The sequence below is a fragment of the Cavia porcellus genome, unplaced genomic scaffold (assembly GCF_034190915.1).
Source record: "Cavia porcellus strain 051 isolate PalLab524CR breed Dunkin Hartley unplaced genomic scaffold, mCavPor4.1 scaffold_8, whole genome shotgun sequence".
In the NCBI taxonomy this organism is placed as follows: Eukaryota; Metazoa; Chordata; class Mammalia; order Rodentia; family Caviidae; genus Cavia; species Cavia porcellus.
In genome coordinates, this window is record NW_026947491.1 from 85,192,518 (window position 1) to 85,336,696 (window position 144,179).

Sequence of the window (144,179 nt, forward strand, 5' to 3'; positions counted from 1 at the left end):
GAGTTTGATTCTAGATACCACCCCCCACACCCCCAAATCAAATACTAAATGGATTAGGAAGGTATATTAGGGCCCAACAGTTGACCGACTGGATAAAATTAAACTTTTACTATTTTACTTGAACATACTTTAAAAACAATTTGAACAAATATTACAAAATAGTTCGTGATCAGTGATGGTCAAGCAATATGGATGTATGTAAAGTAAAAAAGCCAGAATCCCCCTCTTCCTTCTATACGGACAAATGCTGCTATGTGCTATCTGTTCAGAATTTTCAAAACACTGTGCTTTGGGTAGGGAGCTAATTATGTGCTATCCTGAAATAATTTTCTACTTAATGCTTTATGCAAATCTTTTTACAATTTGAAAAAATAGTCACTGTTTTTATTCTTCCCTTAGAGGGATAGTTATTTTAAACAAAGTAAAGTGGAAAATCATACATTTGATGTATGCAGAATACTTCTCTTGGTGTGATACACTTGCCAATATGCTTTTCAAGTTGCTTGTAAATTGTGACCAACTAATGTTTCACTTATAAGATAAGACAGGAACAGATGAGAAGCTCAGAGCTATGTCTCAGATGGAAAAAAAGATTTCATAGCAGTATGGTTAATATAATTCCAATTACTTAAAAGGTATGTGTGTACACAGAAATCAGTCTACGCACAAACACTAAAATACTAATAACCATTAAGAGTGCAAATGTTTTTTTCTCATATTTCTATTTTCAATAATGAACTTTTATTTTTAAAATTAGTTTAAATAATTTTAATATAAAAATTTTAATGTAGCTGATGAAAAAGTTTGTGTTTAAATGCTATAGAAAGTAAGCTTATTTGAATTAGCTTTTAGTCCTTTTTTGTCTTTCTTTTTTTTGGTACCAGGGATCGAACTCATGACCTTGGGCTTGCCAGGCAGAATTTAGCAAGCACTGCTGAGCTAACTCCCTGGCCCTCTGGTCCCTTTTTTTCTGATTTTTTTTAACTTAAGGAATTAGATTTAAATTTTCTCATTAAGAGAAGTTAATCTTCAGCATCATTAGAAGAGTTGATCAGGAAATGAGACAAAAATCAGGAGAGCATATTCCTTTATTACATATATGAAATATAAAAAACAAATTAACAAAGCAATATATATATATTTATATATATTTTGCAAGTCCACAGGACCTCAGGGGGGAAAACACGTTCTGTATGTGAATTTAATCTTATGGCACTGTGGTTCACGTCTTGTATATTCAAGTATGAAAGAATCTATATAGAGTGGTTATGCCTGGGTGCAAAAAATAAGAAATAATGAGAAACTGCAATTTGGTGAACTATCACATACATTGTGTTAAAATTAATGGGTATATATAGTGACCATTACTGTTAATAAAGACAAAGGAGAAAACTGCTTTGATGTTTAGGTTTAAATACTAAACATAAAAAACATAACACATTCTGTGTCTACAATAATTTTTGAAATGTATACAAGTGCATTGCAAATAAATGAGCTTTTTAAGAAGTTCAGGTCCTCCTTTCCTTTATGCGAGCATACCTCTTCTACACTTCGGGTTCCTTTCCCTTATTTTAAAGTCTCTTTTTTTAGTTTTTAAAACAGTTTCATGGGGGCCAGGACTGTGGAATCTAACCTCTAGCCCGAAGCTGAGACTTCATGGGAATATAGTCTTCTTTTAGGTTTTGTCCTCTGAGGGTTCAGAGTTAAACAGAACAGCTTCCTTTATATGGTCATTTTTGTCCGTGGGCAGTGGCAGTGCTGTGTCTCAGTAGGTTTTCTTACACACACCTCTTTCTTTTCTTCCTGTCAGCAGCAGTCTCCAAATCTGTACAACACGACTGTTAGGTAGTAAAGTGCTTTATACAAGGAAATACTATACACGCGTGGAGAGTCCCACTTCACACCCCACAGGTCCCATTTCAGACACAACACCCAAGGGAAGGCTCTTTTCAAGAAACACCTTTCCTGATGGTAGGGTTGGGGATCTCTTAAAATCTCATTAATGACTTTAAGTAGCCTCAAAGGTAAGTAACATAGCCAAAGCTGGAGGAAGGAGTCCTTGTGAGCGGTGCTGCCCTCAATGGATTGCTGCTAAGGATCACGCTGCTATGAAAATCTCCCTAATAATCACGACCTTCAGGATCAGTTCCATAGAAAACATATCAGTGTAGGGTTTCCCGTTTCTCTTTCTGGAGCAAAACTGAATTTAAACACGGTTCCAGAACAGATTGGTACAACATTTCTTTACAGTTTGGCACTTACACAAAACACTTCCAGTTGTATTTTTGAGGTCTCTTTTTCATTAAGCTGGTGTTGTGTACACAGAGAAGTGTCATTGTGTGCGATACCCCTCGACTGCTATTTGCACTCTCTTTTTAAAATATCCATGACTTTTCTTCCAAGAGATGGCTTCCAGTGTTGGACAAAGCTTTTCATATTCACTATTAATTTGCCTGTTCTTACATCCTCGTGCCCAGCTACCAGGTACTCCAAACCTAAAAGAGAACACAGTTAGCGGGTATATTTAGTAGGAGAGTTTTTTCCTTCTTTCTTTTTGGTCTGTAAGAGACAGGGTTTCACTATGCAGTTCTGGCTGGCCTTGAACTCACTTTATAGACTAGGCTGGCCTGGAATTTACAGCAGTCCTCTTGCCTCAGCCTCCCGAATGTTGGGATTACAGGCGTGAGCCATCACAGCCTAATATTAGACTTTTTTGAAGGGGGAGATCTGCATTAGTAGTTGCATATATTCATGGTGCCTAATTTTATATGTACACAGTTGAGACAAGTGTACTAGACAATACCGCATTTATGGTGAAATATGTGTTATTATTATTTTTTTTAATCAGTGAGGAAACTTAGCTCAACAAGGTTAGTAAACCTGTTCAGTGTTGCCTGTTGATTGGCAGCACCCTGACTCAAAATCAGGTCTGCCTGACCCTAAGACTTTCACTGTGTATTAGGCTACCCTGTGCTTCACTCTCTATGGAAAAGAAGTGAGCGCTCCCAGGACACAAAACACACTGTGATAAATCAGTATTCAGGAGACTCACTGTGCGTGGTAGACAGAAAGAAGGATTTTATAAAAGTGAAGCAACTGGGGCTGGGGATTTAGCTCAGTGGCATAAGCACCTGCCTTGCAAGGAGGCGGTCATGAGTTCGATCCCTGGTACCGATAAAAAGGAAAAAGACAAAAAAACAAAACAAAACAAAACAAAACAGTGAAGCAACTGCTTGGAAAAACATATTGGAAGACAGCAAAAGATTATACCAAATAACACATACTCCCTGTATAAAATTAATATGTTTTTAGATGTAGGATGTTAGGGATACATTAAAAAAATGTTGAGATTTGGCCAGACCTAGTGCTGTATTTATATTTCAAAAGTCTTTTCAGGCTTCAAACAAAAATTTTTGATTTTTCAAATACATAATCACACACACACACACACACACACACACACACACACGAGTCAGACAGTTTTCACTGCTTCCTGAGGTCAATGAGGTGACTCCTGTGTGGACCACCCACATTCTGTCTTCTGATGGGACTGGACGTGAGGCAGAAGACAGTGTTTCTAACAGAAGCTAACCAAAGTGTTTACCATGACTCAGTCACACCTTTCTTTACAGAGTAGAGGGGACAGAGGAACAAGCTAAACAGCACATGGAGGAACTGTCCACGCACAGGAGGCTGGAGAATCCACAGGCCATTGCCTGCTTTCTTCAACAAGTCCTCAAGAATGAGACTAAGTCGGAATAAAAGGGACTTGAGGTTCTGGAAAACCAGATACAAGGTGTGATTTTGGATTGAATGACATCAAGGACAAATCATAAGGATCAGTTGGGAAATAGGAAGAGGGTCGGGGCTCTTATTAGCACTTAATATTTTTATATTTTATATTAGGTCACACGAAAACTAAAATGGAAGGTTAAGCTTATTACTGAAGAAAGTAGGCTGCAGAATGGAACCTGTGTACACAGAGAAGGATCTGGAAGGATGCATACTACGATAGTAACAGAGATGAGACTGGGCGTGAGAGAGAAATGTGAAATTTAGATATTTTCCCTTTCTGCAGTGTACTTGTGTTTTATTTTTTTGTCTTTTTGAAACAGGGTCTTGGCCTGCAGTTCAGGCTGGTCTTGAGCTTACTTTGTAGCCAAGGCTGGCCTTGAACTCGAAATGATTCTGCCTCAGCCCCCCCGAGTGCTGGGATTATAGGCATGTGCCACCACTCCTGTCTGTATTTCTATTTTATTACTTTAACGAAACAAAATGATTATTAACAAGATTAGTAAACAAAAGCAAATTTAAAAATACCTGTCATATTTTCAAAGAAGAGAAAAAGGAAAATGAAGCATTAGAAAAAATGTTTGACATAATAACACTGGAGTACACAATGTGAGAAGGATTATAAGGTAATTACATTCTGTAAAGGGTCACTTTCTCTTCTGCAGAAGAGTCCTAGCATTAACAGACTAGTTAAAAACAGTCTAGATATTGTTCATCTCATACCTAATATAATAAGATCTTCTTTTAAAAAATACAATTAAATGCTTGACATAGTGTGCAGCCTATAACCCCAGCACTTGGAGGCTGAGGCAGGAGGATCACTGCAAGTTTGAGGTCAGTCTGGGCTACCCAATGAGCTGAAGGCCAGCCTGAACTGCATAGTAGAACTTGCCTCAAGAAACAAACCAAAGAACAATCTTTAAAAAAAGCATACCAATTTAAATTAAGTGTACCAATTTAAACAAATTTACTTTGAAACTATAGGTAAAACAAATACTACAGGAGTTTGCCATTAATTTAAGTATAAATGTATAAATGTAAATTAAATGAACATAAATGATACTGAATAAATCCGTAAGTTGTGGAGCAGCATTACACCAAAAATTAACATGCAAAGCAGCATTTTCTTTACATCTCTTATCAGCATTTACATTTAGTTTCCCTCTCTATGATTTGACATCTACTCTGCTTCATGTTGGAGGGCACACAGTTTAACGTGTATGCATGGAGAAAGAAAATATTTTTGTGCTAGCCTTTCACTCTAAAACACATGACTGATGTGTGAGTCAGCGTGAGCATGAATTAAGAAGGCACGAATTCTCAGGGTTACCCAATTCGATGGCTTCTTGTCAAAAGTAGGGACAGAAGCACAAATATATGTAAGGTTTCAGGATTTTCTTATCATTTCCTTTGGCTTTGGCTATTGAACTTGTACCAATGGACAAGAGAAATAAAATGAAGGAATATCTGGTTTTGCTTTGGCAGGTTCCAGTTTTTGTTTTTTCAAAGCAAGTAAACATGTTTTCAAGAATTTTTTGAATAATTGCACTTATGTTTTCAATTGTGATGAACTCAGTCGATTCTTTGGCCCTGGCAGGAACCAGATTAGGAAGAATAGTTCACTTCCTGGAGGAGGCTCAGACGGTCAAAGCTTTTGTTTTTAATGTCTTACTGAGAAACTGTACAGACTTCTTTTTTTTCCTTGTGCCAAGATAGTAGAAAAATGCTTATTAAAAAAAAGCCCCTGCGCACCAACACTGGGCAATAGAAACCTAATGATTTTTAGTTTCCTGTACTCAAAATCCAAGATTCTCATTACGTCAGTGTATTCTTTGGAACTATTTTTTCAGGATTTAAAATTATCTTTTTTTTTCTTTTTAAATTAAAATTTAAATAAATCACTGAAGGGCCAGAAAAAGATAGTGAGAAATTAGTTAAGAAGGGAGAAAAATTAAAACCTTTGTACCGCTGCTTAGGTTGCCAGGATTGAGAGGATATTTTGTTGCTAGTTTCTCTGTTGTCTGTTTCTTTCAAATGTCTGAATCAAAGACCACAGAGGACTTCTTATTAATGGGACTGTGGTTTCTTAGCTTGTATGCAGAAGAATTATATGCAGAATACGCATTATGTACCTGCTTTGATAGTGCCACTAAGAGGCAGGTGGTAACTTTGATCAGGAAAACATAAGCAGGTGTAGGCTTTTTCAGAATTATTGTTTGTTTTAATAGAACTTACTGTCTGAGTGTTATGTTACCATTATCTGGGCAATGAAGATACTATGATCAAAAATCTAAATCCTGGCCTCAAATTTCATGAGAGGGGCAGAAAGGTAAGTAGCCTATTCCAACTTAAAAAAAAGAAAAAGAAGTAACTTTTTCCACATACAGAGCATGTACCTGCACTTACTCACTGGCTTGTCTCTATCTGTGCCTTTTAAGGATCAAATATAATTTCTCAAGTTTTGCTAAAATTCTGTTTACTTTTTATTTTTTGTTGCTGTTTCTAACTTGAAACCGGAGTGAACATTTAATGAAAAACAACACGATGAGAACTTGAGAGTTGTTTTCTATCCAGGAGAAACAGATGCTTCTCATGCAATAGTAAAAATGAATTCAATATTATTTGCACAGATGGAATTTTGCATTTGAGCTTCCTTTGGGAACAGGTTCCAGTGTAACACGACCTAGCTTTCAGATAACATGCTAGCTAGCAGCAGATAAATTCATGAAAGTCCTTTCTACGTGGCTGGCACCTGGAACCAATCTGAGACTTTCCTTTTAGGATGGAAAGTATTATATTTGCTAGATTTGAAATATATTACCGTTAAAGAGTACACGGAAGAGAAATAATTTTTTGATATCAGTGCAAACAATACCGTTTGGATTTTCTCCAGAATTCAGATGGTGAAAAGAAGATGCCTCCTTTCTGAGTTCATTTAGATTGTGGTCTGATTATGTAAGACAACAGCGAATCAGCAGAGCCAAGGTAGCTATGTACACAGGAAAGTTGAATGCTCACCGGGATTGAGGATCGGACAGGTGCAGCCTCTGTTCGTCCATGATTCTGGATATAATGTCCTCTTTCCACGTAAAATCTTTAATTTGGTAGATTTTAAGACTTTTTTAATCTTCACGTTGACCTCAGCATGAGAACCTTTATCATGAGCTGATAAAATCTTTATCTTTAGCACTGTAACAACATAATTCCAGAAATCAAAGTACATACATTTCCGCACTTGAACAACTTAAATATGCATTTCAGAATATATCAGAAAAGTGAACTGTTAATGACCAGAATGTGCAACTGCTTTAAAAAATCATTAGGCAACACAGCTGTTTGCAGTCTCACTGTTTGAATGTCCACTTTATGTGCTTTAATCCTGTAACTTGAGCAGCTATTTCTAAGATGACAATATGTAACCTATTGACTAGTGATTTCTTACTGTTTTTTTGAAATTCTGTGTTACATATACCCTTATACTGTTTTTTTTCCTCCTTTAAATAAAATAAAAAAATCATTAGGCTCATTCATCTTTTGTGCTGGCTTCATCTCATTTATCTATGTGAACTATTTCATTTCTCTTGAGCTATTTCAACCCCTATCTTTCATATCACTATGCTACGAGGCTATCAGCCATATACAATCTTAAATACAATCTGCAAATGTAATCTTAAATCTATTCCTCTATCAACTTTAATATATAGAAGATATAGGAAGCATGATTTTGGCCCTGGTTTTTATTTATATTTTGACTGTATGATACTTTTACAGTTGATTGCATATAATGGGATGGCAGAGACCAATATGTCACAGCTAGAAGATATTTTCCACACCCTAATGAGGTTGTGTAATGTATCCTTTCATTTGGAGCCTAAATTATACATACTTATGAGTACCACACAGGATTTCAATATATGTATAGAACTGGTAATATTCAAATCAGACTAAGTAGATGGATGTGGCCGGGGCCTAAGTAATGGGGTAAGAAGGAATGGGAAAGAAAGTAGACCTAAGGGACCTTGGGTGCAGTTTTCGGTATCATTAAGTGAGTTTTGACTGACTTATCTACATCCTGATGGAGGTCTGTGTGTAATGAGCAAGCTCTATTTGGCTCATCTCATATTCCAAGAAATCTGTGGCCCTAGAGCTGTTGTCATAAAACCATCGAAGTTTAGACTTCTAAGTGGTCTTAAGGACTCATGTGGTCTTGAACTTTTAAATTTAAATGTACTGCCCATGGTCACGAGAATGGTTGAGAAGAGGTAAAGTTTGGACCGGAACCTAGTGAGATGAATGCATGAAGGTGGGCCTCACAGTGTCTGGCCCAGGGCTCTTGCTCAGAAAATGATCCCTATCATTAGTCCACTATCCCATAATCTCAGAGAGAGCAGGGCCTTGTCTCTGTGCTACGGCTGCTCAGGAGTATTTGATAGTGGAATAAACAAATCAAATGCTTTTTTCCTCATTAAACCAGGGAATGGAGAGAGAGTACCCATTTTCCCCCCAAGTCTTTAGTTGTAACGCACTTAACGAAAGTGTTTCATTGCATCATTAAAAATGTTCAAGTTTTTTAGAATAGAAAATTAACACAGTTTATTGAAAGATTGTTGTTTTCGGGAGAGCTGCCTCTGTGTGATAATGAGAACCAGCTGATATTTTCCCTGAGCTAATTTAGGGCTAACTTACCATATTTCTTGCTTTTGACAGTAAATACATTGCCTATGAGCTGCTTTTCTTTTATCGGGCATGGTACATTGCAAAAGTTTCCTTATTTTAGTCAAGTTAAAGGTGAAGCGATAGAAGTGTGTATATAATTGTAGCTAAGATTTATGTGATATTTATTTTGATATTTTATGAGATTAAATACATTGTTATCAAGAACCTAAACACTGTACAGGACTTGGTTTCAGAAATCACAATTTACAATTTCCTCTTCATTTAAAAAAAAATTTCCTCTTCATTCTAATGCATATTTCAGGCTATATAAACTATGAAGCACTAAAAAGCCTCCAGCACTAGTTAAGAATGTGTTACCGAGATAAGCTATCTTAGTATATTTAATGGTCAGTAAAAGCCATTCCGAAGTTGAAAGTAGCAATAGTCTCTACCCAGGGCGGTACCATTTCCTTCTTCTATATGATGTGTTTTCCTGGCGTTTGCAAGGTAGAGAGGTCTAAGGAGTCAGAGAGGCTGGGGAGGGGACAGGCGCTCAGCTGATCTCAGCTCTCATGCTGACACGAGGTCCTCTCCCTCTTCCCCGATGTCTAGTGGGTGCCAGGCAGTGTGCTAATGTCACCCTTTAGGCCTCCTGTTTTCTGAAAACCTCCCTGTCTTTAGTCTGAATAGGGTCTCAGAAGCGTTTGAGGATTCCAGACTCACCGTATGTATATTTCATTCCACAGAATGCCTTGGAGTTTTCTAATACTTGTTCCTTGCATTCACATTTACCTACAAAAAAGAAATGGAAAGTTGTGTTAGTTCTAGAGAGAAGAGAGGGAGAGAGCAAGAGAAAGAGGAAGAGGAAGAGAAGAGAGAGCAGTGAATCCAGCTAACCCACGCTTGAAGCCTTGAATGTTCATACAAGGTAATAGACATGTGCTAAGCAACCATGAAAGCAACCATTCGAAGACGTGCAGCTTCTTTCTGACCTGAATTAGTCATCAGTCCCAACTATACCTACCTAACTTGGTAGATGCAGTTAGGAAAGAGCAGATGACTTACAGAGAAAAAAACTGTCTTTTTGCAGTTCACATTCATGAAAACAAAAGTCAGAAGATGATTATATAGCGTGGCGATGATGGTGTCACCCATTGACGAAGAAGTACTGATTGGCACCCATGATGTGTCAGGCACACTGCTGCACCCTTCAGACCCATAAAGGCGAGCAGGACACCACCCTTGCCTCAGCTTTATGATTCTGTAAAGTAAATAAAGCTAGTGTCTAAAAAGTTCTACAATCGTCTGAGATGGCTACGTCACGCTTGAGTGAGAGGGTCCCACGTATGGGAAGACAGGAAGATTTCTGGCTGAAGAGGGATTGGAGCTTTGAAACTCTGAAACTTTGAAACAGTAGAATGAATTTTTCTTCCTATAGTTGAAATTATGTATTAAAATTATTGTTTTTTTTTTTTGTACCAGGGATCGAACTCTGACCTTGCATTTGCCAAGCAGGCACTTAAGCCTCTGAGCTAAACCTTGGTCCTGTATTAAAATTATTAAGTGCAAGAGTTTTACCAGAACCTGTTAAAACTTTCAAAATGCCTTTGTACATTGATCATACGTAGCATTTCCCATACTCGTTTATATGTTTCCTCTAGAATGTTCCTTGAGGACAGCGGTTATGTTTTATTCAACTTTATTTTTCTGGGATCCAGAATGGATATGATTTTCATGTTTATGGATTTAATGATTAGAGGTAATCTTTACCCTTTCCTCTTTGGTCTTCTCCGGCTCTCATACCCTGCACTTCATAAGCACTGTGTGGTGAACACTTACTGAGGGACCCTCATGCCAGGCTGACAGATGTGCTTCAATTTTATTTTGTGTGTGTGGCGATGGGGTTTGAACCTATGGCCTGCTGCGTGCCAGGCAAGTGCTCTACCACCGAGCCACACTGTTCGATTTCTCAGTTACTTACTTATTACGACTCTAACTTTGCTAGGAATACAGAGACGGAAGAACGAGCAGAGAGAAATGTATGAATGGCCGAGAGTGTCCGTGGAAGGGTGAGTGGCCCTGTGTATTCCAGGTGTGGAGTGAACAGGACGGGTGGAGGCGGGCAAGATGTAGAACCTTAACTAAGATGCAATTAGAGCCTGACTTGACTTCGTTAGATGATGGGGGATTTTTCAAAGCTATCGGTTTATTAAAGCTATATGAATTAAAACATACACATATACTATATTAATAAATTCTGTTGTAACAACAGCAACAGTAATTAGAGTGCCAACAGTAAGTCATAAAGGATACGTGGACCTTTATCCAAATAATCTCATTTAGCATTTATGAGGACATAGGCATTATTAACAGATTTAAAAATGAAGATCAAAATATTAATTAGCTCATCCAAGGCAACTCAGCTAACCAGGATGAAAGCTGGATTTTAGGTCTCAGTCTGGGAGAGTGGGAAGCCCTAATCTTTCACTATAATGTTCCTCTAAATTATATGTAATGTGAGTCTAACAAGACAGGTAGCCATGGGTCAAAAAAGGTGTGGTGGTAGACACCTGTAATTCTAGCATTCTGGGAGGCTGAGGCAGGAGGATCATAAGTTCAAACCCACCTTGGACAACTTGGCAACTTAGCAAATTAATGAGACTCTGTCTCTAAATAAAAAAGTAGAAAAGGAGTAGAGATAATGTTTAGTGTGAAGGCCCTGGCTTCAAGCTCTAGCACTGAAAAAAAAAAATCAAGGGATACTGAGAGTTTGGCTTTGCAAACCTTTTCAAAGGATTGGACGAGAGCAAGAGAACAGAAATTATAAAAACACCTATCTACAGATCTAGATTATGGTACAGTGCCTGCCTGGCAAGCACAAGCCCTTGAGTTCAATTTTCAGCACCAAAAGAAAACAAACAAGAAACACCATCCTGAGAATGAAGTTTCAGCTAAGGCCCAGGATGGTGTCACTAACAGAGATTGGGCCCTTAGGAGGGGAGCTTTTCAAGTGTCTGTAAGGGTTGGCGGTGGCAATCAATTCTCTAACTTCCGTCCTGCAAGGATATGGAGCAGCTTGCAGGCAGGAGAAGCAGCTAAAGAACCAGAACTCAGAAAAACGCGGCATCAGGACAGTACCGGAGATCCGGGTAGCAGAAGCATGGAGCAGGCTCGTCTATAGTTTCACCCTGGAATCATGAACTCAAATCACTCTCAGAGAGAACCATTCGGGTGAAACCGGGTAGGGGGAGAGCGGCATGGAAGACATCGGCCTGTGGACCTGCCTGCAGCTATCCACAGGTCAGAGCACAAGATTTACACACGGAAAATCGCGGTGGAATTAAATGGTGGAAAAGAGAAATCCAAGGCGCTGAAAGCCAGCTGTGATTTATTAAATAATATCGACTATAATCAAACAGAATTACTTATTCAGAAATTGTAGTAACCTAGGCGGTGTGGCTGTGACTTCTGATAATTCCACGAAAGCAGGAGAGTTTGGTAACTGCTGTGCTGTGAGACTGAACACGCACCACTCCTCAGCACCCTGCTCTTACGGTTAGGCCTTTCAGCCTTTTAGGAGGCTACACAAGTTTATTATTTGATGGTCTCTCTTTGGCCACCTTTCAGCTCTCCTTTTGTGGATGCTTAAAGCTCAAACATGGGCATTTCTGGGTCAGACTGGGTTGCTGGAAGCGTGCTCTGTAGTTAACAGCTATCGCCCGAGCTCGGGAATTGCAGGTCAGCCTTGGTAACATAAGATCTTGTCTCAAAACAATTCTTTGGGGGTGGGGTGGAGCTCAATCAAAAAAAAATTTTGGGGGGGAAGTGGTGGGGATTGAACCCAACAACTCAGGCATCCTACCACTGAGCTACACCCAGCCCTCGAGATGTGTTTTCTTAAAACACATCTGGAGGGGGAGAAAACTCTGTTGAGTTACACTAGGTTACTAGCACATTTTAAGAGATGAACATCTTTCACAGTTCTGTGGTCCTGGTTAACACCAGTTTTGTTACTCAAGCAGTAAAATTTCACATCTGGTGTTTTCTACCTCCCCAGCAGCGATAGAAACTCATGCATGTGCAAGGCCTGGGCTGATCCTCGGCCATGAAGAGAAATGAATGGCATTTTGCTGCTACCGTGCATTAAACTTCGAGCACAAAGCTTTTCATGGACACTGACTGTAGATAATAGGTAGGCATCTAGATTTGAGGATGACCTCTCCTTTTCTTAAGAAACTAGTCTTCACTTTTTGTTGAGGAAAGGCCCCCAGGAGCACCGTCCTATGTGTAATGGGAATATTGCTGTTTTTAGCAGGAAACAGAACAAAGCCTGCCTGCACCTGGAGCGTGTCCAGATGAATTTCAGAAGCTCTCTGGGGACATCATAGACCAAACAGCTGTGGTGGACGTGAGAGTCCGGAGTCCGCCCCGAGCCAGCACTTTACGTGCCTGACTGGTCTGCACCCGGCTCCCTGGCAGCAATAGTCTCAAAATCCGGCTTACTACAGATTTGGTCTGGCAGATAAAGCTGGAGAATTATACAAAGTCATTGTGTTAGAAAAATAAAATAAAAAATTTCAAAGTGGCTCTTAAAGTTAAAATTATAAAATTCAGATGTTTAAAAAATTTTATTAACCCCTTCCAGGAAAATCAAGAAGCAACCAAATAAAAAAAGCAACAACAGCAAAATGACAGCAGTAACAACAAAAGTAAATAGCGCTGTAGGATCTCAAAGCAAAAAGGTAGGAATTTAATAACGGTTGTTATACTGCATACTGCTGGCTTCCAAATAGTTGCTCAGGCTACCAGATACAGACATGCGGAATTGATCGAGCAATATAATTTCCCTTTGAGCAGTTTCTTCCCCTTTTAAATGCAGACTTTTAAAGCAAAAAAAAAAAAAATTACAAACTAGAAGCATTCAGGCAAAAAAAATTAATAGGGAAACTTTGTTTTCTTTTTTAAATACTTAAAAGATAAATATGATAATTTTCATATTACCTTATCTTCCCTACCTCATTTCTTGTTATGAATTACAATAAAACCATTAAGTAAATTGTCATAAGATTATGGCAAGCAGAAAAAAGAAAGCAGAATTGCAAATGTCAGTGTTTCTCAAATTTGGGGTCTTGATTCTTCAAGGGTTCATAAATTCTCTAACAAGAATATATTACAGTTGTGCTTTCTCCCTGATGTAAAGTATACACCAGTGGATAGGTAGAATTTTAGGTGGTGGACGTACAGGTAGGTGTTTCTTTACATTTTTCTGTATGTCTGAAAATTTTCCTAATACAATGATGGACACAATTATTATAGGCAATCAATACAGGTTTACAAATTCAGACTTGAATACAATCTCAAATCCAAACAGAGCAATACGAGGTATAAGAGAAAACAAAACAGACATAGCCTGCGCCAGAAATCAGGTACAAGTCTCTGTGGATTAGAAATGGATGACTGTGTGAAGGGCCCTGGAGTCCTGGACCTCTGCCCGGTTTGTGGTTAAGGGGACTAAGCCGGGACCAAAGCAAGGCTCACTCTTTGAAGACAGAGCTAGGGTGAGGCTCTTTTGCTAATGAAAAGAAGTGGGGAAAAAACCCCCAAAACTAAACTGTGGTTGTTTAGGCCCTGAGATTTTAGTGTTTTGCAAGCTTCAGCCTTAGGTAGGGCCGTGGTGGTGGGTTTGAGACCTGCTCAGAGGATGGCCTTGTGCTTGATTTGCAGCCCTGTGTCGTCACCCTGAAATTCTTCTTCATTTATAAACAAGGGGTTTCTGTGTGTCTTCTCAAACGGAACCCTGGAAACTAGGCAGGCATATTCTGGGGCTGGGAGGAAGCGTACCACAAGAAGCCAGTGTGCCTTTCCTGTAAGTCGTGCAAGGCATGCAGGGCCCAGGAAGGGCGCAGCTGGTTTGCCTTTCCTGTGAGCTGAGAATCAAGAACATGTAAGCAACCAGCTGATCTAGAGGACAGGATGGGCTGATAGCAACTGAGGTACAAAAACAACTAAATGCCTGTATGCTTGATTGACTTTGCAGGCCTAAGGCCCATATCTCAACAGCCATTAGGAGGATAACAGTATGCAATATAGCAAATATGGGGGATTTCCTCCTGTTTTGTTTTTGAAATCCAGCATTGTACTCACTGTTTTGTTCAGATTGATTGTTTTGTTTTAATGATTGGTTTTATTCTATTTTGTTTTATTTGACTTTACTACGTTTCATGGCATGCACAACTACTGGGAAGATAACATATTATGGTAGCCATTGTAGATCTCCCATTTTCCTGTTTTGAAGTTCTGTACTATTTTCACCGTGTTTTTTTTTTTTTTTTTTTGGATTGGTTTTATTCTGTTTTACTTTGTTGTGTTTTATTCTCTTTAAAATAAAATTTTAAAAAAATTGAAAAAAATAGGTAGCCAGTCCTGTAAGTGGCCTAGAAATAGATCCAAGGTCCCCTTCCTTGTTTTGAAAGAATAGGGATGATGCAGTGAAACTGGTACTGAATGGCGATGAAAATACTGCACATAAATGCAGAACGATCCAGGCAAAGAATGAGGATGACTAAAAACAGAGTTCGCCGTGGGACTCAAAAGCTAGTACAGGAATAAAAGAGGACACTGAAAAATAAGACCAGGAATTTGCAAAATAAGAAGGAAACTTCTATAAAAGTTTAAAGGGCCAAATTTTATAAATAAATAATACATAAAATATAAATTAGTGAATAAAGAAAAATGAAGCCGCTTAAAAGTTCTTTTCTGAAAATCATGTTAAAATCAGCAATACTGATTAAGACTGTAACAAAAAGAAATTTAGAAATAAGATTAGGGACAAACAGGAGACCTGACTGCTGAGCGATTAAGAGGTTTAGAAAGCGAATACTATGTCTCACTTTATGTCAAAAGGTTTTTAAAAAGTTAATTAAATGAAATTGATAATTTTCTAGAAAACTTTATCAACTCTAACTCAAGAATAAAACAAATAAGTTAGTAACTATTAAAGATGTTGAGTTAGTAATCAACTGTTTCCATCTGCTCAGAAACGCTACATCCTAATGGTTTTATAAGTAAATTCTAATAAACACCCAGGATGATTTTATAGCCATGTGCCAAACGGAGATGTTTTTATTAATGGACCACATACAACATGAACTACTCTGTTTTTATAAGATGCTATTGCTTAGTGAAGTCTTAGCTATCATAGTTTGCTATCATACAGTAAATATAGGTCTATGATGTTTGCACAATCACCAAAGGATGCATTTCTTAGAACATATAAATTTTTTATATAAATTATTGCAAAGAATAGAAAATAAAAGCAGGAGAGGAACTTCTAACTTCAGCAAACATAGTAGACTATGAAGTAGACTAACAATGACACAACAATTCTAAGCAAATAAAAACCAGAATTCTTTTTTTTTATCAGTACCAGGGATCGAACTCACGACTGTCTGCTTGCAAGGCAGGCGCTTATGCCGCTGAGCTAAATCCCCAGCCCCCCAAACCAGAATTCTTTGCAGGTCAGATTCTGCATGTATGAATAGAAATACAACATGACCCAAAGGGTTTATCCTAGGACTTAAAGGACAGCTTCAAGCCAGGTGTGGTGGCACAAACCTGTAACCCAGCATTCTGGGAGGGTCAGGCAAGAGGTTTGAGCCCAACCTAGGAAACTTAGACATAGTGAGACCTTGTCTCAAAATAAAAAATAAACAAAAGGTTGAGGAGGTAGCTTAGTGTCAACACCCTGGATTTGAACCTCTGTAACCCACTGAAAAAGAATTGCTTGATGTTAGAAAAATCTTATTTTTATTTTGCTTTTTTTTTTTTTTTTTTGGTACTGGGGATTGAACTCATAACCTTGCACTTGCTTGGTGAATTAAATTCCCAGCCCTCAAATTTTATTTTTATATAAAGCATTAACTGATTACAGGAGAACCACATGATTTTCTCAAAAGAGACAGAAAATGCAGTCAGCTAAATATAAAACTCACTAATAATTAAGTTAGGATTAGAAGAGAATAATTTTCATTTAATAAAGGCTGCATATTAAAAAATCCATCAGATGTCACACTGGTAAAGTTTTCAAAACATTTCATCAAATTTGGGGAAATATTATCCTGGAGGCTCTATCCAATGTAATAAGGCAAGAAAAAAATAGTATAAAAGCTAAAAATGAGACAAAACTGTCTTTGTTTGCTAATGATATGATGATTTACATTTAAAAAATCTAAGATAACCTATAAACTATTGGATTAGGCAACAATTTCAGCAAGGTTCCTGGATACAGTATCATTTATAATATTTAGAATTCTCAGTGGCAATAAAAATCTAAAAGGTACTCAGGAGTAAATTTAATAAAGTTAGTAAATGCAATTTAGTAGATTTAATAAGCTTAACAAGTGGCACATGTAAAACCTTTCTGTAGGAAAGTGACAAAATATTACTAAAAGGACTTGAAGAGGAATACATAGGTGCAGCATGTTTGGAATTACTCAACATTATAAGGAGATTGCATTTTCACGGTAACCTGTGAAGTCAGCAATCAACAGAGCTTTTTCTGGAACTTAATGAGCTGAATCTAACTGGCACCTGAAATAAGGAAAAGCCAGGAGCTGAGATAATTTCAAGGAAGAAGGAGGAAAGGGACAGGCTTGCAGTGTCAGGCGCGGGCTCACTGCCGCACTGAGACAAGCCATGGTGGTGCGGACAGATGCAGATCCACACACAGGCGGAAGCTCGACAGAAGACAGTCTGTGTTAGGAACACCGGCCCCAGCTGCTGACCCCCATGGCCCTGTCAGTCCCTGTCTCGATTCCCCGCAGCGCCCTCCACACTCATTTTCTAACCCACGTTGCTTCACTTTTGCTCGGAAAAACCTTAACTAGATTAAATTCAACCTTTAGGCTTTTGCCTGCGTTCAGGGTGTGGAATGTGACAAATGAAAACACAGGACCAATGTGACTGGTGTTATTTTTTAAATACGATGCATCTGCTCTAAAATCCCCAGTAGCTTCTGAGTTACTTCAGGTGAAATGCACAGTTCTTTCAGGGCCTCTGTGCCCTCCATTTTATCTCCTTTATACTCTCCTGCCTCCCTCTGCTCCAGCCACCTGACCTTCCTGCTGTTTCCTGACTAATCCAGTCCTTCTACCCCAGGGCCTTTGCACTTGCTATATCTTCAGTCTAAATGCTCTTGCCCGTTACCTGTGTGACTCACTCCCTTACCTTCTTCAGGTTTGTTTTCCCCTCAAATGTCACCTTTCACAGGACTCACATTGGTCCCTTTATTGAAAGTATAACCCTCCCAAGCACTTCTTATCCTCCAGCCTTGCTGTGTTTGCTATTTATTTATTATTACTGTTCTCCCTTTACTAGTATTCAAGTGTTGTCTGCTTTGTTCACTTACTATATTCACAGCACTGCCACATGATAGGCACTCAATAAACATTTGCTGGGGTCAGGTACTGTGGTGCATGCCTGTCACTCCAGCTACTTAGGAGGCTGAGGCAGAAGGATCACAGAGGCCAGCTTGCGTCACTCAGCAGCAAGAAAGACCCTGTCTCAAAATATAAGATGCAAACAGCTGGGAATGTAGCTCAGTGCCCTTGGGTTCAATCCTCAGTACTGAAAGAATATTGATGAATGGATCAATTAATGAGTTTAAAAAGAAATCCTACAAATTAGTAAGTAATTACAGGTAGAAAATTCACAGAAAAGCAAACCTGAAAGGTTAAGAATTAAAGATTTTTGTCTTTTTCATTTTTTATCGTACCAGGGATCGAACTCACGACCGCACACTTGCAAGGCAGGCGCTTATGCCACTGAGCTAAATCCCCAAAAACAAAAGACAAAAAAAAAAAAAAAAAAAAGAAAAAAAAAAGATTATCTACCTATCTACGTCTCTATCGATATCTACCAGTCATCTAGCTGTGCGGGGACTGAACTCAGGGTCTTCACGCTGAGCTACATGCTATCCTTCCCTGTTTTTCATTTTGAAACGTGATCTTGCCTAGTTGCTAAATTGTCCGTGTTGGGCTAAAACTTGTGATTCTCCTGCCTCAGCCTCCTGGAGTGCTGGGGGTTACAGGCATGCACCCCATGCCTGACTCAGTTAGCTCTGTACAACAGTAGGTTTTAGAGAGAGAAATCCATCAAACTCTTAGCAGTAGGCTTAATGAGATTTGAGGTCACTCTTTCTTTCTCTTTTCTGAAATTTTCTACCTATAACCTCAGTTAACAGAAAACAAACAAAAGTTGAATAGTCCTCTGCTATATGTTTGTTTCATGCGTGCTGGGCCATTACTTTATTAGAGCTCCCCCGCGGGACCCAGAAGCTGCCCCTGGCTCACTCTCACCGCGCAGACTCGACATGTGAGCCCAGTTATCTCTCTCACCTGAGTGCCGCAGGGCAGAAAACCCCTGCTCGTCCTCCCAGGCCCACTCGGACTCGCTCTTGTTGTGTGCGGGACTGAAGTCAGGAATTTCATGATGCCAGTCTAGGTCCGTGTGGCTGGTAAAACAAAACAAATTATTCAGGAATCTTTTAGAACTTCAGTAGAAACCAATGTATCCCTAGAGACTCGAACCTTATCCTCTGCCTTCCCGTCCTGTCGCTCTGCAGAATGCAGTAATGTGTTAAGAAAGTTATTTTTGAAGGATTGTTTATTTTGCAGAACGAGCTAGATCGCCTCCAGAAACCTGCGAGGACAAATGACTGGAGTCTGCAATTTGATATAACTTCTGCGAAGGCTGTGCAAATATATCTCTGCTCTGCTAATGCCCTGCAGGATCTTCCAAATCCCTGCAGACCTTCGAAAGACTCCAAAGTACACGTAGATGGGCAAAGGGGCCGGCCGCTCACCTGCTGATGCAGTCTCCCGTGAGCGGGTCGCAGCTCCCCGCACAGTCGCAAGGCCTGCAGCCGTAGTCTCCGAAGCCCCAGTACCCCACCATACACCGGTCGCAGTGTGGCCCTGCCACGCCAGGCTTGCAAGGGCAGTCACCATTGCTGGGGTCACAGAAGATCACTGAGCTGAAAGGAAGGACAGCTGATCCGACGGGATGGCAGGAACAGACTGCAAAGAGGACAGAGGAGGCCTGGTGACTGAGGGTGTCTGCCCGGAGGGAGGCCCCGCTGTCCCACAGAGGCTTCCCTTCTCCACCAGCGAGTGTCTGAGTACTCCAGCAGCCAGCTGGGCGAGGCTCAGACAATGAAAGCTGATTAAATTGCAGATAAGCCAGATGTCATCAGCACAGCGAGGCTGCTGTGAAAAGAAGCTCATCATTTATTCTAAAATTGAGGGCATTACACATGAACGCCTTCTGGTTACGATAATGAAGATGAGCCAGCAAAAAAATCAGAGAAGGAACATTCTGTGAGAGGGAAAAATATGAGCCTTTGTTCTGGTTTAGAGCTGAATGTCTCCCAAAACTTCATGCTTTGGGGAGGTGTGATGCTCACAGTGGGTGAGTCCGCTGGTGAGTTTATAGCTAAACGTAATGTTGGGAGGTGAAGCCAGGTGGGAGCAGGGATCACTAGGGCATGGGCTGGCGGGCCAGGGGCTGCCAGGGCCCACCCCATTGCTTTCAGCTGCCTGCCACCATGCCATGGACTGTTTCCCCTCTGCCAAGGTGCCCACCTTGGTGCCAGCCGGTGACACACTGAAACCTTTACAGACTGTGAGCCGCAATAAACCTCTCCTCCTTTAAATTGTGGGTGTTGGGTGTTATGTCTCAGTGACGAGAAAGGGACTAAGTGTATGCTGGGGGAGAAGCCAAACCAAGAGAGTTTTAAGGAAGAGAGCGACATCGAATGTTGATGGAGCAGAGGAGACCAGATCAGGGAGGGAAACGGATTCCGACAGCGACCTGTGAACAGTGCTGGTATAACGGTGAGCGGGGAATGCAGTGGAAGAGGACTCGGGAGAGGCTGGAGTGGAGGATGTGAGTGTGGAACAGATGCCTCTTCAGGCCCAGAAGTAAGGGGGGATCTAAACCGGGGATGGGAACTCAAGCGGAGGTTTGTGTTTTTCTTTGTTGTAAGAGGAGAGACTGTGGGGTACATTTGATGTTATTTGTTGATGGGAATGATCTGGCAGCAAGGGAAGAGCCGATGAGCAAAAGAGAGGCTAGAGAATTGTTGGGTAGGTGCTTGGGTACACGAACAGGGAAGCGGGGGGCAGCGATGGACAAGAGGCGTGAATGTTAGGGAGCAGCACGGTCAGGACGGGAGGCCCCGCGTGTGCACACAGACAGACCCACTGGCGGGAGTGGGTGGGCTTTTTCTTCTGCTTGTATTTTGTGGATAAAACAGAAAGCAAGGTTGGGGGCTGGGGGTTTAGCTCAGCGGCATAAGCACCTGCCTTGTAAGCAGGCAGTCGTAAGTTCGATCCCTGGTACCGATAAAAAAAAAAAAGAAGAAGAAGAAAGCAAGGTCATCGTGATGAGAGAGACGATGGGAGGCAGAAGCAGGAGACTGAATAAGACATTCAGGAAGTGAGGCGTAATTCACTGCCAGGCAGCATGGAAGCCACATTGGGGGTCAGTGGCCATGAATTTACAGTGTCACTAGATAAACAGCTTGTCATCTCCAGCTTCCTATAATGGAGAAAATTCAGGTTCAGTACAGAGGCAAACTGGGTTTAACCTGGGGGGGATTAAGTCCAGCTTCTTGGACTAGAAGCTCTGCTGGGCCATTTCTGCACATCTTCTCCCTCGTCCTGTTCACGGTTTGAGGGTCCAAAGCGCTTTGTGTACTCCCTGGGTAACAGGATGGCTGAAGAGTGTGTGTGTGTGTGTGTGTGTGTGTGTGTGTGCGTGTGTGTGTGTGTGTGTGTGTGTGGCTTACTGGGTTCATCATAAACTCCTGTACCTTAACATCAGTTGGATCCCGCCTACTCTGTTCCATTTACCCGAGTCTTCCTCACTGTGGCTACCCTGCGTGTTCATTCTAACCACTTTGTTGGATTTTCAGATTTGCTGGGAAGTTTTCTGGGTAATTCACAATCTCTTTATTTTCATCTTTCCATCACTTCCTCCAAGAATCAGACGAGAGCAGCTGGCAGAGGTCATGGCTAATACCCTTGCTTCCCACCAGCCCTGTGATCCGGGGCAGGAAACGTAATTTTCCTGAACCTTGATTTCTTCCACTGTGATATCTACCGCTATGAAGGGACAAACAGAAGTTGAGGAAGATTTTAGGGTTTCCAGTTTGGGAAAATGACTAGTGACATGATTTACAAAGATTTTGAATGTGGGCTAGGGAAGGTTGGTGTAGACAGAACCAAGTTCAATATTATTAAGTTATAGCAGGTAACTGCAAATCATCTGAAGCTTAGCAGAAAACCTGATGGGCGTGGAAATAGTTTGAAGAGTTGCCAGCTGGTGACAGGAGAAGGTGAAAGGGTAGCTGAGACTTTCCGGGGACAGACAAGCAAGAATCGAACGCTGGAGGACACACACATGGTACAGCAGTTGCAGGGTTAATAACTTAGGGAACAGATGGTTAAAGACTAGCAGGACAGAAGGACACAAGTCAAGAAAGCATTGTTATGGTGGCTAAAGATGAGAAAGTCTCAAGAGGTTAACTGGGCCCAACGCTGCAGAATGCTCAAGTCACCTGAGAAGGACAGCAGAGCAGTCAGAGGGTCCACCAGGAGGTCACTGGTGACCGCTCCAAGAACAGGAGCTGGAGAAGAACAGGCGTGGACGGCTTCTGCTCTGTCCAGGGCTCTCTCTCACGTTCAGTCATAGGGCAGTGGTTCTGAAACCGGCGCGGTTGTATGACGTTTGCAAATCCCTTACTCTGGCTCACCTGCCGTTCCCCCTGCTGCGTGCACTCTTCATGCTGAGGATTTACTACAGCCGAGCACAGAATGCGCCCTTTCTGCCAAGGATATGAGTTATCTTAGGAAGGCCCTCAGTGTTCATTTATTTATTCATTCGCTCGGCTGGCTAATGCTGGTTGATAACAATTCTTTTTTTTTTTTTTTTCTTTGAGACATGGTCTCACTATTTAGGTCCAGCTGGCCTCGAGCTCATTTTGGAGCCCAGGTTGGTCTCGAACTTACAACGACCCTCATGCCTCAGCCTCCCGGGTTTTGGGATTACAGGTTTACGCCACCACGCCAGGCTCTGATAACAATTCTAATGTTTATCAAGCATCTGCAGTTTATAACACACAGTTCCACCCAGCCAGACATTTCAGGTCCTTTCTATGCGGCGCTAGCCTGCATTCCTCGTGTAGCCTTCTGTGACTCTGTAGCACGCTTTGTTATTTTAATCAAACAGTGCAGCTCCTGGAGGCGCCCATGTCTTTCCTGTTTCTGTGCCTTTGTTAACTTCTAGAAGGGAAGTCTTCTCTCAAACCTGTCTTTCAAAACTCTACACACCTTCCAGATCTATCTCAGCCATCCCGCCTTTGTGTTACCCCGGGTCCATCCTTCGGCGGGGCAGTGCTCCCCGTGGGCGCTCTGCTGCTGGCTTTCTTTAGAAACTTTTGAAACTGAAATAAAATGACATTCAGAAGAGAGAAGTGCAGCACCCTCCTTCCCGCCACCCACCGCCAGGGCGGCTGCTCCAGGTGCCCACTGCAGGGACAGATTTGCCTTCTTTTAGAAGTTATTCCTTATACCAGTTAAATATAATTTATCCTTTCCCTGAAATCCTCCAATGCTTAAAAAACAAGATTTCTTCTTATATCTCTGGCCACGTTTTGTTCCCCATTAGAACTTAGGATTTTTTTTGTACTAGGACTTTAACTCAGGACCTTGTGCTTGCCAGGCAGGTGCTTATGCCAGGGAGCTCCATCCCCTGCTAGTCCCATTAGAAACGAGGGTTCTGCAAGGGGCCTGCTCACCTAACCCTCCGCGTGCCTACCTTCCACCTTCCTCGGCGGCACGTTTTTGTTTTACAAGGTTGCTGAGAATGAAATGGAGAGATAATGTCTGTCTCTAGCATTTAATAAGCAATTGGCCAGTGGGAGAGTAGAGATTCTCAAAAAATAACTGCTACATTGAATTAAAAGGCAATAAAAATTCTTACAATGGATGAAAACATAAAGGAAAGGAAAACATAAAAATTGTTTGAAAAAGTGTGTGGAAGGCAGTGTTTGTGTCCATGCGCTTATCCAACAAGCATTTAACGAGCAGCTGTTCTTAGGGCTAAGTAAGGTGCAAACTAAGTAAGATAGTCTCAGTTCTGAAAGAGAGCCATAGTTTAGAACAATTATTTCATCTTTTAAAAAAGATCTAATGCAAGGAGAAAACTAAAGATATTGCTTCTACAATGTTTTACTTTTAGGAGAACAGCTTCATTTAAATTCACACAATTAGCTGAGTGTGGTGGTGCACACCTGTAATCTCAGTATTTGGGAAGCTGAGGCAGGAGGATTGAAAGGAGTTCGAGGTCAGCCTGGGCTATGTAATGAGTTCAAGCCCTGCCTGAACTGCACAGCAAGACCTTATCTCAAAAAAAAAAAAAAAAAAGTCACACAGTTACGATGTTGTTTTTAAATGAAATTTCCTATTTTTTTTTTCAGTGAGGGTTCATGACAAAAACAGGCATTTTCTCTTAATGTACTCTGACACCTTAAGGTTAGTGGTGTCTCATCTGAGTATTTGAAGGGGTTATACATGATGCATTATGAATATATCAAAGCATTATATTCAAAGCAGTACAGAGATGACTCTAAGTGAAATCACACACAGAGCCACGAGGAAACCAATGGTTACTACAGGACACAGTGAAGTCATTTGGCTCCTGACAGCAGCGAGGGGCGATTCAGCTAGAAGACAAACCCCCATAACATTCCTGCAACAGGAACATTTCTAACAGTTGAGGTCTCTGCAGGACCTCTCTGCTCTAAACCCACAGACATCTCAGGAGTAGCCAGAGAAGAATGGGATTCCATCACATTTGCTTGGGGCGTGAGTGGAGGATCACCTTAGATTCTTAGTCCACAACTGTATTTCTGATTTCTGTTCCTTCTAAAACAGCCCAAGCGCTTTTTCATAATGAAGGTCAAAGTTATGACCCAGAGTGACCCAAGTCCTTCACTCGAGCTTTGTCTTCTTGTTAGACATGAACCCCGGGAGTGAAGGTTGAAAAGCATCCTCTGCTACCCTTCTGAATTTAATTATTCTTTTCACGACAGGTGTGAGTAGACACAGCTTTGGTGAACTAAAAGCTGAGGTGGCAGCTGGAAATATTTGGGAGCTGTGTCGTCTGTTCGGGTGACAAATCGTTCACTATTGTCATTGTCTTTTCCCTCTCTGGCTGCTCTCACTCAACCCTCGTGGCAAAACAAAATTACGACAAATATGATTTTGATTTGCAAGTATTGCCCAAAGCATTGTGTCACGCAAAAGACTTCCTCCGAATGGTGCATTAATTCCTTTGAGACTGAGTGAAGTAAATGTGAAGTAATAATACCGCAATTTCAAAAAGACAACAGAAGGCCTGAGTGTGGATTTCACAGTGGGTTCCCAGCAAGCAATCGATTTAGGTAATTTCAGAGCGTGATACAAGTTTCACTTACAGATGGACGTTTGCAGCAGTACACTCAGACATAAAGCGCTGCTTCCCTATGAAGCATTTGTGGAGAAGGGGGGCGGTGTGAAGTTTACAGAACCAGAGGGAGGATCTTCTAGCAGGAAGCACGCAGGACTGTTGGTGACAGAGCAGACGAACACCTTTCAAACAGCCTTGCGCATACATGTAGGCTCTAAAGCTAATATTTGTTTCAACCACAAAAGCTGATGATAAATACAGCTGTTTGGAAACTGCCTATCTGATCTCTTGGGAAAACACGGAAGGAAACAGAGGCAGCCTAATAAAGTCATAAGAACGCAACCTGAGTGTCAGTCTGGATGATTTACAATTCTTGCTAGGGGGCTTATTTTTAATTAGACTTTATGAAATTGAGCTTCTCACCGCTCAGCTTTCTCACCAAGGAAGTAAGAACAACAAAACCTATGCCAGAGGTTGAGAATTAAGTGAGGCAATGAATGTGTTTTTCAAGGTGCTAAGAATTCAGTAACACCAAGTGCTCTAGAACTAACTAATTTGAACAAATTGTTTCTTTTCTATTTTCTTTGTATCTGGGATCGAACTCAAGACCTTGCACTGACCAGGCAAGTGCTTGAGCTGCTAAGCTAAATCTCAGCAAGCTGATTGTTTTAGTTGGTTGAAACATAGTAGTTTCAAAGTGCCATCATCCATCATCCATCCATCCATCCATCCATCCATCCAGCCAGCCAGCCAGCCAGCCATCCACCTTCCCGGAGGTGCTAGTGACTGAAGAGACAGCAACAGAAGGTCACATCTCCTGAGTAAGGGGAAAGAGATGGACAAACCAAGGTCAGTGAGTGTATACCCAAGTTGGTCCGGCTTGCTCGAGAACCCAGACAAAAAGCAACAACTACTCACTGTGGATGTGGATCGATTTTTCAGGAAATCAAGGATCTAAGTGGCTTTCCAAATGGCCTCCTGGCCTTGTGCCTGGGAGGACTTTGGTGTCGAGAGGGCGCACAGCTCTCTTGATGACTCTGTGTTTTTTAGAAGTAAGTTACTCCAAAGTACGTTCCTTTTCTTGGATTAAAAAAAATTGCCAGGCAGGGTGGCGCACCCCTGTAACCCCAGCATTTGGGAGGCTGAGGCAGGAGGATCGTTACAAGTCCTAGACCAACTTGGCCTACAAAGTGAGCTTAAGGCCGACCTCTGCTGCATAGAGAAACTCATCTCAAAAAGACCAAAAAACCCTAAAAAACCACAGCAACAAAAAGTCAACTTTGGATTCCTCATTTGTAGATGGGAATATGCTGTGATCCAAGGCCCTGCTGCACCCAGCAACGTAACACAGGGTGAGATTCGCAGCTATCCACCTGCGTGGACACAGAAAGTGTGTAGACCCGAGTAAGAAACGGCCAGAAACTCCTGTGGCTCTCTCTGCTCTGACACGATTGCTAAGACCTTTGTGGCGTGGCTCAAGGAAACCGTGCTGCCTTTTCCCCCTGGGGCTCCTCCAGCAGGTGGTCTGCGTGTCCTTCCACGGCACGGTCCCCTGCATGCCACTCGCAGTGCAAACGACCAACAGAGCTCAGCCTCGTCCTTGTGTCCTATGTCTTTCCTGATGGCTCTAACCTTTGCTCTAGGGTTAGGAAAAGCTACAAAATAGGGTCAAAATGCCCTCAAAGTATTTGCTTCTGATTTAGCTTTTCTAAAAACAAGACTCAAAGTTCAAGGCCCCTGGCTGGGGAAGCAGCGGCCACTTAAGTGTTTTCACTGCCACCTCCCTGGCTCCTGGGAAAACGCCCAGCCGCTGCGCGAAGGATTTCTGTTTCTGGAATCAGAAAACACCTCATAAATCTATAGCACACTGGAATGGTCAAAGTACAGTAAATTATTCTGAGTCGCCAGGGCAGAACTATTTTCAACATTTAACGGGGGAATTTTTAATAGCAAAGTTGTTTCCAAAGTGGCCCAGCCGCCTCCTAAGGTTTTTAGAGCAAATGTGAATTCCTGGAGAGGACTTGGAGACGCAGCTCCAAGCAGAAAAGAGAGTGTGAGCTGTTAGAAATAATATATTAAGTGTGAAATTCAATAGTGAATGAAGAGTCTTTATTTGGGTTCTTTTTTTCTCCTTTTGCTATCAACTATTTTTGCTAGTGGGTGAATAGCTATACAAAATGAAAACAAATTATACATGAACTTCATGAGAGGCAAAATATTTACCCTCTTACTGTCCTTGGAAACATTTTTCTGTTGATCCTTCAGATGCTAGAAACATGGTGTTCTGTGATAGCTAATTCCGCAATATTCAAAGTACGCTTGATTTCAAATAGAATTATGCTTGAATAAGTCTAATAAGAAAGTAATTTGACACTGCACTTCATTTACTGAAATGTCTCCTGAAAGACTGTACCTCCCACAAAACATTCATCGATGTGAAACTCAGCCTCTACTTAATGCTTTAAAAATAAATGCAAAGTTTAAAAGTATGTTTCTCAATGTCTTCAACAAATTTTAAAATGAAAAATGCAAATAACTACTAAAGGCATGCCCTTCACTTTAGTGCTTTACTATGTCTATCCTGTATCCCTATTTGATTGCTATATCAAGCTTTTCCTGTTTACTGGTTGTCACTGATCTAGTTACTAGTTACTTCTGGAGGTATCTAAGGGATCTCATGCAGTTAAATCAATGCTGTATTCGTGGTTTGCAACCTTATTTAAACTGAAAAAAATACTTCTGAACATATAAATTTTATTACTTGCAAAAATTATTAATCTGTAGGGTATCTGTTCATAACACTTATCACACTGGTAATTACATATTTACATGAGTAAATTTCCAGTCTATTTCCATGGGGTAGGGGGATCTAGTTTGTTATACATACAGTGATTAGAATAGGCCTGGCACATGCTAGGCTCTGAAAAAATATAGATTGAGTTTTTTCAGACTTTTTTCCTCAGTCTTTTTGAGACAGGGTTTCACTGTGCAGTTCAGGCTGGCCTTGAACTCACTTTGTGGCCTAGGTTGGCCTCAAACTCACAGAGACCCTCCTGTCTCAGTCTCCCAGGTTTATTTTTTTTAAATGGATGAACTGTATTATTTAATGAATATTTTCTATTGATAGATGGTCTTTTGGTCTTCAACGATCTCTTTATGATTTTCATTTCTCTGCCATCTCTGTAACATACTGTGATGCCTAGAAGCTAGGAACCATGTCGTTACACCTCTTTATCTACACGGTCATGCCTGATGTATATCAGCACAACCGACTCAATCTTTGTTGAATGAGTGAATGAATGTGCCTTTTAATAAGCAACAAACTTGGAGTAGTTTTATGTTTTGATGAACCTCTTAAAAGGCTCATGCTATTCTTTTTGTAGATTTTTCTAATATCTTAGCACTAATACTGAGACACTAGAAACAGAAAAAATACCCCATAACTCTATAGTAAACTGAAATGGTCAAAGCAGCGTAAATTATTCTGAGTCACTGGGGCATGACTATTTTCAACATTTAATGCTTCGCTTGGTCTGGTTTTTATTTATTATTTGTAATAAGAGCTCTTTATTGTTCCTCTGCGGGAGACATTCTCCACCCATAAAGCCTCTCATTTGAAACGATTTTTTTTCATCTTAGTCAATCTGAAATCCCTTGTCCTTTTTTCATCTAATTATACTTACTTGTAATTCTTTTTTCTAGAGAAGTGACTTAGTTTTTTAACCACCGTTACAACTTGAGTAACTGCAGTGACTTTCTTTCTTTTTTTCTTCTTTTTTTGGCCTTTTGAGACGGCGTCTCGCTATGCAGTTCAGGCTGGCCTTGAGCTCACTTTGTAGCCCAGGCTGGTCCTGAGCTTGCAAAGATCCTTCTGCCTCAGCCTCCCGAGTGCTCCCGAGTGCTGAGTTTGCAGGTGTGGGTGGCTTTTCTTATTTTGTTTTTCAACTAGGTCATAATGTGAAATACAATTCTTTGGATCTTTGCGGGTCATTGATTGTACATATCAAGGTATTCATGGTGGACAAACATGGGCTCAAATTTCACTGGGTCTGTGTGCCTGGACACCTTATGTAACTGAGGAACCTCAGGGACCTTGTCTGTAGAAAAGAAAGGTTACCACCCAACTGTGAAAGTGTGGGGAATGTGATACCTTAGGTAAACGACCCAGCCCAACGCCTGTCCACAGGTGTGTTCAATAAAAGCTACCTCTTTATATCCCTCATGAGTTTTTCCATATTTTCTGAAGTTTTTGATATTTTATGATTTAAGGTTTGATAACTTAATGCTTGTCAAATCAGCATTAAGTGCTGATTTGCATTTATCAGCAGAATAGTAGTTCATTTTCTAGTGAACTATTTTTCTGTTGGAGAGATGTTTCAGAGAATTTCATGCCCTTGTCTGTGTCTCTTTCCAAATTTGACTTTTATTGTTCATCAACTCATAAAGTTTCTCCTTATTCGGGGGTGAATTTTAATGTGTGTTATTGGATCTTCTTAAAGGAATGTCTTAGAGTGATTATTTTATTATGGCATATCTATTTTCTCTATCTTTTTCACTTTTAACCCTCTGGCTTTTCTTCTTAGCTCAGAGAGAAAAAAACTCCCTAAGATTAAATTTTCCCAGCTCTTACTGCCAAGTCACTGGTTCTATTTCAAGTTTGCTTTTCAAAACAGTTACTTCATATCGATTCTATGCTGGAATCATTCACAGTTGGTTTCAATATGAGACAAAGACGTCTATGTTGTTTATACGACATGAAATGGACTCATGTGGCTTTGCCAAAAGTCGTGTTTAAGAGAGCAAAAAATCCAGTAAGTTCCTATTTGAAAAGATCTTAGTGACCCTTGGGAGACAGTGATGCTGGAAAATGGAAGCTGTGTTACAAGTTTCTAAACGTGTCACTGTGATACGGTATTCTGGATTTAATTAGAATGAAACAATTGATAAAGATACAAGTAAACAGAGAAACAGAGTCTTTTTTTTCCTTGGGTGGTACGGGGACCAAAGCCGTGCACTGGGCAAGAGCTCTGTCCCTGGGCTACGTACAGACCCCTTCTGCCACAGACAGCGTGGGAAAAGGTGCTCTTTAGTGGAAAGGGAAGGCACAGGCGTCGTCACTGGTTGACAACAATGACACCTAAATCAGAAAGTAGAAAGAAGAAAAAGGGGATTTGGATGCTGGAACCCTTTCTTTGCAAAGACTCCTGGCTAGTTAGGTGCCTGTAATGAGGTCAGCAGGCACAGCCTTGAGGAGCGCCTGCTTCAGGGTGCAGGGGAGGGACCGAGGCGGTTTGAGTCTCTCTCTCCTAGAAGGCAGTGACCACGCTGACTTTGGCTCACCAAAGAGGAAGGAAGGGCACGTCAGGTTTTCAGAGGTTGTTTACATTTCAGGGCACGTATACTGCTTTCTTTTCTAGTTGTTTATTTTTCTATAAACATGGAGACACTACGCAATATTTCAAAATTGTGTCTTAGCATAAAATTAAACTTATTGTAAAGGAACTAACCAGCTATTTACTAAAAGAGAGTTATTCCTGTTCTGCAGGCATTCCTCAAGGTTTCAAACATGTTCTACTAAATTAGGGGAGATTTTTGTATTGAAAAGCTGTCAGAATAGTTATCAAATATTCTATACTTAATCAATTTCCCATCCACCTGGAACTTAACATATCCTTTGGCATTAACAGGAGGAGAAAGTTTATCAGTTAGATTTAATGATTATTTAAATATTGACAATAATATGCCTATACTAGTTTAATGCTATGATCTAAAATATGTAACTATTAAGCAAAGGTAAATGTCAATGAAGTGGTATGGTAATTTTATTCTAAACTCTAGTCTCATTACAATCACTCACTCTAGATTATGAGTTATCTGTGGTAAATAATCTATGCACCATGAATAAAAAGGACTTCTCTGGTTGAAATAACCAGATAATTATTTGGAAGTGGCTACACAGAAAGCACACATCTTAGAACTTCTGTCAGAAATCTTTTTGGAGAAAAGAGGAGGTTTCACGTTAGACAAGCTTAAGTGGGTAAAGATAACCAGCATTTATATCTCTCAATGTGCCAGAAAAAGGGTGTCTGGCCAGAGTTTTAGTTAGCCCTTAGGGTTTTCTACCAGAGATTCTGCTAATTCAGTAAGTAGACCAATGATTATTAGCTCATAATCTTTTGTCCAAAGGTGAGAGCCACAGAGCCCACCGGGGAAGCAAGACTGGTCCCAGAAGCTGACCAGGAGACTGAACAGCCACTTCAGAACTACCAACGATGCTCTGTAAAGAAATGCAGGTTTCCAATCGATGCCCTGCTCGAGATTCTGAGTCGGTAGATCTTGGGCAGGGCTCTACCATGGTATATTTTCATAAATGGTCCCGAGTGACTCCAGCACACATTTAGGTTTGGGAACCAGTGGGCAGAGAGAGCAGTGCATGAGATCAGAGAATTCGACTGTGAAGGAGAAGGTTGACTGGCCTCACTATTTGGCATACAGTCTCATCTCCTGACAAAAGTGATGTGGTAGCGTGAAACTGGCCACGGTGCAAATATGTGCACCATAGAAATAGGCAAATGTTACAAGTGAGGGCCCTGCCACCATCGCTGGCCACATGGTGCAGCACGCCACTGTGTGGTGTGGCAGGGCTTGTCTTGTGCCTGTAATATAGAAAAATCCACTTTGGTTATGGGATACCGGGGGACAGCAATGACTACAAGTGTCCAAAGAGGTCCTTTGGAGGGGCTCGTGCTCTTTTGGAAGAGAAAGGCACGAGGGCTCCAAGTTCCCCAGTGCTAGCGGGAATGCGGTTCCCTTTTCTCCCTGTCACTCCCTGTCAGCCAGTTTGAACCTCTGTTTCTGTTCTCAGCCTCGGAGTCAGCTGGGGAGATTCACATTTTCCCTTGTGTTTACAGACCTTAAATGCACTGTCTTTTAAGGCATTTTTTTCCCTTCTGAGTTGCAGAAATAAATTCAATTTCAATGATCTCTACTTGTCTTAAAACACACAGACACAGACACAGACAGACAGACAGACAGACAGACACACACACACACACAGACACACACACACACAACCATCTCTAGAATCCTCAGAAGGGATTTCTTGGCATGGAAAAGCAAAGCTGATTATTTGGGTCCCGCAGTCGAACTCCATTAAGGTTGAAATACAGAGGAAGTGAGAGCAGAGATGATTTAATTGCTCATGGGAATAAATTTATGGGCCAGGCGATTTGGTTCAGGGCCCTGTTTATTCAGGTTTGATGAAGTTAGGACCATGAACTCAAAGCACAGATACAAGGACCATAGGATTTAGCACAGGGCTTATCAGGAGAGCAAGAGAAAAACAAAAACAAAAACAAAAACAATTTAGAACGTTAATTGGAGCCAACAAGCCCAAGGGTTTCTTTGGAAGCCGGGTCCTAGGTGTGAACAGAGCCCGGAGGCTGAGTCCCTGTGTTTGCTGAATGCATTAGTGGGCCAAGGGAAGAATCCCGTTGCACCATGCTGGGCCCTCTGCAAAGACTGCCACCAACGCCTTCATTTTTGGATCAAGTCATTAAAGGCAATGAAACTCACTGAGGTTGGAAAGTCAGATGGACTCCGCATTTTAGCAATTTTAGAGGAAAAGATAAAAACATCCACTAAGGAAAGACTGCAGGATGTCTTCCAGGAAGTCTTTGCTTAAGTTGCCTTCTCTCCAACCCCACAGACACCCCGTAAGGAGCTTAGTGCGGTTTTCCATTCCACTTTCCTCCTGCAGAGTGTGTGTGGGGTTTGTAATAGTGAGTTAGCGCACACGGGCCTTTGAGCCGTGAACGGATCGGGTGCGTTAGTGAGCATCAGCTATGGCTCCTGCACGGCCATCGCCGACCTTCAGGGTAGACGGTCTGTCACTGTCGGCTTCTCCCATCTGGCGCTGAGGCCTTTTGGGGAAGGGGCCTTTCACCTTTCCGTGCTCCTGCCGTAGAGGAGACCTTCAAACATTTGCTGGACCAGGCTGAGCTATAACTAAACACTCCTAGTAGAGTTAGCTGGGCTGCTGCTTCAGGTTCTCAGGGGTTTCTCAGCACAGGCTGGGAAGTGCCCTACCTCACAGCTGTCTGCCAGTCCCCGAGGTTTATGTTTTCTTTCCCCCTCACTTGCAGGCTCTTGCACTTGCTCATGAGGAACAAACCTTTCAGGCACCTTCTAGGGTATGCCTTCCCAAGTGATGCCTTCATACAGATGTGGGCACAAATGAATATTAGAATACTGGGCTCTGAGCAACCCTGAAGAGACCTTCAAGAATTCATCATTTCCTAAATTTGAAGGCTGCAGAAAAATATGCCCTCATATTATTTCTTTAAAAAGCTCATGGAATTAGTAGTCTATGGAGGATAAAACTGAATAAAACTACACCACAAAACACATATCTAGAGTTCCATTTTTTTCCTCAGTCAATCTCTCTGTAATCTTTTTTTAAAATGCTAAGTCAATACACATACAAACAGAGACATAAACCTTGTTAAAGTGCATTGCTAATTCTGTGGGTCTGGGAGGGCTCAGAGTTTCTGCTTTTTAATCTGAAACCATCGGAGGCCAAGGAGGTTAATCCATGGGCCACACCCTGGGCAGCAGGTTGCTGCTTTTCTGCTTGGGAAGCACAGAGCAGCCAAAGTAGGAAAACTCTCATTGTGAAAAGCACCGTCCACGTTGCTGAGGGAACCACGCACTGAGGTAGGTTTACATTTCAGCTTTTCTTGATACCATTTTTCTGGTGAAATTAAATTGGGAACTGAGAGGGAGAAAACGTTAGGTTTCTTAACTTATGTGTCCTTAGCTGTATTATTAGCATTAATAACGGAAGAGGTGATGTAGGGGTTATATTTAAGGAAGAACTTAATGATAGGCAAAATATTACTAAATAATAATAAAAATGTTGTCAAACATATTGGCAATTCAATGGTATGTTAGGGAGAGAATCAGGTGGAGAACAGGGAGACCTTCTACTAAGGCTTGGTGTTGACCTCAGGCTCAGAAAAGGGAAGACGACAACCAGAGGAATGTCCTGGAAGGGTTGCCGATGAGGAGACCGAGGCTGGCAAAGTCGACAGATGTGGGGCAAGAGCCAGAGTCATGAAATGAATGTTCACAGACCTTTGTCGAGGAGTTTACCTGTGATTCAAGGACTGCCTAGAGAGAGGGAGACGGCGACAGAGATCATCCCTACTAACTAACTAACTCCTGCAGATTATGTGGAAATAACTAAGTGGGTATTAGCTATTCTCATAATTTCTCTGCTTGGTGCATTAAGAACCATGCAAGCTTTCTTTCTTTTTTCTTTTTTGCTGAGAATGCTGAGCGGCAGGACTTATGCATAGTGGTCTCTAGCTCGAAGTCTTTCAGTAGCCAAGATACAGGTGGATGCCCTGTCTAAGGGGTTAAAGAAGTTATCCAGAGAAACCATGTTACAATTCCCTTATTTTGTATAAGGGGTTTTGTTTTGCTTTTAGAATCTGCTAATGTAGCTTTGGTAGAATTTTCATCAGAAAAGCTTTGGGATCTAATACTTGGATATTGGTAGGTCTTAGGTGCAAGCTGCATATTGGCTGGTCATTCACTACTTCTGGGAGGTTCAGTCCATGGGTGACCCCTGCTTACTGATGAAGAGGTTCCCCACGAAGGCACCTACAGCCAGCCAGCCCCTCCTCCTCTCTGCTACGCCCCATCTTCCCAGCGGCTTTTCATTTGTTCATTTTTTGAGACAGGGTGTAGTCCAGGCTGGCCTTGAACTTGCAGCCATCCTCCTATGTGCTGGAATTATAGGCCACCGCCCCCAGTCCTGCTCGTTTTTACCCTAGCTGAACCTTTCTAGGTTGACAGAATACACTGTCTCCTTCCTACCTTCTGTTCCTTTTCTGCACTGATGTGTGTGTGTGTGTGTGTGACATTAGATGCCTATATATGCAAATGTGTACACAGACCCTCTAGACGTGAAAAAACCCTGTCTCCCTTACAGTGCCAGCTTCTAGGAACAAGGACTCCTTGGTGCTTAGTAAGTATTTATGGAGTGAGAGAGAAAGCTTTAAAAATATCCTAATTGCTCAAGTCCATTGATGTGGAAAAATGTTCAGACATTTTCATGGGCTGAAAAGGTAATAAAATGTTATGTGTCCTGTTAGTTTTAACTATAGCCTCACATTTTGTTCACTGCTCAGAGAATTGGTAGTTTGTGAGGCCAAACCTATCAAACCTCCCCCATGAAAGTCCCTGGATTGACTTATAAATTAATAATGCCTGCTAACAAGGAGTCAGGCTTTTTTTTTCCTTTTATAAACTCTTCTTCTGTATTTTTTTAAAACTCTGAAGTCATAAGTAATCTAAGATTTAAGAAACTAATGCTGGTAACTGTTTTACATTTAGTAAGAATACAAACCGCAGCTTCAACACAGAACAGTAATGAAAACTAAAATAAAACTAAACCAAAACAAACAAAAGGTATTTATTTTGGCTCCAAATCTGTCTGCCCTTAACCTTTTCTTTTTTCTCTTTCTCTTTTCAATTGGTCGGATTTAGGCATTAAAAAAAATGCTTTATCTGTTTTAATTTTTTGAGGATTTATCTGGTTTAGGATTTTACAGAACCAGCTTAAAAATAACTACCAAAACAAAAGGCAGTGAATAATATGTAATGCTTTCAAATTAACCTGAACTATACATCATTAAAACATACTGTAAGTATATAATGCTTCTCTACCAGTGCCATAGGAAATAAACTTCAACATTTTTTAGGGTGGCGGTCAAGGCCCTTTAGAATCTAGCCCTGATCAATCTTCCCAAGCTTTCTTTCCTTGTTCCCTTTGGCTTTTCCCTTCTCTGATGCAGATGACTGTTTGCCATCCCCGCACCAAATGCTCAACACCAGAGAAATGTCAGCAACTTGCTTTAACCACTATAAAATCGGGGCATCCTTTAAAAAATGTTTCTCAAACTTCATTGTGCATGAGAATCACAGTGCGGGACGCGTGAAGGCCTGTTAGACCTCAGACCGCTGAGCCCCATCATCAACAGGGTTTCTGAATGAGTTTGTCTTCGTTGGGGCCAAAGATTTCCATTTCCAACAGGCTTCCTGGCAGGAGATGGCGGCACTGGCCCAGCACCTTCTGAAGTTTGTGAGAGTGGACTGCCTTGCTGTCGTACAGGAGCAGCCCTTTAAAAACCGAGTCACTGGCAGTGGCCTGTGCTCAGACACCTCACAGGGGCGCAGCTCACTCCAGGGTGTGTGCAGTGGCCTGCGGGGGTTCAGCAGTCCTCCCTCCCACCTTGGGTCCCCTCCCTGATCCACTTCCCTTTGCTCCCCAGCTGCCACGCTGACAGCCACGCCAACCTCTGTGCTTTCCTGAGACTCCTCTGTCACTTTCCTGTCTTTAGATCCTTTAGATATTGCCTGCAGTGCTCTTTCCCTGTTAAGTCCATGGCTAATCCCTCACCTATTTGCTCAGTGTCACCTCCAGGGCTGCAGCCACCTGTCATCCTACGGGGCACCGCACCTGCCACTCCTCTTTCTGCCTCAGTCATGGCAGGCACTTTCACCCCCACTGCTTTGTTTTGTGTGTTCTATTTTGGTGACATCAGCACTTATCAGCTCTCATGCCCTGATTCCTTATCAATTAGATTTGTTGTCTATCTCTTCCTCTACTAGAATGTACCTTTCTTCTTCTTCTTCTTCTTCTTCTTCTTCTTCTTCTTCTTCTTCTTCTTCTTCTTCTTCTTCTTCTTCTTCTTCTTCTTGTCTTTTTGAGACAGTTTCACTCTGCAGTTCCAGCTGCCTTGAACTCACTGTGTAGCCCAACTGGCCTCAAACTCACAGCAATCCTCCTGCCTCAGCCTCCCAGTGCTGGGATTACAGGCATGCATCACCACACTCTGCTAGAATATACACTTCTTCAAGGCAAGGATCTCCGTTTTGTTCTCTGAAGCACTCAAAGTCTGGGCACATCATAGGTACTCAATATAAAGTCACTGACGAATGAATGAACGAAGAAGCGAATATATGACGTGTATTGTACAGCATACTGTTTCCAGCAAATGCTACCTAAAGAATTTTCTTGAAATGGTACCTATTGTCCTATAAGGTCGCTAACTTCTCTAGGCTGTTCAGTGACAAGTTCTTTCCTTTTCCTGTTTTATCAGTATTGTGACCCACACCTTTTGACTCTGAGATATTTATGCTTGAGGTCAGAGGCTGTGGGTCGCACAGATAGACACACCTATCTATTAGAACATACCTTGTACAAAACAGTTTTAGGATCGAATCTGCTTCAGTTCCAAGCTATTTTTATAAGTGGTTCCTTTAGTCACCCTATGCAGATAAAGATCCTTTATTTTAGTCCAAAGGCGCTATGGTTTTTAAAGAAATAATTATCTTTGACACACTGCATTTTTAATCAATAATTAATAGAAACCCTATAGTATTCCCGGTCTTAGTTTATAGGATAACCATCGGTATAACACTAGTTTTCCTCTCCTGAGGGCTCATGCCCTCAAGACAGGCAATAGGTCAAACATTTGATCTTAGATGCACGTAAAGCTTAGTTCTCACTAATATCACAGGGAGAAATCTTACACATGGAGAATGCAGAGTCACGGAAAGAGCACAGGGCTCACAGTCACTGAGCGGCAGTGGCGCACCTAATCTATATGTAGGTGAAGCCTGTTAAAGGGAAAGTCTGGGGAGTTGGAGTAAAATGGAATTCTTGAAGGAATATTCTGATACAAATCCACACTTGGAGCCTGATGTCACAGTGAGCTGTGTCCCTCACCCCCTTCCACTAAGCTGGTCACAAGCGATCCTGTCCCAGGACCTCGTGGAGATTTCATATCTTCTCCCTGAACTTACAAATGTGTATTTAAAGAACAATCTGGTTTTTTCTTAAAAAAAAAAAAAAACCTCAAGATTTTACATGCTCACTTCCCGTTGTCTCGCTCCCTTCCTGTCACCGATTTTTGAGCTGGAACAAGGAGTCCTTGGTGGGGAAGGGAAGGGCACGGTCATCAATCTCCATGGACAGCGCTGAGCGGCCTCTGCTGTCTAAGGGCTTCCGAGATGACAGACGAGGAAACTCTGCGGCAGCTGGACGCACTGGCGTCACGTTTGACTTAAGCTTTGCATGTGCCGTTCATGCTCACACGTTGCAAGGAATGTCACACGAATTAGGCAGATCTTTAAAATCCTGCTCTTCTTTCAAATAAGCTATGCCTATATATATATATATATATATATATATATATATATATATAAAATCTTTTCTCTCTCTCTGTCTCTCTCTCTCTTTCTCTTTCTAGTAAGATTGAACCAAAGGCCCTCACACTGAGCTACTCCCCAGCCTGTGTTTTCTTTATTGCTCTGACCCAGGGTCTTGCCCAGTGGCTAAGTTGCTCAGACTGGGCTTGAGCTTGTGCCCGTCCTGCCTCGCAGCCTCCCACAGCTTACTCACATATTTAGTCCCAAGATGATCTTCCAGGTCTCTCCCTGTTGACCACCCCTTTTCTTCTGCTAGTCACCTTGTGTTCCAATTAGTTACTCCAAGAAATGACTGTGCTTCCCAGGGGGTGGAAAAGAAGATGAGCCTCACGAATGTGTACTGCCTTCATCTAGCGAGCTAAACCGTTTGTTCCTCATCAGTGAAGAAGTTGAGCCGTGTTCATGAGTGCATTGTTTAAGAATTTCTTGCCCTCTTGCTCTTGGACCAGCAAAATCGAAGCCGGAAAGCCTGCTGTCTTTTGCACAAAGCATTGTTATTTTCCGCCCTCAGGGGCCACGCGTGCACTCACCTTTGCAAGCGTCTGGGGCGGAGAAGGGTCTGCGGAGGTCCCGGTAGAAGCCTGGCTTGCAGCGCTGGCAGTGCTGACCCTCTGTGTTGTGCTGACAGTTGTTGCAGACCCCGCCACTGCGATTCCCTGACGCTGTCCACACGTTGATGTCGAAATGACAGGTGTCCGCGTGCCCGCTGCACTTGCAGGCTTCAAGAGAGATGCACAGGAGGAGCATGCATAATTAAAACAAATGCCTGCAATCTCAGCACTTGGGGCTGAGGCAGGAGGATCACTACAACTTTGAGGCCAATCTGGGCTAATAGTTGAAGGACATCCTGAACTGCATAGTGACACTCTGTCTCAAAAACAAAAACAACAACAACAACAATATATATATATATATATATATATATATATATATATATATATCAACAAATTCTCTAAAATTCTAAATAGGGTTAAAATAGGGTACACTGATTGTCAATTACTTTGTTTATAGTTTTTGGAACAGTGTATGATTAAAACAACTATAAAAAGGTATGCTCTCAGGGTTCTAGCTTTTCCAGGCCCATTCCCTCTGTTTTCTCCTAGTCTTGGACAGGCCATTACATTTTAGAACCTTATTTGTCCTTCTCTTTTCTTTAGGGATTGTGAATCTAAAAGAGTCACTGTTAGGATAGGCATGAAAGTCAGCCAAACGTAGATTGGTCCAGTTAGGCACAGCTATGACAGTTAGCTCATCACTGGGATTGGCATTTATTTTGGGAGGATATTTGAGGGTTCCTTGGTTTATTTTCTCTCTTCATCATTTCTGTTCCTGCTAAGAGAAGCCACAGTTGCCAGGCACTATTTGAAAATGACAGTGTCTAGTGTGGATGTGAGTTCATGCTCACTCACAAGCTTGGAAAGAAACTTTGGCGGACACAGTAAGAGTGACAGGGCCTGAAGCTCCATTTATCGCTCATGAATATTGTGCTTGTTAAGCTGCTGTTCTTTTTGGGACTATAAGATAGTCTGCTCTAGAAAAGTCAATATTCTCAGAGAAGAGGCCTGCGGTGTTTCAGGTAATAATCTCTTAGTGACGTTTCTAAGATTGTCAACCAGGAGCACCAAAGGATGCAACTCTGGGCTCTACGTGTGCTGAGATATGCAGTGGGTTTTGGTGGGAAGGGCCAGAACGGCACTCAGGGAATTTAGGAGAAATTCTTAATTCTTTTGATGAGTGATTTAAAAAGAGAACCTAGAATCTTCTGGCAAAGTCAATGATATTTGAAAATACTTGTGCTATTGTTTTCCATTGTTTCCTTGATGTGTTGTGATATTTTGACCCGATTCAAATCTCTAAAAAGCATATGATGAGATAATTAAGATTTATGCTTAGAGGAAATCCTTTACATTTCCTAGAAACAAAATGAGCCAATGATTCCTTATGGATAGGAGGCAACTTTTCACAACATTGCTCACCAGGCTTGCCTTTGAATCTGTGGGAATAGAGGTCTTTGAGTACAAGCATTTCAATAGGCAGGCACAAGTCTCTGAACATGAAATTACAATGATCAAATTGGTTCATGCCCCCATGTTTTCTCTCTCCTAATCTTCCACCTCACCCCCAAAGTTAGTCCTAGTAAAGCAATCTCATTCTCAACTTGTTGGTTTAATTTCTAATCTGATCTGCATTTCAAGCGTCATAAGTGAAAAGCAAGCACGATGATGTAATGGAAACAAGTATCTAATTTGGAGTCAGAGGCTTTGGGATCAAGTCCCAAGTCTTTCATTTACTAACTCTGGCAAGACACTTAATCTTACTGAGCCTCAGTTTCCTGATCTCTAAAATGGGATCAACAACACCTGCTTTATTGGGTTGTTTTGAGAGCTGAACTCAAAAGAGCTATTTTCATGATGATAGCTGCAGAACAGTGCGCCATAATTCCTCACCCCTCCTGTGTCTCCTCTCATTGCAGCATGTCAGATCCCCAGGCTGGGTGCCCAGAGCTGGCCAACTGTCCAAGCAAACCCGCAGCAGGGCCCTGACAACCCCACCTATTACAGGCACCCTGGCTAACAGCAGCCGTTTCCAGTTGTTGAAGAAACACCGGGCAGCGTGTATTTTACGTGCTGTCACCCACCACTTTATTTGGGTTTCTAGAGTCCACAGAGGCGGCTTGGGGCGCTGCGGACTGGCTACTCACTTCTGCATTCCTTCGGGGTCCCGGTCCTGCCGTCAGCCGCCTCCCAGGGCCGGTCATTGTACAGCGGGGCGCAGCGCTGGCAGTGGCTGCCCGCCGTGTTGTGTTTGCACATGCACTTCCCGTGGACCTGCAAGCGACAGAGCCGTGAGCACAGCGACGCCAGGCCCAGCTGGGCCGCAGCCCGCGTGCCCTCTCCCGAGGACGTCAGCTGGCAGGAACAGGGCACCCTTTTTAGCCTAAGTGATGTTTTTCTTGGCTGTAGAGCGCATGACCCTCATGAGTCTCAGGTTCTGCTAAGCATTTCAGTAGAATTTTAATGCTTTTAAATTTTTTATTCTTCATCCAAAAAACAATACCTTTTCACTATAGGGAACTGAGAAATCCATACTATCAAAACTCGGAGTATACATTTCTAAGATTTTAAAAATGCAATTATAATTCTGACTTTTTTCTTGCCAAATATATTGAGACTCTTCATTTCATTAAATATTCTCATATAACATTGAAGGCTCTCTTGTACGGTGGGCTATTCATTTCATCCATCACTTGTTTTATTGTTAGTAGGCTTGTAAATATTTTTATATATTATGTTCAGTGTTATGATGAACAATCTATAGCCATGTATTTTATTTCCTTTGTCTGTGTTCTCTAGAGGTAAAATTGAAGACCCAAAATACTTATATTGTTAAGGCTTTGAATGCACTTTGTCATGATAACTGGGCATTTTATTTTGATGACACAGTTAAGTATCTGAGGGCTTATTTCACAGAGAGGAATATATGAGTAGAATTATCAGGGATCTGAATATTAAATGTTTTGTATTCGTTCACTGCTAATTTATAAATAGTTTGGATCACTAGTACCTACGCATTATCATAGATTCCAGTACCAAGATGCATTTATTGACATTGACATCGTGAAAATAAATATGAAAGCTTTGCAAAGCAACTCGGAATAGGACTCATAATTGTGGAGTCAGGAGTACTTTTTTCCCTTGACAGTGTCAAAGGCAACTCAGCATAAAGCTAACACATTACATCCACCAGTCAACAGATACTTAATATCTGTGAGGCACGTATGGTGACAGACCATGTTTAGTAACCAAAGCAGTACCTGCCTTTAAGAAGGATGCAGCACAGGTGGAGAAAAGCGATGTAGGACAAAAATAGTAGACAAGATAAATAAATGCCTAAAAAACCAAAACAATGCTGGTCTTCACAAAAGGCAGAGACCCTTGTGCTTGGCGGGAGTGGGGGGCAGCACAGGGGTCGGGATGGGAGCCCGCCCTTGACCTGTGAGCAGCATTTGTGGGAGGGAAGAAGCTTCCCAGAAGGAGGAAGCCAAGTGAACCAAGGGAGAAGGAGGCTGTGTGAGCAAAGGTTATTTCAATGCATCTAAAATACTTTGCAACAAAAAAGGAGCTACTAAACATGATACGGACTTAGAGTGGCCACATCAAAGCAAGTCCCTAAAGCTCTGCAAACCTGGGACGAGCCCCCAAAATACCCTGATAAGTTGCTGCCTGCCCCAAGACAACTCTGGGGTGAGTTTTCATGGTGACCAGGACTCCATTTCTTTGAACACTTTCCGATCATACGCATGCCTCCATCCATGGGAAGGGCACTCTGGATATGGCATGGCATTATTCAATTGAGTTTTAGGACTTCAGTGGGTGTTATGTTCACATAATGTTCAAGTGGAGAAATGACACACTGGCTTAGAGGCTGTTCATGAATGGCCACACGATGCCTAAGACTTACACACTGGAAAATATCGTAAGTAACGTTTTGGTGTGTATCTTGCGAAAGGTTATTTCAGTATATTAGAATACAGTGCTCTCATACTTATTGAAAACAAGAGCAGTCTTTTGTATTTTTCAGTGATCAGAGAAGATATGGATTTTTTGGTGGCGGGAATTGAACTCACGACCTTGCACTTGCCAGGCAGGTGCTTATGCCACTGAACTAAACCCCCAGCCCTGGATTTTTTTTTTTTAAAGGGATGGAGCTGGATCATTGGAATAAGTTGATGCTGCAAAGACCTTTATTAAACTTCTTTACGAAAATTCAACTAATATTATAGGTTCAATGTATTAGTTTCATGGAGTGCCCAAGCATGTGCTGAGTTACGATAATCTTTCTTTTTGGGTTCCTCTCTGTGACTCTCTCTGATGTAAACTGTTTATATGTGGAAGTTCCATAGAGTTATGAAGGTGCACTGATACCTCCACTCACACCTCTAGGAAGGGTCTAACGATAAATTTGCACGTGAGCTCGGAGAAGTGTAGAAATTCACGTTCCTCCTATCTACAAGGGTGAGGTGTTTCCATCCTAGCTCCTGGCTGTTTGATGCTTCCAGTGCACCTTTTCCAGTAAACCATGTCAAGTAGAAATACTTCAGTCCTACTGCTTTTATTAAACCTTTTATATTCAACATTTTCTCTCATTAAAAAAATAGAAACATACCAAATAATTTCTACATGATAAACTTCTTTAAAACTCTCAGTAAAAACTGATGATTTATCACTTTAGTTGTGGTACTAGGGGCTGATTTCAAATAAAATGAAGGCTTTAGAAAAACCCATTGTAGGAAAAAGGCCCCAAGGCTGAAGAGGGAAGTTAAATAAAGGCCAGCTTAGCCCACAGAAGTAGCAGCACAGAGAGGAGAAGGAATGGCAATTTTGTAAGTGTCTAAATCCCACATGACAAAACAAAAAACATGCAAAACGCTAGAGAATTACACTAGAATCTCTGTTAGTTCATCAGGAAGAAACGTTGGTGCTTTCACCGATCATCTTCTCATGCCTGTATTTTATAATCTGAGCAACTACCTTGAAGGTAACAATACACAACATTGCAACATTGTTAATCTCCTGTCTGTTGTTTTGAAATTCCATATCATCATTTTTGTTCTTTTATCATTTTAAAATAAAAAACAAACAAAAAATGTACACACAAAATATGTGCAAGTAATTTGATAGCATGCAGGTCAGAGTTTCTAGAATACTCCATCAGTTTCGCTCAGGGAATTTTATGGAGGACGCCCTAGGAAGGCATCAGACAAAATGTTCAGGAGGAAAAGTCAATGTGACAGAGAACGAGGCCGTTAGGTGCTAACCAGACGCAAGGAGGGGTAGCCGCTGAGGCTGAACCTTGCAGTGTATACAAGAGTTTCTTCAGGGAGTGAAAACACAGAGGTAAGGGCCGGGTGCAAAGGCACGTTCCAGAACCCTGGGGAAGGTCCAGCGCAGCTCACGAACATCCTAACCATCGGAGCGGCTGAAGTGTATCCTGCACATAATGCAGACCCACCAAGCCTTCTGGCTGAGGAAGCAGCGTAAAGGTATACTCAGTACACTGTTTTGTTCTTCGCTTTAAAGAAAAATCCTTTGTGCTTCCCTCCTTTCTTGCCTACGATGTCTTTTCCTCTCCTTTCCTTTCTTTGCTTCTTGTCCACATCCGCTCTACCCCCAACCCCGCTTGTAATAGCCAGGGCCCCGCACGTGTTTGCTGACAACATTCAGAATTCCAAAAGGTTGCTTCTGATTATGTATTCTCTTTGGCATCCTTTCTTCTTTTTAGCAAACATTTATTGATGTTGGAAAAAGTATGATTAGTTCTGTTCAGTGGAACTGAACCACCGTCATAGGTTCAACTGATGAAGCTGGTTTCATGGCTGCCATAAAATCATTTCATCCAACTCATAGATTCTTTCTGTCTCACAAGCCCTCACATTAGGGGAAGCCTCTTCAAGTATTCACATGTAGCGCAGGATCGTGTTGGACAGGTCAGTTCCTTCTGGAATAAGGACTTCAGAGCTTCCCTGGTTCCCCCATGCCAAGGCCTGGGATGAACCCCCAGGGTCTGAAAGATGCTAGCCCAGCAAATTTTTCTGCGCACAGGAAAACTCAGGGAGCTGTCACTTTGAGAATGACCTAAAATAGCTATAAATCATTACCTAGGCAGCTTGAAACGAGAAATCCTTCCTCAGCGATACGACTGCTGCTGTTCAAGCTTGAGAGATCACCCACTATTTGATGCTCGTGAAAAATGTGCAAGTGAAACTAGGTCTTGATTGTAAAAAAAAAAGAAAGAAAACTTTAGTAACAAGTTAAAATAGCTCTTGCTTGGTACACAAGCATGAACTAGGTAAAGACCAGGACAATGGGATTATGCTTCCTTTTGTCACAAATTTCCTATATGATAGTCAAATAGATATGAAAAAAAAAAATTTCTTCATATTTGAAGCTGTAGACATAGGAATTTAAGTGGGGAAACATTAAGAAATCAGTATCTTTCAGATTCGTTATTGGAAAGTGTGTAGCTCTTGCCTAGAAAAGTATTTTTTTTTTCTTAAATTTTAAATTGCTGTAGCATGAGTTGAAATTGGCCCCAGCAGCAGGCCCTAGTAGAATCTGGTCACTGACCATGTCAGGCAGATGGGATGGACAGGCACTTATTAAAACGATAAATGGCATGAGACAACCTTTAGGGTCCTTTTAGTCTTATGGCTCTATGACTAAAGGCCTACTTCTCTGTATCATAGATATTGGCAATTACTCATAATCCTTTCTGAGCTACCAGAGAAGATTTACACAACAGACAGGTGGGTTGTCTTTCCACCTCGCCAATGCAGAAAATCAAGAGAGCCTCAAGATTTCTCCTTGTCAGGAGGTGCACCCTGTAATACCAGCACTTGGGAGGCCGAGGCAGGAGGATCGATGCAATTTCAAGGTCAGCCTGGGTTGCAAGTGAGTTCAAGGCCAGCCTATACTACATAGCAAGATCCAAAACAACAACAACAAAAAAGTCATATTCCTTTTTTCTTACCCGGTGTGGCACAAAGGGAAAGACAAATAAACATTAACAGTCTCTGTAGATGGGCTTTTGTCCGTCCAGGTATTGACTGTAATTAAACTAAATTCTAGTCTTTCTCTTTCTGCTTTCTTCCTTCTTCCCTTCTTGTTTCCCATCGCTGGTGGTTAGCATAATCTTAGGCTAAATATTAGTCTAGTTCCTCCTTCAAACAAAGATGTACTTTGTCATGGACTGATGATGTCCCCACAGGCGGTCACGACAATGGAATTCCAAAGCGAGACATCAAGAGGGTTAATGTTTTGAGGACTCATCTGAACTCAACTCCTTTAAGAATGTCTGATAAAATTTGCTTCACGGTTGCTTTCTGAGAACACAAGGAACAACTATTTGACTCTCTTGTTGTTCAAGTCCTATTTCAAATGATAATAAAACTTTGTGAAAGAATGGATTTGTTTTACAGCTTTGTGGTCAGAAATTCTAGAATTTCATACACTGAGTAATTTCCTTGTGCTACTGTGCCACTGTTGTTAATACATTTTATGTATGAGAATTTATTTTCAATACCCTGAGCATTTGAATTCTAATGGAAAATGAATGGTCTCTCATACCATCACTGAAACTTGAAAAATGTTTGTGTTTAGCGTGCTTAGCCTAGGAGTCAGAGAAAAATGCCCACTTAAAGGCAGTTGTAGCAATGTATACCCCTCTATTTAGCTGAGACAAATGATTTAGAAAGTGGGATCAAATGTAAAAACTGATTAATTTCTAAAGAGACAGTGTGTCCATTTTAAGGGCAAAGGATTAACTTTTACAGGAATTAACTTCTTATGCATGAAATGAGATAAATTCTAATAACATCCTCTCCTGTTAGAACCTGCTCTTCCTATGCAGGACATAAACACTCACAAAGACACTGCGGCCACTCTCTGAGCAGAAAGCACTGGGCGGAAACATGCCTTTCACTAACAAGTAAACTATGCTTTTTCCTCACTGAATGGTGCATGTTTTAATTTAACAGAAAAGATCGGAGTCCTGTGGTGAAGATGAAGCTAGTAACTGAATCTGAAAAGGGGGCTTGCAGTGCCCTGGCAGAATGGGCAAAAGGGGGGGAGGCTGAGGACCCCAAATCCTTGCCCCATCATGTAGGCAGCAAGAACACAAGCACAACCGGACAGCTCTGCGGTTTATTCTTTAACCTCTATTTGAATGTTGGCAAAAACAGCTCTTATTAGATAGGATGGACAGTAAGATAAAGATAAGAATAGGGCAAGGGCAAACACGAGATTACGGAGTGAAATCTGGCCAGTGGGGAAACGTCCACCCAACTGGCTGAGAGTCTGAAATTCCCCCAGTAGAAGTCCGTTCCTTCAGTTTTTCTGGTGTCACGGGTCTGGGAGCTGCCTACAGACAGGCACCCAACCTCCGAAGGGAGCCAACCCCTGACTTACCAGCAAAATTCCATGTGAGCCGGTGGAATAGTCACCCCTTCTCAGTCCTGCACCTGGACTCAGGTTGCTTGGAGGAGAAAGGGACTTACTGGTGGTGGGCATATTTTAAGGGGAGAGAGAAGATCCAGAGACAAACTGGGCTTCCTTAACTAATGTGCCAAGACACTGCCCTGGCTGACAGAGCTGGAAAAAACCAAACTTTACAAGAAAGTGTTAAGCATTTGTGCTCTGTATGAGGATCAAATACTTATCTGTCTCTCTCTCCTAGATTGTAAACCTTTACAGGGAGGAAAATGGATTTAATTTCTTTTAATCCTCCCTTATAATAGGCTTTCAATAAATGTGTTTTTTTTTTTTTTATTCAGCTGATAGGTATTTAATGGGGCGTTGAGAATTTAAGTTACTGAGTGTGGTCTCATTCTAAAAACTGTTAGCTGGGCATGGTGGTGCACATCTATAATCCTAGTACTAGGGAGGCTGAGACAGGAGGATCACTGTGAGTTCGAGGCTAGCCTGGGCTACAAAGCAAGTTCAAAGTCAGCCTGAAGCTGCATATCGAGACCCTGTCTCTAAAAGACAAAAATAAAAAAACCAAAAACCAACCAAACAAACAAAAACAAGCACTCCCCCCGACCTGTCAAGAAATCTGAATGCTAATTATGCATTTAAAGTGAGAATGAGATCTTTTCAACTGTTTATCACCTTCAGCTTTGTCCTCGTGCTTCCTGTAAACATTGTATGTGCATCCCTGTAAGCCCAAAATCATAGATCTGTCCTGGAAACACGATACGAATAGTAACAGTAACTAATTATAGCATTTATGGTCTATCAGGCATGGTTGTGGGCATGATATAAATATTAGCTCATTTGATTTACACAAAAATTTACTAGGGTAGGTATAATTATTATTGCTCATTTTCACAAATGAGTAAACCAGGACCCAAAACATAGAAGTAATTTGTCCAAATTAAACAGTGGCACTCCTCGAACTCCAGCAGTCTGATTCCAGGGCCCTCAAGCAAACCACTAAGCCACTGGGCTTTTGTAAGCCCCGTGGAGAGTAGATTTTAGGGACCCACTGTGACTAAGTCTCTTTGGGGCAATACTTATATGAAAGTGGTGTACCCCAAATCAATTTGTCTTTGGAGAACTCTTCAGGACAAAGCCTGGTTTTCAGTTTTGAAGATAAACACGGGAAGATTATCCCAAACTTTCCACAACTGGCACAATGATGAAGTTCAGCTCACACAGGGGTCCAGAATGCTTTTAGATAACCACTGGATCCATGCTAAACATTTCTAGCTATGCAGAGAAAATGCTAAAGCCTCCTAGGGACCCTCAAGGCCACTGGATGCCTGAACAAGTCCTTGAGAGAAATGTCAAACAAAGATGACAACAGGAAGGTAAATGGGGCCTAACTGAAGGGTCACACAGTGTGGACAGAACCCTCTTTATGGTGCTTACTATCCCTATGGGAGAGGATTCGGAAGGGACTGCAGGTGATGAGCGGCTGTCAGTTGTCCCTTAGATTATGGAGAATATACATGAGCTTCCCATGGTCAGGACGCAGCTGGAAGGCCTCCTTAGGGACAAAGGACAATCAGACTCCTGGGCTCCTAACCTGTTCTCATCAAAAGCACAATTAATGTTTTCTCTTAGGCAGGCAGGAACTTAAAAGTGGTTTTGTTAAAAGCCACGGCTCTTCATGTGGGCCTGCAAATGCCCATTAGGTACGTAAAAATAGAACAAAACCTGACCTTCATTTTGTGTAAGGCAAGGTCAAACCCTTCCCAGCTTGTTACTGTACAGGCATGTTAGTCATTTGGGGAATGTCTGTTTGTTCTGTCTGCCTCTGCCCAGCCTATCTCATTGCCTTTGGAGACCGAGAATACCTATGTCCAGAAGTCTCCATTCCCTAAACCTGTAGTCACCCTGGATTCCAGCAGAGCCTCACATGACTGAGACTGTACTTTCCATAAGTGCATCTCTCACGGGAACCAAATGCCCCTCAAGTTACAAGGACTCAGTCTGAACCATGAAACCAGGACCGAGACAATGATCAAGCAGGCCCTCCCTGGCCCACCTGGTGGCCCTTGAAAGCCAGCCTCCCGCTTTGGCGGCTGGGCCGGTCTGACCCCTGCATCACAGCGTGCTCCCTCCTGATGCACAAGCTGGAGTGTTTTCCTATCTTCTTTCTTCCAGATACAGCTTTTCCTGTAAGTTTGCACTTCAGTTTTAATTTCCATTCCTACTAAAGCAAGTGCTGATGCTAGCTAGGGACATCACTGCTGTGTAAACCTCATAATTCCGGTAAATTTTTAGATTGAGATGGTTGAGTTGTTTCCATTTTATTTTCATGTAGAAAATCCTGAATGCCCAGAGCTTTCATTCATTTGTTTAAGTGCAAGTTTATCTGTGCCTTTGTGTATGCTATTTACTATAAGAAATCAGGAGTTGCAGGGGTGTTTAGAAGTGTGTACACACAAGCACACACACACACACACACACACACACACACACACACACACACACAATTTCCAAATGCTACCACATCTCTGTATTTCAAAATGTGGGCACTGATTCCAAGATTGCTTAAAGTTACGATTCAGCCCAGCTTTGTTTTATAGGACAACAGCTAGAACCAAGAACTAAATCAAGTTTTATGGTTTGTCTTTCAACATATAACATGCCTGCTTTGGTAAAATTTGGATGATTAGCTAAAACAAAACAAAATGAAACAAAAAGCCAAAATAGCTCCGTGAACCCAAGCTGGCCTTCTTCCAAAAGGAAGGCAACGGCTGCTCTCAGTGGAAACAGGCGTGACGCGGGCCCTGCAGAGGAGTCACAGAACAGTTTGAGGGTAACTTACTTTTCGATACTGAGGATCAAACCTCAAGCTTTGTGCATACCAAGCAAATAATCTATCATCGAACTACATCCCCAACCCTCAGGATATTGTTAATAAAATAGGCTTATTTATAAAATCAACTAAAAATTTTTTTAAAAACAAGTTACAGAAGGTTTTAAGTATTCCCACGGTTTTACAAGGGACTTTTGTCTTAATAGTGTTTTTGTTTCTGCAAGTGAACAGTGAAGTTTAAACACTGGATTCTTTAGTAATTTTAGGTAGGATCTTTTCTTACCCAGAGAAATTATTTCCTAGAGTGAAGAAAATTTCCCTTTCTTTGTGTGAGTCTAAGCATGGTTGCAGTTTTTATTTATAATGATGGACGTAAGAGGGATTTGATAGTGTGTGTTTAGGAAGCCTTCCTAGCAGTCTGACCTTTCGTTGCATAATTCCCTAACAAATTACATTTCTGCTACTGTAAAATAAATTGTGAAAACCTCTGAAATTCCCTTCACCACCATGAAAGATAACCAAAAATTCCACCTTACACATCCCCTTGGGCTATTTCTGCCTTTAATTATCACTGAACTATTTTACAATTCTATACCACATAGAAAATCCATAATAATATGAATAATTCTTGCCCATTGCACTAACCAGTTGTCTAATAGAGACAGTCAATCATTTTCCTTGCATCTACATATATTCCTCAGCATTTATTTGCCTAGATAAGAGTGGTTCTTTGAATTTTCCTTTAAAGCAGTTGGAATGTCTTACTGGCCCCTTGTTAATGAGTTCAATACATCTCTGATACATTTTCATTTTATACCTGGGTGAGAGGCATGACTTTTTCTTTTAAAAATTTATCCTTTCACATTGTCATAATTACTCAAAATCAAGATGATGTACTTTGGGCTGGGGATTATGTGCTCAGTGGCACAAGCGCCTGCCTGGCAAGCATAAGGTTGTGAGTTCAATCTCCCTGCCATGACCCTACCAAAAAAAAAAAAAAAAAAAAGATTATTTGCTTAAAGATAAAGATTTACTTCTAAAAATAGTAAGTGAAGTTTAAACATTGGATTCTATAGATAAGCCTATAGATAGATAGGTTTTGAAGGTCTTATATTTTCATAAGGTTCTTCTTTTTAGTATCTGCAGTACTTTGAAGTACTTCTAGGGATTGTAATAAGTATTTCTGCCCCAAAGATGCAAATAACATTGAACTAAAAACTGTAATGCTGACACCCTCCCACATACCCAAAACTATAATGCTCAGAAGGCTTATGAAGATAATATTTCAATAAGATCATCCTATTATCAATTTAGGAGTTATTTTGCTATCACTATTGAAGTTCCTAGGACTATCTTATTTTTTCTTTGTTTCTCATGGATTTTAAACATTATTTCTGACTTCCGGGCTTTAAAAAAAAGATTTCTGTCCAACAGATAATTTATTTGACTAGGCCCTACAAGGGACTTGAGCTAGCGTGCAGAAACAACTTGGTTTCAGATCTGCAGCGCTACACTGTCAATACAGTAAAGCACTGTGATTTTAAGCCATTTTCTTCAGTGTGGGTAAGATTTTATTGCGTTTGCTTTAGAGTATCAATGGGCTCTTTTTCTCCTCTATACCAGTCACAGTCTCTTCAGCTGCAAACACAGAGTGAAAGACAGACACACATCACCAGAGTTTTACTGGAGTTTCTGTACACAGGCAGATTCTGAGTTTCCTCTAACAGCTGGAGGAAACCGGCTCAGCAGACAGCTGACTAATGTGGGATTTCTTGCAAGCCAAACTGCTGCCTGGTCACTAACTTCAGCTCCTGGGACGGCTGCTATGGGACCATTCAGCTTGCTCCATCTCTGCTCTTTGCTAGATCTCAGCTAATCTGACTTTCCAAGTTTTACTTTGCATTTCAATTTTTATACTTCAGCTTTTCCAGAGCCACACAATAAAACAGGGGCAGGACAGGGGACAGAGCTCTCACGAGACTCCTAAAATATTAGGAACTCCATCTGAGAACGGCCAGGTTTATTTCCTATTCCACAAACACCGAAAGTGGCTTCTTATTATCCCAAATTTTAATTTCTTAGTACTCATTTAACCTTAATGATTTAGAAAGAAATTGCAAAGGTGGGGTTAACAATGTGTAATCTCATGGTGCCATTAAAAGCCTTAATGCGATATTAACCAAGAACCTGGGAAACTGGGTGGAGCAAAATGAATAGAACCCATTTTGTAAGCAACTTATCTATTAAGCAAGGTTGACGTGAGAATGAAGGAAGGTTTCTGTAGGGTCTTGTTCAGTGTCTTTTAGGATTTAGATGAGTTTTTATAATTAGTTGGGGGCCAGGTAAGATCTATTAGAAATCTGTGGGGATTACTAAGTACTTTTCACCCCACTGACATTCATTGGCTCAGTGTGTTCACATAGCTTTCGCTTGTTTTAAAGGAAAATTCCTTGTCACAGACTACTTTGCATTCTCTTAGAAGGTTTCTTTAAAATTCATTCTTGCTCACATTTCCCCCTGTTTGCCTTCTCTCTTGACAGCTCGTTTGACTGGCACTCAGTATTCTATACAGTGCAGAGGGCGTTACAAAAGTTGACTTGTTTAAGATAAATGAGCCCCTGATTGTGGTACCAGAAGCCAGTTGCTAGGCATATTTTCTTCCATAGGATTTTTTTTCCCCCTTTGAATTAATTCATTCAGATGCTTCTCTTCATATCAAAAATTGTCTGTTTTTTTAGGTGATTGAAAAGCAAAGTGTTCATTATTGAGTATGCTCCTATGAAAGACCAAGATGGAAATAAGCGATTTGTGAAAACAGGAGGCATATTTGCCAGTTTTATCAAGAAACCTGTGATCATCTGTGTAAGTCTAGAATCGACAGCCATGGGCACTAAAAGCTTTAGTTTTTTTCAAGCCCCTCCATCCAAAGGTATTTATGTTAAGTCAGCGTAATGAGTGGGACTTGAAAGAAACAGACATTCTGCAAAATTCCTAGATAGCCAATTAGGTAGAGCATTGATCACCCAAAAAAAGCAACTGGGCCCATTAGGGAATCAGTGCTCGTTCTCCTGAGTCTCAGCACCTGGCAGCCATCAGCCTATTTCTGTCTTTGTGGATTTGCTTCTGTGAGAAATTTCACATAAAAGGAGTAATACAATGTGTGGCTTTCGCGCCTGGCTTCTATGGTTCAGCATAATGTCCAGGTTCACCCATGTCACATCATTTGGCCCTCCATCCCCTGAATTGCTTATGTAATACTCCATTGGTGGATATAGCTTGTTTTTCTTATCTGTTTATAGAGTGATGGACATTTGGATTATTTCAGCTCTCACAACTATGAATGATGCTGCTGTGAATATTCATGTACAAATTTTGTGTAAACACGCATTTTCGATTCATCTGTGTGTAGACCAAGCAGTGGTACTGCTGGCTCAGATGACAGCTCTACATCACATTTTTGGAGGAAACGCCAGACTTTCTCCCATAAAGCAGCACCATTTTACATGTTCCAAAGCAGTAGCTATCTTTAGTGGATTTGAAGTGGTGTCTTGTCATTTTGATTTGTATTTACCTAGTGACTAAGGACACTGAACACCTTATGTGCCATTTTTTTTTTGAGACAGTGTCTTGCTATGTCATCCAGGGTGTCCTTAACTTCACTGTGTACCACAGGAACTCGTGGGATCCTCCTGCCTCAGCCTCCTGAGTGCTGGAATTATAGGCCTGCACCCCACCATCCCTGGCTCATTGTATGGGTATTAACACAAAGTGTAGGTCTTGCTTTCCTAGAAAGGTATTGCAGGGTATCAGTTTAAGTCCCTGCTATGCCTGTTCAAGTCCCCCTGCAACCTGATGGACAGAAGGATAATATATGAGATGGAGTAGCCTCCAGGGGCTCTTGTCAATCAAGTCTTTGGGTGGCAAACTGTGGCACACATCAGAGAATAAGTGTAGTGGCACATTAGTCACTTTATAAATGTCTTAGGTGCTATATTAATTATAAGCTGAATGTTTTATGATTGCATTGTTTTTGATAGAAAAAAGAAGTTAAGGTTAGAATTTTAAAATTAAAATTCACTATAGGTGAATTCACTATAGGCATTTTAAAATTAAAATTCACTATAGGTAGGATAGAAATGAATCTCTTTGCAACTTTTTTCTGTTCAACCCAGCCAGTTACATGAAAAATGTTTCAAAATATTTTGTCACTTATACCCTGAAAGATAGTTAAAGAAAAATAATGGCAGCATCATAAAATAACCTGTGCATCTCTCTACTTCATCATTTTTCAGAAATATATTATTTATTCTTTGAAAGAATGAGACTGGAGTGATGGTACAATAATCAACGTAACTCTCTTGATGTTTGTAGGATTGCATCTACCTACAGGGCATGTTTGAGAGGATTTCCCTTCCTTGAGGTGAACTTAAAACATATTATTCATCTTTCTCTTATTGCTTTCATAAGATCATGATAATCATCGAATGAAAATAAGCAGTTAGAGAAACTCTACAAAGGAGTCTAAGGTTGTTTGCTTAGCTTATGTGGATAAAATGTGACATGAAGCAAATACATTTTGGAATGAGATACATGGGGCTCCTCATCCCTGTTCTCAAGCGTCTTTGGATAAGATCTTTAATAACAAAACCTCCTCCACTTCTAAAGCTAGGATAAAAATACTGAATGTATGTATTTGTTTGAGTTAAAGAGAAGATGTATATACACATGCGACATAATTGAAACCTCTGTTAGCATCACTATTATCATCAAGATAATAGGCCGGATGTGGTGGGACACACTGGTAATCCCAGCACTCTGGGAGCTGGAGGCCAGCAGATGGCGAGTTCGAGTCCAGCCTGGGCAAGTTAGCGCCTGAGACACTGTCTCAACAAGAAAAAAGTTTTAAAAAGGCCAGGCTCAGTGGGAAGGCCTGGGTTCAATCCCCAGGATGAGAGAGAGGGAGAGAGGGAGGAAGGGGGGGGGTGCGGAGAGAGAGAGTGAGACAGGCAGACAGAGACAGAGACAGAGACACAGAGAGATCTGGAATACGTCTTCTGTTTTTAAAGCCTCATCGTTAATTCACTTTTATATTGACCCAGGAGTTTTTGAACCTATTACATGTTATGCATTGCAAAAGCCCCAGTTTTTGCTATAAGAAAGCAGATATTTTAGCAGATATGAAAAGCAGGATGCATATGCAAACAGCCAGGACACCAGGAGGGAAATGGAACTGAGCCGCATTCCAGGAGGCTTGGGGATGGCTGGGTCTGTGTCAGGGCCATGAATAACCTAATTATTTGACAAAGGCTGTATACTTCTTGGCTTAGGATGTTAGAGAAATTAGGAGGCTGAGTTTGGAGCATCGCTGGTCTCACTTCTCCTGCGCCTCTGGAATTCCGCAGGTGACAGCTCCTTTTATTACACTTGGGAATTGGATGAAATTACAAACAAGAATGAAGAGACAGATACACTGCACCTGTGAGTTCCCCTTCTGTTCAGCAGTGGATACACGATGGTCCCCTCTTCCCTGTCATTTTAATGTCCTGGCCGGAGCCTCATCTAGTGCACAATGAAACCAGCCAGTGCCCTTCAGGAATTCTGTGTGCTCACTGGGCCAGCTAAGTCCCACGCCTGGCAGCTGTCCCCTTAGGGATGTGAGACTAACAGGCGAAAGACACTCGATAAGCGTTTATTCCTATCACGATTGTTAGTATCCCACACAAGATACTTAACAGTAATAAATAATCACTTACAATAATGTGAGCTCTTTTAAAGCTAACGATATATTCTGGTTTTTTAAATTATAATTTTCAGGTTTGCATATGTAAAGAACTAGAGAAGAGCTAAAGTGACACAGGAACGTCATTTACTAAAAGAAATCTTATGGGTACAAGTCAGGCTGGCTTTGGGAGGAGCCCATCAAGAAGAAGAAGAAGCCAATTAGATCTTCCAGGGCTGCACAAGCAAGCCAGGCAGGCCCAGGAAGAGGGAAGCCAGAAAGCCCTTCCTGTGCGCCCACCGGGGTGCGGGCTGAAAATCAAGAACAAGCCCCCTGACCCCCAAGCAACTGGCTGGTTAGGAGGACAGGCTGGACTGATAGCAACTGAGGTACAAAAACCAACCAAGTGTTTGTATTGTTTGATTGACTTTGCAGGCCTGGGGCCGGAGGTCTGAGCATCTATTAGGAGGATGACAGTATGCAGTATAGCACATATGGGGGATTTCCTTCTGTCTTGTCTTTGAAATCCAATATTGTTCTATTTTGTTCTGATTTATTGTTTTATTTTATCCTAAGTTCTGTTTTTATTGGTTTTATTCTGCTTTATTTTGGTTTGATTTTGCTATTTCTGATGGAATTGGTAACTGTTGTGAAGATAACAGGATATACTATGGTAGCTATTTCCGTTTTCCTGGTATCCTGCTTTGAGGTTCTGTACTGTTTTCACTGCTTTGTTTTGGTTGGCTTTATTCTGTTCGGTTTTATTATCTTTAAAATGAAATAAAAAAAATAAAAGACATCTTACTGTGAGTCAGCAAATATAGTCCTTCTAGATACCCATATGTGCTTTAATTTACTCCATTAAAATATTTATATGGCTAAAGTGTAATGCAACTATAATCTTAGTTACATCATCAATGTTTTGAAGGCTAAATTAACAGATTTGGTTCTCTTATGATTTAGAATGGCTATAAATTTTTTCTGTCTTCTGGGATTACTATAAAGTGTGTGCATTGAGCGTGTGTGTGTGTTAGTTTCGTATGTCTGATCAGTAAAAGTTCTTCTTGCGTGGCAGGCACATGTCTGTAATCCCAGGTCTGGGAAGGCTGAGGCTGGAGAATTGCAAGTTCAAGGCCACGCAGGGTAACTGAATGAGGCCCTGTCTCAAAACAAAAGAGCTGGGGATGTAGCTCAGTGGTAGAGCACTTGGCATGTGGGAGGCCCTGGATTCAATCTTTATCCACCCCTCCATCCAAATCTTCTTATGTGGGAACAAAATCGTAAATTACGGTTTATCCTTTACAGAGTGTAACTGTTCTAGGACAGCCTGAAGTATACTTCCAGTTCTCCCCAAATTGGCAAAACACGAATGAAATACCATAAAGAAATGGCTGCGAAGCAGGGTCAGATGTCTATGGGTAACTCCCTCCTTGTGCCCTCCCCATTGTATTAGCAATGAAGTCAGGAGGCTCGGCTGGCTTTTGCAGTAGAGCTCTGACTCCAGGCTCCCGCTATCCCCATCCATAACACGTATTCCACAAAATTATACCAAAAAGCAACTGTTCATGAGAAAAACTTCCAAGGTGAGGTATGTTTTCAATACCTATGTGGGGTATTTCTTACATTTTAAAGTAAGAAAAATGTCACCCTGAAGTTGTCCCTTCCTGATAGTTCAAATCTGCTAAAGAGATTCATTTTCGTACCTTTAAAATCTCTCCCCTTTCTGCAAAGCATGTTCATGAAAAACACAGTATTTTGGAGAACAGACCTTGCTTTTCTACTGGTTTTATATTTTCTTTTTGGAGATATCAACTCTGATGCCAACACTTTAGTGTTGAGGTATTTTTATCCTTTTTCTTCTTTGGGCAGTCATTAAAAGCCTATAAATAAGCATTTAAGTATTCTGGGAGAACCCTGGGAAGGAATGCCCCTGGGATCCCTTTCATGAGTGTGAAGATCCTTTTATGATGCCTTTGGTTCTGAAGCTCCAATTTCCCAGTCGTCAAATAAAACGAGTAACTATTCATTACTCAGTGAGTACTTAACTCACTGGTAAAGCACTCCTGGAAACACTATACCACACCAACACAGTAGTGGGGGACAGTGGTGTCAAGACCTTGGGATGAGTTAAGAAGAGTCTTTCCCAACTGTCTCAACAGGCAGGCTTCACATTTTGTGAAGATTAGGAATACATTGTGTTCCTGCTGGAGACAGGATTACCTACGCCTAAGATCCTGTGACAGGAGTAGAACCACTGCTGCCTTCCACCAGCAAAAATGATTTGGGGGCGTGGCTCATGCCTGTAATCCCAGCACTCAGGAGGCTGAGGCAGGAGGATTGTTACACGTTCAAGTCCAACCTGGGCTACAAAGCGAGCTCAAGGCCAGCCCGAACTGCACAGTGAGACCCTGTTTAAAACCAAAAGTGAAATTTAGTGGAGACAATCCTCTCTGCTGTCTCACATCCTTATAAAGCTGAGAGTCTGTGGTCCACCGTGCTCAGCATCCCCGGACTCCATCCGCGGCTTCCTTTCCCTCCCATTTCCTTCCCTTTTTCCTCCGTTGTTGGAATAATGTCAGCTCCGGTTCAATCCATAGCTTTCTAAGCGCAGCACTCTGGGACTGGGCACTGGTCCTTTACAGGTGAGGTTAAAGTGTGGTTCTCCACCTCTGGGAAGTCGGTTAAATTTTCAAGCTTTAGGTCCTTGTATGTGAAAGAAAGGAGCGATGGTACCTTATACACATGTGAAGATTAAACTCAACACTGTACACTAGATCTGGCACACAGTAAGTGTTTAATAAGTGGTAACTGCTAGCATTTATAATTGGTGATAGTTAATTTTTCTATGCTGAGATCTAAAATTACTTTACAGATGTTCATGTACAAATATGAACATGCATTTTAATGTATAGGCAGTTTTAAAATCCTAAGTTAATGTTCCCACTTAATGACATTATTTTTAAAACCTTCTGTCTTTTTTCTTAAGGTCTTGAAAATCAAAAGCTTTCCAATTATACTTTTTGTTGGGTGTGGTGATGTACTCAGGAGGCTGAGGCAGGAGGATCATTGTGAACTCAAGGCCAGCCTGAACTGCATTGAGTTCCAGGCCAGTTTGTACTACATACAAGACTCTGTCTCAAAAAATAATAGTAATTGTACTTTTTTGCTTATTCACTGTACAGTAAAGTAATTATTAAAAGAAAATGAAAACTATGATCCTAAATCAGTTCTGCATTTGTGAGATGTGATACATAAGATGAGCAAACAGATTTGTAATTGAATTCAGCTGGGAAAAACTTTGGAATAACACTCTATGAGTGATGGCAGAGCTGGGTGATAAAGTGATGTTATCCTCAGAGCCCACTAATACAGACCCGCAGATCACAGTATCTACTCAGATTTAGAGCACATCAGTCCCAAACTCGACACTCTTTTCTAATCAGTTTCTGATGGCAAAAGAAAAATCCACCTTCATGAATGTAGCTCAAGGCATTTAAACAATTCTCTGAGGTACTCTGCCCCTCTGTATTATCCACTGGGTGAAATTTTAGTAAAGCAAAAAAGTGTTCCGCTTACGGTACTTTCTCACTATGGCCCACCTCCCCAGCTGTGAAATCCCCAGCCGCTAGCAAAAGAGAAGGAGATGCAGCTTTACAGCTGCAAGCAGAAGAAATCTAAGGTCACCTTGTCACGTCATTACTGGGATCTCAGCACTGGAATCACAGTACAGCTTTTCTTGCCACAAACCCCCTGCCTTGTAAACATGTCAAGTGCACATGAGCTGTGATTTATTTTGTCCTTATGGGGAATAAGTGAATGTGGCAGAAGCAGTAACAGTGACTAAGATAATAATATAATATATGGGTATGATAACAGCAATGTTAGAAGAGTCTGCCCCGGGTATGGCCATCCTACGCCGTAATCCTCACAGGGACCACAGGCGTACACGCCACCCTTATTTTACTGGAAACTAAGGATGGGTGAGACTCAGTCACCTGGTCAGTGCCTTGATGGGTCACATTCAAGGCATCTGACACCAAAGCTAAGGTCCTTATCATTGCATTGTGTTGCCTTCAGCAAAAGGAACAGATGAGGAGAAACTGAACTGGCCAATGCCAGCCAGGATAGATTTTTGAAGAAAGGGAAATTTGAAGAAGCTGGTACTATTTTGAAGGCACATGAGGATATCAGTTTATAGCCATCTTTCTATTTCCTACTCCTAAAGAAAGGAAATGACCCTAAAATCTCAGGTAGTTAAGAAATAGATCAACTATCATCATGTCCTTTAACTTCCTTAATTCACCACCATCAATTATCAAGAATTCTGGCCCACAGAATCAGATGTCATTATATTAGGGACTCACCATAGCAACCATGTTAACTACAGATGAAGGACCACACGTTCCAAAGAGGCAACAATTTCTGAAATCAGAAATATTCCAAAATATGACTCTTTTGGAAATACCAATATGCTACGAGAGGAAAATTCCATACCTGACCTTATGTGACTGAGTGTAACCAAAACACAGACCCACTAAAAATATTGTACAAATTATCTTTGGCCTGTGTATTTAAGGTATACAACGCAAAAATGAATTTTGTGTTCAGACTTGGAGAATATATACATTATATATATATATATATATATATACAAAATACTTCTGGTTCCAATCATTTCAGCTAAGAGACACTCAACATACAGTGGCTCTTTACATTCCAGAAAAAATGTAGATAAAAATAAAATTGTACTTAAGCTTGCTGGGGGCTTGGAAAAATGTTTGAGGTCAGAAAAATTTGTATTTCCAGCCACTTCTTTGGTTAGTTTACTTGTTTATGACTTTACTACTCCGACTGCTTATGGTTTTTTATTTATTTATTTATTTATTTATTTAGAGAAAGGCTAAAGACTCTCCAGAAGTTGAAAGTAGTAGGAAAACTGAGTAGAAAAATGTCAGAAAGTTAGCATTATTTTAATCAAAAATTGCTTTTAAATTCAAAACAGCTCGAGAATCATAAGAAAATGATGTTTTCATTCCATAGGGTCTACTAGAATGGAGATTTCTCATTTCGACATCCTTTCGAAATGGAAAAAGACTCACTAGACTTTCACTTGGTTATTTAGCTCCTCTTTATAGGTTCATAATGTTTGTGCTGAAAAATACTGGATGGAATAATTTTATTTCAAGGCTTTTACGAAAGTGTCTGTTAACTCTGAGTACTTAGCATTTGCTGAATTGAAGAGCGTGAAGAGAAACTTCTGTAATTTCCCTCTTTCAGCATTAGAAAGCATTAAGAGTTTATACTCAGAGAATTAACTTTAAAAATTGCTTTTAAATGCATTCCTCTGAGCATTTTCAAAGGCTCCTTTTATTTGGGTTGATCAGATGTTCAGATTGTCTCACACACTGCACACTTTCTGAGGGCCTACTTGGTGCTGTGTCTGTCTTTTTGCTCAGGACCTACTCAGGGGCAGTCTTTAGGGTTAAAGAGACAACTCAGGAACCAAAAGGCCTGTGCGCTCTCCTTCACTAATCCACCAAAATAGAATGGCCAGGATGCAAGGGCACTCTCTCTTACCGTGATGCACAGGTTCGACCTTTCTCTAGCATATCTGAGACAGTGTCTGTTTGAGTCACACCTGAAGCTCACCAGTCAGGGCACCTCAAAAATTATTCTACTCTGTATTTGAAGCATTTCAATGGAAGCTGGTAGGTATTTGTTGCCTAAAAGCAGCATTTTCTTTGACTCTGGGAGCCTCGAGTTCACTTCCAGAAGTAACAGATTGCTTCTATTTCGGTTACTCTGTGGCCACTGTCCTAGTCATTTGAGCCCCCACTCCCATGCTGCTCTGTGTCCCCCAGCTTGGTCCAACCAGCACCCATAGTCCTGTTGGCAAGTCCTGTGGGCTCCTAGTGGTCCAATATTGTATCCGGGCTGGGAGAAACAGAGCATGAAAAGTATCCTTGAGGAAAGGTACTAAGGCTATTCAGGTCTTTTTCAATTATTTCTTTTGTTTTTGCTTTGCTCTGCTCAGGAATACCAGAGCCATACATAGAGTTAAAGAACCAGAGCGCTCCCCTACATCTTAGCTCCTTGCCCGGTCCCCAGCCGCAGCTGTGGATGAGCTCCAGCAGGCCCTTGATGTCTGAGCCACCGGATTTCTTTTCTTTTCTTTGGAAGACAGTGAAGTGAGGACAAATAGTGACACCAAGTTTTCATCATCGTCTTATTCCTGAGCCACTATCAGCCGATCGAACACCGACTGAACACCTAGCTTTTCTGGCTCAGGTAACACACTTTGTGCTGAGGACACAAAGATCACACAGTTCTTGTCCTCAGGGAGTTCACGATATCCTGGGGGGATGCGGACAAGGAGACATTTAGAGGAGAGCACAAGGAGAAGGTGAGCACAGAGAAAGCGGGTAACTCGGAAGGGGGTGGAATCAGGCTGCTCCTCCCGGGGAATTATTACGCATCCTACCAGCCGGCCAGCGAAGACAGCAGGCATTAAATTGAGGGTCTTGTTTTCCCTGCTGCAAAATCTACTCACCAGAGAACGCTCCCCACCCCAGCCCCCATGACCAACCAAACCGTGCTGTGTGATTGACTTTGCAAGCCTGAAGCCCAGACTGTTTAGAGGACAACAACATGCAATATACTAACTGTTGTAGATTTCCTGCTGTCTTCTCACTTTTGGTTTGTGTCATTGTTCTGTTTTATTCCCTTTAAAATTAAATAAAAGCAATCTATTCAACAATGGTTCCCGTGTATTACCAAAGCTGGCTTCCGTCTGATAATGCCACCAACGTGATCATGCCCATGTCTCACCACTGCTCACCTTGCTGCCTAGCTGAAGGTCATGACAATAAAAACTGGCATGGGTGCTTTCCAAGGAACCTGGTTAGACGGCTTGACTCTAATTGTGAAACTGAAGATTAAAAGCCAACACGACGGGTCTCTACAGGAAGAGCGCTCCAGTAGATGAAGAAACCAGAAGAAATCTGTTAGACATATACTAACTCAAGGAACTCAGACCACCGAGACCCAGAGCTGAAGCCAGCCTGTGCTTTGCTTACTGGGAGGAGGATTTCTTTACCTACCACATGGGATGCTCCTGGGGCCTTGACGGGCCTGAAGCCATCAACAGGCACACACTGGTCAGCATGGCCATTGCAGTAGCAGCTGCCCTTGACGATGAAGTCGTAGACTGCGTAGTGTGTGAAATGCTGGGGCTTCGCGTCCAGGTCATTTCTCTGGCAGGGACAAGACTGTCTTTTCAGCAGCTGCACGCGGAGGTTGGTGATCTTCAGCTGCTCCTGAACTTTGGCACTGTAAGGGTTTTCCGCATCGTATGGTGGTGACAAAGCTCGGAAAATAACCTGCAAAGAGAAAGAAAATGCCATTTGTATATAAGACTGTGTGCAAATCCTGAGTTTGCCCGCTGTGGTCCCCGGTTGATTTATCCTTTTTGTTATCTGTGAGTGATAACACGAGGGTTTTAGACCTTGACCCCACCTGGGGAAAAGCTGCCCTGTTATTCTAAGGAATAGATGTGCTGCCTTTTGGGTACAGAAGTACATATATGTGGAGCAACCTGCAAAGACTTGGCTCTTGGGACGAAAGCAGCCGTGCAGAGGTCCTAGGGGAAGGAACCACAAGGTTAGAGGATCTGCAACAGAGTCAGGCTCGACTTGGTCCAGGGAGAACGAGAAAGTCAGAGCGACCAGAAACCCATGGACAGGAAAGTGTGGTTAGAAAGAGGGACGGGAAGCAGGTGCCATGGAGGCTCCTGGGAAGCCACGGGCAGAGCAGGGATCTGATCTGGGTTGTTACAACTTCAAAAAGTTACTTCTGCAAGGATCTCTACTTTTATACAAGGAGAAGAACAGGGCTGGGAGTGTGGTCAGTGATGGAACATGTGCTTAGCATGCAGGAAGCCCTGGATTTGATCCCCAGCACCCAAATAAGTAAAGAAATGGTAAAGGATAGAAACAGGAAGACCAGGTAGGAAGCAACTGCAAAATCAATACGCAGGAACTTACATTTCTCCATGAAGCCTGACCCTTTCAAAGGCTAATTGGTTATTCTCTGGGGCTACAATTGTTACAGGTCTTTTGGTTCCTCTTTTTCTGGAAACTGCCTTCCAAGCTGTGGCACAGTTTTGGAATATCCTTACTGGTATATTTCCTTTGAGGATGATTTCTGAAATTAGTCAAAAGCCACTTAAAACCAAGTGTAGGGAGAAAAGCAGTGGCTCAAGTCAACTAATGACACTTGGTTAAATGCAAGGTGTGTTTTTACTGTGCGGGTCATAGACGCTTCTGTTCTAGGGAGGAAAGCTCAGAAGCGACGGAGTTTTGCTACTGGGAAGACTTTGGGCCTGTGTGTGACTTTGGATGTCATATGGGGTCACATGGGGGTCCTGGAGTAGGTGGTACAAACTCCCTAGTGGACCAGTTATCCAGGGCAGCAGGGGATGGTGGAAGGGAAAATCACTGCCAGTGGGAACCGAGCAACATAAAAAAGAAATCTAAACTACATTATCACACAAAACAGCATTACGAAGCCAACACTCAGTTGTACTTTACTATGCAGGTTTTTAAGAAGACAAAGAATAAAAAATTCAAGCTACGTATATATATATATGAAAGTACTCCTGAAAAATTCTTAAGCATCTCTTGCCTTTTAAGGATGTTAAACTCTATTAGCAAAAGAAACATTTTGATAACTGAGTAGTATGAAAGTATTTTTCAAAAAGTAGGCTTTGGGAAACCTCCTTTTTAGAAAGTACCCAGCAGTAACTTTCCAGAAAATAAAAACAAAACTTTAAGGAATACCTTGGATATGAAAGTTTCATTTCAAAAATCAAATTTCATATCAAAAGTATGAAAAAGCAAGAACCAACTGTGTAGGCTCATGTCATGCTACAGAGACTTAAAATTGTCCTCAGTGAAATATGCCCTTGGAGGAGGGGGAATAATTCAATTTATGCTTGGCCTTTATGCAGGAGACAGAATGATTCTCTGTAAATAGAGTTGGATCACTTCAGGTCCTTACTTAACCTCTGAGACTAGGACAGATGTGGTGTGATGCCCGTAATCCCAGCACTTGAGAGGCAGAGGCAGGAGGATCACTGTGAGCTGGAGGCCAGCTTGGGCTATAAAATGAATTCAAAGCAGCCTGGATTACATAGTGAGACCTTGTCTCAAAAAGACAAAAACAAACAAAACAACAACAATAATAGCAACAAACCCCTCTGAGATAGTTAAGGCTGACTGGCTTGGGGGCAGCGGTGTTGGTAGAGCATACTTGTGGGTGTGTCTGGGAGGGCCATGGACATGTGACCTCACATTACATGTGGTTCCCGGCCCCTTCTCCAGAGCTGTTCTCCTGCTCTGATTCCTTGTCACCATGAGTGAAACAGCGTTCCTCGGCCACGTCCACCCACCATGAGGTTTCCACCTTGGAGCCAGCCAACTATGGACTCCTGCAGCCGTCAGCCAAATCAAATCTCTCTTCCTCTAAGTTGTGGATGTTGGGTGTTGTATTCCAATGATGGAAAAGCTGATGAATACAATCCCCTAACCCCACCAAAGACTCCTCCTTTCCTTCAGAATAAAATGCAAAATCTATATGATTGCCCTGCCTGCCTTTTGTTCTTGCAAGTTGTTTCTGCCGTTACTCCCAGATAGAAGGAACTTTCTTGGGCAGTCACTGATGTGTTCCAGGACAGTGTCTGGCACACAGTAGGTCTTTAATAACTTTTTGGTAAATGACAATTAATTATTAAATTAACTACCAAATGACAATGAATTACTAAGTTGTTCTTGGCACTTATGTAAAAGGTGAGCATTCTAAATAATTGTTTTATACAGAGTCTTAAACAGATTCACAAACTGAATTTCATGTTATAGCACTGGAAGGAAAAAGGTTAGACCTTGTATTATAATAATAGTAACAAACCACTGAATGCCTAACCAGGGTGTGCATTTTTATTTATTTATTTATTTATTTATTTATTTATTTATTTTTTGGTGCCTGGGATCGAACTCACGACCTTGTGTTTGCCAAGCAGGCACTTACACCACTGAGCTAAATCCCCAGCCCTCAGGGTGTGCATTTCTAGCTGTTTTTAAATTTTCAGAACTTAATTCTCCAACAGCGATGCAAAGACATGGAAGAGACTAAGCCAGTGGTAACTAAGTAAGGATCCCACTGAAAAGTCCACATTTCGCATTTCTGTGTGCTGCCTGCCCATCCTTCCTTTCCTGCACACTGGTGGCAGCTGTTCCCTCTCTCTGTTCCTGTCACTTATTTTTCCTTGACATTTACCACAGCTCCCTGACCCTCCGGCACCTGGGAGCTGCACAGCACAACACACCCAGAGTTCGAGGAAGCTCTGTCAAGGTTTGGGGAAGCCAGCAGCTCTCTGGCTTCCTGAACCCAGCCTGTGGGGGCTGAATGGTGGCTCTGTGCTTGGTGTGCATGACACCACACTTGGCATGCAGATATCAGCAGGGAAGGGACATCGTGACCCCTGAGGCTGTGGGCTGGACAGGAGACAGCACAGTGCCACAGACACAAAAGTGAACGGGAATTTAAACCGTGAAATCTTTTTTCCAGAGAGGAGACGCCTTAATCTGATACCCTGGGAAGTGGATCTAGCCTGCATCAGGAAACAAAGAACATGCCAACCCAGATGCTCCCAATTTCTGGCAGGTCGCCCTTTGGGTCCCACCCAGGTTTTCTTCAGTCGTCCCCAGAAGTCTGCACAGCACTCACGAAGTGAAGTAAACAGTGTACAAAGTCTCCGTGTAGCAGCAGCCCTTCTGGGTTTTGTCTCCAAGAGGAACAGGATGTATCTACGGTCCATCACGTCTCTGTGCCCTACTGCTTCCCGGTGAGCTCCTAATGAATGTATTTGTAAAAGCCAGGGATTGATTTTTTTTTTTTTTACTAGGATCAAGCATACTGGGATACTTGACTTCTGGTCTGCTGGGGTTACTGGCCAGTACGTAATTATCTTCCATGAAGTAATTTTCCTGTGTTCTAGGGTTTTAGCAGCCTGTCCATTCCAGAAAAATCTGTTATTTAAAATGTAGAAGATAGTAAGTACCTACAAGGTGAGCCACCCCGAAGACCACTAGGTATATACGCTTCGTAAGACCTTCTTATGTAAACTTACGTTGCATATACAGTTATAAAATATTAGGTCAATAGCTTTATATACCTTGTGTGTATTCTTCCACGTCAATAAATATTCTTCCTCCCAAACTCAGAGGCCCTATCTCAGAAGAACTAAGGCAGAAGTGCTTCTTCAGGCCTGACCACGAAATCTGTGATTCAACCAGTCCTCCAAAGTTGATGCTGATGCACATTAACGTCGGAGAAAGATTGCTACATAATTTAAAAACCCACTGGGAATTCCATTGCGTGGATATGAGAATCATTTACTTAGCCAGGGTGCCTTTTATTTAGGATGTTTCAACTTTTCAGAGTAACCAACCACAAGGAACGGCTCCGGAGCCAAAGAGGGGACATGTGTCACCACTTCCTAAAGATGTCTTTCTAAATGGGAAACTAGTGGGTCAAAGAAAAGGCGTCACTTAAAAAACATCTGATCCTCTGAATGAATCTCGGGTCCTGTCCTTCCTACTCTGCTCCACATTTCTTGGGTCTTGTCTGACTTCTCTGAGCCTCAGGTCCCTGACACTTTGCCCGAGGACCTGGGTTTTCTGCTCAGGCCCTGCCATTTGTTGTGCCCATCTCACCGTGGCAGGAGCAGTTGTTTACGAGTGACAAACACCAGAAACCACCTATCATGTCTTCTCTTCTAGACTTTTCACAAGGAAATCTCAATAACACTGAGTTACTAAAAACAGCATTCTATGTGTCATTTATGTTCTGCGATGGGAATCTAGCAAGTGTCACACTGTGGACAGAACAAAGAGAACATATTAGGCCCGCAACCATAAAGAGCGCTTTCAGAAACATCCTCCAGCTTTACATATTGCTCCGAAGCTACCATTTTGCTGCCTATGTTCAATCAAGGAGCATTTATCAAGACAGACCATATACTGGATCCTAACACAACTCTCGATAAATGTGAAAGGGTCTGGGGCATAGCTTAGCGGCAGACCGCACACTTAGTGTGTGCAGGTCCCTGGGTTCAATTCCCAGCACCAAAACAACAGAACAAAAGAAAAAAAATGCAAGCCAGAACATAAGCAATAACAAAGAAATCACAAAAAACATAGTTAATGAAAATGATTTCTTTTTAGCTACTAGCCTGGGACTGTTTCAGGCCTCGGTTGATTTTCTCCCCTGCCGGAGTCTGCCCTTGGCTTGTTCTCTCCAGGATGGTGCTTGCCTGTTGGTCTACTGTTAGTGTCTGCTTCCTGGTCTGCACCTTTACCCAACTCTGCTCATGGAGAGGGAGCTTGTTTGGGGAACAGCTCTGTCCCCAGCATGTCCCACAGCCTCTGGCACATTGTGGCATTTTAAAATTCCCATTTTGCAGGAATCAGTGAATTATTTCTCAAATTTTGTTTTAAAAGGAGAAGCCTACAGTGATTAAGATTTAGAAGAATCAAGAAAGGCCATTCCTTACCTACAAGTTCTGCACACTTGATGAGGATCATGGGAACACATATACATGTGTATTAACACCCATGTGAAAATAGATGATACGTTTCCAAGTGGCTTTAAGGCTTCCTTCCTGCCCGGAGTATACAAGACTTTTCATATTCTTTAAAAGATCAGGCAAGCACAAGCAAACACCCATAGAAATGCAAACATTAGAACTTTTCCATGCATCTCATTTTTTTCCTTTTTTAAAAATTTTGAAGGTAGTAAAATACAACAGAATTAGACAGAACAAAGCGACTTGAGACAATGCAGTGTCTTGTTACAGAACTTCACAGCAGGATACTAAAATATCAGTAATAGGTAGCATAGAATATATCATTGTCTTCACAATAGTTGTCCATTCAATCAGGTATAGGAAAATCAAATCAAAAACAGAACATCATAAAACCAATTGACAGAGTACATTGAACAGAACAAAACAATCAGAACAAAGCAAAACATTGAAAACAACATTTGCCTTCAAAGAGATGACAGAAGGAAATCCCCCGTATTTGCTATGTTGCATATGGGCATCCTCCCAAGAGATGCTCAGACCTCTGGCCCCCAGTTGCTAACGGGAGGTGGGGGGAGTGGATGGGATGTTTGATGCTCAGCCCGCGCTCCTGTAGGCTCATGGAGATGCTGACTGGGTCTCTTCCTGGCTCACCTGCTGCTCCCTCCAGCCAGAGCTGCTTACCAAGAAGGCAGGCGGGTTGCTTTCTTGTTCAGCACCCTAAGTTCCAACATCATATCTCAGTTCTTATTTATAAAAAAATGGAAGCTTTAGGAACACAACTGCCTTTGTTATTCAATGCTATTTAAAATACTAAATATTTTTTTATTATCTTAAAGAAGGAGCTTTTGGCTTCGATTATGCTCTCCGTTATTCTATTTCATTAGTTTCTGCTTTTATCTTTATTGTTTACTTTCTTCTGCTTACTTTGGCTTCAATTTATTCTTCTTTTACTGGTGTTTTTCAGCGGAACCTGAGATCACTGACCTAAGATCTTTTTTCCCTGAGTACTTCTTTTGTTACATGCCACCAGCTTTGGTGTTGGGCCTTTGTTATTATTCAGTTCAAAACTACCTACTGATTTTTCTTTTGATTTCTTCTTTGACTATGGGTTTTTCTAAAGTGTATTAATTTCCAACTATTTGAGGACTTCTCAGGTATCTTCCTGTTACTGATTTCTAATTTCATTCTGTTGTGATCAGAGAACATACTTTGTATGATATGAATCCTTTCACATTTATCGATACTTGTTTGAGGCTCAGTGTGTGGCTTATCTTGATAAATGCTCCTTTTGGCTTTGAAAAGGTGCCGAAAACTTCAATCATAATGATTAATTTACATGTTTCTCCTCATAGCTTTTGCTTCATGTATTTTGAAGTCCTATTACTTGGTGTATAAACACGTAGGGTTGCTACATCCTTTTAATGAAATGGCTACTTTATCTTTTCCTCTGTTACTACTCTCTAAAGTCTACTTTGGTAGTAAGTTACTCTCTTTTGAAGAGTTAGTACTGTATATCTTATTCCATACTTTAGCTTTTAACTCAGTTATGTTTTTATATTTAATGGAGAGTTCTTGAAGGCAGCAAAGTTGATCTTTTAAAACATTTTGTCCAGTCTGATAATCCATGTCTTTAATGGAGGGAGAATTTATAACATTTACATTTAATGTGATTGCTGATATGGTTATGCTTAAATTTACCATGTGCTACTTGTATTACATTCCATTGTTTTTCTTTTTCTGCATTTCTTTAGACAATAATTTAATCTTACTTTCTTTCTTATTGAACATTTTTTGCTTAGGGTTGATGGTATACCCTCCTTGCCTGCTGGGGATTTAACGAACCCAGGACTGCATGGTAGTCAAGCTCTCTGCCACTGAACTGTAACTTATCAGTCTGCCTTTAGGTCACATTTACCAGTTTCCATGCAACCCAGGACAATTACAACGGTGCACCTCCCAACCTCTTGTGCTGTTATTTTTATGATTTTGCTTTTACATATTACAACTCCCCAGACACATAGTTGATCATTTGCTTTAAAAAGACAATTATCTTTAGGAGAGATTTTAAAAATAAGAAGAAAGATATCTTCCATGTATTCCTATGTTTTCTATCTTTAAAGATATTCATTCTTTTCTGTAGATTTATTTACCTTTCTCTTCTGTCTGAAGGGCTCCCATTAACATTACAATATAGGTCTGCTGCTGCTGAACTTTCTGTGACTGAAAATCTTTATTCAAGTTCAGCTTTGGAAAGATATTTTTGCTAGGTATAGAATTCTAAGTTGACAATTTTTTTCTTTCAGTATGTCAAGGTCTCTGTCTCACTGTCTTTTGGCTTACATTATTTCTGACAAAAAGCCTGCTCCTCTGTACACAATATATTCCCCACCTCGGCTGCTTCAGGATCCTCTCTTCACTGCTGATTTCTAAATAATGAGGTAGCCTGGGGTAGATGTCTTCTTTTTTCTTGTTTTTAACGTTCGTTGCATTTCTCGGATCTGTGGGTATGTAGTTATCAAATTTAGAAAAACTTCAGCCATTATTTCTTAGCTTTTTTCTGACCCTCACCTTTATGGACTCCAACAGCATGCATATTCAATTGCTTGAAGTTATGGCACAGGCAACTGATACTGTGTTTCTTTTCTGGGCTCTTTTCTCTCTGTGTAATCCATTCGATAATTTCTAGCACCATATAGTGAGCTTCTCTAGGCTTTTCTTCTGGGGTATCTAGTATGCTACCATCACTCAGTGTGTTCTTCATCTTAGACATCAAATTTTTCAACAATGGGCATTCAATTTGGATTTTTCTTAGCTTTCCCACGCCTGTGGTTAATGTGGCCTGTTCTTCCTTCACTTTTTGAACGTTAAGAACAGAGTTACAGTAACTATTTTAGAGTTCTGAGTTACTAATTCCATCACTTGTATCATTCTGAGGCTGTTTCCATTGATTTATCTGTATGTGTTGTATTTTTCTGTTTCACTGCAGGTCTTGAATGGCTGCCAAGCACTGTGAATCATATTTGGTTTTTTTTGAGAGAGGGTCTCTCTATGTGGTTCAGGATGGATTTGGGCTCACTTTGTAGCCCTGGCTGGTCTCAAACTTGCAACAAACCTCCTGCCTCAGCCTCCAGAGTGTTGGGATTAAGGAGTGTGCCGCCATACCTGGCCCTGTGACTATCTTGTCGGGTGCTGAATAGTTCGGCATTCTTGGGCTTTTTCCTGAGGTGCAGTTAAATTGCCTGGAATCTTCTGAGGCTTGTTTTTGCATTTTGTTAGGTGGGACGAATCAGTCCTTTAGTCTGAGCCACACTCTGCCTCTGGACTGAGGTGAGCCCCTTCCAATTACACTAATAATGCACCACAGGAGTGTCCGTGCTGCTGACTATCCCTGGTCCTACGTGATCTCCAGAGAGTGTCCCCTCTCTCGTTTTTGTGGTTCTTCCTCTGATTTAGGTAGTTTTCCTTGTTTTGTTAGTACATTTGCATCCATAATGAATGCCTTCCTCGCGGGGAGTGGGCACAGGTGCATCCCTCCCTCCTGCGCCTTCTCTTGATTCTCTTCCCATCTGCAAAAGACCTACTTTTCTGTTTCCTGTAGTCTATCTTTTACTTCGCTCTTTCATTCATTCAGACGTTGGGCTTTTCATGCGAGGGAAACCATGTGATATTTACGCACTGACCTATTTATTATGGACTCGCGGTGCCTCCACTTCCTGCAGTGGACCCGAGTCCTCCTCTGGACGTCTCACCTGATGCGTGCGGCTCTTCCTGAGACGTGGCCCTCAGACCTGGCCACCGGCCTTCCCAGACACGCGTGGGTCAGTCAGGACTTTATTAGCTGGAGCCCGCAGCTCAGGGACGCCAGCGGCAGCTTCAGCCCGGCTCTGAGCTCGGCACCCTCCAGCAGCTGCTGTGTCTGGGGCCTAAACACTGCCGTTTCACACGTCTTGCCCAGTTTTTTAGTTATTTGGGGCAAAAGAGTAAATCTGGTCTCTCATCCCATCCTCGGTGAAAAGCAAAGTGTGAAACCCCAAGATAGCTTACTTTGTATTACATACAATTTATAAAACTGTACATGGGCCAACGCTTTATTTTTATATATAAATTTATAGAACTGACATATTGGGAGTTTTATAATAAAGTAGAAATGATATATTTAGTAGATAATAAAGCAGGAAAAGAAATGAATTTTCTTGCTGGGTATATCAAACTCAGGAATAAAAATAATACAAAGCATAACGACCTAAACCTTGAAGTTGGTTCAGTAATTCTCTGTTTTAGTAATTTGTATCTTTTAATAGGTAAAACTTCATTATAGCCTTTAAGATAATTTATGGTTTCTATTATAATTTTAATTTATATACTTTTAGGTTATGCAACGTTTTGATTCATCTTTATATCACGAGTAGCTAAGATAATAGCTTATAAGTCCTCAATGCTACTTATTGAATGAGGAAGTCAATATAGAATCATGTTAATACAGATTTATTTTAATTTTTTAATATATAAATAGTGGCAAAAATAGTCACATTTTATTTTTATGTACATTTTGTTACTTGAAGAGACAATATTAGGAATATATTATATCTTAGCAAATTTTAGTATTTTGCAAACTGCTTTGTTAATCTAATAACCCCCTTAAATATGACTAATGAAATTTTGCCTTAAAGAAAAAAATGGTGGCACGTGCCTGTAATCCCAGCATTCGAAAGGCTGACGCAAGAGGATTGTTGCAAATTTGAGACCAGCCTGGCCTATAAAGTAAGCCAGCCTGAACTGCATAGTGAGACCCTGTCTCAAAAAGACCAAAAAAAAAAAAAAAAAAAGAATTTAATATTATCCAATATAAAGCAATACTTTTAAAATGCTAGATTGAAATAATGTATTTGCAGTCATAAGTTTACATTGATTGCAAAAATGACTACAAAATATTTAAGGCAAAGTGGAACTTTTGCCTGATAGCATCTAATACAAAGATGAATTACTTCACAGTAAAAACTTTCCAGTTTAAAAAAAAAACAGTTGTGCTTCCTTCCTATCCCACAAAGCCTCATTAGAACAGCATCTGTACTGAGGAATATTCCCCACTGTGTTGCAATGCCGTCATTTGTTTTGTGTGGGTCTTTACAAACAGCAGTGGCTAATTCAGGTGACTCTTGCCTGTTGCTATCCACCCACAACTGTTCCTTTTATTGTTAGGTTGAGAGCCACCCAAAGCAAAGGACAGGCATTGATAAGTTTGTCTCCACTTCTGCTCTTTACCAAACTATTTAAAAACTTAAATCTCTCAGACATTTTAGGTTTCCAAAAATTTTTTTTGAGAGAAAAAGAAACACTTCAGTTAAAATCTTTACAATAAAGTAATTATCATTATAAATCTTTATAGTTTAACATGTACATCATCTATTGTATTTTTTAAAAAATGGAAGTGGATTAAGTTTTTCAGGCAAATCTAAGGAACAGATACACCATTTTATAGAGTATCATGTATGTCAGTTTAAGATTCATTAACAGCTGGGTCAGATAATGGCCTGGATTTGTGCAAAATATAATAAGAAAAATTAAGAAAAGTCTTGCAAAATTAGTTCCCCCAGGAAATTACTAAAAAAGGAAACAGTGAAAGGAAAAGCAGCTGTATACTCAAGCATGATGCATGCAGAGGCTAGAATGGCCAACACAGATACAGCCTCACATCTGCTAACGAGTTCCGTGGATAGCTGTGGTCTGAGGCAAAAAGTTCAAAGTCCTAGAAACTGTGCTTTGATGCAGCCATATGGCCACTGAGGCAGATGCCGTCATAAAGGTGCCCTACAAAATCTTCACTAATGTTTTGAGCAGCACGACGGGTATTTCGAACAAATGCTCTTTTTGACATTTTATTCTTCACCTGAGGGCTGGTGAGGTCAACAGAAAGCAGAATCCAATAAGAGTAGCATAGTACACAGCCTCAGGACTAAGGCCACATTCTCACGTTAAATCAGGATTACAAGCACAGAACCTATGTAAGAACTCTGTAATAAGAGTTTCAAGATAGTTTCCACGCTCTAGGCTTCCAAAACTTGAGACTCCTACACTCTAGTTTTTTGTCCCCTCACTTTATCAAGGAGAGTAGGACTTCAGGGAACTTTTGAAACCGATTTCCAGCATCACTGGAGTTGACAGTTTAGACGTTGGAGTTGAAAAACTCACTGCATACAAGAGATGCGTTCTCAAAGAACTCAGAGTTCTTTGAGAACCGGTGAGAACAGACCGGTGAGTGGGCTCTACAACAGGCTCTGCTCCCAGGCTAGGTAGCTGTCTGGAAAGGATGCGATGCTTTGGGTGTTTTAAGGGCTGAGAGTGGGAGTTCTGGCTTCAGGAAAGAGAAGGCTAGACCAGAAGACTGTATAACTGACATGTGGGCGTCCAAGTGGACCAGCTGGTGGGTTTAATTTTAGAATCTTTGTCCTTGACTGAGCCACTCTAAGTGAAGCACCTACTTGTCCAGGAGAAGTGTGTCTGTCTCTCGGGCAGCACCAAAGCCCTTGTGCTCTTGCTGCGGCGCATTAGACACCCTGTCCCATCAGATAGCTCCCTTGTGAGTGGGAGAGCCTTATCTCCTGAGATAGGCCCTCCTGACCTAATAACGCTCTCAATGGAGCAGGCCGAGGAATGCGGTGCACTCAAGTGACTTACTTGTACGATAATAACCTCGTGTTGTAAGTACACAAAAGCCTCTTTGCATGTTTCAAGGGCATATTCACAGTTTCAAAGTGACGAAAAGGCTGCTGCTTAAAAATCTTCAGGGAAGGGGAACGGCAACTTCAAGCAGGAACAAGAAACAACAGAAAACTAAAATAAAAATAGACATTGGGGATAAAAATAAAAATTTTAAATTCTCCAATGTGGAAGGAATACTAGCTTTTCTTTGGCCTTTCCTTTGCCCTAAACATCAGAATCAATGATCCAGTCCACCTAGGGTAAACTGAGGCTCAGTGTGCTTATCACGATGTGCCAAGTGCCAACCAATGGAGTGCAGAGTTAAGACCAGAACTCGGTTTCTTAACTTCCAATCTAATGAGTGTTCTCATATACATATGTGTGTGTGCATATAAAATTATCCCTTTAATATCCAATTTTATACTTTCACAGCTAGCCATTTGTAGATTAAAACTAAATTTAAAGCATGGGATTAAAGAAAACGTTACATATGACTCATCTCATTTTCACGTATTCTGATTAGTAACGGCATCTGCTCCTGCTTGCCATACAAGGATGCCTTTTAAAAACGTTTTAGATAAAGAAGGGTAGATTTGCATCATTCATAGGAAAATGGATGCATTTTGAGTGAAGTAAATCTGACGCACAAGCTTAAATATCACAGTTTCTCTTATATGGGAAACCCAAATTACAACAAGAAACAGCAAAAAAGATGGATAATAGGAAACAGGGAGAGATTGGGTTTTTTTCTTTGTTTTTTTGAAAGAGTCTCACTATATAGTTCAGACTGCCGTTGAACTCACTATGCAGCCCAGACTGGCCTTGAACTCACAGCAATCTTCCTGCCTCGCCCTCTTGAGTGCTGGGATTACAGGTGTGCGCTAGCTAGCACTCCCAGCTGGAGATTGAGTTTTTGCAAATAGGAGGGGACCAAGAAACAGAGGGGTGGGGGAGAGAGAGAAGGGGTAGGGGATGAGGAAAGAATAAAGATGAGTTATATGCATGGATCAACTCCAGGCAAGGAACGCAATCATTGTGTACTGTTGTTGCATACTACTAAAAATATGTTTTGAAAGAAGTATTAGAAGTTGAAATACCTTGAAGAAAATGATCACCACTCTTAATAAGTAAAATGTATTGGCACACATCCTTCCCCTTGCTGACCTTTCTTCGGGGGTGGCCGGTAGCTGGGATTCATTGCCAGGCCTCTCAGAGGCTGACTGTCCAGCTGGGTGATGGCCCAGTACCAGTCACAGCTGTGTTTTTATCAGCCCACATTTAGCAATGAATGCCCTGCTTCATGCTGGATCACCCTTATCTTCTGTTTTCCTGACCTACACTGAGAATGCACGTATGCTTTACCCCGCAGCGACCCTCCTGCTGTTCCTGCTCTTTGCACACAGCCTTAGGTTCCAACCATACCCTCCACTGCTTGCTGTTCTGGAAAGGCCCTCCTGGCCACTGGCCAGTGCGGCTCCTCTTGCCTAAAACACTTGGTGCTCCTGTCCTTGACACCATCGTCTCGCTCTCTGGTTTGCCCCCTCGTATTTGTATTCAGGTGTCACCTAGAAGGCCACTTAATTCAGGAAGTTCTTCTTACCATCCTTCTTACCACGAGTCTGGATTAGATGGTGCCCATTATGTGCCTCTTTATGCACTCATCGTTTCTTCCAGACTTACAACTGACCACATCAATTTTTTAATTTATTTAATGGCTTGTATTCTTCTTGAGATTCTGGGCTCATGAATACTGGGGATCTTGCCTGCTGGCCCACCAGCATACAGACAATGCTTAGCACATATAATGAACACGTATTTGTTGAAAACTCATAGTCACCTATGATAATGACATATTTTACAAACTGCGTACATTTTTATTGATCTCACTTTATCCTTACAGTAATCTCCGATATGGTGTTATTCGTCCTCATTTTTCGCATATAGAAACTCTAGGAAAATTTAACTAACTTCTCCAAGTTCATCTATCCTTTCACTGAAAATAAGACCTAGCCAGGGAAATAACTTTGAAAACTAGAGATCGAAAAAGCCAGCCCTCACCAGCCTATCCACGCCTTTCCTTTCACCTCTGTTCTCTCTCTGGGTGGCTCCCCTGTATAAAGCTAGGTCTGGTTTTCAGGGGAACGTGGAGCTGGTAAGTGGCAGAGTTAGTATTTCAATCCAGTTGTTGGAATCCAAGCTTACTGCTCTTGTTATGTCACCACTTGGGGCTTCATTTGGTCATTGAATACTTCACGGTGTCGGGCAGCTGACTGGGGAGGTGAAAATGATCCAAGCTTCTCTTCTGGAGAACAAGCACTGCAAAATCTGAACCATGGTGGGAGAAATGAGGGGGGTGACAGAGAGGACAAAAGCTCAAAGCTGAGGCTAAGCTTGGGAGCCACCATGGGAGAGGTCAAAAGAGAGGACCAGAGCCAGGAAAACATGCAAAACAGAACCAGTGACCAATTTAGGAAAAACCCCAAAGATTTGTAATCATTGAAATGCAAAGAAGTGAGACTGGAGAGAGAGAGACAGAGAGAGACAGAGAGAGAGAGAGAGACAGAGAGAGAGAGAGAGAGAGTCAGAAACAGAGTCAGAGACGGAGAGTGACAGAGACAGAGAGTCGGAGAGAGCGCACAATGGCAAATGCATTTGAGAAGATTAAAAAGAAAATGGAAAACTCACTGAGTTTGGTTGGATGACAATACTTCTGAAAGGTTAGCTGGAATAAGAGACAGTTTGTAAGGTTTCAAGAAAGAATTTAGGACGAGGAAACAGAGGCAAAAAGGAAGTGATTGTAAAAATCTCAGCAGTTTGTTTACAGGCATTGGGTTGTTTATAGATTTTGGTTATTGTGAACCAAAGCTCCATGAACATTCACAGAGAGTCATTATAAAAGTGTAAGTCATCACTTTTTGCCAGTGCTTAGGAGAGACATTGCTAGGTTACATGGTAAATGCAGGCTTATAAGGAATCGCCAAGCTTTTTTCTAAAGTGGTTGTATTCTCTCATTTCTACTAGGAATGCAAGATGTAAGTTTTAGTTGCTATGCATCTTCACCAACACTTGGTATTATCAGGCTTTTTAGTCGTAGCTTCTACAGTGAATGTGAGCAGCGGCCCACTGGGATTTTACTGTGCATTTTCCTGTTGACCATCTTTTCATGTGTCTGACAGACACCTTCTTTAGGGAAAGATCTATTCAAATATTTTACCCACTTTTTAATTCTTATTTTTCTTATTGAATTATGAGTTCTCTATGAGTTGTCAGATTAAAAAGTACATTCAGGCACATTCCTTGCAAATATTTTCTTGCAAATATGTCTGAAGCTTTTTTTTTTCAACTTCAATCATGTCATTGGGATTGTCTTGGTACCAAATACATAATTAGTTTTCGTGAAAATTCCACAGTCATTTGAAAAAAACTATATATTTCCTGTTTATGGGCTATAACATTCTATATAAGTTTTTTTTTTTTTAGGACCAGGGATCGAACTCACAACCTCATGCTTGCCAGACAAGCACTTATGCTGCTGAGTTAAACCCCTGGCCCTTATTTTTCGAACTGCATTAATCAAGTTCCATGTCCTCATTTACTTATTTCTGTTACTACACGTGTGCAGTGCATGTTCACATTCCTTGTGTGACACTGGCACGCGTACACATCTTCAGTCCTTTCATCTCTTTTCCCTGCCTTCTCTCCTCTTTTGATTCCCTTCCCATTTGAGAAAGATTTATCTCCCTCCTTCCTTAACTGTATTTTGAAAGTCAAAATTTTAAATCTTATGAAGTTCCGTTTATCCATATATTCCATATATGGCTCGTATTTTTCGTTTCCCATCTGTGAGATGTTGGCCTATCTTGAGGTCATATATTTTCTTACAGAATTTAGCTTTCATTTCTTACATTCAGATCTATGTCTGTATGCAGCTAACTTTTCTGTATGCTATGAACTGTTGAGGTTATTATTATGTTTAAGTCTCAAACATAGATGTCTAATTATTCCAACACCACTCATTAAAAAGATGTCCTTTCTTCATTGGTTCCCATGGCAACTTTGTGCAGTATGTTTTTCTTTACCTTTCTTCTGATGGCGGTTCATGGAGCTTCTTAGCTCTGTGGATTTATAGCTTTCATCCAGTTTAGAGAAAGTTTTCCTGTCATTCCTTCAAGTGGTTGGCTTTTGTTGGTTTGGTCCTCTGTTTCTCCTTTTAGACACTAATTACGTAAACGTTAGAACACTTAATATTGCTCTCTAGTTCACCGATTCTCTCCTCTCTCTGTGCCCCATTACAGTTTCTACTGTTAAATCTTCAAGTGCACCAGCGTTTCTTCTGTGACATCTAATCTGATGTCTGTTCCCGAGAGTATATTCATCATTTCAGATAGTTTATCATTTTCAGAAGTTCCATTTGATCTTTTCTGCATCTTCCATTTCTGTCAACATGGTCATGTTTTCTCAAACACAGGAAGTACGTTTATAACAGCCACCTTAACGCTCCTGTCTGCTAATTCTACCGACTGTGTCAATTCTGGGGATGTTTCTCTTCACTGAATTTTTTTCTTGGACTCATGTTTTCATGTCTGGTAGTTTGGGATTGGGCATTAGACACTGTGAATTTTATGGTTTTGCTTACTGGATGTGGATGTTATTTCTCTAAGAAAGTTAGACTTGCTCTGACATAACACAGGTTGACCCTTTTGAGGACTGTCTTTAATGTCTGGTAGGATGGGTATGATATAGCCTTTATTCTAGGGCTAACATACTTTCAACTGCTGGAGCTTTCTGAGGGCGCTTGTGAGGACTCTGCCCGGTGCTGATACATTCTGAGGCCCTCCCAGTCTGAAATGTGGGGACACGAGTCATTCCAAGCCTTACAGGAATACGAGGAATTGTTCAACTACCACTGTCTGGGGTTTTTCCTCCACTCTTGTAGATTTTTAGCTCACATATTCGCAGCTACGTATTCAGCCAGAAAGTTGAGGAGACCTTTGTATAAATCTCTAGACCTCCTCTCTCCACTATTCTGTCCCACAGATTCTAGCCATCTTAGTTTCTTTGAGCTGTCTCCTCCATTCAGGGGGACCTGTCTCTGTGTCTCTCTTCCCATGTGACTTAGAAGTGTCCCCATCGGTCATCTGAGGCAGTCACAGGGCTCGCCATATTTGCATTTTTTAACCTGTTTTGTGCTATCTAAGTCCAATGCCTGAAAACAACCGTGTCATAGTTTGCCTGGCTTTCTAAGCTGTGGGAAGATAACTCTCAATCCTTCATAGCACCAGAAACCCCATTTCAAATTGGTTACATTTAGGTTGTTGCAATTTATGAAATGTTGGAAGTGAGACAAAAGGAGAAACCTAGCTGGTTTCAAAGACATAACTTTGACTGTTTCATTTTGAATACTTTTTTTTGGTAATACTTATTCCCTCCATTTTCTATTTCCCCCTTTTCACTAAAGGATAGAAGATTCTACTTTAGATTTTTACCTTGAGCAAATGAAAGTTGCAAAGATCGCTTTTTAAACAATTTATATTAGGACCATCCTAGGTGCCTACATAGTAGGAAACAGCTCTGTAGGTATTGCTTTTCCCCTCCCTGAAATACAGGAAAACGATAGGAACTGTAGAAATTTCACTTATTGAGTTTAAAGTTCTTAGGTTTTCATTATGACCTTGCTGTTATTTAACATGATCAGAATAAAGCTATTTACATGCTTTGACACCTCAGTCAGGTAACTGCAGTATCAAGGTATTTTAATGTCTAAGGTAAAGTTATGGGTACAGTAAAAGTGATTTTTTTCTGATGTAGGACAATAGTGTACAAGAGACATCTTTGGTTTCCATAAAGATACAGATATTAAATACATATATTGAGAGGAGGTCCGAGAAGCCAAGCCATGCCGTCCCATGAGCCAGCAGCAGTCATGGGCCAGGAAAGAAGAAGAGCACCCCAGCCCCCTCACTGTAAGCACCCAGCTGATTTGGAGGAAGACGGGCTGAGATGATAGCAGTTAAGTTAAAGAATAACTTACTGCTTCTATTGTTTGACTGACTTTGCAGGCCTAAAGCTGGTGGTCTGAACATCTGTTTAGAGGATAACAATATGTAACATAGCAACTATGGGGGATTTCCTTCTGTCTTGTTTCTGAAATCCAGGATTGTTCTCATGGTTTTGTTCCTTTTTATTGTTTTGTTTTACTTCCTTTAAAATTAAAAAATATGGTTGAAAATAAACATTTTCCTTGCCTGAATGTCACAGAAAAACACAACTATCACACCTTAATTTGACATTAAAACTGGTTTTCTTGTCGAATACGTGTGATATTATTGGGGTATTTCCCACTAAACCTCCACTAAAATGTGCTTTAATTTTTCATTAAAGAGACTTTATCAGAGGAAACAAATGTTCTGATTAGAGATTTTTTTTTTAATTTAAAAGACAAGCTTTACACATTGTTACCTGGATGGGGAGATCTGGCTACCAAATGAGTGGACTTCCAAGGGCCCTCCCAATTTGCCCTAAGCCACAGGTAAATATTTGCTGTTATTCTAGTACTAGGCAGGCCTGGGCTACTTTATCCTTCACTTGCAGGAGATCTTTGGGAGAAGTATTAATTACCACCAAGAAAAGTTTTCCCACTAGAGATTAAGCTCACATACCTTTTACCGTAAGTTCCTGTCTGAAGTATGAGGATTAATTTCAAGAATGGAATTAAGGAAGAGAATTGAAACCTAAATTAGGAAGAAAGATTTACAGAAATAAGGACCAGCAATTGGTCTTTTAAAGGTAAAATACCGTATTATATTCTCTACTTTGCCTTGCACGTACAGAAAGGAGGTAGGTCTAATTCATGTGATTCATATAGACAATAGTAAATACTATAAAATTAGTCTATGTATTCTTTTGCTCCCAAATGAGTAACAAGTAATAATTATTAAAAAGCTTGTGTTAAACTAAACCTATCCTCTGTAACTTCTAATGTTGGCCTTAGGGCTACATAAAATAAGTGCATTTCATCTTCTACATGGAAGTCTTTCAAATATTTAAGGCTGATCATCAACTTGACTCTCAATCTCTAGATAAAATACCTGCATGTCTTGTATCATGTGGCTTCTAAACCATTCACCACCCTGGGCTGACTAGAAAATGGCCTAAGCCAAGGGCAGTATTTTCTAAGTATTTTTCTCTCTACAATGTCAAGAAAATGCTCATCCTTGTTTCTGACTTCGTCTTCCAATTTTATTATTTTTAATCCACATGAATTCCGAAGGTTTTTGCGTAACTTAAGCAATAGTCAGACGAAACGATCTCTAGTACACACAGCTGTTTGGGAAGAAATAAATTCGATGGAATGGAGCCAGTGGTAGGAGAGGGGGAAAGTGTGCCATCTCTCCCATCCAAGTCCTAACCAGGCCGGACCCCGCTTAGCTTCTAAGATCAGAGGAGGTCAGGCACGGTCAGTGGGGTGTGGCCATAGGAAAACATGCCATTTCTGAGACACCTCTTGTGCAGTCACGTCCAGTCATGGTGAGACGAGGGTGTCTGTGTCTTTCTTTAAGGAGGTTAGTGTAATGAAAGGGCTTGCTTCCACCTCTGCATTTGTGTAATGAAAGCATTCATGTATTTCTGTAACACCTGTCATCGGCACATTAGATGACGAGAAGATTATTTCTGGCCACATGCCCATTAAATGGACAGGGACACTAAAGGTAAAGTCAACATGACGGGGAGGAGGGTAGCAGGCTGAATATTCAGTTGTGAACAGATTTAGTTTCCCTGTCCCCTAGGAAGCTGAAAGTGACTGGCTGAGCAGATTAAAGTGGCCTTGGGGACCATGGCGGGTTCCCCATAAGATACCTCCTGAGGGCAGCCCCAGCTCTAGAAGCCACTCACGGTGTCTGCTTGACCACCTGGAGATAGCCAAATGCTTTAGGAGGAGCACTAGGAAGAATCAGAAATAATATACCACTGAACGCCTGGCTGGGAATTTCCATGTGTGCCTGGGACATGTTTTATAACGTTCTTAGGAAGCAGGTGTGTGTGGGTTCTGGTTACACTGCTGCAGGTGGATAATCTTTTCCTTTTTTTGGGTGGGGGATGTGTATGTAGATAACAGGCAGAAAGGCGGCCACACTTGGAAGGGAACGTGAGTTCTTATACAGTGAGAACTGCACACTGATCATCTTTTCAACAGGTTGTAACTCGCTAATTTAAATAGCTTGAATAAGATTTCATTGAGATCTTTAACACTATATTACTGTAAAAGTCCATTAAGTGTTTTGTGGGTTTGTTTGACGTGTCTGGCTGTGTAGCCTAGGTTGGTCTCAGACTCACTGTGTCGCCTGGCTGGCCTTGAACTTGCAATCCTCTTGCTGAAGCTCCGGAGAGCTGGGATTACAGCGTGCACCACCACACCCAGGAATTAACCTTAACAAATCTGCCATGTAAAATTACAAAATGTGTCTGTCCTTAAAGGAATAAAGAAAAGTCCAGAGAAGGGACTGAGAAGAGGGATATGAACCTGAGTTCACTACAGAGCAAGCTCTTAACAGAACAACTTGGAAATTCCTTCAGGAGGCTGAAATGCCAGCGAGGTGTAGGTGGATACATTTCTTTCAGCTTTGATAAGACTCACTTTAAACTCATACTTTTATCATAACATTGCCATCTAAAAATATCCTTAAGACCGTAATTCCTTATCTTGTACTTGACGTTCATAGTATAATTTTAAAGGAATTTAAGAAGTCACAACAGACAGGTGGAACTAAATATAGATTGACGCCACATGAATTATGCTTTCACACCTAATTTGTTCATTCTCTAAATCTAACACTTCCCACTGTTACTGTTTGGCTAGGAAGGTGGTAGGGCTACTGCTTTAATAAAAAAAAGAGTATAATTCTTTATGTTCTTTTTATCTGCTATTAAATGACCAAGATTGATAGCTAAATGCCTGTCTAAAAGTGCTACGTTAAAAAGATAGGCCCTCAGCACTACTGCTGACAGTGACAGATGACCAAAGTTAGCACAAGAAGCTTCTAGTTTACAACTGGCTTGTGTTCTAGAAATGTAGGCCAGTTTCCATTTTTTTTTTTTAATTCCTGTATCCCCAGAGCCTGAGAGAATGCGACACATGTCATGGGTACCCAGGTATCTTCAGAATGACCAGCCCAAAGTGTCCTTTCTCTAATAATGCAGTGGGATTTTATTGCTAGTAGTTAGTATTTATAGAACACTTTTATCCATGTCTTATCCCAGTCTTTCTCACGCTGAGCCAATTTAAAAATGAAGATCCTAGAATAAAGAGCCATTTGGGTATACAGGGAGTTCAAGGGAACTGGGGCAGTATCAGTGGAAGCAGGGAAGGCACGCAAGAGTCCGAGCTGGCAAAGCCTGAGAATGAAACAGATGTGAGGCTCCGACTCCTCCACCCACACTGCACTGTCCATCTGGCAATATCACAATACCAAGATTAAACCGCCACCCATTAATACAAAGAGGGACTAGGGACTCATCGCCTTTCCCTCCCACCTTTTCTTCCTCAGGCAGTGAAGGATCTTCTTTATGTTTAATGGTTGAGAGGAAGGGCAGCTCCTTTTGAGATAGCAAGAATAAGATCCCCCCAACTAGTCAGCTGCAAAGTGAGGGTGCCTGCGTGGCCAGCAGGAGGAATTGCTGATCGGGTTAGACAATGCCTAACACAAGCCCTCTGGTTAGTGGACTTTCTATCTATCTATCTGTCTATCTATCAATCATCTATCTACCTAGCTTTCTTTTTTTTGGTACTGGAAATTGAACTCAGGACCTTGAGATTGCCATGCAGGTGCTGTGCCACTGAGCTAAATCCCCAGCCTGGAAAGGCTTTTCTTTAGTCACAACTTGTATATTTAGAGCTGGCATGAAAGGGGTCTTGACACAAGCTTCTGATTCTGTGTGTGAACTTTCTCTAGAACACTGCTGCTCACCGGATTATTTGGCCTTTGCTGAAACATTTCATGGAGTGGTCAACTGGAGAGAGCTCACTCTGCCTTTGGCTGCATCTGGATTTCTAGAAAGTCTTCCTTTGGTCAGACTCTTGCCTTTGGAAGGCATCAGAGTCCATTTAATCCCTCTTCAAACATCTGAAGAATGCTAGCAATTCCTGAACATCCATAAATCCTCTCATAGGCGAAATATCCTGAGTTAATTGTTCATTATATAACCAACCAGGTTCCTGACTGATCTCTCCAGCCCCACTCAGCTGCTCTAAACAGGAGCGTCTTGACCTGAGCACAGTATTCTAGCTATGCGTGCACTAGAAAAGGGGACAGAAGGTCTATTCTCCCCTTTGTTGAGAACACTGCTCTTCTGCTCACAGGGCCTAGGACTGAATTCACTCTTTTTGGCAGTTGTGATACGGTTGACTCGCATTGAAATCACAGACAACTAAAACTCTGAGGTCTTTTTCTTACATGAATAGCTGATAAGTCACACCTCTCTGGCAGCAGCACAGCTGGCTTTTTGAAAAGAATAATTCGCATTATCACTGTTAGATTTGATCTCCTAAATTTTGCTCAGTGGTCTTTCACACTATGCCCTGTTTTCCTTCTTAACAGCTCTGATTATGTTGCCCCTACTCAGGACTCTGGACGCATTCCACTGCCCACAAAGACAAGTCCAAAGGAAGAGACAGAAGCCCCGGAGCCTCCAAGGCCAGCCTTGCTCAGCCACCCCTCCAAGCTCTCCCCCAGTGCGCAGCCTGCCACGGTCTCCAGCCTCTGCTTCACTGAGTACACTTTCCCACAGAATCATCTGTTCCATTTTTCAATTATTATTCATTTTTAAGCCATTTAAAAGTCCCAATTAGACCCAAATTTTCGTTTTTGTTTTTGCAAAAGAGTTGCAATTTGTTTTGACAAAAAAAAAAAAAAAAAAATCTGACACCCAAACCACTTTCTCTAGCAAAAGTTTCTCCCTAACTAGTTTCTCATTCCAGCTCTAGAAAGGCAGGTGAGTTGGACTTGGCTTACTTGAAATATAAGTTCTCTGGGAGAGAGTAAGAAGTGTAGTAGTTTATCCAAGTGAACCAAACAGCTACAGAAGCTTGTTCATAGACCTTGTCACGAGGTGACTATTTTTCACAATCACAGAACCACCAACCTTGCAGCCAACACAGCACTGTGACGAGGAGCTCGGCTGGCAACATTGCAAGAGGACAGGTTCCCTTTCCCACCATTTTGAGTGACACTGAGGACAAATTACCCCCTACCCCCAGTGAGCCTTTATGTGCACCTCGCACTGTGTTCTAAGAAGTGGTGACAGATGCACCTCCTATCCAGATGGGAGCCCCCTGTGCCAGGTCTCTGCAGATTAAGGCAGAGCCTAGGGTCTGGGTTCACAGGCAATGGGACACATGACCTCTTATACACATTGACCATGAGCCTGAGGAGCTGCCCTCCCAAATGGCCAGCCAGGGAGATGCCCAGCAGGTCATCTCCCAGACATCCTGATCAATGTGCCTGCAATGAAAGGTCTTTAAATCACAAAACACAATGAAAAGCTGTCATCGGTAATATTAACAAGGCCTCAGAGCTCATTCATGTGAGCGCATTGGCTAGAATGTTAGAATTTAAGGTAGTGTTTCTCAAGGTGTGGTCTGCGCTACATCAAGGAGCTCACAGAACAGGATGAATGCTGTGATGGAAATAAAGGTAGGGAACTACAGATGCACTTATGTGACACACATGTACAGGGCACCGAACCTTAGATTTTGGTTAGAGGTGAAGTTTAAGCAAAGTTCTTAAGTGTGAATAGGAATTATCTATCTATCTGTCTATCCATCCATTTACCTATCATCTAGCTATGTATCTATCCATCCATCCACTTACCACCCACCCAATCATCCACCCACCCATCCATCCATCCATCCACCCACCCATCCACCCATCCATCCATCCATCCATCCATCCACCCATCCATCCATCCACCCATCCATCCATCCATCCATCCATCCATCCATCCATCCACCCATCCACCCACCCATCCACCCATCCACCCATCCATCCATCAATCCATCCATCCACCCACCCATCCTCCCATCCATCCATCCATCCATCCATCCATCCATCCACCCACCCATCCACCCACCCATCCACCCACCCATCCATCCACCCATCCATCCATCCATCCATCCATCCATCCATCCATCCACCCACCCATCCACCCACCCATCCACCCACCCATCCACCCATCCATCCATCCATCCATCCATCCATCCATCCATCCATCCACCCACTCATCCACCCACCTATCCACCCACCCATCCATCCACCCATCCACCCATCCACCCATCCATCCATCCATCCATCCATCCATCCACCCACCCATCCACCCATCCATCCACCCATCCACCCATCCAGCCATCCACCCATCCATCCATCAATCCATCCATCCACCCACCCATCCTCCCATCCTTCCATCCATCCATCCATCCATCCATCCATCTACCCATCCATCCACCTATCCATCCATCCATCCATCCATCCATCCATCCATCCATCCACCCATCCACCCACCCATCCACCCATCCTTCCATCCATCCATCCATCCATCCATCCATCCATCCACCCACCCATCCATCCACCCATCCACCCATCCACCCATCCATCCATCCATCCACCCGTGCATGCATGCAAAATATTTGCACGAACAGCTCTAAGTGAATGGGAGGTGTGACTGAGGGAAGATCAGAAGAACTGTTCTAGTCAAGGAAACATGTCAGAGGGCAAGACATTGCTCCTTGGAGTGATAAAGCAATTCCTGAGACACAGCTGGAGGCCTCAGTGTTGGAGGCAGTAATAGAAATAAACCAGGGAATGTTTAGTCAGGGCCCAGCCCAGTGATGACAAAGCTTTTAGAGACTCAGTGCCAAACTGCAACCCAAAACCCACTTATTTATCACAAAGTACCAATACTGTAACTAAACCTGAATGTCGATTCATTTATAAAAGACAGCTCCGACTTTAGCATCTTTTGTCTTAAAAGAAAAACAGTAACACGTGTGCGTAGGTTCGTCACCACTGGCCTGGCCTGTTACCTTAAGAATGGGATGAAATTATCAGATGACAGGGAGTCACTGAAGGGTTCTAAGCCGTGTAAGCCAGGAAGTGACATTCTGCATTCTAAAAAGACTCTCCCAAGCGCAGTATAGACAACAGATTGGGGAGCAAGTGAGACAGAAGAAAGAACATCTCAGGAGCACACTGCAGGGACGGTACAGATGCAAGATAGTCAGCCTTCCACCAAATGGCCGGAGAGTGGAGTCTCTCAAGAGAGCCTCCAGAGGACAGCTCTCAGAGGGACAGGACTTGCCGAGTATTTGCAGTTGATGCTCAGCTTTTTGCCTCAGTGGGTCTTTCTGGGTGAGGCATAGATGCCATTCTTATGGGTTTTATTTTCTCTGTCAAAGACGTTTGTGAGAGTCTAGCTTTTTTGGCTGCGAGTGAGTCAGGGGTTTAAAGAGGGGTCTTAGAGACAGGAGAGTAGAGTCACCAAGGAATGAAAGAGCTGAAGAAGGATTTTCGGGAAGTCTGAGGGCCGACAGGAGAGGAGAAAACACACATCTGTAGAGGTGTCACCTCCCAGGACAATGTGCTATTGTTTCCCCCAGCAGAGTTTAGGAGCAAGAAGGCAAACTGTGCTGATCTAGGGTCAGGGTGTTGCAGAAAGACCAGAGGACTACGGCCTGAAAACTGATAGAGACTCCAGAGGGAAAATCGCGGGGGCAGGCTTCGTATCGTGTCTATTTTTGCAGACAAATAGGAGCCAGCGGAGAGATAAAATAAGTGGTCTACTGTGACGTAACTAGACGCTTCGAGGGAAGTGAAAATCAGAAAGAAAGACAGCCAGAAGTAACAGAGTCCATGGGAGGGGACAGTGGGGAATGAGGGTGTCGGTCCACTGTTTATTGATTTATTTTTGCAGGTTGCACATAAAACCCCCTTCCTCTCCTTCCTCCGGAGGGACCCACTTTTTCTAAACCCTGATAATTAGCAGAGAAGCAGTTGTTGCCAAAGGGTGAGTTTTGCAGTGCTGTGGGCGCGCTGGCCCGGTGACAATAAAGATGAGTTCCTGGCTCTTCTGACACGTCCTGCGCTTGATGGCTGCCACTTACCCTAGTTTTTTTCTTTTTTCTTTTGGTTTGTTTGTTTTTCAGTGCTGGGGATAGAACTCAGGGAGCGCCAGTACTTCACTACACTTTTTCGAGTCAGGGTGTTCCTAAATGTCCAGGCTGCCTTTAAATTTGTGAACCTTCTGCCTCAGCCTCCCTAGAAGCTAGGATTATAGGCAGGCACCACCAGCCACAGTCTAGCTTTTGTTGGGTTTCTGTTTTGTTACCAGGGCATGCTGTCCTGCTGAGCTACCCCCTCGTCCTGCTTTACTTTTTATTTGGAGCCGGGAAGGCTTATGGGTATGTTTATTGGAACATAGAGTATGAGAAAAATTTCGGCACCAGCACTAAACAGTGCGAGAAAGTTGACCACATTTTGTCTCTTCACTTCAGTTTTCAAACAGAGAAGCCCTTTTCAATAGCAGCCAAAAGACACAATATTTGCACAAATGAGCATGAGGTCATGTAGAAAACATTTACATATTTTTCATAATTATTTTGCACCCTAGGAACTTTGCTTATGCAGTGTAAAGCAATGTCAGCAAACATAGCTGAGACTTCTATGCTTCTGGTTAGATTAATGAGAGAAGACAAATAACCCAGGCAGAGGGGTACCATTTTGCTTTTTTGCTCACTAGCAAAAAAGAAATCATCTAGGAAAAGAATTTCTGTCTCAGAGATAAAAGACATGCATGCAAAGGATCCAATACAGAAACTGTAGAGATCTGTTTCTATTCTCCCCCTTAACAGGACAACTCAGCATTAATATATTCAGTATTAATTAAAACATTAACAAGGATGTTTAAAAAATTATGCAAGCAAATCGAGACTGTGAAAATATAAATGCTTTTGCTAAAATGGGATTAGTTGTCCACGAACTCTACGCTTTTGATAGATGGTCTCCACATCACATTCTGGAAATCAGATTAAGCAGAAGAATGTATGTAATTCTATGGTCCAACTTTTCCTCCAAAGTGTGATGGTTTGAGACATTCTAATGAATTACTTCCAAAGTTTTGAAAATTAGAAAAGAATGAGAAACCAGATGAGTCAAGATGACGTTGAGTATGAGACCCTCAAAATCAGAGGGCCCCCAACATCGGCATTCTTTTTAGCATGGAATTTTCAAAGATTTCTTTCCTTCCCAGGACAGCACCCTAATCATCGCTCCCCTTCCATTTTCTTCCATCGCTTCTATGGTTAGTGTTTTTCCTGCGTCTGTTTGTTTTGGTTCCTCTTTCAAAAAACCAAAGTTTCTCCTTTCAACTTCCCACTCACTTGGCATTTTAGGATTTACACCCACCATGCTGACCAAGGCAACGATCTCAGGAGTACCTGACTTGCGTTGTGGCTTAATGAATAGCTGGCCCCCTAAGTGAGTCAGACGGGTTTTTGAGGTTCCTTGGGAGTCTGAAAGTGTTTTCAGCAATGACAGCATCAGTGGACAAAGTTTAATCCCCTCTAACCTCAGGCCTCCAGCCTTCCTTCCTCTTCTGTGGACAGAAGTCCACACCCACATCCACTCCCACGCTGATCTCACCCATTTTTGCAGTTTTAAACATCCTCTCCACACTGGCCACTCCCTAAGTTATGTATGTAGTCCAGACTTCTCTGAACCCTAAGTCCACAGATCCAACTTGCTCCTGTGTATCTCCTCTTGGATGACTCACAGGCAGCTCAAACTCAACATGTCCAAGCCGAGCTCCTGGTGTCCTCCCCAGATCTGCCTCCCTGGGGGCTTCTTCACCTCAGCCAGTGGTGACCCTGCTCCTCCAGGTGCCCAAGCTGCAGACATCCTTGCTTCTGTCTCCCTCTCTTCGTTCTGTTGCCTATTAGTCATCCAAGTGGAGATGCTGAGAAGGAAGTCGGATCTGTGGGGTTAGAGTTCAGGAAGTCTGGATCACACCCATAAATTTAGGAGTCATCAGGGTACAGATGATATTTAAAGCTCTGAAACTGGATGAGATCATCAAGAGAGTGGGTGTGGATGAAAAAGAGGAAGGTCTGAGAACTGAGGTCAGAGGGGATTAAACTTGGACCCCATTACCCTTGGCTTTTTATAGAAAAGAGATTCAGAATCAAACCACTGTCTCGATTTCCACGGCCACCTCTGTCCACACGCCACCACCAGATCAAGCCTGAATTACTGCAGCAGCATCCTAAAAGCTGCTTCCCTCACATTCCCTCCCTCTTTGCTCTTCTCTTAATGCATAAGCCAGAGTGATCCGATTTAAAGTAGATTATATCACTCTGCTTAAAAACCCAACGGCTTCCACCACTCAGAGTAAAAACTAATGATGTGGTAGGTAAGCCCAGATTAACGAATGGTCCAGATTACTTTAAAAGTAATCAAGGATGCTAAAATATTCAATTTGAACTGATCTGCGGGTCATCTCATGATTTGCACGCTTCCCCATCCTATCTCAGGTCTCACAAGTTCAGCTGCCTGGTGACCTGCGGGCTTCAGTTCCATTCCTTGCTGTCCTGAAGGTCCCAGGCAGAGCTGCTCAGGGACTGTGCTCCTTATGTACCTGCGCTGCACGGCTCACTGTTCCTTTCCTTAGCTCAGGACCTTCATTTCAAAGTCTTGCTGAGGCTTTTCTTAGGAGCCGCATCTACACACTACCCTCCTTGTCCACATCTGCATCCCTTTCCTTGCTTTATTTTTTGAATTGATCACTACCTGAACAATCTACGTATTTTCCTTATTTGCATCTTACATTTCAAAGGCAAACACAAGGGCAGGAATTTTTTACTTTTGTTCCATATCTCCAACTCCTGGCACACAGGAGGCATCTTACAAATATGTATAGAAAGAAAAATTGAAAGGATTGGTGTTTAGGGAGATGGGTACATTCAACGCAGGTAACAAACACCGTATCACTGTTTCATAGTGACTTTCTTTGGGATTCAGTGCAGTGAATGTATTTTGGACATTTACTCCTCGTGGAGTTCTGTGTGGGGTGCAGAGGCTAAGTGCTGGGAGCCACAGAGCAAGCACAAGGATCGATAAGACAATGTTCTTCAAGAGCCAACTCTATGGGAGTAAAAGAGACAGGGACGCGATGTAACAGCTATGCCTATGTGGCATGGAGCACAGAGGAGGGACAAATTGTCCCCAGCGAACACTCCTGATTCCTGATCAGAAGTGAGTGCTCCTCTACTTCCTGATGTGAGTCATTTTCCTTAAATTCTAAGCACCTCAAGTCCTCCGACCTCCTCAGTGGGTCCTAGAGTTCTCTGCTCCTCGGAGTCTCCTCGTATGACAACCACATCTGTCTTTGCATCTGCCTGGGTGCCCGTCCCTCTCTTTCTTCTCTGTGGGCCTCCATTTTTCAATCAGTAATTATGATAATGCCGTGCTTTATAATCTGATCTCTCAAAGTTTCTGAACCACAAATAGAACAAATGCAAAGCAAACAGATGCTAAATAAGCTTTTAAAAAATAGCCAGAAACCATTTGTTCTGGATGAAAAAAAAAAATAAATCCTTTGAAATAAATCAGATCATTTACTGAATGAGTATCTGGGTTTGTTCTCACTTTTATGTAGCTTCTTTAAATAATTTTAACTGATCGCTGCTCTGTCCATTTTCTTTAAAATCATAGTTTGGAAACATGCTGTCAGAAATCTATAATTCCATGCCTAAAGGATGGACCAGGTCTAGGGCATGTATAATCAAATTACATAAATATATACAATGTTTTATTTTCAAGTAAATTCAACAAAATTAGGGCTAAGACTATGCTTCATGATGACCCATTAATACATTAGATGACTAACTTAGAAAAACTCCTTGAGGTAGTCACTAGCTAGATAAAAAGTATTCCCCTTCCTGAAAAAACTGAACAACCAAAAAGCATGCTAAATGGTACCGAAGAACTGTATATTCATTCCCATCTCTTATTTTGAATGATCTTACGTAGCAATAAACACAAATAGTTGCTTGTTATAATTGTTATAACTTTTTTTGATCTTTTTGAGAGAGGGTTTCACTGTGCAGTACAAGCTGGCCTTGAGCTCACTTTGTAGCCCAGGCTGGTCTTGAATTTGCAACCATCCTCCTGCCTCAACCTCCCGAGTGCTGGGATTACAGATGTGAGCCACCATACCCAGCTTGTTATAATTTTTTATCTAATGTAAAAAAATCCACTAGTTTTATCAGGCAAAGTGCATGCAAGTATATTACCTATTACAAATTTTCCACTAAACTGTGAGTTGTAGACAATTCCTAACAATCACTCTAGCAATTTGGCTCAATTTTTCCTTTCTTATATTTTGAAGTTGTAATAAAGCTCAACTGTACAACCAGCTTCAAGGAGAGTTAATCACCACAGCCTGGCTAGCTTAGTCTGTCACTGAGCTGACTCTGCCTGAGTGATTTTTGACTTACTAAGTCTCCGTTTTTTGGTCTGTAAGTGGTGTTAATGTTGTTGTCCTACTAACGAGGCTCTAATGAGGCTAAGGGGTGTGGTACACTTAACAGAGCAGTCTCGGGAAGGCTTGGTACACATCTGGTGACACTTGGTGACAGTCATGACTGAGGACCACAGCTGCAGAGTAGCCATGAGCAGATTTCAGCACTAGAAGAAAACAAGTAACTAACCAAAGAGTACCGCTTAGAAAGCATTACTGCTCCTACACTGTTTTTTATTTGTAAAAATTCTAAATATAGCTTAACATAGAAACATAAATAGCTGGAAAACCCAATGAAGTTATTTACTGTTTTCTGCCCACTTGTACTGCGCTGATTATCATCAGGGAGTGACTGACACACAATACTCTCAGTGACCTGAAGGGACAAGTCGATGCCTGGACACGGAAGGTCTTTTCATCTGCACAGTAATTGGGGCGATTAGTCATGTACCATCGCATATTATTTAGTGAATAATTCCATAAATTCTCATGTGTACTCTTAGTTGATTGTAAGGGTTTTGAAAGAAAGGAACGTACACAGTTTTTCTATCTTTTACACTGTCTGACTTGGCACAAAGAATTTCAACTTAGTGTGTCTAACGGAAGTGGCACTGGACTAGAAGTCAGGAAGCACAGATGTGAGCTGAGTGCTTCTAGACAAGCCACCCACACTTCTCTTAGACTTCAGAGAACTCAGGTGTAATGTTCTTTTCCATTTAGATTGCTTTTCAGATGCTCTCGTCCTAAGAAACACTAGCAAAACAGCTTTGGATTGACTAGTAAACACAATAAAACTGGGTTTTGATTGACGTATGTCATTAATTAATACTCAACTTCATTTTACTATACCTACAGTTTGTAGGAAATATACACTTCATCGCAGATATTGTTTGCTGATAAAAACACTCTAGAACTCAAAGTTCTTGTGGTCCATCCTATCAGACACAAATCCTTCAATCTGCTTTAATAACAGCCCATCCTTTAGTGCTGGTATTCTCTGCCCACAGCCCTGTTGTATTGGTATTTACCACGGTGATCCACTGTGCATCTTCTTCATTTGTGTTCTCTCTCTCTCTCTCTCCTCTCTCCACCTCTCTCTATTCTTTTCTTGCCTCTCCACTTAGAATCTAAGTTTCATGAGGACAGAATTTTGTATGTTTAGTTCGCTGCTATCTCCCTAGTACCTGGCATGGGATCTGACACAGAATAGCTGAAAAATTATTTTAATGAATGGATAAATAAACATTATTTAAGATCCTTGACTACTTACCCCATACCATAACTTATCTCTTATGACTGCTAGCTCAGTGTTTCTATGTTAATCAGAATTTCAGATTGTCTCCTGCCTAAGGCTTAATCATTTCTCCTTCTGCCATTTAAGGATCTTCTCATACCCAATCTCTGTTTGTTAGATCATCCACCCATCCATTCTGTGCATCCACTCAGTTATAGATTTCTTGACAGCTTATGTGAGCCAAGGAATGTAGTAAATTCTGGAGATACAGAAGTAAACACCCGACACAACCTTACCCTTTGGAACAATCCCATCTGTTCGAGGGTTGCTCAGGGACCCAGCTACTCCCTGGGTTCTTGGCTTTCCTAACCACTGTCTCTGACTTTACAGCTCCCCCTCTGTGTGCTGTAGGTATCTGTCAAGCCCCGGAAATGACTCTGTGGCTTGGTTGATTGCTGTCCAACTTGTAGAACAAGTGATTCTCCCTTCTACGAAGAGGCTGTCTGCACCACTGGACAGTTGCTTTGGGTCACTGAGCAGATGTTGCTTCCCAAATGGTGCTGATCCAAATTCGAGCTCCGTGAGGCCTGACTGTGTGGGGCCTAAAATAGCTAGCTGAGTCTCCTCCACTTGCCTTTGTTTTCTGTTCTCTGAGGTGATCTGAGAGTATGTCTTTGCATCCCAAAAGAGGGTAATTAATCCATCACCTTTAGCTGCAAGGTTATTATTATCTACTCTTCCAAAATAAACGACTAAGCCTCCAAAGGACAGAGAATCTTGAAATCAACCTTGCTGAGCCCCAGAACTATTTATGTCTGGCACCAGGGCTTTGGGAGCACTTGCTGGCTCCACCCCAGCCTTTTCTACTTTGCGCTTTGTGGATCTGCAGGGTCCTGAAAGAGGATAATGAGAGTCTGCAAAAAGACAGCCCCATGGCCAGTAAGTTTGGCAATGACACCGCCTATTTCTCCTACTGGGGTGTACAGTGAATAACGAGTCCATTTGTAATTTATAAATGTCCAACTTTGTTAAACCTGGTCACTATGGTTTGAATGTGTCCTCTAAAAGTTCACGTGTTGGCTGGTTGTTGTGGCACGCACCTGTAATGACAGCACTTGGGAGGCTGAGGCAGGAGGATGTCTGTGAGGTTGGGCCACATAGTGAGATCCTATCTGAAACAAACAAAAGCCCAAAAGCAAAACAACAAAGTTTGTGTGTTACAAACTTCATCTCCAGATGAATCTGCTCATGATGTCTGGAGGTGACCACTTTGGGAGGATGATGGCTTTAATGCTGTGCAGGAAATGACACCCTCTGTCAGGAGATACCCTTGCGACCATAGGATGCAGCAATGAAGTCCTCACCAGACACGGAGCAGATCCTTGCTCCACGCTCCTGGGCCTCCCAGCCTCCAGAACTACGAGCTGAATAAACTTCCCCTGGGCAACAGAAAACAGACCGTCACCAGTCAGTGTTTCCAGCCTAACCTGATGACTGAACTCTTTAATCCTAGGTGGCCATCGATGCAGCTTCTCAGGAGAATCCTGCGGGGCAGATCCTTTTCCTTCTTTACATTATACCCGAATGAGCTGCAGCAAATGGCTTTGAAAGATGAGGCAAGTGGAAGGCAGGCACAGCGCTTTCCGTCAGAAGTTCCAGGGGATCCATCACAAAGGGAGAACTGAGTTTCATGGAATAAATATCAGACTCCAGGTTGGAAAACTTGGAACTAGTCCTCACGGAGCTCACCATGTGTCTTGTTACTTTTCTCTTGATGTTGAGACAAAGTGAAGTGAGGGAAGGTTTATTTCTTACAGTTTTGGGGTTTTAGTCCATATTCAGCTGCCTCCAATCACCAAGGTGGCCTGGCAGGGAAGCCATTCATAGCCACCTTCGCAGCAAGAGCAAACCCAGCAAGAGAGTGAGACATACCTTCCTCCTGCCCTCCTTCCTCATGCTGGCTCCACCTCTGGGTGGGTATAGCACTCATACCACCAATCTGTGGGCTAGACAACGAACGGATCACAAATGCTAGATTTGGCTGCATCCACCATTGCATGAGGCTTAGGCAGGGATGTCCATCTGAACATAAACCATAACACCATGTGTTTCTGGGCAAATCAGCTTAGCTATGAACCACTTAGCTCTGAATCTTGTCTCTAGCATAGGAGATCATGTTTAGGATATAACCATACCCTTGTCTTTGAAACTGTCTACCAGTCTAGGAAGTCTGGGTAGCAGGTTCCACTCTGGTTTGCAAAGTGCTCCTCTAGAGTGGGTGGTGGAAAGTGCTTGGCTAGCGTGGGCGAGGCACTCTTCAGAAGGAAGAGATTAGTTCTCAAACCTCTCTGTTTTCTGAAGGAAGGAAATTCTACAATGGACTAACATACACTTGCAAATAATGCTCTGGGGAGTCTAAGTTGTACTTGATGTGAACTAAAGTTTAGTTTCTGTTTGTTCAGAATTGGATGTAAGCACTGATGACAGTAAGTCATTTAAAGAAGACAGATTTTTGCATCTGCTATAGGTTAAAGTGTTACTTTCATCATTGTTAATTAATCTCTGGACTGTTATTAAAAATTCAATGTGATGCTTGCCAAGCGAGGGTGGCTGTCATCTGCCTACTGAAACTGCTTCCTAGCTGCACACAACTGGTAGCAATGAGATGCAGGCAGCAGACAGAACTTCATGGGTCAATTCCAGAGCAATCTGTGTGCTTGAGCCATGCATCTGTGCTGACACGGTGTTCTACACATAAAGAAGCAATGAGACTAACTCACCTGTCTCTTCTCTTTCCTGTCCTGGTATCTTTAAAAATGTCCATCATGACGGGACAAACGGGCAGGTGTTATTAATCAAACTGTAGGGACCATGGTGCCAGCAGCACTGTTTCTAATGGACTCTTCAGGGTGTATGAAGGCCACGTAGCTGACGATGGGGCGGAATTTCTATGTGGCAGTGGGAATGGGAAGAGGCTTCCAAACCAACCTGTTCATCAGGTACCTGGTGAGCACTGTTCCCCACCAACCCGCAGAGAGACTTAGCAGCACTGAGTACAGTGCCTGACAAGTAGCAAGAACTCAACAGATGCTTATTAAATGCATAAACGGCTGCTAGCAGGGATGCATCTTAGCATCTGCAGCCATCCTAACGTGTGCATTGTGTGTATACCTAATGCTTAGGTTCCCAATTTCTCAGCCTTGGTATCATTGACATTTTGAGCTGGGTAATTCTTTGTGGGGGGTAGGGAGGGAATGCTACCTTATGATGCACTGTTGTAGGTTGAGTAGCATCCTTGGCTTCTACCTAGTCAGTGGCGCCCTTCTTCACCCCACAGTGTTTCTGGAAGTTGCCAAATGTCTCAGTGTCTCAAGGTAGGAGGATGTGACATCACCTTCATTAGGAACCACGTCATCTATATATTCATTGAAAGGGTTTTGGCCCAGACAGGACACTGTAGCCAGGAAAGCCTCAACCGGAAGCAGGAAGCCCCTATCTCCCCTGCCCCTAGGAAGTTACCTGTGATGCCATCTTCCCGCCCCTGGAAATTTACATATGGTGCCAAACCTAGGACCAATGGGCTACCTGTACATCCCTAATGCCTGCCTTAGGTTCCACCCCAAACCGAGGCTATTTACATGCCTCCACGCCACGTGTCCGCCGGAGAGATCGCCGGACGCCAGTGGTGGGGGTGCCGGTCATCTCTCTCCGTGTTTTCAGAATAAAGGCCGCTTTTTATTTTATACTTCTCATCTTTTGGAAATATTTTTCATCTTTTGGAAATAATCCTAACATTCATGATATGCACCAGAATCAGAAAGACAACACTGCCTGTCTTCTTTTTTGTTCTGAATTGCTATTTCTTGATCTACCCATTGTAGGTGTTACAGTCTCCTTAATCTGCTTTTAATTGGCCTTTAGCAAATGACCTCACATATCTGGGAGAACCTCTCTAGGTACTGCAAATTAAAAACCTCTCTAGGTACTCCCAAATTAAAAAGACTTGTTTCCCATAAGGGGGAAGAAAAATATTAAGCAAAGAGAAAACCTTCCATACAGAAATTGGCACCAGTAGCCAAGGAGGCTGTTTTGCAGAATGAGCTGATCTTAGATGCAGGATAGAACCAAGTTTCTAAGCTGGAACAGATGTGCCTGTGAACCCAAAAGGAGCCTTTCTGTCTTTAAAAAAACAAAACAAAACAAAACTTACCTTCATTTGTTTGCTCCGCACTCTGGAATCTTAGTGATAAAACTCCAGTGCCACACAGAAGTATCCTGCTGACAAACAGACTTTTTTTTTTTTACTGTTGGCTTTGTTTCTATTTACTTCCTATTTATGTCAGCAGTATCAGGAAGATACCAGCACGGCTCCAGGAATAGGCTGTCTCAGCAACGTCACCCTCACAAACAGAACTAGCAGGGCTGCTAACGGAAGAATCCAGTAGCCTCTGAATCCTCTAATGCTGAGAGATGATGTGTGTCTACTCTTTCTCAAAGTGGAAAAAAACTCAGAATCCTACAATTCTGACTTAAACCCAGCCAATGGGCAATCTACTTGGAAATGACTAAACATCCATGGCTAAGGGTGAGGAATAATTTACGACAAATAAAGCTCATGAAAAATTCTAATTTCCTTCATGTTGCTACAAGTATAGCTTCATGCTTTAAAAAAATGTGGGCTGGTAACATTTTTCTGCCTCACTTTACTCACTGTGCGGCGTGAAACAGACGCTCTTACCTCGCCTCCAGTGCACGGGAAAGGACTAGAGTATCTAGAGGTGCAGGGGGCGCCCTTCTTGACAACATCATCTTCCAGGCCAAAAGTAGCTGAGCAGTTAGTCGCAAAGTACTTGTAAGGCTTCCAGGTCTTTCCAAAGTCCTGGGACCGGTCCAGCACCATGGCTGCCGGCCTGGGGGACTTGAACACCATAATTAGGTGAGTGAAGTAGAATTCAGTTTCCAGGTCCAACTGGATCTTTTCTCTGTGCACATCCTCTGCCGACTGCCACCACGTGCGGGGGAACCTGAAGGACGAGTCTGCCATGGCAGACGGCAGGTGCGCCAGGTGAGGGTGCGCAGCGTTGCACTTGTGGCACTTGGGCTGCCGGCAAGTGTGATCGGCATTCTCGCTGTAGGAGCAGTACAGTTCGGTGCCGTTCTGTCCGCAGGTGCTGTCTGCCCAGAGTTTTCGCCCCAGAGCCAAATTTCCCATGCGAGGGTTGCAGGCTTTTTCACAGCGGGAACTCGCTCCAGCTACTCCACTCAGCCCTAAGGAGGGGAAAGCCAGTGTCATTATTCAGGACAAACCCATGGGGAAAGAAAGTTCCTAGCTCTCTACCTGGTCCACCTACACCAGTCAAGGTATCTGCAAAGAACTTGAGATTTTCCATAAAGGGAAATTCTAGCATGTTCGATCATGGACCGGTATTGGGCATGTGTATTTTATTTCTTATGTTTAGATGTAAAATTCACATAAGAGGAAAAAATATAAGAGAAAAAGGATAAGGGAGAGAAGACATACACATCGGGGTGAAGAATATTGGCATAACATTTTCAAGTACTTTGCCTTATGAATGTTCTTTAGTTTTGAAATGCTTTTGAAGTCCACAAATTGTATCAAAAATACTTTTTTAAAAAACCTACTTTAATTTGTAAGTTGAGTCCTTCTGTCTGATTGTCTGACATGATTATTATGAGAATGTATTCAGTAAGAAATGGAGAATTCTATTTTCTTTCTGTTTTTATGGTAATAAAGAGATCAGTTCTCTATAGTAAACGTGGTATGAGAAATTTAGCAAACATACAGCAGGACCTCATTTAGGGAGGCAAAGCTGGAGCCTGTAGGGTCTTGGACATGCAATATCCATTTGTAATAGTAAGTAAACATAACCAAGAAAAGTCCACCTCTAACCTGCTAAGAGATGGAAGGGCCCATTTTGCAGGCTCTCTGCCTCTTGAGTGGGTCTGCCTAGGACAGGTTACACAGTAGTCACCATTTGCTTACAGGAAGATGTTTATCACCAGCTTTAGTCACTGTCTGTGAACCCAAACTCTTTCTTAAAGAAATATACTCTTAGGGGCTGGGGATTTAGCTCAGCAGCATAAATGCCCACCTTGCAAGTGTGAGGCGGAGTTTGATTCTAGGTACCAAAATATACTCTTGCTCCCAAACAGAGGTCCAATGAGCTTTAAATGTTCCAAAATCACTTACGATGACAAGCGTGATCCACTTGTTAGCATTCTGAAACACATGTCCTAATCCTTTAAGTAGGACTTGTCATTTCCATCATGCATACCTTGAGTACAACCATCTATTTTAAAAGCCAAAGCCCAGAGGAAAAGAAAGAAAAGGAAACTGAACCCCAAATTGAATGTTTCTGTTTAGTTTTGTTCGGTTCAGAGGGAGCAGATCTGAGCTGCTATCACCCTGGCGTCGGAGCGCACCAGATAAGTTTGGCTGAAGCCGAGACCTGCACACACTGACTGCCACCGCCATGCAATCAAAGCAGAGGGCTCCCTCCGGCATTATTTTTTAAACATCAGTGAAAGCGTGCAGGACGCCCGGGTTCTATTTGCCATTGTTCTGATGAGCTGGGGCAGCAGTTGCTTGTGGCCAGAATCACACAAACACAGTGTGCTATGACTCACCTGTAAAGCATTTCAGGGAAAATCATATACTGCCCGTACAAGTATTTTTGACTTGAAACACTCACCCTGTAATATTTATTTACAACCTCTTGATTGCTCCCATTTTTTTTTTTTTTATCACAACATGGTTTGAAAAGGGAAAAGTTTATTAAAGTTCATTTTCCCACCGAGGAGCCTGCATTAGTGCACGAAGGGTGTACAAGCCGGGAGAATTAAGCCAGAGGATGATCCTGCGACTCTGATGGCTTAGGATGCAGACTCTGCTGCTTGGACTTTCCCGAGGAAGAATGGAAGAAACCGCAGGGGAGAAGCGTCCTGGCCTGAACCACACACCCCTTCCCGAAGGAGGCGAGGCTGTGGGAGAGCGGGCAGCGCCTCTCGCTTTCTTTCCCCTTTGCCCAGACCGCTGCACTTATGCCTCCCTGGAAACCAGGTGACTCTCACGGGGGACTGCGGGCAGCAGAAAGGGCGCCCGAATTTAGAAACAGCGATCTGGGGACGGTGGCCTAGGGCAGCCCAAGAAAGCCAGGGCGGGACGGAGGGAGCGGACATCTGACGACGCCCTGCCCGCTGGTCCAGTTACCGGGACCCGGCGCGGACCGCCTCCGACCTCCCGCAGAGCCGGGCCAGGTACCAGCCCCCGGGCGGCCGGCCAGATCGGCGCGAGCCGGTGGCCACCGCCTAGCGTCCCGGCCCGCAGTCCCGCTGCGTTCCGGCCACTGCCCCGGGAAGGCGCGCGCCCTCCCCGGGTGGCCCTACCTGGCGCCCCGGTGCCCCGCGCGGGGTCGGGAGGCCGCGGAGGTCGGCGATCGCTCTCGTGGAGCGGCCGCCCCGGCCCACGCGCGCCCAGGTCGCCGGGCCACCCCTCCCCGGAGCTCCTCAGGCCATGAAGTGCCGGGGATGGTGAGCCGGGTCCTTTGTTCCCTCTCCAAGGGGAAAGGCAGTTTTGCAGCAAGAAAGAAGCCCTGGCCGCGGCGCCTCCGGCAGGGTGCACCCGGGATCTCGGATCATCTCAGGGGCAAGTGCATCTCAGTAGGAGGAAAAAAAAAATCACACACACGCACATAGATGTGTATCAGCAGGATCAGAAAGTGCGCAGCCCCGGAGAGAGGGGAACATGGCCACTCGCTGCATCCCGGGACCCAGCTCTGCCCCCTGCGCCCCGCGCAGAGCCCGGCTGCGGAGGCGGCCAGCGGAGGCCGCGCGTCACCACCCACCTGCGGCCACCGCCGAGCAGCCCCAGAGCAGCAGGATCCGCGCGCAGCCCCCCATGGCCGGGAGGCGCCGAGGGCCGGGCTCCAGTCCGCGGTCACTGAGCGGCGGGGTGACGCTCGCGCGCCGGCCTGGCGGGGCCGGGGCAGCTCGGGGGCGGCGGGAGCCCGGGGAGCATAGCCGGCCCGGCGGCCCTGGGGCTCCTGCGCCCGCCGCCGCCCGCCGGCCCGGGCGAGACCTTTCACTTCCCGGCCGCCGCCTCCGGGGCGTCCTCCTCCGCGCGCACCACCTCCGCAGGCCGCCGCGCCGCGGTCCGGTCCTTCCCCCTGGGCAGCGCCCCGGGATGCATTTTTATTGCACCGACTCGGCGGCGGCGCTCGGGTGCCAGCCCTCCTCCCCTCGCACCTCCACCCCTTTCTCCGCCCGCCCCCCGCGCTTGACAGCCGGGCGGTGCAGCCCGCGAGGCCGGTCCGCGCCGCCCCCGGGAAGGGGTCCCCCCACCCCAGACCCGCCTCCGTCCGCGGGAGGGGTCTCGCGCCCCGCCCCCGCCCCGCCCCGACGGGCCCGCCCCCGCCCCGCCCCGCCCCCGCCCCAGGATGGGTCCTCCACGCCCCGACCCCACCCGGGTTTGGGTTCCTCCGGCTCAGACCCCACCCCAGCATGCGCCCCCACCACGCCCTGTCCCTCCCAGGATGGGCACCCCACGCCCTGGCTCAACTTTGCCCCGCACCCCTCCCGGCGCACGCCCTGCATCTCCCCGCGTGACCCCCCTGGTGCCCTCCAGCACCCACGGGCCTCCCCTGGGAAGCAGTCTCCCACCTTCTCCAGGAACATTCCAGAGAGCAGTTGACTCCCTGCTGGTCAGGTCAGGGCACGCCAAGGGGCTTAAAAAACCGCGAAACAGGCTAGCGCCTACTTTCCACATCTCCCAACAAAACAAGCCTTCCCTCTGCCTCCCGCCACCCACCCCTTCGCCCCGAGTCCCGCGATCCCGGTGCAGAAAGCTCAATTCAATCTTGGGGCGCTGGTCCAAAGCGCGAGCTGACCACTATACTCAAGGCGGGCTCGCTGCCCTTCAGGGATGCGGGTGCATCGCAGCCACACGAACTGCCTGCACAGCCCGAGGCTGTGCCCATTTTGTTGTAAAAGATGTCCTCTTATCGAACTCTAGGAACTCCTGGGCAGTTTAAGAACATCCTAGTCTAGGGGTTGGGGTGTAACGAAGAGCGCCCTTCGGGTCCTTCCCCGCAGCCTCACTCTGTAGAGTGTGATGCACTGCGAAACAAGGTTATGAAGTAACTTAAGGGGAGCGACTCAGTACCAACCACAAGCAGCTAATTGTAGCTAGGATTGCTCAGGCTGGTGTTATGGAAGGAGATTAAATACCACTTGGGAGCTTTTGCACATTCAGGGAAAATTTAATTCTGCTTACACATCCAGGGAAATTGGCAAAAGTTAAATCGAATGCAATTTTGTACTGCAGCATTCAATTTTGTGCCTTTGAATGTTTTCCAGAAAAGTAACTGCTCTACAGATACCATCCAGTTACCTCCTGTGTTCCAGACAGGGAAAATTCAGAGCTCTGGGGGCAGTGGAGATGTGATTTACAATGACCTCGCCGGGAACATGTAAGAAGTTTATGTTTCCCAGGAGGAGCTCGGTAGAGGTCAGCGTAATCCACTTGAGAGACATTAAAATTACTCTGGGAAGTGGCAAATGGTATGAGACGGTGATTTGTATAATATAATATTTGTATGATATTATACAAAGACATCTTTTGAGTATTCAACTATTAGCAATAGTAGGGCTTTCTTCATTTCTCATGCATGTGCTGCTAACCAAGTCACTGAAGCATCTAACTGTACTTTGTATTAAATGAATGATAGAAAGTTATAATTGCCTAAAGCTCTTAGCACAAATATTAACCTAATGGGAGAGAGAGAGAGAGAAATATTGTCTGAGGCTACTATATTTAGGCAGAGATACTGTATTTCTCATTACAAATTTCAAAAAGCGCTTGTCATCTGCACCAATCCTACAATGATAATATATTTTCTTGATGGCTCCGTAACTGGTTCTTACAGTATTTCCCTTAACAAGACAGTACCGTAATGGCAGAGCAGTCTACATGAAACATTCCTGTTTTCCGTATAGTCCCCATTATTCTTAACTGAAAACACTTGCCAGAAACATTGCAAATGTTCACTCTATGTTTTGGGTGAGTTATGTTAAAACTATTTTATTTTAAAAAATGGATTCAGGAAACTTGATCATAGGAGAGCCGATCAGGACCTGCTGATATTACTGACGTACTTTTAATATGTTTGGTTCTGATGCTTTTCTGGATCGCAGGATTTTTGAAGTAACACGTTAAAATGCAGCAAGAGTCTATGAAAGACAAGGGTTTAGTTGGGACAACCTAGAAATAGGGAGAGTGAGAAAGCTATAACAAGCAGATATGGGGGCAAAACAGTAGCAAATCTCCTGAAGCCCACAGAATAAGCCAGTTTCTGTGCTGCAAAATTTATTCTTGAAGATCTGCAGTCAAGTTTTATGCCTTTCTTGATGAAGTCAGGTTTTATGTCCTTCTCCAAGTGTTGTTCGGTCACCCAAATGATGTGATATCCAAGCTGTAATCATCTCTCTTCAGATTTGTACCCATTTGACCTAGACTCACCTCCAAGTTTGCCTGATCAGTGTAGAGCAAAAGAGGATGGTCCCCTTCTTAGGTACGGGGCTTATATTTCTATAACCTAAAGATGCATTCGCAGCCTTGTGATGTTGGCTGATTCATGCTAGAAGTCAGTTAAAATTCTTTTCACATATATTGATGTCTTACGAAGTCATTTAAAAAGATAAAATACAGAGTACAGATTTCCATTAAAAAACATTGCATGTAGTCAGCATTCAATGTTCATTTAGAGAGCAAATCAACAAATTCAAGTCACTACATTTCAAAAATGGTTAAAATTTTAAAAAATAGTCTTTAATGAAGTATCTCTTTTTCTAAAACCACGGTCACTTCTATGGAAAATCTGACTCCTTACCCACACCGTGCACCTGTGACATTAGTATACATTTCCAACAAAGGAAGGACTTTGAAAATAGTGATATTTTTAGTGTACCTAGTATCCTTCCTCCGTGAAACCAGAAACATTATCTCTTCTATCCTCACAACATAGATGTGTGGGAGGGAACAGGAATAGCTGGGCCTATTTACACAAAGCCAAGGCAATAGGAAAGATGTCAACGCTGGCTTACACCAGAAACACATACTTGGAGGCAGGACCTCGATTTGCAGATCAAAAAAAAAAAAAATCATTGTTGATCCATCAATTTTCCACGAGTATAAAGCTGTTTGTCTTTCAAACTGGAAGACCATGAGGAGGACAGTTTCCACTGAAAGAATCTTAGGTTTTATTTTCTACCTGGCCTGTGACCTTCGAATGGCCCATGGGAACGTCACCTTGGGACTTTCCTTAAGCTTTAAGCTAAGCCTCCTGCCAGTGGTGCGGTTGCCTGTTTCATGTGCTTCCTGGCTACAGCTACTCATTCCTAGGAAGGGAGTGAGGCCTTTGAAAAGACATGTGCTCTTCCGGGAAGGGCACCAGTACTTTTGTTTAAAAAGGCATGCATGCACTTTCACGTTCAAATGAGTTATCTGGAGCCTAGAACATTTAAACAAATAAGAACAGGCCTTGCAGAAATGCAAGAACAGTAACAGTATGGGTGGATTCCTTTTATTTACGTGTGGCTGAGAGCACGTATTATGGGATGTGACCCGCAGGCTCTGCAGGTGACGAGCTGTGTGATGGGGCTGAGTTACTTAACCTCTCTCTACCTCCTTTCCACATTTGCCATTAGAAATATACCAGTGCCTAATTTGTAAGATTATTGCAAATATTAAGTGAATTAATATTTATGAAGTGCTTGGAAAAGTACAGGACATACAGAAACATGTTGGTTTTTTAGGTACATAAATAGTAAAAATACCAATCCGTCATGTGCACACAACCTCTTCTGATCTGCCCTGAAATTCTATTGTTATGTATACACATGAGATGTGATAAAAATAGAGTGAATGTCTACATCTTTCAAAAAAATTGCTAAAGTGAAAGTTACGTTGCCATTAATCTTTCTCAAAATAGTCCACCTCAGAATAATTCCCCTTACTTTGAGCACACTTACCCCATCATGAGTGTAACTGCTGCTGCTGTTGCCGGCTGATGACAAGGCAGGCTCGTGGAAACATTCCCGTTTGTCCTCATCCACCTTGCTCACCAGATGCGGGACCATGCAACTTCTGGGGCTTCCCCAAGGTCATAATGACCATGAAAGGCAAACATTTTGAATTGATTAGGGTATCGAGGTGGCTACAACTGCACAACTAAAGACCATCAAGAAAGAGGACTTCTAAGAACTGCTTCAGAAAGGATCCAGAATGTTTTAAGAGAGTTAACTGGAAGGCGTCTCTTTCTGCAATGAAATTTAAGATTTAAACATTCACTGTATTTTTCCGTCACATCTCGTAGATAAGTATTTTGTAGACAGAAGCTAGTTGCCCTGGCTTAATTTTAAATGCTGCTTTCCGTCAGTGAAAGACCTTGTACAGGGGATGAAAGTACAAAGCAGCAAACTGTCTCTAGCTGTAAGGAGAAAGGAATGGGCGCCGAATGCCGCAGTAATCTACTCAAGGTTGCTGTAGTCGGGGTTTCCAAGGGAAAAGATTTAATTCAGGACATAAAATTTATAGGGTTAGTTTATCATATTCACCCAAAGAGTCAAATGCAAAAGAGTGCGGGGGATCTGTCCATGCTCTAGAGACCCAAAGAATCCAGCTGAGGGCCTGGATCCCGTGGCAATGTCCTCTCTGAGTTCAGCTGAAGGCCTAGGGCCCATGATGATGTCTCATGCAAGTCTGCATCAAGGATCTGCCTTGGAAGGCCAAAGGTCAGCGGCAGAAGCTTGAAAGTCTGTGCCCGTACGGTGAAGGAGCTGTGCCAGCAGGCTGAGGTATCGGCACTGGAGCCAGCAAGCGATGCTCAAGGTAAGAACCAGAGCTCCCCTGGAGAGACCCGCAGCCATCCTCAGTGACGGCAATGTCCCAAGCTCCTCCTATGATGAAAACAGCGGAGTTCTTATCCGGAAAACCAGCATGACAAGCTTCTCCCAGAGAATCAGCAGGGCACCGTCTTGCCCTCCAGCTCTCCTGCCATGCTGTTGGCAGCAATCCTCAGGTGGGCTCTCCACACCCAGCACCACCATGATGACTCAGTTCAGCTGGTGTTCAAGTGGACCATCAGTTAACCCACCACAAAGGTCATTGTTAAAGGGTCAGAATGTCATCTACCTGACAAGGAAACTAGAGCCCAGAAAAGTTAACCGAGCTAGAGTCTGCAGACTGGAGAAAATGGACAAGTCAGGACTTGAACTTCTTGTGTGTGAGTGTAAGCAGAGCGGGTTTTTTCCATGTCTTCTTCTTTTTTTTGTCTTTTTAAGACAGGGTCTCGCTATGCAGTTCAGGGTGGCCTTGAGCTCACTTTTGTAGCCCAAGCTGGTCTCGAACTTGCAATGATTCTCCTGTCTCAGCCTCCCGAGTGCTGGGATTACAGGTGTGTGCCACCACGCCTGCTTCTATGTCCTCTTTTGAGGATGGTGCAAGGCAGTAAGAGGAGGGATTCAGAACCACGATGCGTGTTCCCTCCCTGGGAAGGCCATGCCCAGGATGTTTTTTCCCTTAACAAGCACAGTGCACCCCGTAGAGGATGGCTTTAACCAACACCTAACTTGCTCCTTCCAGTCCCTCTCCTGAGTTTTGGAGCTGTTTGTCCAGCTGTCTCTGGACAGTTCTGGACTCCTCAATTCAACCCTGACCTATTGCTTATCTCATGTTCAAAACAAGACTCAACATCTTTCTCCTCTAATATGTTCCTCTTTCTGAACTTTTCCTTAGTGGAATGTGACAGCTAGTCTTTTCCAATGAAGTCTTTCATGGGGGGAAAAAAGCCTACTTTTCAAACATTTAGTATCCATATCATAATTTTACATGATTTATAATTTCATGATAAAACATCAGCATAGGAAAAGTTATGCTGGAAGTTACTTCATCAAACTAATTTTCCAACAGGACAAAAGGGTGGTCATTGAGATTCTATATTTAAAACCTGTTATTTCCTAGATCCCAGCCTACTCAAGGTTATAGAGTCACCTTGGATTACCATGGATTAGTGACCAAGTTGAGATTGCAGATTTTGCCTTTCCTGTGCCTACATCAACATAGAAAGGGTGTCCTTTCTCAATGTTCTACAGACATACTCATGTCCAATGAGACACATTACACTCTCTGAAGAAAAAGGATTTGTTAGTTAAGTATTTAAATATTAGATTTAAGTTAGTCAGATTTCTCTGAATTTTTAACATGCTTTCATTGTAAATCTCCAAGAAATAGACATACTGCTATATTTGATAGGATTTCATTCAGCTGCATGAACAGAAACTCAATTCAGTCGCTTAACCAAAATGAGAGTTTGTTTTCTTTCTAATGATGAGAAGTGAGGAGGTATACAGTCTGATACAGTGCGGTTGTTCAAGGAAATCATCAGGATTTGTGTAGTTTTCTTCCTCATGGGCATAAATGGCTGCTCTGCCTTTAGGATCTGTGTTCCTGTTTTAGGCAAGAGAAATGGAAAAAGAGAGAAAAAACCCTGACACACACCAGCCAGCTCTTAAGTACCTTTCCTAGCAGCCCTACCCACTTGCTTACGTCTAACTGTTCAAAATAGCCTCTCTGGACTTAAAGGAAGTCCTGGGAGCCAAATATTCCACCCAGCTCATTGCCATTCTTTGCTCTGTTAGGATTGTATTAGGAAGATGAGATGTTAGATACTGGGGGGACCACTAGGCGTGCATGAGGTGTCATCTAAAACTGGAGTGAATTTTTAAAATTTTAAAAATGTGTTACAGTAAAAGGCACATTACCAATAATCCCTCTCAAAATACCTTCCCTCGAAATGCTCTCCTGTGATTGGACGGATTTATCCTATCATTCCCACCACTTTCTGAAGCAGTTCTGGACGTCATCTTCCAGGAGTGATTTCAGTTGCACTTTCATGGCTGCCTCATGTCCTGAACTGATTCAGAGTTTACCTCTCAGGGTCATTTTGCCTTTGGAGAAGAACTATAATCCTCCTGGTGTCAGATCTGATGAATAAGGTTAGGACACACCCTGGTGTTTTCACCAGCCTGCCTTTCTGTTGGATGGCACTTGGCAGTTGTAGCCACTGTATTTTTTGTTATAACTCATAAAGATATTCATGAAAAGGGTGTCCAGACTGCTTCAGCAAGTGGCAGGAATGATGGCTAAATATATTCAACATGAGGTGGGATCTCCTGAGGGGGATTAATGGCCATGTGTCTTTTACTGTCACACAATCAGAAAACAACAAAGCCCTTAAACATTCACCGTAATTTTCGATCACACCACATATGTCATCAAAAGCGAGCACTGTGACAGATGTATTTGGCTCCAGTATCTATTGTCATCTTCTCTGGCTCCTTTCTGTTGGCAGATGGGGCTTGTGTCATTTGGCTTGGCACCCAAACTTTCTGTGATGTCCCAGATCCTTGCCACGGGCTCCTGGCCACTCACAGTGAACCTCCTGCGGGCTCTGAGGTGCACAACTTCCTCCTCTCTGCTCCTGGCAGATACCGGAGGTCATCATTTGAAACTCAGTTCTGACAATCGCTGCTGTGACAACTTTCTTTCTTACACTCTCCTCTTCCAGCAGGGTTAGCTGCCCCTTGACTTCCCCATGCTACCCTCTACACTATTTAATTATTCTGTCACACTTTTCCCTTATAAATTGAGTGATTAAGAACCCAAGAAGCAAACTGAATGTGTACTTTAATGATGGCAAACATTCATATGAAAAAAAAAGAATAGAAAGGAATGTCTCCAAATACTCCACATGACTCTGGCTCCTTGATGTTCAGCAATACCATGTAATTTCATTTCATTTTGTTTTTTTACATTTCATCTTACAAAATACAACAATTTAAGGCAGGATATAAAAAAAGCCCTAAAGAGTGACACAGAGGTCACCAGGCTCAGGTGCAGCAATTGGGCCCAGGAAGTTAGAAGACCTTCGTGGAAAGGTGGACTCAAGCTGGGCACCGACAGCTGGGTAGGCGGTTAGTGGAAGGGAGAGTGCGGGTGAGCCTTGCTGGTGTGGGTCACAGACATGCCCAGGTGTGGACATGCAAAGGGCCTCAGGAAGTGGGTCGAGGCTCTCAGGAGGGGAGGATTCATGGGGATCCATGGAAATGGGGGACAGAGGAAGGAGAGCAGGACCAAGGAGTTAAAGGCTGTGATGGCTCATGGGAGGCACAGGATTATAACTAGCATTGGCAGAAGTGGCACATTTCCAGGGAGGACCTGGAAGGCGGGCTGAGGAGTCCTCAGTGCAGGGGTCGACTCTAAGATGATGATTGCAAACCGAGAAAGGGAGAGGGACGGGAGGAGAATGAAGGGATGGACAGGGCTCTGAGCACAGAGTGAGCAGAAGACTGGGAAGGAGGGAAGGGTGACCTGGCAGCTCTGAATCGCGTCAGCTGAAAGAATGATAGTATCTTTTTCAAGAACTGGAAAGTCAGGAAATTCTGTTGGCGTGGGAGGTGGCATGATTCCATCCGGGACTGGCGACTGAGAGGGGCTGGCAGGCCAGTTCTGTCCAGCAGACAGTCACCGACGAGCTTTTCACAGAGCCGTCCAGTCTCCAGGTCCAGGTAGAGTTGAAGCAGGAGGGGAAAGGGACTCTCTAAGGAAAGCCGGCATTTACAAACATTTACGATCACCGGTATGTGTTTACTTCTGTCATAATTTCATGATAAAAGATTAGCAGAGGAAAGGATCTTGGCAGTTGGACAGTCTCCTTGTCTGACCAAGAAAACTGATGTTCGCTGAAATGAAGCATTTAAAACTTATTATTGTAAAACCCCAGCCCGCTCAAGGTTATTCGGCTAGTTAAGATTAGTGACTGAGTTGTGATCAGAGGTTTTGCCTAGTATTCTTATCTAATGATTAAAAGCACAAAAATTCGATTACTTTTTCTGTCTCCTTGGTTAAAAACCAAAGAACCACTGCCCCCAGATTAGAAAACCGACATTAAAAAGACCACAACCTCCTAGAACAACAATTTAACTTAAAGATTTTTGTTAAAATATGCTGTTTGTAAGCAAGATTTCAAGATATATGACACAGTACAATGTGTTCCACATGCTAATGAAGTTAGATAGGCTTCTTACTTGGTTTTACCTCTGGGTCTTAATTACCTTGGATATTTTATAATTCTAAATCTGTGCTGTAGTTTCAAACATGAAATTTGGATTTAAAATCTCACAAGATTACAATACAATTTAAAGGATGAATCGAAGACACAATTTGCTTTAACCCTTAATTCACGGTAACGAACCTCACTGTAATGAGAAATTCTGTTCCCAGAAACATCAGAAGATCCTAAGTGGTTTTTAAATGTAACACATATTCACAGCTCAATACATTCCAGACAGTCAGTGGGTAATGAAAGAGCATGGTTGCCACCAATAAAATAATTGGTTCCAATAAGTTCTTTATGTTTCTGCACACTCTAAAATAATACCGCATATATTTTACTTTAGATCTTCTTTCCTTATACATGACATTGACTCACACAAATATTCCTCGCTAAACTTGAGGAATTGAAATTCTAAAGCCAAAGTTAGTATAAAAAGTTTTCTGCTATCGAATCTAAGTGCTCTTCCATGTGTGTCACTAGTCCCGCTAACGTCACTACAGGTGATGCTTCTATCAGAGAGGGAAAATGTGTCATTCACCCACTCTGCTCTCCTTCAGGAATGCCTGAATGAATGTCAGCTTTATTGCAAGTAAGAGGGAAGGAATTGTCTTTACAAATGATTATTGTTAGGATGCACGGTATTTCTGTTCTGTATTTCTGAGACAACTCTGATTTTGATAATGAAATCATACAGTTATACTAATGCATTTTAACTCCAATTGCATTTTACACTGAAGAGAATCCTGGTGTGTGAGGGCTTTCTCAGTCTACTGACAGCCTCGCTGGGATTTTGCTCTGGGGAATCACCGTATTTTCTGGCCTTATGTCTACCCTTTAGGGTGAGGGAGGTGTGGATTCCTATCTTTTACTCTGCAAAAAAAATCAAGACCCGCAGACTTAAGGTAACAAGTAGCTAAAGTCATAATTTGAATTCTTTTCTTGGTCTCACTTGTGTTGTCTTTGGTACAGTACTTCTAAATACGCAGAGAGTCAAACATACCTACAGTCTACCACTGTGTACTTTATACATGTGTAAAACTTAACTGCCCTTTTGTGGGCATAAAATACCCTGCAATCAGTAAACAGATGTCTTCCATTTTCATATCCCTGAAAAGGGTAAGTAAATAGAGTCCTATGTGGAAATAAACCCCATGCAAATCTGAATAAGCCTGTTCTATATGCTTCCTCTTGACTTTCCCTCACTTTAACCAATATCACCAGCCAGCGTTCATGGAGGTCTTCACGTACAGCTCGCCCTATGCCAATTACCCTATGTACATAGTCCCCCTAAGGAAAGACCTTCAATCATCACACTTATATTACAAACGAGAATGGAGATTCACACTGCTTCTAAGGGGCAGAGCTGAGATCATAACCCAAATACAGACTGCAAGCCCAGGAGGGAAACACTGCTCACTGTAGCTATGGAAGAAATTCAGAAAAAAAGTAAGAAGGGACAGCCCATTATCAGGAGAGATCAGTTTTCACTTGTTATATTTCCTTGTGAATATATATATATCTCCATAAAATTTCTGCTCCATACTCTTTCACTTATTGGTATTAGAAATTCTTTCAAGACAGCAATTTTCATGGCCATCCACTGTTTCAGTGAGTATGAATACCTTGTTCTGTTTAACATCACATTTATTTGATACTTGGGCTATTTTCAGTATTATAAAGAATAGTTTTATGGTTACCTATGCAAACTGAATTTTTGTACTGTAGGATTATTTCCTTTTAACTCACTAACATAGAAATACCAGGTCAAAGGAAAGGTACATATAGGCCACACTACCAAATTTCTTTAAGAAGATTTTGTCCATTCGTAGAACTATCATTGAAACGTGGTGCATATTTCACCTTACTTGGCTCAGCATTCATATTAGACTCAAAAATAATAAGCTTCCTAATTCACTATGTGGAGTGATCAGTTGTATTCCCATTTTATTCACTGGATTATACTTGAAGCTGAACATTCTTTTCTATCCTCGTTGATCAGTTTCATTTCATCCTTTTCGCTGACTCCTAAGGTAGACTCTCCTAAGGACATGACACTTTTGTTTCTAATATATGCCGTGAGCACTGTCGATTTCTCTCTGAAGCACAACTTTTGCTGTCTTACAAATTTTAATAGCTGTCCTCTTTTTCTTCAATTACAAATAAATTGTTCTTGAGATTTCTCTGGCTCACAGAGGCATGTTGTTCCTTTTGCACTTATTTGAAGATTCTCCAGCTATCTCTCATCTATGTATAGTTTAATTTCATTAAGGCCTAAGAACAAACTTCATATGGTTTCCGTGCTTTAACTGTGGTAAGGTGCGCTTTATGGGAAAGCTAGGGTCAAACTCATATGTTTCATGTGAGTTTGACAAGAATGTTTTTATACCAGTGTGGGATGGAGTTCGCTATAAATGTCAACTGGACCAAGTTAATTCACCTGTTCAGGTCACTTCGAGCTTTACTATTTCCACCCTTTTCAAATGATACTCACTTTTGGGGATTAGTGATCAAGAAATAGAAGTATAAGTCTAAAAATTAAATTACTCAGCAGAAAGCAGATGCTATGCTATCAAGCTTTTAATTCATATCTGTCACCTCTTTTAACAATGAAAAGCATGTGAGTGTGGAAAAACAGGTTGAGTGAGTCAAAAACACAAAGAAATGATTGAAGGGAAACACCAATCATGTCACTAGCATGAGGTTTTTCCATACGCTATACAACGCTTTTGTGGCTACTAAAGAAATGAAAAACTTACTGACCAAGGATTTTGCCTTTGAATCTGGTTTTGCGAATTCATAGTTCACAATGCAGAGATAATAATACAGCCCTTTAAAAGACCATTTATCATCTCTTGCTTTAAATTCTTCCTCTTTTCACTGTAAAAATACCCAAACGTCCCTGGCGATGGAGTTGAAAAGGTAACTATCGTACAGACAGTTTGGCTGATTACATAGTGTTACAGTTTTAAGAGCTGTTTCAAAAGCAATCAGAGTATTTGGAAAAAAACGTTTTCATAGCAAATGGGTTCTTCCTTCAGAATGTAAACACTGAGCCAATCTTAGAAGCAAACATTGACTACACACTCATCTCAAGCCAGTTGTTACAAGTGCTTTCGTTATAACAATGCAAAAACGTGGAGCACGGGTTTACATTTTAACTCCAGCCCTGTTCAAAGATCACTTATTGGCCTCTGGAGGAACAGGTGGCATGCCTGTTACAGTTTAACGAGCAGCCTTTGGGTGAGGTACAGTCATTCAGATACCTCTGGATGTTTCGGATGCTCTCATGTGTGGCAGGGAGCACTTGCTAAAACATTCTCCTCTCAGATCTGGAAACCTTGTCTGTGTCCATATTAGGTGCTGGGCAGGTAGGCCAAAGATGCCTTCTGTCTGAGTCATGAACAAAAAATGTTATCTTGCAACCAAGATAACAATTCCTAACATTGACAGAAATATTCCAGCTCTTACTCAATCAGATAGCTTTTTGGGTGCAGAAGATATCTGAGCATTCTCCCTTTGATAATAGAATTTACAGGGAATTTCTTTTTTCTGTTTGAGGTACTGTTAATTATATGAGGTTCCCCTAAGAATCACAAATTTTCCTTGAATGCCAGCAGCTCAATTCTAGTCCACTAACTCACAGTCTAGTTGAGTTGGACTGAGTAGGACTTGTGTTTCAACTGTAGCTCATTTGAGAAATGTTTACACCTCTAGGGAATTGAATTTACATTTTTATGAACATGATATAATTCTCTGTGTAATTAAGTCCTCTCCAAAAACATTTCAATAGTGTGTAAAATTTCCTACATTAAAAAAATCTTGCCAATCTTTCACTGGATTTATTCTTAGGCATATTTTGGTTATCTTTATGAATGATACACTTTGTGCTTTCAAAAGTACAGTTTTCTAACTCTTTGTTGTTTATACTTGGGAATGTAAATGCTTTTTGTATATTGGTCTTATATTCAGCAACTTTACTAAGTTTTTAATTCTTGTACTTCTCTATAAACAACTACATTATGTGCAGTTAGGTGTAGTTTGTTTCTTTTTCCCCCTCAGTCTTCATAATGTTTGCTTTGTTTTTCTAATTACATTTGGTAGAACATTTAGCACATTTTGAATAGTCACAGTGTTGGAGGACTGGTGGTTTTCATTATGTTCTTGTGAGGTAGGCAATGTGTTTAACGGCATATTTTTTTTAACCCAGTACTGGATGTTACTAAGAGAATCCAAGCTATCTACTCTCTACTATTGCTAGAATCATTTTCTATGTTAAATGGTTCCTCCTAACTTTACCTTTATACTAATTGATTTTCTCATTGCACACAAAATTCATGGTCCAGTTTTACTTTTTCATTTCTAATTGTGTATTTTCCTGAAATTGAATATTGATTGTGAACCTCCTAAGAAATCGTCTCCCAGTTAGTACTATCAGATATTCAGGTCGCTTTGTTGGAAAATATTAGGGACAGTCACATTAACATTTCTGCAAGTTGCATGACCTGGAATGGTACTGAGAACAATTCACAAAGCTGAATGTGGTTTTTCTGCCTATGTCTCTCATTTTTTGATGTGTAATAGGCCTGTGGGATCTCCTTCAAGTAAGTAGAGATAATCTGTTAATGCCCGATTCCAAAAACAGTCCTAAATAATGTTTTAAAAGATTTTTACCTTTGACTGCAAGCAAAACAATATCATGTACAGGAGACATGTTATTACAATACAATTTTAGTACATGATATCATTTTGTCAGAAATCAGTACCAGTTTGATGCTTTTGGCTTAGTATTATGAAATTAAGTAAATGTTCAGTTCTGTTTATATAGACAATTAGGATGAGGTTAAAAATGGGAAAAGAATGGAGAAATTTATTGGATGGAAAATCGACACAAAAAAATACAACTAAAACTCTCACTAGTAGTACTGGTAATACTTGTAATAGGAATGGTAAGACTTTAATGATAACAACAACAATAATAGCGATATATGCATGAATGTTAGTTATTCAGCTTAGTTCCACACTTACACTGCATTATAGCATTTTCTGCCATTTAGAAAGTCTTTTGAGAGAGAATTATATAGTATAGTTGCTGCTTTGTCCTTACAAATATTACTCTTCGTGATATAAGCCAAACTTAAAAGACACCAAATTTTGGATTACATTACCACTTTTTAGTTTCTCACCTCATGTCCAAGCAAGTTCGGAATTGATTCCAGCTAACTGACACCATAATGATCTCTCTAGAAAAGCAGGCCTTATATTATATACCAGGAATGGCAAACACCATGCCAATTCAGTTTGTAGCCATGCATCTAAAGCTTTAAGTTACACACATACACACACACACACACCATATTATATATATAATAAGCTGTGAATTATCAAGAGTTGTAAAACAGCTTTATGTAAAAAATCAAAACCTCTAGATAGGCCATGAATGTAATAGGGATATGAAGTTTGCTGTCACTAGAAAGTGACCAAGGACAGCAAGTGTGACTAATTCATCTTTCTGTCCCTGGTGTCAGGCACTGGTTGAGAACTTATTTGTGGTAAATGGAGGGAGAATGATCCATCAGATAGCTATGTGGGCCTGGTTAAAAAAAATCCCAATTCCCCAGCATCAGATGTGGTTAAAGAAAATCTGTTTCTGAGTTGTTTTTGTGGGTGTGGTTCGCAGAACTGGGGACACATCAGGGAAGACGGCAAGCAGACCAAGAGCAAGTGATGCACAAAGTGATTCACCATGGCAGCATGGGTGGGCCTGGTAGGTCAGTTTTAATGCAAGCACATTCCTTCTAGAAAATTCTCCCATGACTTAGAAGAAACTGACAGAAATCACATAGACTCCATCATTGAACGAGTAGGAAATATCCAACCGGTAATGGAAAGTGTTGAGTAAGGATAGGAGAAAACATTTAAAAATACATTTATAACCCCCTGCCTTTTATTCCTCCACCTCCATTGCCCTCTCAATCTGGTATCTCAAAAAACACAAACAAGGTAGGGGTATTTCCTATAATCCACTCAACAGCACAGGCTTTGAATACTTCATGACCAGCACAAGGTCACTTAAAAGGCCACATAGCCTGAATGTGCCCTTCCAAAATTCTTATGTTGAAATTTATGTATCCTTATGTTTATACTAGATTATCTAGTTGTTGCATGGTAGCTAGAAAACAAAATGCCTTCAAAAAATTTTAAAAATTCTATCATGAAGCAGTAACTGGTCCTAGATCAAAGACTAACATTCCTTAGCAGAAAAAGACACTAAGAGTTTCTATCTCCTACACCAACATCAAGCGAGACAACAGCAAAGATGCAGAAATCTCCGGGGATACAGAAGAGAGCTGAGCAGGGGCAGGGGGGTGTCCTATTCCACCCCATTCATCGGTGGAAACCGTAAGAAGCGCTGTCTTCTCGGGCTGTGGTGAGAGCAGGTAACATTAATTAAAGCGTTTAGAATAGTACTTGGCACATAGTAAAAATTTAATAAAAGTAAATTATTGTTTACTTTTTCCTAACAGGTGCAACAGAGTACCTCTCTTTCTCTCTCTCTCTTCTTAGCTAGAGAACTTTAATAATATTGAAATTCTATTGTCTTCAGTTTTATAGCCCAAGAACAAGATTTCTTTTTTTTTTTTTTATCGGTACCAGGGATCAAACTCATGACTGCGCTTGCAAGGCAGGCGTTTATGCCGCTGAGCTAAATCTCCAGCCCCGAGAATATGATTTCTAGCAAAGTATTTAGATTTTCAGACGTTCTATACAACTTATTTGGATATTCTGTGTTAAAGTTATATCTTGCTATTTTAATCAGACATTGTAACTGCTTTAACACGATTTATAGGATCATAGATTGTGCCTTGAAATCAGAAAAGTGGGCCAGAGACTAACCCTAGAGTAGACTGTCGCCCACTAGCAGGGACTTTGATCAAATGACCTACTTTCTGTATGCCTGTTTCTCACCTGGCAGTTGAGACGGTAGGAGTACTTACTCATAGACTTGTTATGGAGGATTCGATGTGTCATTTGCACAGGATGCTGTAGGAACACTGCCTTGCATGTAATATGCATGTAAGTCAGTTATTTCTTTTACATTGTTGCCCCACTTAGTTGCAAAAATATATTTTTCCAGTTGTTTTACAAATTTATCAGTAAAGTGTTTATAGAGAAAAGTTCAAATTTACCAATTCTAAATGCCCAAACTTATTTAACGCATGGTTGAAATTCAAGCCTATCTAATTTTAATATAATTCAATTCTTTCTTTAATTCTGTTTTAATCCTTATTATGACCATTGACTTTCTTTGCCTCCCATCCTTTCTTCCCTGCAAATGCAGGCATAGGCTTAAACTACGATTATAATGTGGTACCAAATTCCCTAACAAAGTAAACTATTAGACTATAACAAATGTGATACATACTTGGATATTTTTATCTTTTTATACATATACTGCTATACATCATAAATCTCAGGGCTTAATAATTTTTTTAAAAAGTATGCATTTTTAATCTTTATGCTTAGCAACTGTTTATGAGGTATTGAAATTAATAACAGGTTCAAATCAAGCAAGAAACATGCGGGTGATTCAGCACGTTGTAATGCTGGTTAATTTGTAAGGCTTCCTGAGTGAATTAAGTAGATACAGTAGTTAAAAGATACAGCAGTTTAGAGAGTATTGACTAAAACCTTTTCTGTTTCCTGCTTAAGTTTCTTTTTAAAGGAAAGTATTTTTAAAAACTTACTTGGATACACTTTGTAGAAAGAAAACCAGGGAATTAGAATTTTGTTAACAAGCCTCGTCTCCCAGGGCTAAGAATTCAGATGAAGGAAACAGTGACTTAGAATGGAAGGACCTGCCTAAGAGAGGACAGATCACATTTTGGCTGGAGCCATCTTCCTGCAGTTCGCCAAAACGATGAACACAAGGGGAAAGACACGGCATCGCACTAAGTGTCTTCCGTGCATTTTAGAAAATATGAACTTGCTCCTTTGGCCCCGTACTTGTGAGCCTACAAAGGAGATGCTGCAGACATTTAGGGGAACGCGAGCTGCCCAGGAAGGAATGGTCCCCAGCGTCCCTTTTGCAAAACTGTTTAACGCAGACTATTGGCCTTGTCATACACCGACAGGTTAAAGGGCCAAGTGATGGTCAGTGTGTTCAGCGTTCCAAGAGCTGAGACAGCTTCCTGAAACTCAGGAAGGCAAATGATCAGAAACAAGAAAGACGCGAAAGAGAGAGGTACAGAGTTTGGTAAAAGCCCAGTTGCTCTACTCAGAAGCACACTGAGGACTGGAGGAGAGAGACCAGGCCACTGGAGGCTGCTTCCATTCATCGGGGTGTAGCAGGTGGAGAGAGAAAAGCAGCTCAAGAGATCTTTGGCCTGAAAGAGGAAGCAAAAAGGAAACAAACAGGAAGAGGACGAGGGAAAGAAAGAAGTGGGAAGAGGAGGAGAAGAAGGAGGAGAAGACAGACCATGGGAGATGGGGAGAAGGGACTGCAGGAGGAGGGGAGAAAGATGAGTCTGTGTCTGTGCCTGATATAATAATGATCCTTTGTTGACTCTCCCAGGCTTATCCCAAGGTCTGGCATCATCTGCCTACCTGCACACCAGGTGTGTCATAGGAGTGGCGCGGCAGTGATAACAGTGATATTGTATTGGGAAATACAGTAAAGAAACTTTGCCATTTGGGCCACTTCCAGGAAAGTTTCAGAGGCATAAGAAGAAGAAAAAACCGAACTAAAACTACAAAGGCATTAAAGAAGATTAACTTATAAAGAAGCCAGAGTGACCAGCTTTCTTCTTGATAATTATGCAAAACATTAAACTCCCTTTACTAAAGATACAGATAAGACTTTAATTTCAGCTCTCTTGTGAGCAGACTGAATATTTTCTAATTTCTACCCCAGATTTAAAGCTCTGCTTGTGTCACGTCTATCGAGCATCCGAAACTGTGTGTCGTTCTGCTCTGCTTCTATTCTGTGATTTATAAGGAATTAACTTTAGCACTCTTTTTTAGAGTGTAAGTTGAAAAAGGCCTTCCACCAGAGTAATTTTTAAACCACATCAATTATTTTTCCTGTGCAGCTGTTTTTTATCCACAAATTATGGCTTGAGGCATTTTTACTTTACAACACATTTCAGAAGGGAAGGAATGAAGGGGAACCAGCCAATCTACAAATGTTTCACCTACAGTAGATCTGATTTTTTTAAAAAGGGGGGGAAATGTAAACCGAAACTTCTTTAAAAATAGGACCTGCTTAGTAAGGGTCTAAATGTTGATTATATGACCTAATGATTTGTATTTAACTATTACCGAAGGATTGATTCCCAGTTTAATTTTCTCATATCACTTATTCATTAAATACATATTTAGTCATGTGCTGGGAAGCACGAAGCATAAGGTTGTTCGCAAGAGGATAACAGTCTGATTTGGTGGCACACAATTTGCATGTAAAACGAAAAGAATAGACTGCAAAACAATGAAGCGCTCTTGCAGCTGGTTCCCTGTGAAAAACAGAAGTGAAAAAAAGATAATAAAGAGATTCTGGTAAGCAAAAAGTAGCTTCCAAAAAGCGCATGTGAAGGTTTAGAATGAAGAGTGTATGGGATACATTGGGCAGTCATGTCCAACACCAGGATGGAATCTTAAAAGCTGTTAGAGAAAAGAAAAATCACTTAGAAAGGTAAGCCCATTAGAAGAATAGACTTCTCAACACAGAACTGAAAAGCCAGCAGATCATTGAGTGAAGTGTTTTAAATCCTAAAAGAAAAGTTTCCAACCCAGACTGATATATCCTACAAAACTCTCTTCCAAAGAAACAGATCTTTCCATGACAAAGAATACCGTAAAAAAATTTGTGACTACTAAAGCAGCACTCCCAAAACCTCTCATGTGTACCCTAAAAAGAGATGAAGCCAAAGATGCCCAAAACCTAGTAGAATCAATACAGCAGGAGTACATTAAGCAGAAGGGGAAGGAGGACGCAGCAAGAGGAAAATGCAATGGCAGGAATTCATTAATATCTTTTGTAATAACGCTCAACATCAATAGTCTCAGTTGCCCAGTCAGAAGACAAAGATTGGCCAAGCAGATCAAAAAACAAAGCCCAACAGTACGCTGCGTAAAAGAAACACGATTAATTCCCCCAAAACGTTCACAGACTAAAAGTCAAAGGCTAGAAGAGAACAATCCATGTAGCAGGAACCTGAAAACAAGAAGTGGTTATATTTTCCAGTTAAGTGGACTTCAAACCACAACTGATCAGAAGTCATAAAGGAGGTCTCTATACGTTGGATAGGGAATGATTTGACGGAGTGATAACAATGATAAACACATATACACTAAACAGTGCTACATCCAACTTAATGAGACAAATGGTACTGGACATAAAAGATCAGATGGGCATCATCACAAATATTCCACTGTCACACACTGATACACTAGACAAAATACTAACAAAATACTATCAGAATTGAGCCAAACATTAGACCAATTGGATTTGATAAATATCTACAGAGTGTTCTGCCCAACAACAGAGTGCACATTCTCCTCAGCAGCACATGGAACTTTCTCCAAAATTGATCACATAGTAGTACATAAACAATGCTTAAGTAATACAAGAGTTGAAATTATCCCATGCATCATATCAGATCACAGTGAAATTAAACTACAAATCAATGGCAAGAGAAGTCACAGAAATTATGCAAATTAAACAGTACACTCATGGAAATTAAACAGTACACTCTTATATAATGAATGAGTCACAGAGGAAATCAAGGAAAAAATTATACAGTTCCTAGAATCAAGAAATATGCTAGTACAATGTATCAGAACCTGTGCATACAATGAAACCTATCCTAAGAGGAAAGTTTGTAGCTATAAATGCCCACATAAAAAGCAAAACTAAACAGAAAAAAAATACAAAGCAAGTCTAAATATACAACCTAATGAAGCAGCTCCCTGCCTTTGAAAAACAAGAATAATATGAATTCAAAATACAAGGAAGGAAATTATAAAGATCAGAGCAGAAATTACTGAAACTGAAACAAAGAAACCAAAAAGCCCAAGAATCAATAAGCCAAAAAACTGGTTCCTCAAAAGAATAACAAAATAGACAAACACTTAGCCAATCTTACCAAATCAAAAAAGAAAAAACCCAACTCTACACAATTAGAAATGAAAAAGGTGAAATCATAGTGGACACCACCAAAATTCAAAAAATTATTGGAAATTGCTTAGAAAACCTGTACTCCAACAAATTAGAGGATCCAGAAAAAAACTGATAGGTTTTAAGATACATATGAATTTCCAAATCTCAACCAAGAAGATATATAAATCCTTACTAATCCAATAATAGGCAATGAAATTGAAGAAGTAAATAAAAACTAAAGAAACTACCAGCTAAGAAAAGCTTGGGAACCATTGGGCTCACTGCTGAATTCTACATTGATTTTAGAGAAGATCTAATGGCAATGTTTCTCAAAATCTTTAGTAATATTGAAAGAGAAATAGTACTCCTAAAGTCTTTCCTAGAAGATAGCATTACTCCAGCTCCAAAACTAGAAAAGGATGCAACCAAGAAAGAAGATTACAGGCCGATCTTACTGTCTCTCTCACTGTCTCTCCCTTTGTCTATCTCTGTCTCTGTCTCTGTCTCTGTCTGTCTCTCTCTTTCTCTGTCTCTCTGTCTCTCTCTGTCTCTCTGTGTCTCTCTCTGTCTCTCTCTCTCTCTCTCTCTCTCTCTCTCTCTCTCTCTCTCTCTGTCTCTGTGAGTATCCTTTCTTTTTGAGACAGGGTCTCACTGTGCAGTTCAGGCTGGCCTTGAGCTCACTTTGTAACCCAGGCTGGTCTTGACCTCACAACAATCCTCCTCAGGCCTATCTCTTTAATGGACATAGATGCAAAGGTCAACAAGAGATGGGCATACAGAATGCAACAAAAAAAAAAAAATTAAAAAACCATACAACATGACCAAATAGGCTTCATCCTAGGAATACAAGGATGGTCCAACAATGCATATAAAGTATCACATAAACTGAGCAAGGGCACATATGACACGATCATCTCAATAGATGTAATAAAATCCTTTGACAAAATCCAACATTCATTCATGACAGAAAAATTAAATAAAAAAGTATAGAAGAACTTTATCTTAATCTGAAAAAACTGATTTATGACAAACTTACCACCAACATCATATTGAATGGAGAAAAGCTGAAAACTTTCCCTCTGGAACTAGGAACAAGATGAAGATGTCCACTATCACCACTCCTGTTCAACATCATACTAAAAACATTAGCTAAAATAGCCAGGCAAGAGAAAAAACAAAAGGGATATGGATAAGAAAGGAAGAAGTCAAATCATCATTCTTTGCAGAGGACATGATTCTCTACAGAGGACACCAAAAATATTCCATCAAAAGACACCTAGAACTGAGAATCAAATTCAGTAGTGTAGCAGGATATAAAATCAACACATTAAAATTAATAGCATTCTCATACACCAACGGTGAATTTACCAAGAAAGAAATTAGGAAAGTAATACCGTTCATTATAGCATCAAGAAAAATGAAGTTTAACCAAGGAAATAAAGACCTCAGGAGTGAAAACTATTTACTGTGAGAAAGGAGATCAAAGAGGATGCTGGACACAGGAAGATATCCTCCATTGCTGGACTGGCAGAACCACATTTCCAAAATAGCTTTACTTCCAAAACTGAAATACAGATTCAATGCAATCCCAATCAAAATACTAATAGTATTCCTCTCAGAACTAGAAAAAACAATCCAAAAAATTCTTTCAGAACTGGGAGACCCAGATTAGCAAAAACAATCCTGAGCAATAAGAGGAAAGTAGTGGTCATCACAATTCAGATTTTAAGTTATATTACAAAGCTACAGTTATAAAACAGCATGATATTGGCATAACAAGAGGCACATGGACCAATGATACAGAAAAGAGGATGCAGAAACATTTAGTCATCTGATCTTTGTCAAAGAGGTAGAAAACATGTGCTAGAAGAAAGCCGGGATTTAACTAATGGTGGCAGGAAAGCTTGCTATCATACGCAGAAAATTCAGTCTTGATTCAGATTTCTCACCCTCTATTGAACTAAATTCAAAATCAATCAAAGATGTAAATATTAAAACAGAAATGCTTCATCTGCTGGAAGACAAAGTAGGTAAAACTCTTGAAAATGAAGACATGGGCAAGGACTTTCTGAATGTAACCCCAAATGCACAAGAAATAACACCAAGAATCAATAAATGGGACATATTAAATTAAAAATCTTCTGCACAGCCAAGCAAACAGCTGACAGAATGAACGCAATCTACAAATGGGAAAAGAATCTCTCAGCTATCCCATGGATTACATAAAGAGCTCAAAAAAATAAAATTAGACCTCCCCAAAATAAAAGACTCAATAAAAAAAATGAACAACAGAAATGAACAGATGTTTCTGTGTTATATAATTATAAATGGCCAATAAATACAAGAAAAAATGTTCAACGTCTCCAGCTACTGGAGAAATGCAAATTAAAAAGAGGGCTGAGACTTTATTTACTCTAGAAAGAATGGGTATCAGCAAGAAATCAAATCATAACAAATGCTGGTGAATCTGTGGGGACGCAGGAACCCTTCTTTGTTGTTGGTGGGAGTGTAAACCACTACAACTACTGCAGAGTCCTCAAAAAACGAACTAGAAATCCCATTTAGTTCAGCTATTCCCTTTCTAGATAACTTCCCTAAATAATTAAAGGCATTCTATTACAGTGGCAAATGCATAGCCATGTTGATAGAAGCAAAACTCATAGTCACTAAACCATGGCCGCGGGCTATGTATTCATCAATAAATAACCTGATGAAGAAAATGTGATGTTTGCACACCGTGGAGTATTACTTTGTCATAAGGAAGGATAAGCTTAAGTCATTAACAGGAAAATGGATGCACTTTGAGACCACAGTGTTAAATGAAATAAATCCAACACACGAGCGTAGATATCACGTGGTTATTATCTATGAGAAACCTAAAATATAAATGTATTAAAGAGCAAAATAAAAGGTAATAGGAAAAATAACTATGGATCTATGTGAATGTTCATACAAATTTCCAGATTGGACAGCTAAACTACAGGCACCCAGGGAGGGCTGAAATAATATTCAAAATCTTTCCTAAAAAGAAAAAGGGGCTGGATGAAAGGAGCGTTTCCAAACTGATACTGAGCTGTGGGTCCAGTCGGTGCAGTGTTATGTCTCTGAGGAATTCTGTGCAGGAAGGGTGCAGTTTTTCTCCACATGCCATTTTCACGGGCTCAGGGATCCGTTTTTAATGGCCCTGTTTCCCCTCAGTGACCGTTTATGTACGGATCTACTAAAAGGACCTCAGTCTTTCCTGAGAGCCTGGTTCTGGATGGCTGGCTCTTTGGGTGAGCAAAGCCTCACAATCAGCATACAATTAATAACAAGCGAAAAAGAGAGCAGGAAGCCTGTGTGTCACAGCCACCAACACATTTCTCGTAACTGTGCAGGCGCTATGTGGAGGGCACTCCACAGTAGCCGTCACCGTGCGTAGGCACTGTCTGACGTGGTAGGCAGTGGCTGCACTGTAGGTACATGGGAACGATACTTAGTAAGTAGAGAGGCTTCTGTTAAAAACAAGAAAGAAACAGAAAAATACTTGAATTTGCAGAGTTCATTTCCATACCATTCATTTACTAGGCAGTGTTGATTAATTTTCATGATGCACAGAGGCCTTAGCTGGATTTCTAGTTTTTCCCAGAGTGTGAACAGAGTTGAAGAAGGCCGGGGAAGGCCTGGGGTGTAGACCAGTGGTAGAGCCCTTGCTTAGCATGCTGGAGACCCTGGACTCCATCCCCTGCACTGCAAAACTCAGGCAGGCTCAGGAAAGGCACTTGGTGAATTCTCTTAGGAGTCTTAGAAAAGGGACCCTTGTCTGACAGCCATGCCATGAGCTTTAGGAGATCTGCAAACCTTTAGAAACTCATGTAACAATTTTTATGTTTACACCAAAAATGCTTATTGACAGATTTCATGACTGACAGAAGAACCTACCTCCTGAAAAAAGTTACAATGTTAATTTAAGGACTTTTTTTTCCTATCAAAGATCCAATGTTCTGTAATTTGAACTGTAACTTCCGTTAAAAGATCTGAAATCCTGTCTCCTCCCTGTTGACCTCAAGCTGAGTCATCAGCTTTCCCCCACAGAGTCTATTTCCAACACCTAAATGACACTTAGCAGTAAAACTATTCCAGATTCAGTTTTGAACGTTTCAGAGTTATTAAATATTTCCTTGGCTCACTGCTCCTAGATGTTGGGTAGCAGCAGGAGCTCAGTGGTAGTCTTTGCCTAAACTGTGTGGGGCCCTTGCTTCCATCTCCAGCATCCAAAATCATAAAATTCTCTGGTATGGTATCCGTTCTCCATTCAGTTACCAATATTTTTGCAACTCTATTATAATCTGTAGATACTGATGATAAAAATCTGAACCATACTGGGTGTGGTGGCTTGCAGCTGTAATCCCAGCACTTGGGAGGCTGACTCAGGAGGATCACTGCAAGTTCAAGGCCAGCCCAGGCTACAGACTGAGTTTAAGGCCAGCCTAAACTGCACGGTGAAACCCTGTCCCAAAAAAGACAAACAAACAATAATAATAATAATAAAAAAATCTGGACTAAAATAGACATGTTCCTGGCTTTCTGGGTGGGTGTATAGTAGAAGATATTCTCAGGTTTCTGTATTCTCTGTATCTGCTGGAAAAAGAGTTCATCTTGTTTCAACCAGAAAAATCTCATTTTAAATTTAATGCATGAAGTGAAGTGACATCTAGTGTTGGTCAAAAGTGGCAGCAAAATCTGTGTCAGGATAGCAGGCACTTGAATTTATTCTCTGGAAATCATGCTAAGTCTGGCTTTCTTATATGACCAACCCTTAAAGCATAGTTCTGTTTCCCTGTTTTATATTTACATTTGAGAGAAATTCTACACTAACCAGAATTTAAATGTTGACACCAAGGCTTTCATTTTGTCTAAAATTAAATACTCAAAACATACAAAAATGTAGAGGATAAAGTAACGCATATGTATCTATCACCCAGCTCCAGGGAAATAAAATTTCTTTTCATTTGCTTCAGATATTTAAGAAACAAAACATAATAAACACATTTTATGTCCTACATATTCTTTCTTGATTTCATTTCCATCTTTTCCTCTTAGAAATAGCCTGTCTGGTTTATTATCTTCATGACTCTTTTTTTATATTTCCATTACATATATGGATATGCATAAAATTTATGATACTGCATTTTTGCATGTGATAGGAATAATGCCAAATCCTTCTGTGACTTGCCTTTTCTAGTTCACGTTATGCTTTTGCATGCTGGTGAGATGGTCATGTTGGTAGGTTATTTAATTGTGGTACGGTAGTGATCCACTCAGTGGATGCTGCTGTCATTTATTTTATGGCAGATGAATGTTTAGGTTGTTTCCAGCCTCCTACTCTCATAAACGATGCTACAATGACCCTGCTTCTGTTTGACCTTTGATACACATGTTCGAGAATTTCTTGGGAAAGGCACACCTAGGAAGTAATGCTCAGGTTTATGTATTTAAACATCTACACATGTTTAGTATTTAACCTCAAGATGATTGCATCAGTTTACATCTACAGAGGGTAAGAAAATCTCTTGTTTCAAGTCTCACCAACGTTTGGTTTTACAGGCTTTTTAACATCTGACAATCTGCTTGATAAAAAAATTTATTGTTTTGTGATTTTACTTTTTTGCATTTGTCTGATAAGCAGTAAAACCAAGCTTTTAAAAAATCCGTTTTGCCGTTCAAGTTTCTTCTGTGAACTGCCTATTCCCATCCAGTGCCTGCTGGATTTCTGTCATGGTCCTTATGAATTTCTGGCAGTTCTTTACATATTCCTGGTACAAGTACTTCACGGGCTTGATGCACTGCAGATTATGGGCCCCCATGTAAGGCTCAGCTGTTCACTGCGTACCCAGAAGCTCTTCATTTTAATGGACTCAAGACTATCACTGTTTCCCTATTTATAGCTCACTTAAGAAATCTTTTATTAAACTTTCTCCCTTTTATGTTCTTCTAAAATACTTACAATTTTCATCCATAGTTAGCTTCTAAGTGGTTAACTTCTGGGTTTTGTGCGAGGTAAGAGGATTTGTATTTGTCCTTTTATTTTTTATATGGGTAATAATTGTCCTGGCACTATCCATTGAAGAGACTCTTCCTTTCTCACCATTCACTTTAGTGTTATCACCACAGTCACTTAGGAAATTCATTGTATGTAACTGCTCTTCAGTATCTCTGCATGTGCATCGCACCGCTTGACCCCCAGAGGGTCCTGTGGGCAGGGGTGCACTGACCTCCCCTGGCCCTCTTTCTTCTATGCATCTCCATCTCTTTCCCCATGTGGTCAGGAAACCTGATGGCCAATATCAGAACCATCCTTCCAAAGGGTCTGTATCCTCTTCTGAGCTAGGATGATCAACCATCCCTGCTCACCCAAGACGAAGGGGCGTCCCTAGGTGATGGGGTGAGATTTTAAGTGCAAAACAATAACAACTCCTGGCAAACTACACCAGAAACACTGCTCATGTTAATTTTGATTTCTAGTTTCGGCTGCCTCCTGACCTCTGACCCCTGTGCTGGTGTGATCTCTGTGCTCACCAGTTGTATTTGCACTGACTTGTATTTGTCGAGAACTTTCTATATGTCAAAGGCTGTGTGATGTATGTTCACAAATTGTATCTCAATGGGCAGCTCTGTAGCTATCCCTTTCACAGCCGAAGACAATTTTACTGATGTATGTGATGAATCTCTGTGTCACAGATTTAGGGATACAAAAGCATAAGCCTGAGCCTCTGATTACACATTGCTTTCTTACCAAACTTGGTATCTCCCCAGCCTGAGGAAAGCACAGTGGTAACTGCACACATGAGGGCTGCACTTTACTAACTGAACTTACAGGTAGAACTCCATTCTGCCCGCCTCTTTCTGTGATTCAAGAAATTTCGGCCTTCTTGATGATGTCTGAAATAGACATGATGTCTACTGCCAGTCTTGTTCTAACATACAAAGTCAAAGGCTTTATAAAGCACAAATCACACTTCCTTGTGGTATGGAACTGTGTGCACATCCAAAACGTGACATCAGGATGAAGGACGGGGAGAAGGATAAACACGAACATCACAGTACGGAGCGTCACACCCCCAGAGTAGAGGGAGTTTTTCTCCTACTTTCTTCAAATCCCAAATGTTATTTGTAGATTATGAATATGAAATGTCACTTGTAGAATGTTAATTCCCCAAACAATGATAGGAATTAAGTAGGGGAGAGAAATGATCTTAGTAGTTTTTAGGGAAACAAATTTCTTTATTGTAAAACATCTCAGTTTCTATACTATTCGCAGTATGACTTTCCTGCACATGTATAATGAGCAGCATTTTCCAAATATTAGGAGTCTTCCAAATGACCAGGAAGCCCATTAGTCCTGTGTTAGACCTTCTCTGTTGGCATATGCACTGTGAGATGCCCTTTTTATCTATAGCAGCGCGGTGCCCTCCGGAGGGCAGCAGATGCCCTTGGCACGCAGCCACTCACCTATTACAGACTGATGAAGGTCCTGGGCAATGTTCTATTATTACTCCAGTGAGGGACAGAAAATATCGAGTTCCTGTACCAGAGATAGGCATTGGCATTAAAATGTTACTTAAGGCTGATAGTAAGTGGCTGAGATTTAATTCTAGTAACAAACCAGTTTCTGACTAATCACAGTTGTGGGCATTGCATTGCACAGACTAGATCAAGTCTCCTGTTTTTGTCCTGGCCCTGACACAACAAATATTAATCAAATGCTTTACAAAGAATAAAAGGAAGCATTACAACCCTTCCTGAGGAGCTTACTGAGAGATTAGGGAGATATTCAGATAACACAGCTCACCAGTTCATGGCTTTCATTTCTCTGGCAGTGCTGTAAAACTCTAAGGACAGGTCACATCTCAGAACATTCGAACTGATTTCTGTGTTTGGTTCTAGACATGGCATTCTTTTTCCAGACTGAAAATTGGACCGAGGGCTCTGCATGTACTCTTCCGCTACACTACAGGTCCAGCCCTTTCTACTTTTCACTCTGAAGCAAAACAAAAACCAGCAATCAAAAAACAAGGTAACCTTTGCTAACACCTTTGTTCATTCTTAGCTGTAGGACAAAATCAGACAAAAGAAAATCACCAGTTACAGTTCGCAGACTTCTTTTGAGAAAGCATTTCATGAGTTTAGAGCAAGAGAAATGCCACCTTTTTACTTCCAAAAATATGCTATAGCTTATCTTAGTTAAATAGCCTGGCATATTTCAAGCATACTTACTGGTCCCGTAGGCCTCATTTGACCAAAATGAATTGTATTTATTTAATCAAGGTCTGGCCGTGTAGAGCAGGCTGGCCATGAACTCAATATGTAGCCCAGGGTGATGAACTCAATATGTAGCCCAGGGTGGCTCGGATTTGCAGAGCTCCTTCTGCCTCAGCCTCCTTACTGCTGGGATAGAAGTGTGTGCCACCACACCCACCTCATTTGTTTTATTTGTGCAAAGGCTAATTGGTGAGGTAGAAAAAGAGAGATCAAGAGGGCAAGAAAGTGTCAGTGAGTGCACACAGTGCCTTTCAATTGCCCAGAGATATGAAGAAAGCTCCTGCCCAGATAGCTGGAATGAGGCGAACAACCAGGACCCTGGATTGGGGTCTTCCATATGCAAATGTAGCTGGCTCACAAAGGAAATGAACCCTTGTAAAGTCTCCCTGATACAAGGTCTAAGTCAGCTGGAGCTGAGTTCACAGCAACAACTTCCTGAGATGACTTTTTAGGCCATCTTCAGGCCTGGACGCCTCCTGAAGACAGTGAAATGTCTTTGAATTAAAAGAATCTTTGAAAACAACATATAAAGAGAACTATGTCCTCTGATGACTGAGGGACATTTTAAGCAATTAATCTGATTTATTTTTCTCAAACATTCCTAGAAATTAAATTAAAAATCCCTAGCTAGGTCTAATGAATATATCTTGAATGATCCAGAAGACGGTATTATTGTTATTATTACTATATTCTTATTTTATTGATGTTTCCAAAATCTGAGAAATTAACTAATTTCCCCAAGACTATAAGCAGCAGACTGGGACTTGAAAACAGACAGACTGGTCATCTAGTCTAGCTTGGACTTGGCCATTACACTAGACTGCCTCAGTATTTATAGGAAAAAATTTACACTGCAGTACAGAAAAAGTATGTAGTTACATATTACAAGTATGATCTATGATAAGATGCACGTCTTAATGTATCTAAAGTTGGCGTATTACTGACAATTGATAGTGTCTACAGTTACAATTGACATGAATTAATACATAATTATATACAGTTACAGTCAACATAGAACCAATCCATATAGCAATGGATATAACGATGGTGTCAAAATGTAGTAAAATAAATCTCACGGTCACTTATAGTTGTTCTTTCTCTTTGAAAATGTTTATGAACTCAGAAATCCTTTTCTTTTTCTAGGAAAAGTCTCAAAATAAATGCACATTTCTGCAAGTAAAATTTCACTCAGCTATTCAGCCACCAAACATTGAGGGTAGAGATCAGTCCAGTGACCAGCTCTGGAATCAGACAGACCTGAGCCAAATTTTGGTCAAACCATTTTCAAGGTACACGGCCTTGAATAAGTTTCATGATCTTTCTAAACCTCAACACTTGGCAAGCGGAGATGCTAACAGTATTTGGAGTTACTCTGAGTAATACACGAATGACATTTAAGGCACAGCCTGGTGGTCCTCACACGCTGTTTGGCACACTCTGATTAACATTATTCACTTAGGACTCTGTTAAACACTGCAGCTCATCTCACAGGTTCTGAAGGTTTGCTGACAGTCTTAGAGCAATGAATGAGTAAAGAGTTCGCTCTCATCAAGTTTATATCTTACAAGGAAAAGGTCCAGTTATTATTGTATTTGATAAGTGGTCATTAGCAGGTGAGTCAGTTCAAGTTTAAGGGTGGGGGAAATGCCTTGCCTGTCCCTGACGGATTTATAGGACAGTTTGAGAGTTCTTTGACAGTTAAAGTCTAATCACAGAGAGTCCTTTAGAGAACAGTTCCTTAACCAAGTGTTTCAGGCATTTCTATTTATAGTTAGTAAAAGAATTAAAGTAAGTAACCTCAAAATATTTACTGATTCAAGCTGGACCACATATCGCTTTTTCTTGAGTTAAACAAGTCTCCTCCCAGTTTTTGAAAAATCTATATTTTGGGTGCTGAGAGTGCAGCTCTGTGTCTAACTGTTCTTGGTTGTTCCCATGCTTGGTGTGGGATCCTAGGAAATTTTAAAATTGGAATAAGTAGTTTATACATCCAAATGTATTTCACCCGGTGCCATGTGTGTTGCCCTTGGGTGTTAACTGAGCTGTCCTTTAGCTACACAATAATTTTCTTTTATTACCAACTCTACACTGAGTTCTCCCAAATCCAACTTACCCCATAAAGTGAATGAGTAATTCTCAGTGATCTCCCCAATTCTAACAATCGCCACTTAATAAAGAATTTTGTTTTAGTTTATTAGTACCTGTGTGCAGTACACAATGTTTCCAATCCGTGTGTGGCATTGGCACGTGTACATGATACATCTTGACTCCCCTTTCCCTTCTGCCTCCTAGCCCCCCGTCTTTGGATCCTCTTCATTTCAGATGAGAACCAGAGGAAGTGAAGTGGTTTGGTGGCCGAGTTTCTTTCTACCAGAGGAGAAGCAGAGAAATGGGGTTCACGGCTCTCACAGCAGATAACTGGCTGATCCTGTGCAGATTTCTGGTGTTCATCTAAGGGCCGTGACCCTCTATGAAACCTTCCTGGCTTCAACCTCCATATTGGAAAAGAAAGAAATGGAAAGATTTTTTTTTTTTTTTACCATATTTTTGGGTCTTTTTCTTTTTTATTGGTACCGGGGATCGAACTCACGAACACACACTTGCAAGGCAGGCGCTTATGCCACTGAGCTAAATCCCCAGCCCCAAGATTTTTTTTAAAGTACATTTTTGTGAATACATGATAATCTGTACTGGTTTCCAAGCATTTGAAAAATACAGAAAAATATAAAAATAAAAACAGCTCATGATCTTATCACCCAGAGAAAGTCACCTTGAATATTTTGACATATTTCTCTCTAGAAAAAGGAAAATAGAAAGGCAGGAAAACATACTTATATACAACCCAGAAGTGGAATATAGCCAGATGCACAGAAAAAATAAATGGAGGAATATTTATTATTACTTTATGAAAGCAAATTAAAACAAGATGTGCTTGATTTTGAGGAAAATACAAATTATCATAATTGATGCAAGAACAAATGACAGAAACCTCGAATAGATACGTAATTACAAAAACCAACAAACTGAAAACATTATTAAAAGCTGACTTCCACGAGGTAGGAATCATTACAATCCCCATCTTTAGCAAATGAGGGAATTGAAAAGATACAGTCATCGAGGAGCTGGAACTGGTCCATATTTTCTCTGACCTGTTGCCATTTGCTAAGTAGGCTCTGGTCCCAACATGAAAATATGCCGGGAAAATCACAATGACCAGTGCGCGCTGTGTGCCAGGTACTGTTCTGGGCACAGGCAGTGTGACAGTGAATTGGACACGGTTCTTGAGGAGTCACTACTTGGGTCAAGACAGACGACTAACTGTATGCATGGTCCTGCAAGATGCTCCTTTCTCTAGCAGAGCCCATAGGAAGGGCAGCGCCCTGCCTGGGGGCCTCAGTTGGAAATGTGCCTTCTGGCTGGCTCTGGAAGGGTAAGCAAGCAAGGAGAGAAGGACCGTCCACACAGAGGACGCTGCAAGTGCGACAGCAAACTGCAACAGACGATCTATACAGTGACATCTTCACCACCTCCTCCTTTAACAATTGCCTGGTGACTTCCCGCTGCTTTTGACAAAAGGCAATCGTGGCTCTCAGCAGCATCCTTCTTCCAGCGCATCAAAAAGGGCCCTTAGGTCACATTCAAAATGGGAGAGATAGTTGGCAGAAGTCCACTGTGCCTGCCTGAATGAGTTCAGAGGTGCTGCCGTGCCATTTGTCTTCTGAGCAAGTTTTTATGAAGGCTGTCAGTAAAGAGCAGAGACGGGGATAAGCATGATCTTCTCAAGTCGGTGGGAGGCTGAGGGTCTGTTCATTCAGAACCAGCGGGGGTCTGTGGGAAAATGTCCATTCTTTAGGCATTACTGTGAGGGACAACATTCAGAGAAGGGGGTGGGTTGCAGGAAACTAAGAGAGTTCTCCCAGACACAGACTCAGATAAAAGACAGCAGACGTTCTAATTTAAGCTTGATCATAATTTGGACCATTCACCAAAACCTAAATCAGAGATGATCAGGTGAATCCCAAGCTATGAGTCTTCTGTATGGGTAATTAGGTTGACAATCACACGTTTTAGAATAATCCCTAATCAGGCCATAATAGGAAATTCATGTGGAACTTGGAACATGGTGTAAGTTGTTATATCGTCTGTAATGATACAGAATTTTTGTATCATTAGAAATTCTAGTTAATGATACTCAAAAAGTTTCTGGAACTGTTAAATGAGGTAATATATGTTATTGGATAGATCAAGGACACATTTCTTCCTAGGAGAGCTGAAAATTTTTATTAAATGTTAATAATTGTGGATAAAGGCATTATAAATAAAATCTTTTATATCAATATACTATCTTGCATACTGTTTATGATGCCATTGCAGCCTGTTATCTATAATCAGACAAAAAACAGAATCAATTTTGTTCTCTTTCTTAATTTATTGTTTGTCTAGTTTCCCTCAAAATCAAGGTACAAGTGTTAGTGTGACTGCCAAATCTTACTTTACAGTGTGTGGTTTATATTCTGATAGCTCCTCTTCTCAACATGTGTGGAAAACCAAAAATTTGATCTACTAGAACCTTGTTACTTCAATTTCAAAAGCTAACTTGGTCTTTATTTTAGGACTATTTTGATAAACTATTTGAATAGTTAAGGGCATAGTTCATTTGAGAGATGTGCTTCATTTGAATCCTCATTTTTCTGTTTTTGAATTAAACTATTTGAATTATCTACTAGAATCCCATTATTTGATGAAAGCAAAACTCAGATCTGCAGAGGTCAAGAGACTAACCAAATAGCAGTAGTTGCCAGTTTTAAAATTTTAAATCTTTTTCTTTTCCGAATTGCTATAAGTAAAATAGATTATTGTAGACAGCCAAGTTAGTTAGATATTTTTTTTTCTTTTTCCTTTTTATCGGTATCGGGGATAAAACTCACATCTGCCTGCTTGCAAGGCAGGAGCTTATGGCGCTGAGCTAAATCCCCAGCCCCTAGTTAGAGATATTATAGGCAGCCAGACAGGGCAGGGCCCTCAAGAGTCTGCAGAAGATGGAATGCGTTGCAATTGTGGGTGGAGTCCCTTTCACTGGAAGTCCGGCCTCAACATAAAAGACGACACCTACATATTCCCCAGCGATCAGCAGTAGTGATTGGTGTTCTAAACAGGCGCCAGTCACCAAGACCTTCCTGACCCCTCCCTTCCAGGAAAGGTCCTTGTCCTTTCCCTGTACACTTGCTATGTGACCTGCTTCCCCACTGCACCAGTATTATCTAAGTGACTATAATTTTTTTTCTTTTAAGGAGAAAAAATAAAGAAACATCAAGAAGCAAACAAAGAAAACATCAATAAAAGCAAACAACAACAGAAAGCAATAGCGCGCCAGGATTTCAAGATGACAGGGATTTAACAGTGGTTCTTAGATTGCATGTTGTTATCTTCAAAAAAGCTGCCTAGGTTGTGACTGTACTTGTAATCCTATTACTTGACCATAGTTTTGCCCCACCTTATACTGACCTTGTGATTTTACTCCATAAAGCTTCTCCTGAGAAGTGGGCTGATTGGTTACCATTTTCTAGGTCCCCCTTCTGTCTTAGACAAAACCCAATAAATATTTCCTGCTCTGAACCCCTGATGCTCTTTAGAATTCATTCTTTGATTCTGGGGAACATGAACTCATGTTCCCAATCTGTCAGATTGGGAGTTACATTGTTTCTCTTACAATGTTTGCATTATTTGGAGGGCCTATATCATTCCTATATCACCATGACAACTACTAAAAATAAATAATAAAACTAAAATTTGGTATCCCATAACTGAATTTTTTCTCTTAACTGGTTCTTCATATCTAAGGATTACTATCAGCTATTTTAAACAACGCAAAAACATTGCCTTGTTTCCATAGAACTAAATAACCCACAATATTTCCCTAATGTGTGGAAAATATTCCTTAGAACCTTAAAAATTAAAATATTATGCAAGCTCCATCATTTTAGGTGTTGCAAGAATTGGATGCAGAATCACATCTGGATTGGTAAACTTCACGTATTTCTTGGTACGCAATTACCACACTCCTTGAATGTCTATGCTGTCTTGTTCATCGTAGCTACCTAATATATAGCTCAGGATGATGTAAAATAACAATTTCTAAGGCAGATATTTATTATGCATCAGAACACAGAAAAACTATCTTCCAGAAAGTTGGTAGATGTTATTTTACAAAATATATATAATATAAAATAAAATAAACTTCTCAAGTTTATATTTCATTTTTCAGCCCTACACATTTCATCCATGCATACAAAGCTGTCAGTTCCAATCCAGAAAACTTCTGATCAGTTAGCTATTCTGAAGCAATACCATCAGGGTACTTGTAAATTATAGCTCTACTGGCATTGAATGCTCTATTTATTTACTACTGAAAGCAGAATTGATCTGACACATAATCAAGTTACAGTAGTTCTGTGTCTAACATTAATAAGTGCTTGTAACATATATTTCCTAAGTTATTTCTTCAAAGAGAAAATACAACTTTCTATGAAAATTTGAATGAATGGAACAGTTTGTCTCTCCGATATATTCGACTGAAGAATCTCTCCCTGTATATTTGTACAAAAACATACTGAAACCAGAAGCCAAAACATTATATTGGTTGTAATATAGGAAGCTGTCTGATAAATGCAGTAAAAGGAAATAATTAGCTAACAGGAAATTCTGGTGATATCTGCAATAAAAAGATGTTGAAGGTATTACTTCAGAGTGAATCATATTGAAACCAAAAGGCAAAACATCCTATTGCTGAGCCTTCTCAGGAAATGTTGCATTTTGTGAAAGAAAAGATTCCTTTCCAAGAGAGACTTGAGCTGATCTGTGCTGCCGTGAACACGCAGAGGAACTGCTGTCTCTCCACCCGTGTCACCCCGCTCAGCACAAGGGCGGAGACAGAGGAGCACTCAGGAATCTGACGACAAATTACACCTCTTCGAGAAATCCAGAGTGGCTAGGTTTGCTACACCGACAATACTGTATGGCAATATGTCTTAAAATAAATGTTTACCCATTTGGAGAAGTAAAATGAAAATTCTCTCAAAGCCACTAAAAAAATAAAATTTGAACTTCACCTGAAGGAACAAATTGTTCAATCGACACCCAAATTACTGTTTTTAAGCTGGTGGTTCTTAACTAGGAGTGACTTTACCTCCGGGGGATATCTGGCAATGTAGAGAGACATTTTGAATTATCAAGATGGGTGGAAGAGGGTGGAGATGCTGTTAGGGTACAGGAATCCCAGCAGCCAGGATGCTATTGAGCATCTTCTAATAAACAGACAGAGAGGAGGGGTGCCCCATGCCTGTAATCGCAGCACTTGGGAGGCTGAGGCAGGAGCATCGCCTCAGTGTGAGGCCAGCCTGAGCTATATAGTGAGACCTTGTCTAAAAAACAAAACAAAACAAAAACCTTAAAATACATAGGCCAGACCCTGCTACCCTCATAATGAGGAATTATCCAACGCAAATTATCAAGAATTAAAAAGTTCTAGAGCTGGATGAATATGAATCTACTTTCTGCTGCTGACCTATATATTTCAAAATGATTAAAATGACAAGGTTTGTTATGTGTATTTTACTGCTATGAAAAATTGGCGGAGCCGAGATTAAGAGCTTTATATGTACTGCCCAGAAGACCAAAAGCAACTTAATAGGGCAAACCCTTCACTTTTCTTTTGAACACCCTCTTTTAATCTCTCTTGACTTGCTTCCAAACTTCCTCAAACAGTAGCGAATGATCCCAAACAATAGTTTCCTTGCCTGCATGTGTACTTGTGCCATAAAAATGAAAACAGAAACTATAATTAAGCTTTTTGCTCCAGCCAATTGAACTTTGGTTTCAGTTACCTGCGTCCAAAAGTCCAGACACCTAGAAAAGGTAGCAAAGAAGTCTGGACAAACACAGAGAGCAGGAAAACGCAGTCACAACAGAGGAAGAAGTGTGGTGCTCCTAACGACGCTGAAAAGAACAGTAAACATGTACTGTGTTTCTGCAGTATTAGTCACACAGAGGGTAGAGGCCAGCGCGCACTGCCTAGGGCTCCCCGAGCAAGTTTACCAAATGCTGCCTGCTTCTGAACAGCCTCAGACCCACCTGCACCCTCTTCACAGACCTCAGCAAGCTTCACGTTTGGACCGGGAAGAATTAACTACTTCTGTGCAACTTAATCTCCCTCCCTGGTTATTTCTCATTTCTTCTTCTTTTTTGTAATTTTTATTTTAAAGCAAATAAAATGAAGCAAAATAAAACAGAATAAAGCCAATCAAAACAAAGCAGTACAAGCGATACAGAACTTCAAAACAAGATTATAGGAAATCAACAATGGTAACTGTAATGCCTCTTGTTGTCTTCAAAATAGCTGCCCATACCTTCAGACATACTAAAGGACTTCAAAACAAGATAGTAGCAAATCCAAAATGGCTACAATAATGTATCTTGCCATCTTTGAAATAGTGGCCCATGCCATTGAATATAATAAACAAGATAAAACAGAATCAAACCCGACCCAACAAAACAGTGAAAATGATACAGCATTTCAAAACAAGGTAACAGGAAATCAGCAATGGCTACCACCTTGAGAAGAAGATCCTCCCAGATGCTACCCTGTGTATTGTTAGCCTCTGAATAGATGATCAGACCACCAGGTCAGGCCCGCAAAGTCAGTGAAACACTAAGCACCACAAGCATTAAGTTGTATTTTACCTCAAGAGCTGTCATCACAGCCTGGGTTTCTCCAGGTCAGCCAGTTGCTTCCAGCACGTGTGCATGTGGGGCCTCAGCTCTCCCTGTCTCCCAGTTCCTGTGCAGGAAGGGGGAGGTATCTTGCTGTCACCCCAGCAGCCCGTGTGTGGCCATGACACGCAGGGAGTTCCCTGGTTATTTTTGTTGGTACTTCTTTCCCATTTTGGTCATTGGCATTGAAATATTTCACCTGGCACTGAACATGTTGTTAGTAACTCTTGCTAAATCAGAATTAGAGCACATCAGTCAAATGCAGTCCCAGACATGTGTTTGATACTGGTGCAAATTAAGATGAAGCGCTGCAATGTAAGGAGCAGAGTCACAAAGTGCCTTCTCCCCTGGGCCATGGAGGCATCATACAAATAAACATCTCATGTAACTTTTACCAAAGTTACTCTTTCTTGGTTCTGTCTGAACAAATTTGGGAAAAAAGATGTTTGGTTCTTTCTTTTTTTTTTTTTTTTTTTGTCTTTTTTCATTTTTTATCAGTACCGGGGATCGAACTCACAACTGCCTGCTTGCAAGGCAGGTACTTATGCCGCTGAGCTAAATCCCCAGCCCCAATGTTTGTAATAGGTCAAAATAGCAGTTTTTAAAATTGGTATAAAAAGAGCCTGGTCCAAACACTGATAATTTTGTCCCCCAAAAGATGGGGGAAGAATATATGGGAAAATATTTTAATGACAGAAGGTAAAGGCAAAGTTTAAAGAAAATAAAAAGCAGAAACTGTGAAGACAAATATTAATGCATTAGAATTATTAATATTTTTTGTATAGCAAATATACTATAAGGAAAATCAAAGATCAAGCTGTTATCCAGTATAGTGCTTCTCAAAAGCACACAAGTACCTGGTAGCTTTAGAAAATACTGGTTCCTAGGTGCTTATTTGACTGAATGTGTGCTATTATTAGACAATCTCCTTCTTAATATTTTAGTATAAGAAACAATCAAAAAGGTACATACAAAAATTATGTATAAATATGATCATTGCACTTCTACGATTACAAAAATCATAACCAATCTGAATGTCCAATAAGAGATATCACAAATTATACTACAACATGAGATAGAAAATTATACAGTTATTTATAAGTGTGGAGGTAAAGTTATATATATATATAGGTACGTGAAAATATTCATGATATGTTGTTAAGTCAGAAAAATAGCTTAGTAAGCTCTGTTGACATCTGATATTTAAATGGTTAGATTTTTTAAAAAGTGTTTTTCCAGGTGTAGTGGTATAATTCCAGCACTTGGGAGATTGAGACAGGAGGATTTCTGTGAGTTTGAGGCCAGTCTGGGCTAAATAGGGGAGTTTAAGGCCAGCCTGTACTGCGTACTGACACCTCTCAAAAAAGAAAAAAATAAGTTCTTTAAGAGTAATCCTTTGAAACATTAATAATTACCTTTGAGTGTATATTTTGGGTATTCTTTCTGTGTGGTTGTTTAGATTTTCTAAATTCTTTGAATTAACTGAGTATTGTTTTATGGGTAAAAAGACTATTCTTGAAACAAATTTCATTTTTATGTTTTGCAAAAAAATAAAACACACTAGGCTGGATAGTATTAGTCCAAAAATAGAAACGAATAGTAATGATCATCTTATCAGCTGATCTAATAGAAGTCATGGCCTTTGTTTATATTGAGTGATACTTTTTGATGATATCAAAGATGCCTCATAAAGGTTAGAAAAGAGCTCTTTCTAAATTGCTAGGGATTTCTTTGCATTTTTGTTTATACAACAAACTTCTTAGCAAAGGTTTCTTTTAAGGGAAGGGAACGATGATAAATTCAGCACCAGTGGAATGCCCATAAATTCCAAATTAGCCACATTTATTTAATGTGAGTTTCTTTTAATCCAGAACAAAATGCATAAGAACAGTGTACCTCTGTCCCTCCCCAAATGGACCACAAACACTGAACTCACCTTGTGACGAAGTGATCTCCGCTGATCTCGTATGAATTCCTATTACTGGCCATGGTTTAAGGCCGCAGCATTTGCTCAGAGAGCATGAGAGTGAAAATTGCTCCAAGAACAAGTGCTTTGCGTGGTTTGCGTGGTGCCTGTATCCACACCTCCGAGAGCATCCTCAGTCTCATCTGGGAAAAAGGCTTATGCTGTCTGGCTCGGTGAGACCTGGCCTCTCCAAACGGTTTACTGATGAACGTTCCTGCAGGTAAGCAGGCCTTGAGCAGTGCTGGGAAGCCAGACTTCAGTTCTCCACACTAAGATCACCTCACCGTGGCATCCAGATAAAGAGATAGTCACCATCTCCTTATCCTGTGTGCCAAGGGAATATTAGATACCTGTCCTGCTCCTGCCACTGGGAAGGTGAAGAGACTTGCTCTAAAATCCATGTCAGAGCACCACACTTGGCGGCTGCTGCAGTGGGGACAGCCAGACCCCAGGGCCTTCCTGTGCATGGGCTGGTAAACAAGAAGTACCTCCCCCTTCCCCCCCACCCTGTGAGCAACCTGCTGATCCACAGGCTGTGATGACAGCTATCCAGGTGAATGCAATCGGATGCCTGTGGTGCTTTGGTGTTTTACTGACCTTGCAGGTCTAGGGCCAGTGGTCTGATGAACCATTCAGTGGATAGTGGTAAGCAGTGTGGCAGCTAGCAGGGATCTCCTTCTGAGAGCTTAGCCATTGTTGATTCCCTGTTGTCTTGTTTTGAAGACATTTTCATTGTTTTGTTGGGCTGGGTTTTGGTTTTTTTTTTTTTTTTATTTTGTTATATCTGATGGCATGAATTACTATTTCAAAGATAGCAAGATACGTTATGGTAACAATTTTGGATTTACTATTGGCTTATTTTGAAGTCCTTTATTGCATTCATTATTCTGTTTTTATTGTTTCTATTCTATTCTGTTCTGTTCAATTTTTACTATGTCGAAGGTAGCTGCGGCTATTTTAAGACAACAAAAGGCATTATGGTAACTATTGTTGATTTTGTAATGTTTTGGAGTCTCATATCACTTATATTGGTTACTTTGATTGGTTTTATTGTTTTATTTTCCTTGGTTTTATCCTATTTAAAATAAAAAAATAAAGTCCATGTTAAATATGTCTCCTGTTCCCATCTTTCCTTGCTTTTATTTTGTTGTCCAATATGAGAATGAACTCAGCCAGGAAGGTGGGAAAAACTGGAAATTTTATCAGATGCAGAGGGGAGAGCCTCAGGGGCAGGGTGTTGTTATAGTAATCTAAAGACAGAGAACCTGTGGATACAAGCTAAAGCCAGCTGCCTTGTTTTCTTATCAGGCAGGCTTAAAAAAGAAGTCACTGGAGCTTGTGTGTGTGTGTGTGTGTGTGTGTGTGCATGCGTGTGTGTGTGCGTGTGCACGTGTGGGTGTGTGCGTGCATGTGTGTGTGCGAGAAAGGGAGACAGACAGACAGAGAGAGGCAGAGACAGACAGACTACATCACCCACGTGGTTCATTTTTGCATGATTGTGATGTTCAGCTTGATGAATTCAATTACAACAAAATGGTTAATGTTAAGTGTTTTTACAGTCCAGGATATTAACTTCTACTCTTCTCCTGATACCAGTGCTAACTTTCAGGACACATGCATCCCCACCTTATCTCCAGGGAAAGATGTCCCAGGTGGCCTCCTTGCTGGTTGGCTTCTTGGCTGAGCAGCTGCAGGCTTAAATTAAGATGGGTGCAAATGCATGTGAGGTGGACCATATGGTCATGGCCTTCTGTAGACCACTGTATGGAACATTGCTTAGAAAAATTAATTATGGGCATGAATATTAATCAATGTTATAAACTTTAAAAAGTGAGTTAGAAGGATACTCCTCCATGGTGAACACAACACTTTA

At 41.6% G+C, this 144,179-nt stretch overlaps 1 protein-coding gene and 1 long non-coding RNA gene across 2 annotated transcripts; one reads left to right on the top strand and one right to left on the bottom strand.

Moving 5' to 3' along the window:
* Positions 1-1,070: 1,070 nt before the first annotated feature.
* Ntn4 (netrin 4) lies at positions 1,071-103,176 on the bottom strand. Its single transcript, XM_063255333.1, has 10 exons — positions 102,789-103,176; positions 99,662-100,191; positions 62,884-63,162; positions 40,940-41,066; positions 38,769-38,957; positions 19,310-19,523; positions 18,843-18,958; positions 9,172-9,240; positions 6,811-6,981; positions 1,071-2,495 (listed from the first exon to the last, which is right to left on the bottom strand). The coding sequence occupies exons 1-10, from the start codon at positions 102,841-102,843 to the stop codon at positions 2,359-2,361; spliced, it is 1,887 nt and encodes a 628-aa protein (XP_063111403.1). The 5' UTR covers positions 102,844-103,176; the 3' UTR covers positions 1,071-2,358.
* A 5,154-nt stretch (positions 103,177-108,330) lies between these two features.
* Positions 108,331-137,459, top strand: LOC134477386 (uncharacterized). Its single transcript, XR_010049440.1, has 3 exons — positions 108,331-111,638; positions 112,954-113,017; positions 136,863-137,459. It is a non-coding gene; the product is annotated as an uncharacterized LOC134477386 (long non-coding RNA).
* Positions 137,460-144,179: the final 6,720 nt, after the last annotated feature.

What these genes read in the sequence shown, in the direction of transcription:
- Ntn4 (XM_063255333.1), bottom strand. Translation starts at nt 102,843, where the DNA reads ATGGGGGGCTGCGCGCGGATCCTGCTGCTCTGGGGCTGCTCGGCGGTG. An exon ending in TCCCGTGCACTGGAGGCGAG is followed by an intron (nt 63,163 to 99,661) that starts GTAAGAGCGTCT and finishes TTCTCTTTGCAG; the next exon opens with GTTATTTTCCGAGCTTTGTC. An exon ending in TGGAATGAAATATACATACG is followed by an intron (nt 6,982 to 9,171) that starts GTGAGTCTGGAA and finishes ATGTTGTTACAG; the next exon opens with TGCTAAAGATAAAGATTTTA.